Here is a 144,179-nt window from a genome sequence, read left to right as displayed (position 1 = left end):
ATAACCTATTACTTTAACCTAACCTGTTATGTGGACTTATTTAAATTTGCCTAACATCTCACAGTCACAGAAGTTTGTGGGGTGTGCTCCCTGACTGTATACATAAAGCATTGCACATGAGCGGCCTTGGTGTTTGTAGACTGGAAAAATTTCTTCTGGACGCTTCTTGTTGGCTTAAAATCACGCGTGACCGATGTTTGAACATCTTCCAGCCTCGTATCAAACGGTACAGTACCCGGGTCGACCGCACTTTTCGCTCTGCGCATGCGCGTAGCTGTTGGAAAGAGCTGCTTGAACAAACCTACAGATGTTTCTGCAAGAAGCTAAGCTCTCTACTGTGTAAGGATTTTCTAAGGACGTATGGCCTATATCTTGTTTATTTGGGATTGTTTGGCTCGTTCTTATACGATTTTTGTTGTTCTGGTCGGTAGTTGTTCCTCGTAGTTTCCGTGACGTATAGTTTGCCTGTGTGACGCATCTGATTTAGAGAACTTTCCAGGCGGACCGAGCTCGAACGCAAGAATTGTCCGCACGAGAGCGCAGAGTACTTTCTGCCATTGCAATAGCATTGTCGCAGCCTCAGACAGACAATGAGCGGGAATCTTAATAGCAAGTGCCCCGTTGCGGCTGGGAGCTTACATAGAAGTTTTATTACATACAAAGGGCGCCAACCGAAACTTTAACGGAAGCCTTTCTGAAACGAGTGCGTTAATTATCATGAACAAGAATCGTCAGTACGAGTGACACTGGTAAGGTCATTAATCACATATCTGCAACTGCAAAGTTGAGATAAAAGCTTAAGGATTCCATTATGACTGCGCAATCTTCCTATCACTTGGTTTAGTAACGTCTGCTTGCACACAGTCAAATTATAAACTGAAAGTCACAGGCTGTGTAATGTGGACTTACGAACTATGATTGTTGCACGTTTGACAGAGGAAGTGCAGTTTGTCGTTGTCTGTAAATAGCTGAAGTGCACTTTCGAAAACGTTAGCATTCTACCACTAACTCAGGACACCACTTCACCGACATATTTCATCTCCGACTATCAAAAATACATCGTATGTGCATGCTGTTTTTAACGAGAGATCAGTTAAGAGTGAAACTCGATGCTGATACGTAGTCCACAATTCTAGAACAGCAACCAGAAGCTCACTTAATACTCACGCGACCAACGATTTATCGTCAGCAGTGTTAAATGCCCGAAACTCAATCTATTTTGTAAACTAGAAAGACTGCAGCAGCACACTTATGTTCTACATAACCTGTTGTCGATAAACACGCACAACGTTTTTCTTCTTTTTCCTCCTGAAAATAGCACATCGTCGAATAAAAAAATTTCCTACATCTTTCCCTAAGTTTATTGCTTATGTAATGAGTTACAAATTTTATACTGCTTTGAAACGCAAAAAAACTAAGTACAGATTCCCTATCATTATACAGGTAATTATGCTATTCTACCCCCGCTTCATTACCCATTTTCGGTAGCCAACCCGTAAAGTGCTCAGTCGTATTGGAAAACCAAAAACTCAGCTATTTCGAAGGCACTGCAGTTTATGTGCCTTTAGCTCGTAGTGTAATACTGGAACTGGGTACCCGTCCCAAAATAAGCACGGTTCTGGGTGGTGGCTGAGGTTTACCTCTCCAGCAGAGCGAAGTGTGGCACGCTGGTCAGCCGAGAACATTCACGCTGCTACGCTGCTGGCCGCAAAAACTGCAACGCCACGAAGGCGTCATGCATCAGAGTCAAACTCTCATGGCGTGTATTACACTTTTGGATATGCAAATTACGTTCCTGCGTAACCGTACAAAGCGGGTAACAGTAATACTACCTACATTAAGTTTATAAGAAAAGATTACGCAATGGGTTCCTCAGTCACAAACAACGTTTGAAAGTTGCTTGTTTGTGAGAAAAAGTCTTTTTTCGTGACCATAGGAAAGAGAAACGTCTAACAGCACATGTCGAAATTCGACAGCGGCAGGATCTTTCCATTGTATTGCTGCTCGCGGTGGTCGGTATTCCACGGCTGTCAGGCAAATGTGCAACCACAAGGCTTACGAGAGTCGTATTCAGAGCTATGCAGTACCTCAATGGCCACCCCCGATTAGCGTCCGAGAAGACAGTCGTATTGTTAGCTCGGCCGGCAGGAAAACGATACGGACAGCGCAACGACGTCTGGAGCGCCACAGATTGTCATAAAGAACACAGGAGTCTCACCAGGTCGTCTTTTCAGACGACGCTTCTTTGTGCAGGACCACGACGAGGAACCTGTGTGTAGAGGCTCAGAGCAGCCAATCGTATTCATTGTCACAGCAACCCAGCACAGGGGGTGATGGTTTGCAGTACCAATGGGGACACACTAGACTCGCACTCGGGAGGACGATGGTTCAAACACGCGCCCGGACATCCTGATTTAGGTTTTCAGTAATTTCCCTAAATCCCTTCAGGCAAGTGCCGGGATGGTTCATTTGAAAGTGCACGGCCGACTTCCTTCCCGATCCTTCCCTAATCCTATTGGACTGCCGGCCGCGGTGGTCTAGCGGTTCTGGGCGCGTAGTCGGGAGCCGCGCGACTGCTGCGGTCGCAGGTTCGAGTCCTGCCTCGGGCATGGATGTGTGTGATGTCCTTAGGTTAGTTCGGTTTAAGTAGTTCTAAGTTCTAGGGGACTGATGACCACAGATGTTAAGTCCCATAGTGCTCAGAGCCAACCTATTGGACTGATGGCTTCGCTGTTTGGTTCCCTCCCCCAAATCAACCAACCAACCAACGGGGACACGACAGAATCATCTGTGGTTCGCATAGCATGTAATGTAAATGGCAGCCGTTTATCACAAGTTAACTGCGTGTTCACCACGCTGTCCAGGTCTTGTTAGACCGTTGCACTGCACAGCTCGTTCTCCTGATCTCTCAGCACTAAAAGCATCTTATCACAGCTTCCCGAAAGAATGGCACTTGCTAGCCGCTACGACTAATCCGCTGTGCCGCTGAGCTGATGCAGTTTGGAACGACGTACCCGTGTCTGTCATCCGAGCTCAGGATGACTTGATGCAAAGTCGAGTTAGAACCATTGTTGCTGACAGATGTGGAAGCTCAAGTAGTTTTCCTATTATACTGTATACGTACAATTAATCAAATTTCTTTCGATGTCCCTCCTGGTGTTGCATTTTAGTGAGTAGAGACGTAGAAACACTATTGTATTCTGCTATCCCTGGATAGGATACCTGTTGATAAAACCATCGTGTTCGTCTCAAGACAGACGGCGAATGGAATTACATACACTTGTACTTCAATGGTCTGATGACATTAACTGACAAAGTAGCAGTGCTATAAACAACACGAATCTATTAATACCAGTTTCTTCCTAAGTTAACATCCACCGGTCGTCAAACATTAATTTTTCATTAACAAAAAGTCTTCAGAATTGATGTCATGTAATAGGGCAAAAACATTAATTACGTTTCTACGTTCGTATGTCATCTCAACCCTGGATTGCCGATATACGGATTGCTTACCTACGTTTAAAATTTGAAAGCAATCATGTTCCGGATTCCATATTAATGTTGATACATGCTGCGAATCGTGCTACCCTGAGCGCGTCATCGATCTAAGCAATATTAATCCAATGCAGCATGTAAACATAATCCTAAACTTCGACAGAGATACGTACAGTCTTATGAGAAATCCTCTTCCATGTTCTGTTTGGGCCACGGTTGAGTGAATAATTATCATCAAAATCCATAGTTCAGAAATTCTGGTTTTAGAAACAACCTGTATTTGTAACATGACGTGAAGTGTGAATCGTAATCTTGGTGACTGATTTCAGATTATATCCAGAAGGAGTTCTCTACAGTTCCGCACTGGTGCCTAGTGAAAAAGAGTAAAAAAGGAGCGTGCGGATTATCTGACGAGTTGTGCGGGGATATTTGTAAGCAGCATATTTAAGGTGTACCGGCAAGAGAAAGTCAAACAGTCAGCATAAATTAGGAGACAGGAGGATCCAAACCCTTTCAAAATCACTTGTTCATGTAGAAACCGGCCCAAGAAGGTCACGGTGGTGCTGGCTGAATGAGCTGTGATATTCTTCTGTTGGGACACTGTGCTGTAGCTGGTCCTCAAGTCTAGCATTTATAAACTACTACACCATCTCTACGAAGCGCAAACTATTCATTGTACCATGAGAGAACGTGATTCAGGTTCGCCTATTTGGCATTGTGCTCTAGACACCAACTTGTCGTGCGTGCACAAGGGGCTCGTCCGGTTCCTGTGGATTGTCTGTAGGCCAAAGACACTCACATATGAATGAGCCATGTCCCTTCAGACCAAAGTCAGTCGTCGTGTTCTTCCAGAGCTGACGTTACAGATGACGTGAACCACTGACAGAAAGCTGCAAGTTTTCCATTGTTTTTGGGTTACAGCTCAAGACGATAACGAGTTTTATAAGGATGAATCTTCAGTCACTTCCGCTGTGCCATGCGGTCACTACGAATGTGAGCTCAGACTGTCTAGACAAGCGTGCAGGTTGCACATTTATCAGCTTCTTACTTTCAGTCAACCAATTTTGGACGTACCATTGTATACACGGCTGGCCATTAAAGTTCCAACGCCATGGTGGTGACAAGTTAGGAACAATAAATTCGCAAGGAACGCAATGCGTGCTAGGATATGCAAATAATTAGCAATTCAGAGCAACCACAGGAAACAGGGATGAGTAACGTCTTACTAGGAGTGGCATTCAATAGATAATGGAACACTTTTTTTCTGAAAACAGGTTGGTTTTATTCAAGATTGTAATGTATCATATAATTTCCCACTCTTTTGGCTATAGAACCCTGTTTTTCAACATAATCACCGATCAATGTGACGGCCTTATGCCTCCTTACTAGGAGGGCCTCTATGCCCGCGTGGTACCACTATACTCGTCGAAGTTGGAGCCAGTGTATTGTTGCATCAGTAACCACCTCAACGTCCACGTACTGCTTCCCAGATAGATAGATGTCGCAAGGTACGAGAGCCGTTCTGTAGGGTGGATAATGGATAAGGGTCCAATGAAGTTTTGTGAGCACCTCTCGGATGCGCAGGCTTATGTGAGGCCTTGTGTTGTCATGAACAAGAAGTTCGTTTGCATTTATGTGGTGATGTGTGAGAGTTTCCGCACGTTCCAATACTACAGGAGTTACGGCAGTGAGTGGCCGGCAGGCACGCGGGAGATCGGACAGGTTTGAACGACCTTTTAGCGATGATGACAAACGACTCACAATCCTTTTATCCACTGTCTGGTCTCCGTTGACATTCTGAAAGCGCCTATGAATGTCTGCGATGCTCTGGTTTTCCGTCAAAAGAAACTCTGTGCTTGGATCGCACCTCCGTTAAAGACGCGATTCTGAAGGGTACGTATAGCGCTGGCACCTATCAGAACATCATGAGAATACAGGAGATGAAGCGGGAATATTCCACGATGTCCCACAACCAGTTCCGCACTTTTTCAACCGAAATTGGGCGAGGAAAGAAAAGTCACGCTACTTATTGAACTCCCCTCGTATAGTCCTCTAGCCTAACAACGGTTCCATGGAATTCTACAACGATCTTTGATCTGGTTTGATGCGATTGATAGAAATTTCAGAACTGCTTCTCTTTCTGAATGAATTTCATGGCCATGATCCTTGTAACAGCTACGTATGTTCTCCTGTGCGGATGTTCTGCTAGTGACTAGTACGTTTCTCCGCCTGGAAAACCGTAGCCAGCTTCCCTGGAGAGACTGTGTTCTCTAGTCCTTTACCCCGGCTCCAGCATCTTCGTCTGTTTGTGACCCACCAGAAAACCAGACTATGTCACCTGAACGGTATCGCAGTTCTTCCTTCCACTTCGTACTACATTGTATATGGACAATGAGTGAAAATTTCGTTAGTTGCTAGTCTTCATGGTGTTGCGATTTTAATGGCCAGAGGTCTATATATACCACTAAAAATGTTGTCACTTTTGCGAAATCCTGTAATTGTGCCCCACTGCGAAGGATAAGTTTTAAATCTCACTGAAAGATGCCTAAAAACTTCCTCTGTAATAGTACAAAAGAGTAGCGTCCTACGACGTCATTCTTTGAATGGATGACGATTCAAACAGCAAGATGACGAATCGTGAGAATAAAAGAAGAGGCCACGGCTCAGAAGATCATATGAGGTGTAAGATGGGTTAATGACGCCGAAATGGTACCAAATTTCTCCACACTTCTGCCCAACGCCTTGACGTACATCTCACACAACTCGAAGGTAGTTAACCTCCTCTTACCCACATTTCACCTTTTCTTTGGACGCCTCTTCAGTGGAGGTCAGAACCGAGACAAGATTTCAGCCACAACGCTGCGAAGAAACCACACGAAAAGATGTCAGGGGATGACATAAAAGAGATCAATAAAACCACCCCTTCCCTTGGGACATTGATTACCACACATTTCACGATCGAAAACGTCAGTTCACAGTGCGATGAGAGACAGTGCGACATGCTTGAAACGTTAGACGCTGCTGACACCCTCTGGACGCTACTCTAAGAACATCGTGGAGCTGCGACCCCACTGCAGGTGATCTTATCCCTTTGGTATTAGTGCAACCGCAATTTTTTGCTCCGGTATATGGGTAGAACCACTAGGGACCATTCAAAAGCATTCACAATATGTGACATGATCTGAAACAGCAACGGTGTTTATGCTTTTTCAATCCACCTGTTTCGCGCCTTCCTGTGGCGTGACACAGAGGGATTCTGAGCAGTACCTCGCGGCTACTCTAGTGCCCGAGGACAGGCAATAACTCTTAAGGGGTGTCGAGGGGTTGCCCGCCCCCAGACGGTAGAGCAGCGGTAAGGCACCGTTCAGCTGTCTGGTTGTCGAAGCCTTGCTCACCAAGATCGTGTGGTAGGCACTGAGGGTATTGCCGAACTGAGAGGGGAGGGACCTTTTCCCGTTTTATTCACACACATGTGAATGTTGCATGCCCCCATGAACACGCCACAGGACGGTGCAAAACAGGGGGGTTGAAAACGCATAAACGTCCTTTGCTGCTTAAGATAACGTCGAATGCTTTTGAATCATACCTATCTGTTCCACCGCATATACTAGGAAAAAACATTGCAGTCGCACCATGTACCAAAGTGATCAGGTCACGTTCAATGCGGTTGCAGCCCTACAATGTTCATGGAATAGCGTCATTTCGACCAGTAAGTGTGAGCAATGTCGAACATAGTCACGACAGTCGTACTGTTCCTATCCGCACTGTGAACTTTTCGTTTTCGACCGCGAAATGTTTCGGAATCAACGTCCTAAGCGAAGGGGTTGGTTCATTGACGCCCCTGAGTGCTTTTTTTGTCGATTCTCAGTTGAGCTGTGTCCGAAATGTGTTTCTCAAGCTCACATAGGAAAACTGGGTGATTTCACTTGTAGGGGTCGCGGTTCTGACCTCCGTCGCAGAAACATCACAGAGGCGCCAGGACAAGTCAACGGGGCCAGGTGGCTGTGTGTACTGCAACCGCAGCTCAGGGGGCGATCCGGCACTGGACTCCACGTCGCGCAGCCCGCACGCCAATCAATAGTTGTGGTGCTGCCGCTGGTGTTTGCCTACCGGGCGAAAGTTTTCCCCGCGGGTCCAGTAGGCCCACCGGCCTGTTGACTCTCCCGGATCAGCGCGCTGGCGGGATGACGCCGCGCACAGCCTGGCTGCAAACATCGTCCCCCCCCCCCCCCACCACCAAACCTACCTAACCCTCTCCCTCCCCCCCCCCTCCCCACATACACGCAAGTCTGGTCTCACCCGCCGCCAGGCGAGAGGAACGTCAACATCTTAATACCTCAGCTTCCATCAGCAGTGCCGCATGGCTGCTGTGGAAGTTGAAGGCTGTTGTACGGGATTATATTAAGTGGCCCTTGCACGTGCAGTCATCAATGCTTGCTAATTCGGAAATAGAAAAATAGAATTTTTTGACAGTTCCTCTTGTTGTCGATTCCCCTGAAAAAAAAAGCCCTTGATGTACCGAATAAATTCAGTACCCGCTATAAATCGAAGCGATTGTCGTGGCAGACCGCCCCACAAATGCTTTACAGCTATAAATCAGCGGCTGCCTTACGCTGGGCAATCGTATAGTTTTGTCAGTTGGTCAGACCTTTCTTTTGTATCTGAACTCTTCATAAAAGACCTTTGTTCCACACGAATACATAATTTAGTACAGTATATAAATCAGTTTCCGAAAGTGACTAGAAACACGTACATTTGCTTAACTTTCGCAAAAAAATAGGCATGTTAATGAGTCCGTGGAATGAATATTATATATGGTGTTTGGAAATTCCCATTACAATCTTCTAGGACTTGTAGAGGAGAGTGGGTATATAACAGTTTGAACAGAAGCCCATGGACTGTTTCAGTGTTGATGTTTAATGCTACCACGTCTGATTCGGAGAAGAGAAAAGTCTCACAAGTTGCTTGTCCTGATAGGCAAAATAAGACAGGATGACGTGGGGTCGTACACAAAGTTAAATTTACGAGATTCCTGTAGAAACAGAGGAAGGTCTGCTAGCATGAATACTGGTCGCTGCTCTAGAAATTAAAGTGGAACCAGGTGAAATGGACAGTGTGTTCCGCAACATGCTTCATAGTTACAATGTCTGTAAAAACGTTAGTGGTCGCCACAACAAACCGCTGTTTTAATTAATCAGTACTGTTCTGTACGAACACTATGCTGGGTTCTTGTTTGTTTTTGAATAATGTAAAACATAACGTCTAAGTACTAACACAAACAAATATACATAAGCAATAAATGGATGCTTCGTTATGTTTCGTTTCGAATTGTTACATAATAATTGTACTGCGTCAAGCCTAATTCAGTTCCTCAAGTAGAAGTTGATGATTTAAACATCTGAACTGAAACCGTCGTAGAAGGGAAACGGTAGGTTTTCGGATGTTTTCTGTCGTCAATTCTGGAGCAGAAGCATGTATTACTGAAGACACATTCCTGGGGTTACACGCTTTAAAAAAGTCCGCCATTCGTTGTTTATCTGGGTACTAAAAGGTTCCGCGCAGTGAAGGAACAACCACTAAATGTTTCAAAAAGAAGCAGTTTCGTTTTTAAGAATTATTATTATTGTTAATCGTATGTCAATTACACATCACTTAAGAAATAGAAATAAAAGGTTACAAAATTTGCAGACATTTTTTTGATATAATTGATGACATCTGCTGTAGTATCCAAGAAATACGACTCGTTTCGAGGGCATGAAGTTTGACTGCCTGTCTTGGAAAGACATTGGTGTATTCTGCAGTGGCAATCTTCACTTATGTGCGTAGTAGGTCGCCGCATCTCCCTTGATTGGTCGGAATCCTTTTGAGTGTACTCCACGTTCTACGGCGTACATCAAGTTCCCACGGTTTGTTGTTGAACTGGGGAAAGCTTTCAAGCTGTAGTGCAATCCTGAGTCGTACTTCGCGGAGACTGTAGTTTTAGCGCAGCAGGTAATTACGTGTTCTGTGTGGGGATGTCTGGAGCAGAGCCTATTGGTTCAAATGGTTCAATGGCTCTGAGCACTATGGGACTTAACATCTGAGGTCATCAGTCTCCTAGAACGTAGAACTACTTAAACCTAACTAACCTAAGGACATCACATACATCCATGCCCGAGGCAGGATTCGAACCTGCGACCGTAGCGGTGGTGCGGTTCCAGACTGAAGCGCCTAGAGCCGTTCGGGCACACCGATCGGTGCAGAGTCTATTGTCTGAGGTACAGATATGTATATCCTCATAGACTGGCAGCTGCGGGTGCTTGTAGATTTTCTTATACTCTCTAGAAGACTTGTGGGGATATTAAGAACATTTACTACAGCTCGTTCAGCATGGAAAAATGAATGAAAATTAAGTCGTGTATGTCTTCCCTCTGAAATTTTAAAATAAATGAAAGATAAATAATAAGCTAAAAGTCAACGTTTGAGTACTAGTTTGCACTTTCTGTTTCACTTTATAAATAAATAAATAAGCTTACACAACACTGGACTAATGAATACTTGAATATTCCTTGTCAGTCTGGGATCCACACAACATATCTTTGATAAAGAACACAGAAAAGTTTCAAAGACGTTCAGCACGTGTTATTAAAAGTTCATTTAGCAAGTGTGTCATGGAAATGCTCTTCCCACTCCAGTACCAGTTGCTAGAAGAGAGGCGTCGCGCATCACATTGTGGTTCACTGTAAAATTTTCGAAAGTGTATCTTCCTAGCAGAGTCAACTAATATATTGTTTCCTTTTACGTATAAATCGCTAAAAGGTAAACAGAGCAAAGTTAAAGATATTCGAGCTCAGTGGGACATGAGCGTACCTTCCTTTTGGCCCTGGGGTGGGGGTTTGTTTTTCCCTGCACACTGCACGAAGACACCTACACGAAACATTAGATGCATTTCGTGGGTAGCGGAATCATCCGCAGGAGATCCTGCTTTATAGATAATCAAATAAATAAACGTAAACATAAAATTGCATTTATTTGATTAAAATTGCTTGATTAATTTTCTAAGATCTTCAGCAAAACAATTTACGATGACTCCCATGAAAGAATAAGCAATACTGATCACAAGTTTTTTTTATGTACACTGGGAATACAAAGCCCATTTAACCTGCCTTTCATCATCTTTGATCTTAGCCATGTTTTTACGCGTCTGACTGAATGACCTTTCAGTAATTTTAGCCGTGGAATAAGGCATTTCCACTAAAATTTCTAGGGCTGTTTTCACAGTTGGATAAAAAGATTCTGCTTGTTGGACTGATTTTTTATCTCCAAGTTTCCAATCCCTCCAACTTGTTTATCCAAAATTGCGACATAGTTGGGTTTCTTATGTGAGCCCTTCTAATTCATAAAATTTATATACTTCCTCCATACATCTTGTTTTTAATTTTGGAGGTGTAATTTTTATTATGTGAACAGGGTGTAACAATGAACGAGCAAACGCTGGTGATTGGTTTTCTGCGAACCTCGCCTCTAATGTTGATGATAACGAATCGAAATAGGTCACGCATAGCGAGCGGCGAAAACAGTCGCTTAACGATCCAGTTGGCAGCTTTCTGTCCTTGGAAGACGCAGCTCTATGTTCAAAGCCTTAGCAATTTCATTAGCTGATTTTAATAATTCATCACTTCCTATTTCGGCAGAACGCCTCTGTTCTGCGCCTGTAGTTTGGATGTACTCTGCACACCCAATTACGTACGGGGTTTTAGACTGCAATTTGTTTGCGACCGGTTGCAGCAGGAAATTATACTTGTCTATAATACACATAGTCAATATGAATGTTATTATTCCAACTACAGATAACAAATGGAAAGCTACTTCTCTTATCCCAGAATTCCCTTCCTGAGAAAGCTTTTCCAAACCTTCCACAATTTCCACAATTTTAAACACAGAAAAATTTTTGTACTTATGAGACCACGTTGTTTCACACATTAATGGTATTTTCGGTGCATATTTTTGACGCAGAACTGATTTCCAGAAAAATTTACCGTACCTTTTACAGTTCCAAAGTAGTTTCGGATCTGAAGAATAATTTTTAAGTCTTTTAGTACAAGGTGTACTTTGTGGCAGGCTCGGTGAAAATATAAATCCTTTTTATATGTTTCTCTCAATACCTTTTTGACACCGCCATCTTTTCTCGCCATTGTAACATATTCGTCGTAGCCTAGTATCACACATTTGTTAACATCAATATTTAATGCATTGATGAATCCATTAATTTCAGCAGGTATGGTTTCGGCATCGATTTGTTCTAACTCGAAGAAACCGATAAATTTTTTCTTAACTTCTCCTTTTCATCTAAAATCTAAGACCTATTGATAGTTGTTCCTTTCCTGATGTATCAGCTGACTTATCAATCAAAATGCTGTAGGCACTTGCGGCTTTGACGTATTGACCAATTTTTCTCTCATTAAGGCGCCCCAAAAGCTTAAAATCTCGTTTTGTATTTTTGCAGTAGAATAATGAGCATGTATGTCCTTTTTGTGAGATTTTGTTCAATAAGCGCCCTATTTCAATTCCCCATTTAAATTTATTATTTTCTCAATGGGAAATCGTGAGTTACGCAAATGATAATTGTACTGACTAAAGATTGTAATGCATTTCAGTCATCATCAACAATTTCTGCGTGGCCTGTTTGCATTTCAACCTGTAAATTTGTTTTACCATTGCCAAAATGTTGGCAGGGGCACAAGACTCTCTGAGCCCTTGACTATCTGCATTTGCTTTAGGATAATAGTGTATATTTTTATACTTGGTGAATGGTGTGACAATCACAGATCCCTATACACGACGTACAAGTTTGGGCAGAAATAAAACGCAAAAGAAACAAAACGCATCCTTCAGTCTCTTTGAGTAAGAAAGCCAAGGCTCGTACATTTCAAACCAACTGTGATCAAATTTGTTTCTCAAATGCGTAGCATCAACAGCAAAATCGTAATTTTCTGAAGGTACCCAGCATCGCTTTAACATTTCCATTCGGTTTTCGGTATTCGTTACAAAAGATCGTCCAGACCACCTTCCGACAGTGACGTATACAGAAAAACCTCAAGGAAGGGGCGTTAAACATATCTTCAGCTATCTTAATATTTCTGCTTCTGAAGGTAAACTAGCTTCCTATTTGGCGAGTAGTCCGTATTTATAACGCTTCGTATCGACGGTTCTCTATACAAGAAAACGGTAGAATATTCGCGACTTTTCTCGAAGAAATGCCAGACAGAATAACGTATCGAGATCACTAGAATGGCCGCGATTTTTCTCGTAAGCGCCGGTCCCTGTGGCCGAGCGGTTCTAGGCGCTTCAGTCTGGAACCGTGCGACCGCTACGGTCGCAGGTTCGAATCCTGCCTCGGCCATGGATGTGTCCTTAGATTGGTTAGGTTTAAGCAGTTCTAAGTTCTAAGGGACTGATGACCTCAGTTGTTAGGTCCCATAGTGCTCAGACCCATTTGAACCATTTTTTTTCTCGTCGGTATGTGTTAGTTATCTATGTGCCAGATAGAAACGTATAAAATACGATGATGCGGCCGCGCGTGCTACACAGGAAAAGTACAGCTACTCGATAACTCGATTCAGTCGAGTCGACTGACGAAAGAAACGAACGAATTGTGTGCCGGTTGACTGGCGGGGGCGGCGCGGGTGGCAATGCGGGCGGCCCCGCAAGAGCCACTGCCTCCCGATATCAGTTTCATGACAGTGATGTCCTTCTTCCAGAATGGCTGTAGACTCAGATGCCCGAAATTCGGAAGCTACCTTGTCACTAATATTACAAGAATTTATGGATTCCGATCCCGATCATTCTAGTAGGTTCATCAGTGAGCTACACAACTTTTTGTTGCTCTTGTCTCTTCGACGATCATAATAAGATTTCGTAACTGGCGCTGGATCCACCTCACTAGATTTACTGTCACTTAAATTACTCCCTTTACAAGTTATTTCCCCTTTTTTTGGATTTTCGGCTATAAAGCCTTAAATCATCTTTGAATTATAGTCTGCCCAACTGAAATGAGGCTTAATTGATAATGTAATTTGCTTTCACATTCTCAGTTATCATTGTTTTTGAGCGACTTCAAAAAAGGAGTCTTTATTTATTCGACCCCTATATACGTAGGTACGTAATAAGTAGGCCACGATTTTCTAAAAAAACAATAAATTGATTATATTTACGCACTGCACATATTTGTTAGCACCCCTCTGGCAAGTGTAGAGCGCAAGAGTAGTGTCATAGCTAAGTTACTGTGCGACGCGGTTATCGTGTAGTGTTGATGCCGTAGTCGCAACACGCATTTCTTAAGTTATTGTGGTGTAACTGAAAATGTCTGGCACGCAGTTTATATAAATTTCATTTCAGTTTTCACAGCTTAATATTAATGTTTATCTAAAAGGTTACGGTTTTCGGTCTCGTATGTCGTGCCGGGAGGGCAATAACCAACCGCATCGGGTCGTTTACAGGAACATAACGTGGACTGGGCTGACTCTGATTAATAGTTCCAAGTGGAAGAAACGTGTATGATTTGGCTGTTTGAGTATCACGAGCGTAGGTACTTTATCGTTTCGGATATTGCACACTGACGTCTTGAAACATCGGCGTCAACATTCGCCCGTGAAATAAACGAAGGAATAGTTTAGTACTGACTGGAAGAACTATGGTTTTCGTTGCCTCACAAAGTACATTTTGAATAGCGAAATTCATGTGTGTTACGTGTTGCATATAGCTGAATTGGATAATATTACTTCAACTATATCTTTAGTATGTCACAATGGATTACGCGGTTGGAATGCAAATACCAACTACATCAGTTGTGGAATAATGTTAAGGTGAACAGTGCAGCCCAATCCCGTGTCTGTGTTTAATGGAAGATGCTAAACTCTATCAGATTAAGATGGCATTGCTTGTGTGAGTGTCTCCGCACCCTGTTAGATAATAACAATAACAATTGCCGGCCGCGGTGGCCGTGCAGTTATAGGCGCTGCAGTCCGGAACCGCGAAGCCGCTACGGTCGCAGGTTCGAATCCTGCCTCGGGCATGAATGTGTGTGATGTCCTTAGGTTAGTTAGGTTTAAGTAGTTCTAAGTTCTAGGGGACTGATGCCTAAGACGTTAAGTTCCATAGTGCTTAGAGCCATTTGAACAATAACAATTAATAATACTAGTAAAGTAGAGAAGAGGAACCTCCACGGGAATACCAGGAAAGTGGGGTTGAGATCGTTAAATATCCAGTCCTCGTTCTCGTGTTTAGGGAGGACAGCGGCAACAGAGTCGGTAATCTTATGTAAGGTACCGATGGCAGTTGAGGAAAACCTACTGGCGCTTCCCAAGGATGATGTAGAATAGATGAAATCAGCTGTGGGAAAACTAAATGTGTTATATGAACATCGAGGAACGGGAGAAGGCGAACAGGATACATGAGTATCATGTAATGACCAGGGCAATACATGTACACAATCGCACAATGATAGAGGGTGTGATGACTAATGCTGGAATCGAGAAGATGACAGAGGATTTGAACACAGTTTTTGAGTTAGCAGAACCTAACGAAAACAATGTGGCGGTTACGGCTACCACAACATGGAGCACATAACAATTCAGGAAGTCGAGTCGGATGATAGGTGACAAAATGTAGGCAAAGACCATGACGTGTTGCGGCGTAATGGAAGTACAGCTACACGTAACAAAGGGCCAGCAGTCATGTCAGTATGCAAGACAGGAGGCATGACTGGTATGATATGATTTGATGTGGGAGAATTATAATGAGCCCTATGAAATTATACAGTCTGTAGTAGAAGCAGATATTTTTGGCGCCTAGACAGATGCATTCATCGACTCAGCAAGCCAAGTCAATGCTGTGTGCCAGAAACTATGAACGTAATGGGTAGAGCAGGGAAGAGATATATCAAATTTTCCAGTGCGTGGAGTATGCAAAAAGCAAAATAATTGGTAGCAAATCTCAGTCACCTCCAGGCTTAATGGTGAAGATTATGATTTATCGGCAGTTGTGCTACCCAGGCTAGCTTTGGTCATAATTGTTGGTGTTGATTGGATAATGGAACAGAAAGCTCGCTATAATTTTGAGAGAGGTTGTGTAGAAGCGAGAAAGAAAGGAAAGGAAGCGGTTGTCGACTTTAAAGGAAGAATCAGTGGTAGTAAAGAGCTAGGAAACACTGAATTATGTTGTTTAACTGATCTGCAATCCGCACCACAGAGTATTACGAAGGCAAATTCGGCAGCACTATGTAGTTAGTAGTGGAGATGGGAAGGCTAGATTGACACAGCAGATCTTGAACTCGTTGTTGACCAGAAACTCCAGTACGTAGAACAACAGTACCAGGTGGAGATAAAAGGTCTACTAGAGATCCTGAAAAGTCATCAGCAGGTTTTCTCGAATGAGCGATGGGTGACAAAGCCAGCTAACCATTTTTCGTATGGCCATAACCGATGCCGCACCTAAAACGTGAAGCAGTGGGTGAGGAGATACAGAAAATGTTGAGGATTGTTCTGGACTGTGTGTAAGTCTGTGGTTGGCTACTTATGGACATTGACAGGCTCTCATTAGTAAGTACAAATTTATTGATTGTTATGTGAACAGTTTAGTGATATTTCCTTTGTATTTTTAGATATGTGTGAGGACGCTCAACTGTAGTGTTATTGTGGATAATACGAAATAGTTTCGCATACTAAGTAATCTGATATTCTGCATGTATATTGCCTATTTAATTATGTTTGCTCGATGTGTGTATTTTTTCTGTGAAAGAGACGGATGTTTGGTGTTTTAATTTTATTAGCAAGGTTCATAACATGTTGGTAATTGGAAAGTTTTCTCAAATGTAGATTAACTGATATTCCGTTTTGACATAAAAAGGTATAATTCTGATGTTCACAATATATGCAACGTGCACAGGCACACTTAAAGTTTCTGCTATTACCTAAGTTCATGCTTTCTTGTTTAATATTGGTTGAGTATGGTGCCAGAGCTACTATCCGCAGGCATAAGATACATGTATGACCAGTAGGTTAGGAGTGGGTGAGCACTGATGGGACACTGACACGCTTGTTTCATGTACGCCATGGACAGCTTAGCACGAGGCGAAGATGGCAATCTCCTCACTGGGCGTTGAGTACTGTATGCTGTGACAGCGGCAGCGTAGTTTACATCTGCAAGCTGGCTACACTGCGGTGCATCAACCCTTCACCACCTTTCTCTGTTAGTAGTAAAACTTTACTTCTGTGGCTGGCAGAGCGCTGATGTGTAGATGCATAACTTTTATTTTACTCTCCAGCGTCTACGCTGTACAAAGCGACTGCGCCTCACGTAGCGTTTATGCATCTGTATTTTCTTTTCCAGGAACCTAAATAATATTGTACTCGGCTGTTTCTATTTTTAATGCAATTATGTCCTTTGTAGCCGCTTGCACTGTAGGTGGGTTTGTGCATATATTTGATTTCCTTTGTGTGCACCGTGATATTATGTTTCTTGATGTTTGGTCTACTTGTCATGGTATGGCTATGTAGTCATCATTTAACAGTGCAGTACCTGATGGATGGAGCATCACACATGCTTACACCCGTCCCCATCTGGGCTACCGGAGGGACTTCTCTACTTGTTTCTCGTAATTTTCTTCCAAACTTCGAAAACAATATTTGTGTGAGAATGTAAGAGTACGTTGTATCGCTGACCTATCGATATTCGCCCCTCTGGCAAGCGCAGAGCGCAAGAATAGTGTCATAGCTAAGTTACCGTGGGACGTGGGTATCGTGTAGTGTTGATGTCGTGGCTGCACCAAACACTTCTCAAGTTATTGTAATGTAATTAAAAATGTTTGGCACGCAGGTTATATAAATTTTATATCAGTGTTCACAGCTTAACATTAATGTTTATCTAAAATGTGACGGTTCTCGATCTCGTGCGTCGTGCCGGAAGGTCAATAACCAACCGCTTCGGGACGGTTACGGGACTGGATTTTTTACAGGTTCCAAGTGAGTGAAACATGTATGGTTGGAATCTGTGAATTTCACGAGTGTAGGTACTATATGGTTTCGGATATGATACACCGATCTTTTGAAACATCCGCGTCGCGATTCAGTCAAGCACATGCTCCTGTAATGAATGAAGGAGTAGTTCAGTATTGACAGGAAGAACTACGGTTTTAGTTGACTTATAAAGTACATTTTGAAGAGTTAATTTCATGCCGGCCGCTGTGGCCGAGCGGCTCTAGGCGCTTCAGTCCGGAACTGCGCTACTGCTGTGGTCGCAGGTTTGAATCCTGCCTCGGGAATGGATGCGTGTGATGTTCAAAATGGTTCAAATGGCTCTGAGCTTTATGGGACTTAACATCTGAAGTCATCAGCCCCTAGACGTAGAACTACTTATACCTAACCAACCCAAGGACATCACACACATCCATGCCCGAGGCAGGATTCAAACCTGCGACAGTAGCGGTCGCGTAGTTCGAGACTGAAGCGCGTAGAACCGCTCGGCCACACCGGCCGGCGCGTTTGATGTCCTTCGGTTAGTTAGGTTTAAGTAGTTCTAAGTCTAGGGGACTGATGACCTCAGATGTTAAGTCCCATAGTGTTTAGAGCCATTTGAACCATTTGAATTTTATGTGTGTTCTCTGTTGCACGTGATTGAACTGGATAATATTACTTCAACAACAACTTAGTAAAGTCACAATGGATTACACGATTGGGATGCAAATACCCACTACATCAACTGTGGAATAATATTAACTGTGAATAGCACAGCCCATCCCCGTGTGTGTGTGTTGAACAAAATATACAGAGTTCTACCAGACCAAGTTGGCAATTTTTTGTGTGAGTAGCTCCGCACCCTGATAGATAATAATTGGTACAGGACACATCGAAGCAGGCAGTGCATGGAGAGAAGAGCAACCGCCGCAGGAAAACGAGGCGCATGGGGTTCACGCACGCGGTCGTTAAACACTGTATTTGGGTGGAGGGGGGGGGGGGGGGGGGGGGGGGCAGGTGGTACAGGTACAAAACATATACACATTTTCCCCGGGCGCGTTACAAACTAAAGAGTAATGAAGTACTTTTGAATACGTATCCAAGTGAAAATACTCTACCTATTCATAGATGGGAAAAGATTATTACGAAAAATGGCAGATGGACAATGAAATTTTATCAGATCAAGTATCAAGAACATCTAGTCTACTAACTTATACAGTTTGGTATTAAAAGTTGACATTTGAATTGTGTGGTGCTGACTTTCGTCAAAACGCAAGGTTCAGCTTTCGTTAGCCGGGCTATAGCGCAACTGCAAATATTTTACGTTGCTAAAATCAGTTCTAGTTGCATAAATCGGTACCATGAGCACAACTTTCATAGTGTCAGGTAGCTTTCTAAGCCACACATATATACGAGAAGCATTATTTCCGTTTACAAATAAGATATTAAAATTAATAATAAAAAATACTAACAAAAATTACTAATGTCCATTGTTATTCAACGTGACACACTTTATTATTCTTGAACAGAATCCACTTTTGACAACATAATACAACCGGATTTTTTAGTTTAGTTTGATATGGACGCTGAATGAATATTTTCATCTCCAACGTTTGGCTCACAAAAAACAATAGCATGTCAAATGAGCTCAAGCCACTCGCAACTCACTCCCAAACCTGCCGTTTAGAATCTCGCAGCCAAGAATACGAGCAGCTCGGCCAGATTCGTTAATCTTAGTCCGTCGTCGTCGGCACGAAGCGAGACGGTGGCTGGCGCGCGTTGCTCTTGCTTACCGTGTTTGCGTGTTGCGTGAATGGAACTGGACCGGGCGTGCAGCGCGATTTTTTCAAAAGTTCACGCATAGTATATGTAAGTAAGTCGTAACGTAACTCACATAGTGGCCACGAGAGCCTTAACAATTTTGTAACTCACATAGCTTTAATCGATAACAGCAGGCACGTAGGAATACAAAATCAAGAGGCGGAGGGCGGGTGGGGAATGGAAGTGGGGGGCGGGGCAGCTACTCGTGCCCAACCGACACCCCCGGGATAACGAGGCCGTCCAGCAGTGTTAGTGACGTCACACTAAGCGGCCCATAGCCGACGCAGCAGTCCACAGACACCTCCGTACAGACGCGCCTGGTGCTAACGATCTTCTGTCCGTCATACAGAAAGGAGCGAACTATAATTCCAACCAAAGCCCAAATTATACATATTCTTGTAAACAGCATATAGGTTCATAACGAAATACCGATTACATATACGGGCAGGAATAAGTTTCATCGATTGAGGAACTTTGCCACTATTTTATAATTGTCAGAACACTATTTAGCTTTAAAACTCGCATGCAGGCGGTGACAAATGCGAACTGACAGCAGGAATTAACATTTTCAAGCTATTACACTGAAAGTAAATTATCTTAAACACTGTCATACTATCAAAACCCTCACAACTTTCGTTTACAATAAGGTAACAAGAGTTCGCTTTATCTCATAAAACACATGGCTATTGTGAATTTACTCATATGTTCATGGTGACAGCTCTTTTCAAGAATTTTTACAAGTGTATCCCCAGTAATAAAGAATTGAAACAAAAGATAGATATCAAATATTCTCCTTTTAACATAGACATCACTGAACACAAGATTCTGTCTTGCACTGTGATACTAAGAGACTGCTCTTTCCTTTAAGAAAAGCCTGACAATTTGAAGTTCACTCTGCTATTGAAGATACACTTCTTGAAACAATAATAAAAATGTTATGAAAGGTAAGGAAATGAAAAACAACCAAGTGCATTACATGTAAGAATGTGAGCAAAAGGCTGAGGCTCACTTTACTTATCATTTTCAGTCTCTCTACAGCTTTTCCACGTAGAAATCACCAACTGCAAGTCTCATTATTGCTGTCTGTTACTAACAAAGTGCTTTCCTATTTAGAAAACCTGACAATTTGATGTTCATTCTGGTACTGAAGATAAATACTTTTCAGAGGAGTTCTAGAACCTATTCCTGCCCGTATATCTAATCGGTATTTCGTTATGAACCTTTATGCTGTTTACGAGAATATATATAATTTGGTCTTTGGTTCGAATTATAGTTCGCTCCTTTCTGTATGACGGACAGAAGATAGTTAGCATTAGGCGCGTCTGCACGGAGGTGTCCGTGGACTGCTGCGTCGGCTATGGGCCGCTCAGTGTGACGTCACTAACACTGCTGGACGACCTTGTTATCCCGGGGGTGTCGGCCCAACTCACATAGGTACGTCCACACAGTCAGAGGCTTACCAGCAATCGTTGCTCCTGCCAACCATTCATGACTGGAACAAGAAGGGGGTTGTATGTGACAGCGACATACGAAGTTCTTCCGCCACTTACCATCAAGAGTTTTGCGAAGTATAGATGTAGATGTAGACGTTTCACCACTTTCGAAGCGTATACGCCAGCTGTCTCATATGATGCTGCATTGTTACTGTACACTCCCACCGTCCGGCATTGATTGTTGTAGTACTATTACGCTTCAAACACAGAAAACGAGTACCACACGATACTTAACTTTATCAGCTTCCCCAGTTGCATGCTATGGAAATGCGGAGAGCGGATTTCAACACATAAATGGATGACAGGCACTTACCTGCCAGCAAACAAAAAGCCAGTTGCATAATTTTATTTTCTGGAGGTAATAGCTGGACCTAATGACTCCCATCGTAAATGATTTAAGTAAGTTATAGCAGACACGTTTCTTCATACCTTTCCGATTACACATTCTTCCAATACAGCTCAAGACCGACTACTCTTTAAAATCCACCATTCTAAATTTTACCGGCTAATTTATGTGAACATTTTCATTTAACAAGAACCATGCAGCACATATTAAATTACCATCTTAGAGAGCCAATAATCTCTGCTAACCCACTAAATGTTATGTACAGTTGCCCAGGTGTTAAGCATAATTTAAGAAAAAGGGAAAAAAAGAAAACTTTTGGACTATTATGAGATTTTTGTCTTTAAATCGGGAAATGAATCAGCGATGATAATAATGCTTTTGGAAATGACGTTCTATCTTTATCGATTCTGTTTACGCATACTATACGATATTATTCGTATGTGTTTCAACATGTGCCATCAGCAGTATTAAGTTTAAAAAGGACATCAATTCATTGTCTCCCCTGAGGTTTCTGTGTACAACTGTTCAGTCACTGGTACATGACCGTACAGTGACTGTGAATTGATGTCCTTTTAATGTGGTTCTGGTGTTAGCATTGACCGAAAGGTGTAAAAATATATCTTCTTGTTCCTCTTCTTCTGGCCGGCCGGCATGGCAGAGCGGTTCTAGGCGCTACAGTCTGGAACCGCACGACCACTACGGTCGCAAGTTCGAATCCTGCCTCGGGCATGGATGTGTGTGATGTCCTTAGGTTAGTTAGGTTTAATTAGTTCTAAGTTCTAGGCGACTGATGACCACATAAGTTAAGTCCCATAGTGCTCAGAGCCATTTAACCTCTTCTTCTTCTTCCTCTCTTCCTACGCTAAAGCCTGTTTCCTTCAGTATACCTCAGTCTGCCCTGAGTTCTACCTCCATCTTTTCCTTGGACGTCCAGTATTTCTTTTACCAGCTGGTAATCATTTCTTACGGTTTTCACAGTCTTCCGTTCATCCATTCTGTCTGTGTGTTCGTTCCATTCATACTTTCTCTCAGGCACCCACTCATTAATGGCGTCCACTTTACATCCTTTTCTAATGCTTTAAATTATCCCTGTATCTCGCAGTGTCTTCACTGAAATAGTCCGCAGAATTTTCAGTTGCGTGGGTTCCCAAAGTCTTTGTTTTTATGGCCCGGTTCTTTTGTATGTCGTAATTGTTCTGACTATTATTTTGTGCATTCTTCTTGTCTTTACATCGTTTCCTGTATGCTTGCCCGCAGCTCGTGGTCGTGCGGTAGCGTTCTCGCTTCCCGCGCCCGGGTTCCCGGGTTCGATTCCCGGCGGGGTCAGGGATTTTCTCTGCCTCGTGATGGCTGGGTGTTGTGTGGTGTCCTTAGGTTAGTTAGGTTTAAGTAGTTCTAAGTTCTAGGGGACAGATGACCATAGATGTTAAGTCCCATAGTGCTCAGAGCCTGTATGCTTATTTTTCTAAGTAGTATCATTTAAACACCCTGCCACTTTATTAAGGTTTGCTACTTGTTCTCTAATTTCCTTTTCGACGATTCCACTGCTAGACAGTTCAGTGCCAACATATTTAAATCTCATTACCCTTTGAATAATTTTTGCATCCATCTCCATTTCGTCTCTAGCTAGTTCCATGGATGTGGTAATACCTTTGGTTTTTTGAGTGGGTATGACCATATTTACTTGATTGGCTGCCACCTTAAATATATGCGAAAGTTCCTGCAGATTATGTACACTGGTAGCCAGCAGTACTGCATCGTCAGCATATAACAAATGATTTTTATTTCTTCGTCCTCCGTTCTATAGCCACTACGAGGCAATACCTTCATCACCTCGTCCATGACTATATTAAAAAGTAGCGGGCTCAAAAAGTCACATCGCCTAATACCACTGTAAGTGCTATGCAGCTAGTTACCCTGTAACCGCTTTTCGTCTGGATCTAATTGTTGGAATAAATGTCTTCAATTTCTTTTATTGAATTGGAAATACTCCCCAAATTTTAGAGCAGGTTTACTGCATCTGTTAATTGAATCCTATCAATAATCTTCTGTAAATCAATAAAACAGAGGTAAGATGATCTGTTGTATTGAGTGAACTTCTCTGCAACCGAACTAAGAATGAATACTGCACCTGTGCATTGTCTATCGGATCTAAAACGCTACTGCCCTCCGCAAGGGTTGTAATGCTTTGTATTTTATTTCCTATTATTTTTGTTATTAGTCTAAGAACTGAGCGCAGTGGATTTACCTCTCTGTAGTTCGATGTGTCTTTCTCTTCTCCTTTTTTGCACATGAGAACTGTAACACTTGTTCTCCATTCGACTGGAAATGTTATTACCAGTTAAAACATTGCTAGCCTCCTTGGTTAGCTGTTCAGTTGATCGATATCCTCCGTATTTCAGTAATTCATTGAGGATCCTATCTTTCCTTGGAGACTTCGTCTTTTTTAGCAGACTTACCGCTTCTTCTAGCTCTGCATGTGAAACAGTTACATCGCCTTTTACTTGTATGTTGAACTCTGATCTCTCTTTGTTTTCTGGTGATTTTTTACCTTTATACTTCTCTCTTAAATATTTAACCCATGGTTCCTGATTTATGTCGTTCACTTTAAAAATTCCATTTAATTCTTTCGTCTGCTGTCGTATATTTTTCCACATTTGTTTGTGCAACCCATAGCAGTTATGTTCTAATTTTTTACAGGTTTACCTGCGTTCCTGTCTAAAATGATTCACTAGTGATTTTGTCTCATTACGAGTTCTTTTGTGATCTTCATAAGACTCATGTCTTTTGAGTGTTCAATATTTCAGGTAAGCAGACCTCTTTTCTTTTTTTTCAAACATTTCTTTAACCTCTTTGCTTGTTTTCCTCTCTTGCCTTGTAATGAATGTACTTAGTGTTTTTTGAGCTGCTGCTTCAATACTTTCTCCCAAACCTGTTGTACGTTATCCTCTGTGTTAATGGGTTCCTCTTTTATTTTCTTTGATAATCCTTTCGAAGTAAAATTTTTGTAGATTCAGTCCATAAGGACTCGATATTAAATTTTCCTTCTTTCAAGGTTGGTTCTATAGAAGTGTTGTTCCTTCCTACAGGCAATCAAATTTTTGTCATAAGTAGGCTGTGATCACTCCCTATGGTGGCACTGTTACTGCTCACAGAAGGCCTCTCTTTCTGTACTAGTTTTGTAATCTTTTTGGCTGTACAGGGAGATGATCTTCAGTCTGTGATGAGTCAGTTTCAGTTTTATTAAAATTATTCTCTCAGAAATGTATTGGCACTCCTCAATGAGGTCTTTGTATTTCCTGTATATAATTATCCCTACTCCTGTTTTAGCTCTCATTTCCTTCCCAACTCTGCTAAAAATGAATAGGTACTTGTCATATTGCTTTTGCTCATTGCCTGTCTTACTTTTCTCTTGGATACTACATAGCGAGATTTCATGATGTTTAAGTTCTTCTATAAACTCTTCAACTGTCACAGAACAGCAGGAATAAAGGACAGCCAACAAGCTGCAAAAACGGTGGTTTTCAAATAACCTTGACCACGGTTTCAACGGATCTAAACCCAACTTCTTCAGAAGCACAGACAACTTTACATTAGCACTTCACTCAGTAAAAGCTTTCTCCACATGACGTTTGCCGGCAACGGCTTTTACTGAGTGAATTGCTGATGTGAATGTGTCTGTCCTTCTGAAGAAGATAGGTTTAGATCTGTTGGAACCGTGGTCAAGATTATTTGAAAACCACTATTTTTGGCAAATGATTGGCTGTCCTTTATTCCTGCTCTTGTTCTTTGCTATTAAAGGAATTTTTTATGTTCCGTTTTCCAGTTCTCAGAATATTTTTAATTTTCAATCTCTTAGACCTGTTCCTACCCTTGTCTTCCTTTCTGAAGCACAGTACTGGTACTCTGAGCTATGAAATTAGGGCCCCCGAGCACTGGAAACTTTGTCAAATCTACTATTTCGTTGCTTTTAAAGTTAAAATGAAACACGCGGTATTGAATGCGGTCCCGCACGCGGGCAGCTTTCAGTCACTGCAACTAAATAGTTGCGCACTGACCTATTGCGAGGACGAGTAAATTGTCGCCGGCAGGAATGGACCACGCTGGTATCCACCTGGCCCAGTGCACTGCTGAACTACTCAGTTGCTTACCGACCCTTGGTCGGAACGTACCTTCGGAAGTTTATACAGTGCAGTTCGTAGTTAAGCAATGGCGGCAGACGTAGATAGTTTATTTTGGCTATTGAGAAGTGGCAAGCCTGATATAATACGCGTCTCAAGAAACATACAGATAAAATTTCGTAAAAAAACATTGCTGTTCGAGGTGTCCGAAGAGTTTATAAATACTGGATAGAACTAGGGGACAAAGAAAAGACTCAAAAATGTAAGTGGCTATTTCTGTTTTTTAAAAATTGTAATGTGCATTCTGATCTTTCACTTTGCATTCACTGATTCGTGCTGATGAGCAATAGATAAGGAGAGTTATAATAAACTAAATAGTCCTTATTGAAAGTGCAAAATGGCAGAGCAGAAATGGCTAGAGGACAAATGTAGGGATTAAGAAGCATTTATCTCTAGGGGAAATCTAGAGACCGCTTACAGGGAAATTACAGAGACCTTTGAAGGAAAAAGAACCACCTGTATGAATATCAAGAGCTCAGATGGAAAAACCAGTCCTAAGTAAAGAAGAGCGAGCAGGAAGGTGGAAAAAGTATGTAGAGGGTCTGTACAAGGGAAATGTACTTGGGGACATTATTATGGAAATGGAAGAGGACGTAGATGAAGATGAAATGGGAGATATGGTACTGAGTGAAGAATTTGACAGAGCAAGAAAGACCTAAGTCGAAACAAGGCCCGGGGAGTAAATGATATTCCGTCAGAACTATTGATAGCCTTTGGAGAGCCAGCCATGAAAAAACTCTTCCATCTAGTGAGCAGGATGTATGAGAGAGTCGAAATATTCTCGGATTTCAAGAAGAATATAATAATACCAATTCCAAAGAAAGCAGGTTCTGAGAGGTGTGAAAATTACCACTCAGTTTAATAAATCATGGCTGCAAAATACTAACACGAATTCCTTACAGAAGAATGGAAAAACTGGCAGAAGACGACCTCGGGAAGGATCACTTCGGATTCTGGAGAAACGTAGGAACAGGTGAGGCAATACTAACCCTACGATTTCTATGGAAGATAGGTTAAGGAGATGTCAAACCTATGTTTATTGCATTTCCAGACTTAAAGAAAGTTTTTGGCAATGTTGAGTTGAACTCTTTCAAGTTCGAAAGGTGGCAGCAGTAAAATACAGGGAGAGAAAGGTTATTTACCATTTGTAGAGAAACCAGATGGTACAAATGCTGTAGTCGAGGGACATGAAAGGGAAGTAGTGGTTGAGAAGGGAGTGAGACATGAATGTAGCCTATCCCCGATGTTATTCAGTGTGTATACCGAACAAGTAGTAAGGGAAACAAAACAAAAACTTGCATTAGGAATTAAGGTCCGCCGGCCTGGGTGGACGAGCGGTTCTGGGCGCTACAGTCTGGAACCGCGCGACCGCTACGGTCGCAGATTCGAATCCTGCCTCCGGCATGGATGTGTGTGATGTCCTTAGGTTAGATAGGTTTAAGTAGTTCTAAGTTCTAGGGGACTGATGACCTCAGAAGTTAAGTCCCATAGTGCTTATAGCCATTTGAACCAATTAAGGTCCTGGGAGAAGAAATAAAGACTTTGAGGTTTGCTGATGACACTGGAATCCTATCAGACTGCAAAGGACTTGGAAGAGCAAGTTGAACGAAATGGACAGTGTCTTGAAAGGAGGATATAAGATGAGCATCAACAAAAGCAAACCGAAGATAATGGAATGTAGCGAAATTAATGAAGTATATTACGAAATGAGACACTTAAAGTAGTAGATGAATCTTACTATTTAGGCAGCAAAATAACTGATGATGGTCGAAGTAGAAAGGATATAAAACGTACACTGCCAATGGCAAGAAAAGCCTTTCTTAAGAAGAAAAATTTACTAACGTCGAGTGCAGATTTAAACATCAGGAAGTCTTTTCTGAAAGTACTTGTATCGAATGTGGCCATGTGTGGATGTGAAACATGGAGAATGAACAATTTAAACAATAAGAGAATAGAAGTTTAGAAATGTGCTACAAAAGAATGTTGAGGATTAGATTGCTGGATTACCTAACTAATGAGTATGTACCCAACAGAATTGGGGAGAATAGAAATTTGTGGCACAACTTGACGAAGAGAAGGGATAGGTTGATAGGACACATTCTGAGACATCAAGGGACACCTATTTATTAATGGAGTGAAATGTCGGGAGTAAAAATCGCAGAGGGAGACTAAGAGATGGATACAGTAAGCAGATTCTGAACGACGCAGGTTGCAGTAGTTACTTGAAGAGGCTTGCACAAGACAGAATAACATTGAGAGGTGCATCAAACCACAACAACAACAGTCGCGATTAGGTAAATAATTCTTTAATAGCGTCTTAGAGCATCCGCATTACGAGAATTTACATTATTAACAACACATTTAAATTTTGTTATATTGCCATGGAACACAACCCTGAGGTGAAAAGAAGTAATTTGCAAAATCATTCCTTATCGTAGTTCCTTGCTTGTTACCCCTCGTCTCGATATTTTCGTTGTCATCCAAGGAGGAGGAGGAGGAGATTAGTGTTTAACGTCCCGTCGACAACGAGGTCATTAGAGACGGAGCGCAAGCTCGGGTTAGGGAAGGACGGGGAAGGAAATCGGCCGTGTCCTTTCAAAGGAACAATCCCGGCATTTGCCTGAAAGGATTTAGGGAAATCACGGAAAACCTAAATCAGGATGGCCGGAGACGGGATTGAACCGTCGACCTCCCGAATTTGTCTTCCAATGGACATTCACATCATGTGTCCTCGAAACGAATACCATCACGTCTTCTAATATGATTATGAAGAATTCAACATGCTTTTCTGATACTGTCATAAGACCTGACATTTGTGTCAAGTGGCCTATGGAAGATGCACCAATTGTTTGCTAAAATACCAAATGATCTTTCTACCACTCTCCGTGCTCTTGTTAGTCTACAGTTAACGATTTGTTGTTTCGTTGACTGATTGTTGTTAGAATAAGGTCTCAATTCATGCTCTGATGGGCAAAGGCCTCAACCCCTACAAGTACAAATGGCATTGCTCTTAGATTTTCATAACTGAGAAGATGTGTAGGTTCAGTAACATTTAATTGATTTCTTTCTAGTAATTATGAAAAAGCAGATTTTTTGAAAATATGTGAATCGCTTGAAGAGCCAAAAGCCCCTACGTCTACATAAATGTAATTATAATTGGAATATCCTATTGCTAGAAGTACAGTAGAAAAAAACTGAAAAACTCAGAGCCACTTGAATTAGGTTTCTCTATTCTGATATACTTCCCATCCACTGTTCCAAGACAATTTGGACAGTTTGTCTTTTAGAAATTATTAATCAACAGTCTTCATTCAAACGTGGCATATAATCCGGTAGCGAGCATTCCCAAATTGCGTTACACGCATCTCTGACAATTTCGCTAATTATCGTTTCTCCTAATAAATATTCGTAATGTAGGGATACAAAGCTGTTACCAGTTGCTAAATACCTGAAACAAATACAGTACACAATAAGTGAGAATACAATACACAGTAAGTTAGTTGCAATACACAATACAAATAAGGTAGCAAATAATTCTTATTTACAGGTCAGGGACTAAAAAATAAATAAGGAAAGAATGGAAGAACTTAAGAACCTGTTTCAAAAGGGAATATGATGCCCAAAAAAGAGACGGTCAGGATCAGGTTCTTGAAGAAGTGCGGTTCCTTTCTGGGATTAAACCAGGACCTATCTGCGAACTTAATTTTCAATGAAAGGTGGAAATTCTGGCAAAACTTCGGTACATTCTGAAGTTAAGAATAACAAGTTCAGATACAAACCCGTGCTAATCCTAACACATACGTGCACAAAGGCTTTCATTCCCGTTAACGAGTTTATGGTAACGTATTTTCCGAAGTCTGAAGAGCTACTAAACATGGATTGTTCTTAAATGAAAATGCTCCCACCCTATTAGGTTTATCGGTGTCTAATGCACCGACGTTTTTGGTCACCGATCTGCTCAATAAGCAACGCGGAATTACTGTCTTTCCTCATAGACAAAATTACTTAAATATCCTTACTTTCTAAAAAAACATACCGGAATAAATATGCCTTCACTTTAAAGCACTTTTGAGGCATGTAGCACAACTAAAACCGACAAACTGTAACTTCCTTCGGAGCTCATACTAAACACGAACGTACCATTGATAGGCTGGGCTCCGACTTAAGACTGCTGTAAGCTTTCTCTATCTCCAAGAGAAAAGACGCGCGAAGAATACTCCGTTCTGGTTGGTCAGTTTTCTTTAAGGTCAATAGAAACAATAGAAAAATATTATTCTCCCGCATTAGTCCGCGCTTTTCATAACCAACCAATCAACAAATAACACACTTGCAACTGTACTTTCTTCCGAAATAAATATTTAACATTCTGATATTTTACTTGTACTTTACGTTATTAAATATTTTCATTTGCACTCGAATTAGCTTTCCTTTTACCGTAAACGTACTTAACATATTATGATACAAAATTCCCCGTCGTCTGCATTCACACTGTCTAAAAACTTTCTCACGCTAGTTCATACATCGTTTGTCAGTATAACAATGATCTACATAGTTACTTTACACCACATTCACTCATAATTGACAGTACTAAAAACTTATACAAAACTGTACAAATATAAATAAACAAACAAGCTTCAAGAAATAAACAGAACAATTCACAAAAGCATCCTCTTGACCAGTTTTTTAAATGTCTCTGTCCGCTACCATACTCTGGTGGATGAAAATTAGAACTACTTACTTGACTGAACCCGCTTCGTGCCATTTGTCACTGTGCACACATGAGTCATTCTTCCGATACACAGGCTCCAGACAGAAAGGATATAAATGCGGCCTTATGCTACGAACAGGCACCATTATTTTTACTTTGACCAGTTGTTGTTTCTGAGGGACTGTTGAAGGCAGGAACAAATCTAATAACCTCGAACTGAATAACATTGATTTCGACGAAAGTAAATGTGATGATACTGACGTAAGGCTTTCGACCAACCTTCGACCGGCCAATACCGACTGTTTACACAGAAATAGTTCCAAGTCACGAAAAAAAAAAAATCTACAACGGGAGCTACGGAGAGTCCATGCTACAAATTCTTCAACAGAACGAGGTCGAAGAAAGAGAAATAGGCGAAGACAAATATTTTCTGTATTCACTGCTCCCCGCGTTTAAAAAAGATAACGACGACCAAAAATTTTATGCACGGACAGAAATTATGCATGTTATGATGCAAGTCCGACTGTCTGGGAACCAAAATGAATAAATTTTAATGACATTAAATATTTTCCTTACGTTAGTGTCAATACCAGTATTTCTTGAGGTGGTACAGCCTGTCGTAATGACGTTTTTATGTAAGTTGTACGAGGTCCAAGGATTACGAGTACTTTATCAAACATTTCTGCTCTCATTCTAAAGTAATTGAAGAACTTATTTGGATTTTCTCTCAATCTATCAAATTTCTTATGAACCTGCTCATCAACAAGTCTGGAACCAACTGTTGGATAGACCCAAGAGTTGTTCTTTTGCTCATTTTTTCGACGCCTCAGAATGGGCGCACAAGCACAAGCGGCTTTCACGAAATCCATTGTAGATTGCGCAGACACACAACTATTTAGTCATATGCGCGCAGTGGTGGACAATGTTTAGTTGCTGGCAATTAAAGTTGCCAGTGCGCGGGGGCCCTAGGTCATTGGACTGGATGTCTGTGGGTTTGTTTTCCAGATTTTCCTTTCCCTAGGCTAGATGCTTTCACCACAGCTTGGGAGCGTGCACCACTAATTCTGCAAGATGTACTGAGTTTCCCTTCAGTTTTTTCTTCACTTAACCTTTCGTGATCCAACACCCTAATCTACAACGAAGCAGATTTTAAGGCCTGATTTGAGCACAGAAAATGAAAGATTTCCTCAGTCCTCGAAACCTATTACCGTTGGGGTCGAAAAAACATGAGCTGACCAAGAGAGGCCAACCAGGAAAGTAAACAAAAGCAATTTTTACGCCAGTAAGTGGAAGTAATGTCAGTCTCAGCTCAGGTTCCCACAGTCGCTACCTAATGTATTTCTAAGGTGGGAGATGGTTCAAATGGCTCGAAGGACTACGGTACTTAACGTCTGAGGTCATCAGTCCCCTAGGCTTAGAACTACTTAAACCTAACTATCTAAGAACATCAGACACATCCATGCCCGAGGCAGGACTCGAACCTGCGACCGTAGCAGCAGCGCGGTTCTGGACTGAAGCGCCTAGAACCGCTCATCCACAGCGGCCGGCTTAAGATGGAAGACCCAGAAAGGTGTAAAAATATATGATGGGAAACGTCGTAAAATATGAGTAATGGGTCCAGATTCAAGGTCATGGTATCACCTCAACCTGATACCCTGTCTACACCTATGGGGCAACTGTGTGTTACACACTGAAGGTCACAATGTAACCTGATAACTGTCAAGTGTCCCATCCAAGGTCACCCACAACTAGCTCTGACAGTGGTCTAAGACAAGGTTACTCTCCCCCTCCCCACTCGTCACACTCCTTGTCAGTATGAAGACGTAAATAAAATACCACCTACTCTTCCCTTTTATTACTATTCCAATTGTGTGAGTTTCGTCATTCGAGGTCTGTAGGCTGTAGTGGAAGGATCATCACCATCATGAAGAACCAGCAGAAATCAGCCATCTCCTCTGAACAGAACAAAGAGAATAAGAAGCCTGTCACATTCGAATGTAAGTAGTAGTCCATCCATCTATCTCACTGTTAACCAATTATGAATATGCGAATGAATGTGCGCTTTCTGCAAACACTTAAGATTTTTCTTTTTCCGCATACAGTATTTTATTTATTAACATTCTGTGTCCTCTCATGGTTTAGGCATTGACGTGATGAGGTAACTCACTAGCAAGTGACCCAGACAACAAGGTAGGGAAGTCCAGCTTGCTGCCTTGTAAGAGGAGAAGGTATGCGAATTAGTCTGCAATGTAGGATGTTCAGCGACAAAGAAAGGTGGTGATGAAGACCATCAATACGGCGGAACTGGCAGAAGACACATCCTGCGACGCTGAACATTTTGCTGCTTGGTATAAGTCAGAGGCAAAGTGCACTTCCCAGGGCGTCTGTTCCCCTAATTCTACTGTATTGATGGCCTTCGTCGCTGCCGCCGTTGCCACTGAATATCCCAGGTTGTAGACTGTTCCTCTTTTCCTCTTACTGGGCAGCAAGCAAGACTTCCCTCCCATGTCATCTGGATCACTGGGTAGTGAACCACCCCACGATGCAAAGACCTAGACCATGGGAGGGTACAGAATGTTAATAAATAAATGATCATTCGTGGAAAAAGGAAAATCGTAAATTGCAAAAATGAACATGGAATATTCATGATTGACTAATAGTGAGAGAGATGGATGGACTATTACTTACTTTCAAATGCGACAGTCTTCATATTCTCTATGTTCTGTCCAGAGGCAATGGTTGATCCCTGCTGACTCTTCAAGATGGTGGTAATCCTAACACTACAGCGTACTGGCTTCGAACGACGAAACTCACAAACTGGTATAGTAGTAAAAGTGGTGAGGGTGAGTTGATTTAAGTCATCCTATTGGCCTAGAGGGAGAGCGAGGTATGGAAGGGTGGAACGGAGGGGTGACCTTGCCTTAGATCATTGTCTGGGCCGGGATCGGCACTGTGTATGGTGACCTTGTAAGGAGAGTGTCAGAACTCTCCAACTCATTGCTTAAACATTACACTGAAAATCGAAAACAATATAGCCAACTTAGGTAATTCTTTGCACTGTGTGAGACTCTGAGATTCACTATGGAATTAACAATCTGAGGGCGAAACATGGGAGCGAGATTCTAAGTCTTGTTGTGATACGAGGTCTGCCTGCGAGAGCAAAATTTCAGTAATGTTGGTCGAGAGCTCGGAGACAGCAGACGTGTCACGCTGTCCTCACGTTGGTGATCGCATATCTTACCACACTCAAGGCTTGATTTTGTTGTAGGGCCAGGAGAGATTTAGATGATTTAACTACACTTGTAGATGGAGTTCAAGGTAAAATTCGTAAAGCGCAATTGCAGGCTTATGCTCGTGATTGTTAGTCCGAGTTTGCAATAATCCCATGTTTTGCTTCTCAGTTAAAGAAGCCTCTTTATCCTCCAAATAATAATTATTCTCCGCATGTAATTCGTAAATATGCTGTGGTTATTAAATGTTAATGAAGCTTTGAAACTGAAATAATTTGTTAATCCGGCACTCAGCCATTATTGATACTTATAAGGTCATTGTCAGGCATTTCGCCATTATTAATAGTTGTCAAACTATTTTTTGTCATGATGATTTCTGAAGTTTTTAAATAGAGTTAATTTATGAAATCCCTTCTTACGGGTTTTTTAGTAATTGACAGGACTCAAGCAAACTCCTTTTTATTAAATGCATTCTCAGTAACAATTATCTTTAGCCGCTGCTGCTGCATGCTGCTGCGAATTCCTGTAAAGCACCTAGAAAAACGCAGTCATCTAAAGACGTAAGTGCAAAACAGAGACACTGTCACACCACAACATGTCATGTACGCTAATCCAGTAAATTCCGTTGCATAGGCCAGATTCTGTATCACTTGTAAATTCTTACTCAAATACGAAGTCACATACCTTATTCAAATGTTAGTTCTAAATTTTTCATGTAACGATCTGTTGAGGGCTTAAAAGAGAGTAAAACTGCCACTCAATCTACACGCACACAGTGTCATGCAAGTTATATTCCGATTATTGATAACTCATGTTGCTTATCGAGTCCACTTTCACAAACGAACATAGGCTTTAATTGTTGTAGGTACGTTACAAACTTCATTTTACCGCCATTTTTACGTCACAAAACTGACTGAGGTTCCTGAGTGAATTTGGTGGGGACACGTGACACGTTATCAGACTAAATTTCGGTTTTGAATGTACCGCAGGCAAATGCACCGGAGCGTGTGTGGTGTATCAGGTTACACCACTGAATTACACCGTGACGATTAATCTGGGGCTCTTATGTACCCAGACCCACTACTAAAACGCTCTTGAGGACTGCCGGATTATATATAGATGTGTATCTTAAGCGACAGCCGGATGAATCTCATGGGCTTCGATCAAAAGCAGGAAAATCGAAAGATTTTGCCGGTAGGCTAGTTTTGCAGCTGCTGCGACCGTTCGTCACTCGACATTTAAGATTGGAACGTGTTCACTAGCATATACAGCGCTTTTCCCGATCACGTCACTTTCCATTGAGGGGCCTAAATAACACGAGCCGGCCGGAATTGCAGTCCACTGCGCTGGTGTAGTATCCGCAACCAAAATGTTCCCATTACTAATTACAGCTCTCGCAAATTACACACGCCGAAGCGGCCCGCAGCTGTTCCAGTTTATCATTGAGCTTAACGTAGTGGGCCACGCGCTAATGACTCAGGCGCACCAATTTGCGTTAGTCTCTTTTTTTGCTCCTCGCACTGACTGCCTCCTCGCGCACTGAATCTCATATTATAATCTCCGAGCAGTCTTATTTTAATAGGATCGTTTCTCCGCCGAAGCACTGGTCTTTCCCGGGCAATATACTACCACTCTTTAAGGAACTGACATAATGACGTCCAGCAGTTTGCTCAAACGTCTGCTCATAAATGTAGGCCAGAATAATGCTGATGAAGTTGTTTTACGAGTCGACAGTTTGGTTACAAATTGGTCGGTAAAGAGGCAGTATTTTAGAGAAAAGGAGATAAATGTAAACAATTGTTACACGTCGGGGAATCTGTTGTAAAATTGCATCATTTCCGTTACTGTTCGTGAACTGGCTCTATTGAAGTTCTGAGAAACAGAAATGCTCGCTCTGGTAGGTAAGATAGTAAATTTCATCGGCCTTCTCTGGAAAGGAAGATTCTGGACTGTGACTAGGGTCGAGGCAACATTTTCGATGATGTGCGAATAGGTGCTGATGGATCATCACAGTTTCGAGATAAGTATTAACGCCGGTAGTATCATTACTGGCGTCAACCTCTCCGTGTGCGTAGCTTGAAAAATGCATTGGTTTTGTTCCTGCAATACACTATGGTATCATTCCTTTGAAAATGCTGATATAGGAGCTATACACTGATTACCACTAAAATTACAACGTCCTCAAGATTTCAAGCAAAAAACATCAAATATACGTGAAGGGTGCTAAAAATGAATCGCATTTACAATTTGTATACGGACATTTACAATTTGTATACAGTATGTTCGACGTGCTGACAAGTAATGCCTGTGAATTTTTTGTGTGAAAACCCTTAAAGCTTTTTTTTAAAAAAAAAACGTTTTGAACGACATATATCTTTATTATTCCTGTCTACGAATTTGTTCCTCAATATAGCTGGCGACAACACATTTCTCCCAACGAGAGAACAGTTTGTTGAGACCGTCAGTTAATATGTTCGTCTTTGGTCAGGGAGCCACATCATCACCTCTGCTTGCACCGCTACACCACTATAGAAGTGAAGTTCTCAAAGGTGTTCTCTAAGTTTTGGAAACAGATGAAAATCGAATGGGGCCAAGTCGGGACTGTACGGGGGAAGATCGATGAAAGAACTCTTCGAATTCGGAGGTCGATCACAGCACGTTGTTTCTAGCGTACCAACTGACATACATTACACGCAGCAATTTTTACAATAGAATTCGAATCACTCTAGCGCCTGAGGGCTGCAAATAAGTAGACGTGAGGGACAAAGATGCAGAATGTTAATAACACCTGTTTTATTTAAAAAGTTTTAGAATTATCACATAAATGATTAAGACGCATTAATTTTTGGCACGTCGTCGTAGGCAGAGTTTCGATAAGGGACCCATGTCCGGAATGTACCGTTTGAATACAAAATAAATCTGAAGATCGGATCACTTTCAAATGTCCTGCTTCACGATACATGCACAAACTGAGAATAGGGCAGCATAGTCCGTCCCCGTTGGAGGTATGAAATCAATTGTTATTTTCGTTCGACTGCAGCAATGATTTCAAGGAACAGGTACGTTCGCAACTGAGGTGCTCCAGGGACGCGCTGTCTTCGAAGATGGCGTACTCCGTCACTTATAAAATAACATGGCGCCGGTTACTCGAAACGTTTATCATTCCATGAGGTCGTATGGATCATGCAGTTCGGAATTCATCGTCTCCGCTGTGTGCGTACTCTTTAGTGGGAGATTTGAAAGGATCTGAACTAGCCTGTCTTAAATCCAAACGGTACATCTCCGAACGTGGCTTCCTAGTCCAAAGTTACCTGCTAACTCCCTTTTATAACTCCTGGAAGTCTGAAACAGGAGTTGTGAAATATTCTGTGTAAGGAAAGAGTATCCAAATGTTTTATTACTCATAAATGTCGTTTGAGTGTTGTTTGGTCGTGGGAAGATCTTGTAATGCCTCCTGGAAGACCGATAAACGTCCTCATCAGCAAGATTGTGCCCTACTGAGGCAGCAGTTTTATCGTTATGTGATACTGCTGCTCGCATAGTTCGGGATCCTATGACTGACATACGAATGTAGTATCGAATTCAGGTAGGACACGACGTCATGCAGGATCACAGTGAACCCAAGCGACTAGCGCTCGAAACATATTTTCGGGATCGTCAGCCTGGTTACGAATCTTGAGTATGAATGGGATTGACTGCAGCGAGGCAGGTAGGTATCTAGACGGACAGTGCGACGACGTCTGGAACATCATAGATTGTTAATACTGCAACCATTGTTGCCGCTTCACTTGATACGTCTGCAGAGAGATATGCACAAACAGTGGTTCACCCTGTGACAACGCTGGACACAAGATTTGCTTTTCAGACGAGTCCCGGTTCTGAATACAGCATCGTGATAAATGTATGGGTACCCGTGTGTGGAGTCTCCGACGAGAACGATGGTTGACATATTACATTCATCGTCATAAGAGCCGAGCACCTGGCGTGACGATATGCGATGCCATCGTGTGCGCAACATAAGATTCCCTGGTTCACACAGTCGCTAATTTGGAATACCTTGATACAGAGGGTGTTCAACCGTTGCAATGGCCAGCACATTCTCCACGTTTGTGACTCAGTTGAAACGTTTGGTCATGGTTCGCCGAGAGACTGGCACGCCACCTTTCACCGTCCACTATGACTGACGAACTCTGGCACAGTGCAGAACAGCTTGGAATACCACACACATGCCCGCACGGTCCAGATACTTTAATATGACCACCACCTATGTTCGACGTCAACGTGCGGTAACCAGTCACAGACGGCAGGTGACAGCAGAGGGGACCCAGGAAACAGTGTAGTCGTTGCCGTAAAAAGGAAGTGGATCGATTTATCTGATATCCAAAAGGGCAGGATCATTGGCTCTCGGACCAAGCGTGGAAGTATTTCCGAAACGGCTTAATTTGTAAACCGTTCGTGCGTTGCCGTAGTTAAAGTCTACTGTGGATAGCAAAATAACACTATCCAAAACTGACACAGAGGCAACTTTGGTGCAACACGAGCCATAGGTGACCGCGGTTAACTGCTGCTGCGGAGATGTGTACAGGCGAACAAACGGATAGCTGTTGAATAACGGACCTGCCAGATGAACATCAGGGGTCTTCTCAATGGCTGTTCAGTAAACTATGCTGTGTATGGGACTCTGCAGCAGGCGCTTCGTTCATGCAATCATGCTGACTGCTGTTGAACGGCGACGAAGACTAGAATTTTTGCCGCATTACCGCAACTGGACGTCCAGTGAGTGGGGCCAGATGGTCTTTTAAGATTAATAACGTTTCACTCTCCATTGGTCAGATGTCCATTGACGTGTATGGCATGAAACGCATTAAAAGAGAGGGCGCGGGCCAGCCACGGGAGCATTATGGTCTCAGGAATGTTTGCGTGTCATTCCTTTGGCGATCTCGCCATCCTGTAAGGCGCAGTGGATTAACGCAAGTATACGACAGTCACTGGCAACCCCGTCCATCCCTACATGCAGATTGGTTTTTCCTCTGCATGATGGCGCCTACGTAGAGGACAACACAACTTGTCACATAGTATGGTTCGAAGAGCACCTGAATGAGTTTGCCTTACCCCCCTGGCCACCAAATGCGACATATTTAAAAGTAATCGAGAATATGTGAACCCACCTCGATTGGACTGTTTGCACTATGTGTCCTCCGCAGCTGTCCAAGGCGCTGCAATCAGCATGATTCCATATCCCTGTCAGTACGGTCCATTGACTCTCTTCCCGCTCGTCCATGCTGCAAAAAGGTGATTATTCAGGCTGTTCACAGGTGGTCACGCTAACGTTCCTGGACCGTGTATCATCGAAGATGAGTTCGGATCGGTATACAACAGGGTTAGAACCTTCATTGCTATCAGAGGTGACACCTGTGTGCCAAATTTCACTTCCTCTGTACTTGCAGCCAGCATATCAATTCAGTCGAATATTATTTATGGATCATTCATAAATTCTTCCTACTATACTGCATACTGAGGTGATAGAAGTCGTGGGATACCTCGTAATATGGTGTCGGACCTCCTTTTGCAGGGCGTAGTGCAGCAACTCGACGATTCCTGAACTCAACAAATCGCCGTAATTCCGCTGCAGAAATACTGAACCACCTCTATAGCCTTTTCTTTTATTGAAAGTGAAAGCCTACCTCGGAGAAGATCAGTTTGGATTCCGTAGAAATATTGGAACACGTCAGGCAATACTGACCCTACGACTGCCGGCCGTGATGGCCGAGCGGTTCTAGGCGCTACAGTCTAGAACCGCGCGACCGCTACGGTCGCAGGTTCGAATCCTGCCTATGGCATGGATGTGTGTGATGTCTTTAGGTTAGTTAGGTTTAAGAAGTTCTAAGTTCTATGGGACTGATTACCTTAGAAGTTAAGCCCCATAGTGCTCAGAGCCATTTGAACCATTTTTTTGACCCTACGACTTATCTTAGAAAATAGATTAAGAAAAGGCAGACCTACGTTTCTAGCATTTGTAGACTTAGAGAAAGCTTTTGACAATGTTCACTGGGATATTCTCTTTCAAATTCTGAAGGTGGCATGGGTAAAATACACGGAGCGAAAGGCTATTTACAATATGTACAGAAACCAGATGGCAGTTATAAGAGTCGAGGGGCATGAAAGGGAAGCAGTGGTTGGGAAGGGAGTGAGACAGGGTTGTAACCTCTCCCTGATGTTATTGAATCTGCACATTGAGCAAGCAGTAAAGGAAACAAAAGAAAAGTTCGACGTAGGTATTAAAATCCATGGAGAAGAAATAAAAACTTTGAGATTCGCCGATGATATTGTAATTCTGTCAGAGACAGCAAAGGACTTGGAAGAGCAGTTGAACAGTGTCTTGAAAGGAGGATATAAGATGAACATCAACAAAAGCAACACGAGGATAATGGAAAGTAGTTGAATTAAGTCGGATGATGTTGAGGGAATTAGATTAGGAAATGAAACACATAAAGTAGTAAATGAGTATTGCTATTTGGGGAGCAAAATAACTGATGATTGTCGAAGTAGAGAGGATATAAAATGTAGACTGGCAATGGCAAGGAAAGCGTTTCTGAAGAAGAGAAATTTGTTAACATCGAGTATAGATTTAAGTGTCAGGAAGTCGTTTCTGAAAGTATTTGTATGGAGTGTAGCCATGTATTGAAGTGAAACATGGACGACAAATACACTCCTGGAAATGGAAAAAAGAACACATTGACACCGGTGTGTCAGACCCACCATACTTGCTCCGGACACTGCGAGAGGGCTATACAAGCAATGATCACACGCACGGCACAGCGGACACACCAGGAACCGCGGTGTTGGCCGTCGAATGGCGCTAGCTGCGCAGCATTTGTGCACCGCCGCCGTCAGTGTCAGTCAGTTTGCCGTGGCATAGTTGACGGACTTTGAGCGAGGGCGTATAGTGGGCATGCGGGAGGCCGGGTGGACGTACCGCCGAATTGCTCAACACGTGGGGCGTGAGGTCTCCACAGTACATCGATGTTGTCGCCAGTGGTCGGCGGAAGGTGCACGTGCCCGTCGACCAGGGACCGGACCGCAGCGACGCACGGATGCACGCCAAGACCGTAGGATCCTACGCAGTGCCGCAGGGGACCGCACCGCCACTTCTCAGCAAATTAGGGACACTGTTGCTCCTGGGGTATCGGCGAGGACCATTCGCAACCGTCTCCATGAAGCTGGGCTACGGTCCCGCACACCGTTAGGCCGTCTTCCGCTTACGCCCCAACATCGTGCAGCCCGCCTCCAGTGGTGCCGCGACAGGCATGAATGGAGGGACGAATGGAGACGTGTCGTCTTCAGCGATGAGAGTCGCTTCTGCCTTGGTGCCAATGATGGTCGTATGCGTGTTTGGCGCCGTGCAGGTGAGCGCCACAATCAGGACTGCATACGACCGAGGCACACAGGGCCAACACTCGGCATCATGGTGTGGGGAGCGATCTCCTACACTGGCCGTACACCACTGGTGATCGTCGAGGGACACTGAATAGTGCACGGTACATCTAAACCGTCATCGAACCCATCGTTCTATCATTCCTAGACCGGCAAGGGAACTTGCTGTTCCAACAGGACAATGCACGTCCGCATGTATCCCGTGCCACCCAACGTGCTCTAGAAGGTGTAAGTCAACTACCCTGGCCAGCAAAATCTCCGGATCTGTCCCCCATTGAGCATGTTTGGGACTGGATGAAGCGTCGTCTCACGCGGTCTGCACGTCCAGCACGAACGCTGGTCCAACTGAGGCGCCAGGTGGAAATGGCGTGGCAAGCCGTTCCACAGGACTACATCCAGCATCTCTACGATCGTCTCCATGGGAGAATAGCAGCCTGCATTGCTGCGAAATGTGGATATACACTGTACTAGTGCCGACATTGTGCATGCTCTGTTGCCTGTGTCTATGTGCCTGTGGTTCTGTCAGTGTGATCATGTGATGTATCTGACCCCAGGAATGTGTCAATAAAGTTTCCCCTTCCTGGGACAATGAATGCACGGTGTTCTTATTTCAATTTCCAGGAGTGTAGTTTGGACAAGCAGAGAATAGAAGCTTTCGAAATGTGGTGCTACGGAAGAATGCTGAAGATTAGATGGGTAGATCACATAACTAATGAGGAAGTATTTAATACATTTGGGGAGAAGAGGAGTTTGTGGCACAACTTGACAAGAAGAAGGGACCGGTTGGTAGGACATGTTCTGAGGCATCAAGGGATCACAAATTTAGCATTGGAGGACAGCGTGGAGGGTAAAAATCGTAGAGGGAGACCAGGAGATGAATACACTAAACAGATTCAGAAGGATGTAGGTTGCAGTAAGTACTGGGAGATCAAGAGGCTTGCACAGGATAGAGTAGCATGGAGAGCGGCATCAAACCAGTCCCAGGACTGAAGACCAAAACAACAACAACACAAGAAACAATGTGAGACATCAGTAGTCTATGTGCTATTTTGCAAATTAATTATATTATAAAGATATTATATAAAGGATGACTTTATTAAAAGTAGTTACATTCCTTTCATTTTCACTAAGATGCAATTTACCTTGACATTAACAATTTACATGGTATAAACAAGAATAAATGACGTTACATATACACGGTTATTTCCATTACAGATCAATACCAGACATTTGAATAAAGTGGGGGTATATATAAGTCTAAGTGACAAACCGTTACCCTTAGAGATACTAATACAGGCATGAAACAGTAATAAAATTTTGTTACAAGCGAATAACGATACACTAAACACTTCGTTGTGTGCACAATTTAACTAACAGGAAGGGAAAAATGTGTTGCCAATCAGTCATATGTAAGGGATGATTCCATTGTTTATAAACAGTGAAAGGTGAGTAGGAAAACCAGTGGTATTTACATAAAACACATGTAAACTGTATACTGTTTTATGTAAATAGCGCTGCACATTACAGTGGCGAATTTGATTGTGATGTAAGCGCTGCAATCCTGTTGGGGCCTGAAATGATATACGTGCATGCGCCAAGTCGACGAAGGATCTAGCTTCGCGCCCACCATCTGCTGCTTCCAAAAACCTGAGAAACACAATATCATGTGGCGTGAGGCGATACTCGCGGCCTTCCTTCGGCGCCAGAGGCTGAGGAGGGTGGAGCAGGCGGAGCAGTGTCCTGTGACGGCGGCCGTGAAGCAATTCCGCCGGCGATGGTACATCTCGTGCATGCGAATGATAGGAGGCGAGAAACATTTGCAATGCTTGATCCCTAGTGTGTGCAGTGCGGCGTGTCACCATCGGCTACTTGAAGGCTCTGACACAACGTCCCACATCGTTCAAATGGTTCAAATGGTTCTGAGCACTATGCGACTTAACTTCTGAGGTCATCAGTCGCCTAGAACTTAGAACTAATTAAACCTAACTAACCTAAGGACATCACACACATCCATGCCCGAGGGAGGATTCGAACCTGCGACCGCAGCGGTCACGCGGTTCCAGACTGAAGCGCCTTTAACCGCACGGCCACACCGGCCGGCCCCACATCGTTGTTTAACTGTGGATGTACCAGTGCACTCGTTAGATGCTGTATGCCATTGTGTTCACAGAATGTTTCAAATTCGTTTGACGTGAACTGAGAGCTGTTGTCCGACATTATGACTCCGGCAAACCTCCGAGGCAAACAATAGAGGACAACACATGAATTGTGCTGTGTGAGAGTGGGGAGTTTATTGGCACAGCTAAAGGAAACTTGCTATAAGAGTCTACCACAATCAACCAATGAGTGTCCCAAAAAGGTTCAACGAAGTCTATGTGTACACATTGCCATGGTGATAGCGACTTAGTTCCAGCAGAGAGTTTTTGTCGCAGAGCGAGCTGATTTTCTGCACGCGTACGTTTGTTCCGTTGCAAACGTGTGGACTGGACGTGACCTTTCTATCAAAAAAATGGTTCAAATGGCTCTGAGCACTATGGGACCTAATTTCTGAGGTCATCAGTCCCCTAGAACTTAGAAATACTTAAACCTAACTAACCTAAGGACATCACACACATCCATTCCCGAGGCAGGATTCGAACCTGCGACCGTAGCGGTCGCGCGGTTCCAGACTGTAGCGCCTAGAACCGCTCGGCCACCCCGGCAGGCACCTTTCTATCTACAAGCGTAACACTGTGCTTGTCGGGACGGGCAGTCTTGGCGTTTGTGCCATGAATAGCAGCAAGGGCATGACTTAATTCTGTTTGCCTGTTTAGAGAACTGTTAATGCGGCATGGCACATATGGGCTGTTTCTGCCTAATGGGCCAGTCGCAAGCAATGGACGACTCAACCCGACAAGCTGATGGTGCTCAAATTTATCAGCCGACACTGCACCTGAATCATACTGATCCAAAGTCCGCGTCACATTGAAAGGTGGCCCAGTTTTCAGCAGTTCTGTGCATCCCCCTCCACTAGCCATTGGCAGCCAATAATATTCATTCTCTTTCCGAGTGGCTAGCAGCGAGTTACAGCTAGAAAGCGAGAGTCTTGCTCCTACACGCTGCACTGTTGCCATACTTCACGACAACCGTATTATTCATTCAACTGTCATTTCTTTTTTTCTTTTTTTTCTTGTAGCAGTATACGTGTGAATGTGTATCTGTAAATGTTTAAGTGCTATTAAAAAGAAAAAGGGCAGGTGATGGCAATAAGTGTGAAGTGCTTCACAAGCAGGTGAGGGGTATTATTTACCGCATTTATAACTTTTTCAAATGCGAATTTCATATCTGGTCTCCTACTGTTGACATTTGAAGACGCAACAACGAACTCCAGAACCATGTGGTACTGGCAAGATAACTATGAAGAGAATTGCAAACAAAAGTGTCAGAGCTGTAGGAACAGTAGAAAATGTTGATTTCGTGTTGCCTGGAACGCATCGAAATAGCAGGGAACCTTTAACACAAATGCATAGTTTTAACAACGATGTTTAAAAATGCTCCATGTGAATGATGAATACCAGACATCACAAAAATGTGTTACAGTTATGCAGGAGAAAATTATGAAAAGAATTTTAAAAGACGTTGACTTCTGATATGTTAAGTAGAGAGTTTCTAGTTCAAAGAAGTGACATGGATGCAGCACGAACTACATCCGATATAAAGATTCACAATACAAGAGGACGAGGTAATTCAACAGTGTATTACCTTGATGAAACATTGTTAAAGTGGAATCATTCCAGGAAAATCTGCTATGAAATGAATTATGGTACTTGCGGCTTTAAAGTTTTCATAGGAATAGGTTCTCGGATAATTATTCTGCATGCTGACTCTTCTTCGGGTTTTCTTTCCGAGGGTAAACTTGTATTTACGTGTAAGAAAAACAGCAGTGACTACCATTCAGCGATAAATGCTGTCAGTTTCGTGACGTGATTCACAATTCTTGTCGTACCTTCACTCGAAGTCGGTCATTGCCAGTTATAATTCAACTATTACAGAGAAGACACTAATTATAAATACCAGAAAAGCGGATATTTTTCCCTGGCTTCGTAATAAAAATATTAAGCGCGGTATAAACCAGACTCGTGCTGATCTCCTGCAGTTCGTTAATTTACACAAATCACGTGACAGAATATACAAACTTGACTTCCTAGCACGTGTATGCGATCACTCAGTTTTGCGTGTGCCCACGTGTCACTGTCAGTTTAGCCCTATTTAATTAATTTCGGCAAAAGATAACGCGAAGTGGGAGGAAAAAAAAATCAAGCTAACATTCACTGAATCGCTTGTGCATGAGGCAATAGGCAACATCCCGCCTTTAGCGTGAGCACAGTCTGTGAGGCATGGTGGAAAGCTTCAGACAGAATAATTTGACAGGGAAAACATAATGCAAATAAGCGTTGAATCAATCATCGTATATTTACAATGTGATTAATCGGAACGTATTCAATTAGAAGTGACAGTGGTATTGTGATGCATACTTTGGAACAAAGTAATAATATTTCTTAATTTTGAAGACTCGTGGTTTAAAAAATGTGTTCGTCAACATATCAGTTAATAATGAGCGTATGGCATTGGTGACCGGGAGATCGCTCGCGGGGCGGTTCGGCCGCCGCTCCACAAGTTCTTTAACGCCACTACGGCGACTTGCGAATGAACGAAGATGAAATGAGGAAAGGCACACAACTCCCAGTTATCTCGAGGCAGAGAAAATCCCCAACCCCGCCGGGAATCGAACCCGGGACCCCGTGCGCGGGGAGCCAGAAGGCTACCGCAAGACCACATATAAGTTGAGTGCGTAATAATGAGAACTTCCTAGCCATTTTGATTAGTACTTTGTATCCTTTGAATTATGCAGTCTATAATGTTCAACATATTGCCCAAGGAAAAGCTAAGCTGAATGCAGCTGGGTAAATTCGTCAAAAGTCCGGTATTTCTTCATGTAAACCCCTGTCATTTTCAAGGCACGAATTGGATAAGGCCCCGAAAAGAAAGTAACTGTTACTTGTCGAGATATCAATGGTTTTCGATCTGATCGGTCATCATTTCCTGGAGTTATTCGCAGATGATGGTTAATTGTTTGCTTGTTCAGTGGATTACAAATTCGGTCTCTGACTGTAATGTCGAACGATTTAGTTTACACTAATGCCGTTAACAGCGAAAAATGTTACAACTTTCTGACCATTTCTAAGATAGTCTTCTATTAGTCTTTTCCACCACTACTTCTTCTTTATGCACTGTGATTACACTTAACTACAGTCACACACATCAACACACACACCATATCCACATTTTTGAAAATCCTATTGAGGAGAAGAAGTTGTCACGCATTTGTAATGATTTCGGTTTCGTGCTTGAAGTTAATTTTTTTGTGCCTTAAATTTTTACTTATAATACAGTTCAAATTTCAATAAATGATAATTACGACTGATAGATATTGGTTTTAATATTTACTGTTCCCCTCATAGATCTGCCCGTATTTTGCACTGTATTGGTAGTTTGAGTCGTCAGGAGCTGCAGTTTGCTGGGTCTAAAACTGAAACATCTGTGTGAGGTGCATTGCATCTATCGCTTGTAGCTGAGGCACCTGATCAGGAGGTGGCCGAGGTGAGTTGTTCATTATGCATTATGCGAATGCAAAATTTCTGCAACGCGCACCTGAAAACACAGAATTTCGAAAACACTGTAAGAACTACTGTTAAAACAAGTAAACACACCCTGCATCGAAAAAGACAAAGTAGAATTAAGGCGCCAATAAAAAGAAGAAAATCCGAGGCAGCCAGGCACTGGGTTCTTCATACTCGTCGCCAAATGTTGAATCCTGCCTAGTCGTCATATATGGGGTGGCTATAAAACCTGCTTTCTTGGACCACTAGACAACAATTGAAGCAAACCGTATTAAAGAGTTTTATTACGAAAAGTAAATGACAACACTTAACTTTCAAAATTACATAGATGTGTCGCAAGCAAAGGGCGACATGCAAAATAATCAAAGTTCTTCAGTATAACAATTCGAAGTTTGAGCTACATACAATGAACGAGGAAAGCAGTGAGCTATGACGCTTCCATTCAGGTCGCTAGTCTTCGACTAGGCCACGAGCAGTCAGGCGCGGCGCTTATGTCCTTTTCGCTAGAGCCCGCTATTGTCGCGTTGTAGTCCGGGAGAGGGGTCGATCAGCCTGCAACTGGCTGACGTCTTATTCACAGCCGCCTCTGCTCTATCGTTCCCGACTGGCGTGCTAGTGCTTGATTTTATGCTGTTTGAAACAGACTGACCTTGTATTCAGGAGGGTGGAGGCTCCAGTCTTTCTGTGGTTTCCCTAAATTACTTCATGTAAATGCGGAGATGGTTTCTTACTATAAAGCCACGGCCGAATACCTGTTCTGCCCTTGTCAAACTAGACTTCTGTAATGTGAATTACGTTATTCTTGTTGTCTTTATTTAAATTTCAATATCATGACACATCCAATATACTTGTAGAACTGACCCACAAATCAAGTAAAACTACTTCTAGTACAACTACACTGAACCTCAGGCTGTTAATTGGAGCACTTGATTTCTTACTTGCTACTCCTTTATTGAACACGCAATTCTCACAGCAGTACACCATACACAGGCTTAGCGGAGACCAGTATCTACTGTTACGAAATCCACCTGATAGTTTTACTTTTACTAGAAATATGTTAGAAATTTTGCACCGAAAAAAAAATTTGTTTTTAAACCTAGTTAATAAACGTTTTTCTGAGTTTTTAGTAAGCAGAAGCAATACATACACTGCCTGTGCTGAAGGTACTGTTTTGATCACTTATACAGAAAATTTAAATACACAGTAAAAGCAGTTCAAGGTCAAACGCCCTAAAACTTCCAAGTTGTTAATAAATTCATTCAAAGTAGCAGTTTTACTATTATAATCAAAACTATGAAGCAGCGTAATTGACACTTTATAATTACTGGAGATTTAGTAGGCTTCTCAATTAATTTCATCACACATGACAGGATATACAGTAAATAACTGAATGCAGGGCAGTTTTAAGTGAATCGATTACATAGAACCATTTAACAAAATTTCTGAGGTGTCGGCTACATACTGCATAATATAGGACTTTCTGCTGTTATTAATTTATTTCAATTAAAGGCAATTTCCTTACAGCTGAATCTTTTTTAAGTTTATTTTATGTGAGTAAAATTGTTTTCAAGACAGATAACTACGAGACACAATGTATACATGGGATCATTTACATTACATTCGTCAAGTACCTACAGATTTTAGTGAAGTATTCATAAGTTAACATACTTACATTTAAATATAGCATAGTAGTAACAGAAAATAGTAACAGATAACAGTAGCTGTAGGGACTATATAAAATATTGTCAGTTGTATAAAATCTTACAAGTATCATTACAGCTAAGAGTACACAGAACTGTGTGGAGAGGTTGTAACTGGGAGTGTCAATAAAAACACAACAGCACGTTCTTACATGATCCTGTACTTATCAAAGACAGAGAGGGGGTGCTAGTTAGGGAATCCTATATCTTAGAGCCCATGAAAATGGTTACGTATGCATTTCCTATGTTATAACAGTTATTATGACTTGTGAATGACTATCAGCGACATTTAGTAAAAGCATTTTAGATGATTGTTTTTTGTGTTTGTATTAAACTAATGTAATAGCTAGTATTTGCTTGCTTTCAGATTACAGTTCATAACGTCATATACCACAAGCATGACATTAGATACACTACACACAATCTCTTTGATAATTTCGCTAAACACTCAACTAACAATAAACTTAATTCTAAACGAAATGTAAAAGTAAAATCACTATAATTTTGCAGAAGCTACAAGTTTCTTTACACACGTTGACAGTATTATGTAAACAAACGCGCATTTGTAAAACGTAGTAATTCACTGAGTGTATGAAGCCGTACTGCACATTTCAAAATATAACACGACTGCCGGCCGGTGTGGCCGTGCGGTTCTAGACGCTTCAGTCTGGAGCCGAGTGACCGCTACGGTCGCAGGTTCGAATCCTGCCTCGGGCGTGGATGTGTGTGTGATGTCCTTAGGTTAGTTAGGTTTCAGCAGTTCTAAGTTCTAGGGGACTGAGGACCACAGATGTTAAGTCCCATAGTGCAGAGCCATTCGAAGCATTTTTTATAACACGACTGCTAGGTGTGCTGTACACCAAGGTGAGAGAATTCATGGAATAGCTGCAGATTCCTTGACTTGCGCCATAGGGTGGTGGGGTTTCGGGTTCCGCTGAATAGGTCAGGAGTTCAATACACTCAGCTGGCGGCTACACGGATAGCGGAGGCTGTGTGGCGTGGACTGGACGGTTTTTTAGGTTAGGAGGCCTCGGGAAAGTACGGGGTGGGCTGCAATCTCAAAGGGTGCATGGCAAATACAGGACGTGCTTGGATCAAGGAACAGTCGGAATTGTAGTTGTAAATTGTTGTAGTTGTGCTGTGAAAGTCCCTGAGCTATAGAAAGCTTCAAACGCTAATAGAAAGCACAGAAGCTGAAATCGTTATAGGTACAGAAAGCCGGCTAAAGCCTGAAATAAGTTCTGCAGAAATTTTTACGAATTCTCAGACGGTGTTCAGGAAAGATAGATTAGGCAGAATTGGTGGTGGAGTGTTTGTGTCTGTCAGTAGTGGTTTATCTTGTAGTGAAGTCGAAGTAGATACTCCGTGCGAACTAAGTTAATAATTGGCTCCTTCTACTGACCCCCAGACTCCGATGATATAGTTGCTGAACAGTTCAGAGAAAATTTGAGTCTCGTAACAAATAAATACCCCACTCATACGGTTATAGTTGGTGGGGACTTCAACCTTCCCTCGATATGTTGGCAAAAATACTTGTTCAGAACCGGTGGTAGGCTGAAAACATCTTCCGAGATTGTCCTAAATGCTTTCTCCGAAAATTATTTCGAGCAGTTAGTCCACGAACCCACGCGAATTGTAAATGGTTGCGAAAACAAACTTGACCTCTTAGCCACAAACAATCCAGAGCTAATAGAGAGCATCATGACTGATACAGGGATTAGTGATCACATGGTCGTTGTAGTTAGGCTCAATACCGTTTCTTTCAAATCCACCAGAAACAAACGCAAAATAATTTTATTTAAAAAAGCGGATAAAGTGTCACTAGAAGCCTTCCTAAGAGTCAATCTTCATTTCTTCCGAACTGACTATGCAAATGTAGACGAGATGTGGCTCACATTCAGAGATATAGTAGCAACAGCAATTAAGAGATTCATACCGCATAAATTGGTAAGAGATGGAACTGATCCCCCATAGTACACAAAACAGGTCCGAACACTGTTGCAGAGGCAACGGAAAAAGCATGCGAAGTTCAGAAGAAAGCGAAATCCCGAAGATTGGCTAAAATTTACAGACGCGCAAAATTTGGCACGGACTTCAATGCGAGATGCCTTTAATAGGTTCCACAACGAAACATTGTCTCGAAATTTGGTAGAAAATCCGAAGAAATTCTGGTCGTATGTAAAGTACACAAGCGGCAAGACGCAGTCAATACCTTGGCTGCGCAGTGCCGATGGTACTGTTACCGACGACTGTGCCGCTAAAGCGGAGTTATTGAAGGCAGTTTTCCGAAATTCCTTCACCAGGGAAGACGAATGGAATATTCCAGAATTTGAAACACGAACAGCTGCTAACATGAGTTTCTTAGAAGTATATACCTTAGGGGTTGCGAAGCAACTCAAATCGCTTGATACGGGCAAGTCTTCAGGTCCAGATTATATACCGATTACGTTCCTTTCAGATTACACTGATACAATATCTCCCTACTTAGCAATCAAATACAACCGCTCGCTCACCGATAGATCTGTACCTACAGATTGGAAAATTGCGCAGGTCGCACCAGTGTTTAAGAAGGGTAGTAGGAGTAATACATCGAACTACAGACCTATATCATTGACGTCGGTTTGCAGTAGGGTTTTGGAGCATATACTGTATTCAAACATTATGAATCACCTCGAAGGGAACGATCTATTGATACGTAATCAGCATGGTTTCAGAAAACATAGTTCTTGTGCGACGCAGCTGTCTCTTTATTCGCACGAAGTAATGGCTGCTATCGACAGGGGATCTCAAGTTGATTCCGTATTACTAGATTTCCGGAAAGCTTTTAACACCGTTCCTCACAAGCGATTTCTAATCAAGCTCCGGGCCTATGGGGTATCGTCTCAGTTGTGCGACTGAATTCATGATTCCCTGTCAGGAAGGTCGCAGTTCGTAGTAATAGACGGCAAATTATCGAGTAAAACTGAAGTGATATCAGGTGTTCCCCAGGGAAGCGTCCTGGGACCTCTGCTGTTCCTGATCTATATAAATGACCTGGGTGACAATCTGAGCAGTTCTCTTAGGTTGTTCGCAGATGATGCTGTAGTTTACCGTCTAGTAAGGTTATCCGAAGACCAGTATCAGTTGAAAAGCGATTTAGAAAAGATTGCTGTATGATGTGGCAGGTGGCAGTTGACGCTAAATAATGAAAAGTTTGAGATGATCCACATGAGTTCCAAAAGAAATCCGTTGGAATTCGATCACTCGATAAATAGTACAATTTTCAAGGCTGTCAATTCAACTAGGTACCTGGGTGTTAAAATTACGAACAGCTTCAGTTGGAAAGAAATGGTTCAAATGGCTCTGAGCACTATGCGACTCAACTGCTGTTGTCATAAGACCCCTAGAACTTAGAACTACTTAAACCTAACTAACCTAAGGACATCACACACATCCATGCCCGAGGCAGGATTCGAACCTGCGACCGTAGCGGTCGTGCGGTTCCAGACTGTAGCGCCTTTATCCGCTCGGCCACTCCGGCCGGCTCAATTGGAAAGACCACATAGATAATATAGTGGGGAAGGCGAGCCAAAGGTTGCGTTTCATTGGCAGGACACTTAGATGATGCAACAAGTCCTCTGAAGAGACAGCTTACTCTACACTCGTTCGTCCTCTGTTAGAATATTGCTGCGCGGTGTAGGATCCTTACCAGGTGGGATTGACGGAGGACATCGAAAGGGTGCAGAAAAAGGGCAGCTCGCTTTGTATTATCACGTAATAGGGGAGAGAGTATGGCAGATATGATACGCGAGTTGGGATGGAAGTCATTAAAGCAAAGACGTTTTTTGTCGCGGCGAGATCTATTTACGAAATTTCTCTTCCGAATGCGAAAGTATTTTGTTGAGCCCTACCTACATAGGTAGTAATTATCATCAAAATGTCCGCCCCAGTAGCTGAGTGGTCAGCGTGACGGATTGCCGTCCTCTGGGCCCGGGTTCGATTCCCGGCTGGGTCGGAGATTTTCTCCGCTCAGGGACTGGGTGTTGTGTTGTGTTCATCATCATTTCATCCCCATCCGGCGTGCAGGTCGCCCAATGTGGCGCCGAATGTAATAAGACCTGCGATATGGCGGCCGGACCTGCCCCGCGAGGGGCCTCCCGGCCAATGACGCCAAACGCTCATTTCCATTTCCATCATCAAAATAAAATAAGAGAAATCAGAGCTCGAACAGAAAAGTTTAGGTGTTTGTTTTTCCCGCGCACTGTTCGGGAGTGGAATGGTAGAGAGATAGTATGATTGTGGTTCGATGAACCCTCTGCCAAGCACTTAAATGTGAATTGCAGAGTAATCATGTAGATGTAGATGTAGATGTACGTATTCAGGTGTAGGCAGTATCGTGCACACAAGGTATAAAATGGCTGTGCATTGACGGGCTGTCATTTGTACTGACATGATCCACGTAAAACACTTCCGACATGGTTATGGCCGAGCGACAGGAATCAACAGACTTTGAACGCAGACTCACGGGACATCCCATTTCGGAAATCGTTAGGGAATTCAATATTCCGAGATCCTCAGCGTCAAGAGTGTATATACCCTTTATTTAAGGAAATAATTTCTTAGAAAACAATCATTTTTTTAAAAATTGACTGTAAAACATGCTACACTGACGACTGAAGGCCTTATTAAGAAGAATCGGATGAAAGCCACAAGAAATCGGAATAATTTAAACAAAATGTTACTTTAATCAATTGACACAATCGAAGCAAATAAAGAATGGTGTGATCCACAGACAGTGCTCCAAGGATCGACCTGAGAACAAAAAGTCCCTATAGCTGCGTAAGCGGTGAGACAGCCAGCAAAGAGTGATGCTCACTTAACAGGATGGCAACTAAAACTAGGGACAGCTTAAACGCTGACCAGCACACTCTCAAAATCCAATTAAAATGCGATTCCCAATAGCAGGATAGAATAACAGTTAACATCGCCAAATGAGAAGCATTTTTTGGCTCCACCAAATTCTAGTATGCAGACAGGGTTAAGACCAAACTGCCTATTCAAAATCTGACTAGATGCACATGGAACCGCAAAAGACAATTCCACACACTACTCAAACAATACTAAAACAGTTACTATACAGCAACAAGACGAATTGTACGTAAACATGAACGCTAAGAACACAAAAATGGTCGAACGACCAGATACACATCTTCCACTGAGACGGCCGACCGAATGTCCAACCATTGGTCATAGCCAATCAAGTCAGGCAAGGGAAACTGAGAGGTGGCATGAGCCCCCTCTCATATTTCTATCTTACGATTTTCCTCTCTAATTGCATGCGGTGAAAAGTCGCTATTCCTTCACATGCGGACTTCCCACGCAGCGTCTCTCGTCACCCGGGTGGTCCGGTGACAGGCGGGCTCTGCTGATCTTGAAAGGGTTAAGCCGACGGGTGTGAGGGAGTCGAGTGAATGCCTTCCAGACGCCGACATTGTCAAAAGACATGCCCACAGGGGCCTGAAGTAGCAGCTGGGCTAGAGGTTCCGTTACTTCGCAGGAACTTAGCGAAAACACTTTCTGGCGGGCTATCAGCGAGGCGTGGGAATGACTTGTGTACCCAGGCAGTTGTGGCGGGAAAATTCCCGCGCTTTCTGCAAAATAGTAACTGTGATTGGCTTGCTCAGGGCATAGCTCCGTGACGTAGCAAAATCAGCGCAGAAATTGGCGCCAAGAATCTCCATTGGTGGAATGGTAGTGCTCCGGCAATAGAGTGGAATTTTCCACCGGTTTTAGAGTTGCTGATTGGAACGTTTAACCACGGCCACTGTCGTGGGGGCGGGAATGTTCTGCGTTCGGCCTGTACGGGTGCTCTAGAGAGGTCGGCTCTCGCCTTTCGGTCGGAGTAGGTTACAAGACTGAGCTCTCGCTGCTCTGGACCGCCTGCCTTCCGTTGGCTGTCTAATATACTTTTATTTAATTGTAACTGTTTGACGAAGTTGCTGAAGTTTCGACTTCAACGTAACTTTCCGAGTACAGTTGGCAATTGAGCGTTCTGCGTACAAGCGGCCTATGTTGTCTGTCTTGAGCAGTTTTGGCTAAAGTTGACTGTATTGGAGTTACAGTGTGACTTCGCTTGTTAAAATCAATCACTGTACCGTCAGTGATTGTGTGGCGAGCCTTCTTCGTCTCCCTCAGTGGCGCATTTGTATTGCTAGGAAGTCTTTAGTCTGGAACAACCAGACCAGGATAATTAGTTTCGGGCTATATTCCCGACATTATCATCACCACGATGGGATGTCGAAGCAACCAGCCATCGCCTCCGGTACGCCAGTTCGTGTTCTTGCAGTTAAGAAGACAGTTTGGTAATGTATGTCCGCAGCACCGGCAGATAGGGATTTTCCTAGGTGATAATCAGAGCTAAGCAGAGTGCGCCTGTTCGCCTTTCTCTAACTTTGTTCTGTCTTGGGTGTCCATTGTCTGAGTTCTCACTACTGTAGCAGCAATTAATGTTGGGTTGGCTGTGTGTCTCTCTTAAGACTTGAGTTGCAAGGAATTGGCTCCGCATACCACTTCGTCATAAATGTCACAATCTAGTTTAGGGACAACTTCACCTTCACAGCATTTATTTGAGTATCCAATTTGAGCCAATGTGATGTATTGTAAATGTTTCATGTGTTTTTGTTTATTATTTTGAGTTATAATAAATCATATTGTTATTTTGGACAGAACGTTCATTCTGTTAATTGGTAGAGCAACCCTATCATTTCTCACTACGTGAATGAAACTTTCCTTTATTTAACTTATTTATCAAATGAAATTATTGCAGGTGCCAAACTCTTTTCTACTCCACTTTCAAGGTCGATTACAGTCAGTTCGTTTCTTTTTAATCCATGTGCAACAACAAAAGTCGGAGTTAGAATAGTGGGGGGGGGGGGGGCTTAAAGCATCATCTACATACGTAGATTCTAGAAGAATTTAGTGTTAAATACACTGCTAGCCCCGGCACCTCGCAAAACGTCGGAGTATAAAACCGCCAACTGCCAGCTTGATAGCATGAGGTCACTTCGACGGACGGACACACACACAAGTGAAACTTGCACTACTCGAATATAACGATCCATTCAACTTAAACTCGCTGAATCCGGACCTCGACGTGGTCGTGCACTCTAGCGACCACATCCTTGCACCGGGCAGTGCATCCATCTCCAGCTCTTTCAGCGAGTACTGGCGCTGGCGGACCTCACTGCTGCTCCGTCCCAACCGAACTCCGACACACAACGACCCGTAAGTACTAGAGGTGGCTCCAAAGATAGTACACAGTACTCGCTATCGATAAACGCCGCTGCTGCCACTCACGGACAGACAAAGCGAGCCAACGTAGTGGCGCCACTGAACGCACTAAGGCGACGAGAGATCACAATCCGAATACACGACGCCAACCTGTCAACGGCACAAACGCGAGCCGGAACACGGCTCGGTTACCTCTCACAAAGGACAATGCAGTGGCTGGCAGCCTGCACTTAACGACCAAGAACACCGGTGTTTGCATAGAGTTGTCACTGATAACAGACAAGCAGGAGGTATCCCATGACTTTCATCACCTGAATATATTACAACTAAACTGCTTTTCTCTACTCTAAGAAGTTAATGATAAAATTATTTCATTTGTTGATAGTTTTTTTAGGAAGCGGATAATGACGCGGTTCGATTAAGAACAGTGGTTGTTAGCGGATCGCAAACTGTGCGGTTCATCAATCATTACAAAGATTTTTAAATGCACCCGGTATTAGCAGTATTCCTCTTGCCACCGTACGACGTTAATCGTTTTACACTGGTACCTTAAAGCATACGGGAATCTCACATTATTAAACAAATTAGGACGTACCTCTGAGCAATGCCGGTACGCACATCATCCTACCTCCAGTGCCCTTCTAGCCCTGTCTCAACTGCCTCGTTAAGCTCTCGTGTTAAGCAGCAACAACCCTCCTTCTGAATTCATTGTCAGAGGGCAGTTATTATCCTGGAAAGCTGCACTCGAATAAACCAGCAGTAGTTACATTAAAGTATTATAGACTCATCAATGAAGCGAGTCCATAAATTTACGACCAGTTGTCACAAAGAATGGGAAGTATATGGGACGATGTAAGATCCTCATAAACACACTCAAAGAGCAGTAGCAAGGCACAGGCACTCATAGTTCCAGTTGCCAGCAGAGTCTGAAATTCAAATCTAAAGGCAATGCCCAGCTCACAGCAACTGCAGCTGCGAAGGAAGGAAGGATGGAAAGCACATTACGGTTTAACGACCTTTCGAAACTGAGGTCATTACAGACAGATCACTATCTCGGAAAGCAGAGAAATGGGGGTAGATAACGGCCATGCCCCTTCAAACGAGCGATCCTGACATTTGCTGAAGCAATTTAGGAAAATCACGGACAACCTAAATCAGGATGGGCAGATGCGGTTTTGAACCGTCGTCTTCCCGAATGCGAGTCCAGTGAGCTAACCACTTCTCCACCTTCCTTGCTAGTTGCTACGAGGTACAGTGCTTGAAGCGGATAGGGCGTGTAAGAACGAGTCGTGAAGTGCCTAACGCTCGTTTTATTTCTTTTATTCATTGTTGTTTTCATCCCACTACTTCAGCAGGAAGGCTACTACTTCAAGGGGAAGCCATATTGGTGCTCTTCAGCCTAATGGCATTGAATAGATTTTTGCGGTTAGAATTAGTGGAGTTACATGAATGAATGCTCTGAAAGATGATTTCTGTTCATGACATTAGGATAATCACATAATGGCGGTAGTGTGGCTGGTGCTGTGATGGACATAATGATACTCCCGATAGTTCTATGGATGTCAGCTTCCAGTAAGAAGGGGTGGAAAGGTAAGGCGCAATATGGACGGATCAAAACGGATGGGACAGGGGAAGATAATATTGGTATGGGAACTGTCTAATCATTAAGTCGGAATTGGTTAAGGAAGTAGCGAAGCTGTGATTTTGGTAGCCAGGAGGCTGGAAGATGTATTCTGATCGTAATTTAATTCGAAGATATGGGTGATAATGTTATAATTGGTAGGACAGGCTAATTTCAGTGAGCATTTCTGGGTTGGGAAAAGGATGCCTTTCGAAATTTCCCTAGGATAGGACATAAGGTGTGTGAAGGTGCAGAGAGAAGGGGTATATGTTTTTGTAGACATGCTCAGTACTGGGGAATAATGGAGAAACAATGATGTTACGGTATGTCTAGGTCTCCTGAAGATGTTCGTAGAGTTTCAGTAGGGAAGAGAGTGCGTGTTTTCATACGTTTTCTGCTATTGTAAATAGTTCACCTTCACTGCACAGGAACAACCATAATGAGCGCACTGCACGAGTAGCGAATAAGATACTTGACTTTGTCTTAGTTTTATCTGTGGTTCTCTTGCTAGTCAGTCTGTTGTGCAGCGCTGGGCATTCTCACTTCAGGCATAGTAGCGAACAGTTTGAGTTTTTCAGAGAATGAAACCTGTTATTTGTGAATCTGGGAGAAACTACCTGCAATACTTTATTATGAAGATGACAACCTGTTTATAAAGCTATTTCATTCTTTGTATTAATGTAAAAGATGGTTTCTGACAAGGGAAAAATGTAGCTTATTTTTCTTTAGCTATCTGCATCTGATTTTTGTTTTCTTTCGAGAACGTCGGTACATCAGACACAGAATAGCATGCTGGGAAAGAGGTGAGTTACTTTTATTTCAGCGCAGATCTCACCTTGCATTCTTATGAGGAAATAGTACGTATTCAGAATTATCAAGTATCGTGCTATTCGAGCAGATTAATTTTGACCAAACAGTGAGACTGGCCAGTGAAACATATAACTAACTAACTAACTAACTTTCATGCAGTTTCTTTATTCTGAGCAGAGCAGTAACTTATATTTGCGGTTATTTCAGGTCTAACATTGCACTTCATATCAGGCAACTTTCATAATGTACTTCTGCATCGAGTTTCAGTGATATAGTTTTCATTGAGTATACAATTAGTTTCTGTTCACAGTTAATTACATCAATTTTAAATTTTTCTAATTCTGCATTTCATTAAGTTAAAAGTTTTGTTCCGCGACACTGTCCATATGCACAGCACAGGGCCAGCCAACAGTCAGTATCACTCAGTAGTTGAATATGATATCTAAAGTATACGTTATACGAGGTAAAAGTTTTGGAAAAGAAGTTACTTCTTTCAGACAAACATTAGACTGGAAGCATCCTTCTTATTATGGCTGGCTGTTACCTGACGCTGTTATACATCGATATTTTCTAGAGATAATTATGCATCGCCGGTGTTCCCAATGTTTTTTCTTTCTGCAGAAGTAGTTTATATCTGATGCCCTCAGTCCATAGCTGGAATACATGTATAAATCCCAAGACTGTAGCTCCGGCCTCAATGGTCGTTTCTGTGCATGACTGCAGGCCTGCTTTGTAGCTAGGAAACAAAAGATACAGAAATTTTTACCGAAGACAGTCTATGCTGATGGGCATAAAACTAGGATTATGACCATAAACAGGCTACAATCTCTAAAATACGTGTGAACGACTCCTTCAGAGTTAAATTATAGATTCATAGTACTCATTTTTATTTCCCATTAAGTATGTTTGGATCTGACCTCTGCGTTGTAGCTTTCACCAACACAATCAAAACCTCATCTGTGAGAGAGGACAAGTAACTCTCTCACCTATTTTTCGTATACAGAAAACTGTTAAGGATTTGTTACAATCTGACGCACCTTGAGCAAGATGGCTCAAATGGCTCTGAGCACTATGGGACTTAACTTCTTTGGTCATCAGTCCCTTAGAACTTAGAACTACTTAAACCTAACTAACCTAAGGACATCACACACATCCATGCCCGAGGCAAGATTCGAACCTGCGACCGTAGCGGTTGCACGGTTCCAGACAGTAGCGCCTAGAACCGCTCGGCCACTCCGGCCGGCTTGAGGAAGACTCTAGAAAGTTAATGGCCTGAGGAGATGTTGATGGAGACTGGTAGGGGCTAAAAGCATGAGGTATTTTTATGGTTCTTCGCTCATAGAAATGGCATTTTGGGAGTTGGAAGCTATTGACGTTGAGCCCATCCCTCAGTAAATTTTGCCAGACAGGCCCAAAGCCGTACAGGGCAGAGAGAGCAGCCCCTTGTTGAGACAGGTCTCCAGCAGAACAATGCCACTTTACCTGCATTGACGCCATCTGAAGGCTGGGCTGGGGGGCAACGGACTGAAGGTCGTGGAGTCGTAAACTGGGCACTCTGTTCGGAGCCACACATAGTAAAAAAATGACAAGTTTTCGTGTTCATCGATACTGCAAAAAGTCCTGTGACCCACTTCCAGAGGCCGCCTCGGCTGTATAACAAACTCTGGTGTCTGAGAAACGTTTAGAGATACAATCTTTACTACACCTCATAACTTGTACTAACAAGCTCCAAGGCACAGGCGATTTAGATAAGGATCTTTAAGACTGTAGCTGTTCGCTTGTTGCCACTGGAAGTGACGCGACTTCGGAGAAAAACATCTTCCCCCTCTGCGAAAACTTAAAAAATCCAGTAATTGACGGTTTCTTTTCTTTGCAGAGACACAGGTTTCTTAACTCTTGCACTGGCTCGACAGGAGTTTGTGGTATCGTGTGGGAGGGGAAATTAGCGCCCCTAGAGCCCTATGATTGGCTCAAGACAGCGTGAAGGCTGTGTCGTTCGTGCACTTTGCGGGAAAACAGATTTTTTTCTGAAGAAGTGCGTAGTAGTTGGGTGCTGGACTTTGGTCTGGTAGGAAACACTTCTGGTCGATGCTCTGGCATGTGTGGTTGGTGCTTGAGACCTGTCCTGAGACTAACTTCACTTGCATGTAGTTTAGACTGGGGAGCCTGTGGTGAAGTTCTTACTGCACCGACAGTGTGATTTTAAAAGTCTCGGACTAATCGTTTGCCGAGGGCACACTTATTTGTTTTTGGTATACCAGTCTTGCTGTTTGATATCCTTGCGTGGTCTGTCGCATAAGTGAGGTAAATTGGTCTTTGGTATGACCAGCGAACAGGTTTGTCACACACTGTAATCTAACGTGATTTCAGAGCTCTGATAGAGAGTAAATCGCAGTCCGACTGCCTCATCGCTAGACCGTGAAATTTTTGCATTTCTTTCGTAGCCGCGATCGATTCACAGGTGCCTCCACACGTCTGACCTTCGTCGCATCCATCTCGCCAGCTGCAAGTTATATCGCTGCAAGAAGCAAACAGGGTAACGTACTGTCACACTGACCTTGTCAGAGTGTACAGATCTCAATCGCCACTTTCTCTCAGCTGCACCTATGTATAGAAACTTTTATAGATTTGAACAATCAAAGTCTGCTCAGCGTCAGATCAATTCAGATTGCGTTATTCACATTTTTAGGGCCAGACTACTTGACTCACTGCTGCCATCCAGGATCCTTGTCCGTTGTGGTCTTGAACAACCTGTTAGTTGTTTATAGCACTCAATCAAAACTTGTTTAGCGTAATTTATGTCTTTCGTTGTTTTGGAAAAATAAATGTTGTTAGAAAACTAAATTAACATACATTCTCAATCATTTATACACTCAGCCTCACGGCTTAACTTTCATTGTGGCGTCGGCTGTCAGAATCTCGGATTGATGGCAGCTTCTATGACCGTCAGATCGTGATGTCTAGCGTAGTCTTTCAATCTGAAGTCCCTTACGCAGAATTCTGAATTGATGGCACCTTCTGTGACCGTCAGATCGTAGATAGTGTTGCGTAGTGAAGTTTCTGTTCTCAGTGTTTAATGTGGCGCACTGGGTAGAATAGTTTCGCATTGCTGGAGCCTAGACATAGTACTAATATTTAGTTATTGTATGTGTGTATTTTCATGTTGTGGTTGTGACATCTGTGTCACTTGATTCTTTGTTTCTGACGGCGAACGTCGTTGTGCTGATTTGTTAGGATTGAGATTTTCGTTTGTGAGTATAGACAAGCGTTCTGTTATTTGAATTAGTCGTCGGGAACTAGGAATCAGAAGCTCACGGGAAAGTAATTTAGAGTAGAATCGGTGTGGCATAGAAATGTGTAGTGTTTAAATACCTTTGGGTCAGATTTAGAGCGCATGCTTACAAGAAGGAAGACACGTTCGTGTTTTGTTAACCATGGATCCACGTCAGATTATTAGCAATGACTAGGTAGATATTACGCGGGATTCTCAAGTAAATGCGGTTGGAGTCCGGGCACAAATGTCGAACGAAGAACCTACAGAGTATGATGGCTTGTCTCAGTCAGGTGATGAAAGTGAATGGGAGACCGCAGCACAACGAAATGTAGGCGCTGCTGGTATGAGACGCACCATCAGTGAGACTGGCAGACCAGAATCAAGAACGAAACGTCACAGAAGGATAGAATCTTGTCCATCTAGACCCGAAGGTGTTAGCGTTGGATCTCAGTTTGAGACTCTCAAGCAGCTCATGCAAGAGGCAGAAAGGAACAGACAAGAGACAGAAAGTAAGAGGCAAGAGACAGAAAGGAAGAGGCAAGAGGCAGAGAAAAAGAGACGGGAGGAAGAGGAGGAAAGACACAAATTAGTCATAAGAAAGGTCACAGAATGCACAGATGGACTCAAGAAAGAGATAGTACGAATCCAAGAAGAGCTAGAGAACGTCAAGAAAATGATAGTAGAAATACGTGAGGGCGCGGACCAGGCGAAGCGTGAAGGCAAAACAGCGTGATGCGTAGCGCAAGTAGCACGAAAGGATGCATCAGTGACCAAAGAACAAGTCAACCTGGCAATAAATGAGGTGTGTAAGACAAAAAAAGGGACTTACAACTCTTCAAAAACAAGGCAAAAAAATAGTTCAAGAAACGCAGGAAAAAATGAGTGAGGCAGCGAAGCGAATCGAACAGATAGAAATCAAACAGACCGAAATCTCTGAAGTCAAAGATCAGCAGATCCAAGTCGCCACACAACAAAACGAGTTGGCTTAGGACATTCGGCAGGCGCATGAGCGGGTCACGCAATTGCAAACACAATCTCGTCTGATAGACTGCCATCGAAAGCATCACAGAAGTGAAGAAAATGGTTTGCGACTCTCTAAACTGCTGTATGAGGACACGCCCCCTGCACATAGGCGAATGCGGAACGTGTAATAGAAAATGCTCCGTCGGTAACACGCAGCATATTAGACACAGAGCCAGAAAACAATTGTACAGGTCTATGGAGATCAGAAACGTTATTATGTGAATCTGAGAACACGAGGGGATACCATAACAGTGCACTAGGATCATTTGGTCACGAATATATGGAATCACGCGCTGCAGACGAGAGGGAAAAATCGTACGGCGGACACGTCGAACCGCAGCAACAGAGCTCGAACCAGGATCGAAAGGATTCTAGTGACCAACAGCAAAGCAGTAACAAAAAATACAATGGTCAAGGTCACTGGAATGACCAAAGTAGCGAATATGTGGAATTGTGGTCACCTAAGCCATAGCAGGAGTCACGCAGAGAAGATTCGAACACGACTCAATTTGAAACGAGACTTGTCCGAAAAGGCAGCAGTCATCAACAGTCCAATGTCGGTGTTGACACGCCCAGGCAAGGCGTCAAGCTTTGTGTCGTGCAGTCATCAAGCGTACACGAGTAAGCCTTCGGCTCCGAAAGCTCACTTCGATGATATTTTGTTGAATCGTTCGCACGTTGACACTTGTTGATGACCCAGCACTGAACTCTGCATCTATTTGCGTAAGGGTTGCACTTCTGTCCCGCTGAACGATTCTTTTCAATCGTCGTTGGTTCCGTTCTTGCAGGACCTATTTCCGGCCGCAGCGATGTCGGAGATTCCATGTTACCGGATTTCTAATATTCACGGTACACTCGCGAAATGGTTGTACGGGAAAATCCCCACTTCATGGCTACATCGGAGATCCTGTGAACCATCGCTCGTGTGCCGACTATAGCACCACGTTCAGACTCACTTAAATCTTGATAACCTGCCATTGTAGCAGCAATAACAGATCTGACAACAGTGACAGGCCCTTGTTGTCTTATATAAGTGTTGCCGACCGCAGCGCCGTATTCTGCCTGTTAACATATCTCTGTATTTGAATACTCGTGCCTATACCAGTTTCTTTGGCGCTTTAGTGTAAAATAGAAAACAACTCCAATTTTTTTTTTTGATCTTTCCTTGTAACTTTCTTTTTCATTCGCTTGGATGAAGAGCGGAGAATTGCACCGCTGACAGTCCACCCCCGGCAGTATGGGGCGATGGGAATGAAATAACAATAAATAAAATATCTTTTAAATTTATTGACTCCTCCTATATCCACCGGTCAGGGCAGCCGAGAGCGCTAACGCACTGCTTCCTGGACTCGGGTAGGCGCGCTGGGCCCGAATAGAATCCGCCCGGCGGATTAACGACGAGGGCCGGTGTGCCGGCCAGCCTGGATGAGGTTTTAGGCGGTTTTCCACATCCTGCTAGGTGAATACCGGGCTGGTCCCCACGTTACGCCTCAGTTACAAGCGTCGTAGATATTTGAAACACGTTCGCACTATTTCACGATTTACACTAGATGCAGACAGCTGGGGTGCACTGATTCCATCCCTGGGAGTACGGGGTGGTGGCAGGAAGGGCATCCGGCCACCCTTCCAACTAACCTTGCCAAATCCGTTCTAACCACGCCGACCCTGCGCTCGCTGCGGGACTATGACGTAAGCAAACGAAAGAAAGAAAGAAAGAACTCCTCCTATATCTCTCTCGTGAAATGTTCACGATGAGAGAAGCAGAGAAGTTAGAGACATTCGGAGGGATACCGATAGTGGTTGCTCTCTCGCACCATTCAGCCAGGGGAAGGGAGAAGTGTTACCTGAAACACTCTCCAGCAGACACCGCAACCTGGTTTGCAGAGTTCTTCAGTAGACGCGAATTTGAGAGTCATTATGTAGTCGCAACCTTTATTTGGGTTTGACTGCAATGCCGGAAGGGAGCGGTGAGGCAGCTCCCTAATGCGTTTTCGACTTCCGGCAGACGCTAGCTTCCGTTTGCGCGGCGCCCCGCTTCAGGTGGCTGTAGATCCTAGCATCGCGTGCTGGGGCCACGCCGAGCCACGGTATCAATTAGGGCGGTTGCCGGCGGCGGCGCGGCGGTAAGCAGCTGGGCCTTTGTATTCTGAGCTACAAAGCGCTCCCGATTCTTCATCTCCTTATCTCTGCATACACAAAAAAGCTCAAATTTAAAGCGTAATTATGTCGAAGAACAGTTCTCGGGTTATTTTCAGCCGACGTGCTCTTTTGAGTAAGGCTAAAATCGCATTACCGTCACATTATTGTTTCAGGTACAAAGCGCATTGTGGCTTCTGGGAAGATGTGCAGCTTCTTTTGTGCCGTCTTAGAATTATTTCGCGAATTATGTACGCGTGCACGCAGTACTTTCAAAACTAGAGGAGGAAAAAAAAAGGTACCTGTGTTGCAAACAAAAGGATTTGGTAAACTGGACGCTTGATCACTGCGGAATTTATTGAAGGAAGGTCAACGAATGCAGGTAAAAGACATTTACTAGGCATGATGCAGTGCCGGCCGGAGTGGCCGTGCGGTTCAAGGCGCTACAGTCTGGAGCCGAGCGACCGCTACGGTCGCAGGTCCGAATCCTGCCTCGGGCATCGATGTGTGTGATGTCCTTAGGTTAGTTAGGATTAATTAGTTCTAAGTTCTAGGCGACTGATGACCTCAGAAGTTAAGTCGCATAGTGCTCAGAGCCATTTGAACCAAGCCATGATGCAGTTCTAAATGGGGCAGTCTCGCCTCTTCCTAATAAAATATTATTCTTTTAACTTGGTTTAAATTCAATTCAGACAACGGCGGATCACACAGGCGAGCAACATCAGTGTAGTGCAGCAACAATTTATAAGATTAGTTAAAGATATGTTAGATCTGTTGTCATCAATCTAAGTATCTCATTACATCACCAAATTTAACATCGGCTTATTGCTTTCCGAGCAGTGTTCAAAATGGTTCAAATGGCTCTGAGCACTATGGGACTTAACTGCTGAGGTCATTCAGTCCCCTAGAACTTAGAACTACTTAAACCTAACTAACCGAAGCACATCACACACATCCATGCCCGAGGCAGGATTCGAACCTGCGACCGTAGCGGTTGCGCGGTTTCAGACTGTAGCGCCTAGAACCGCTCGGCCACTCCGGCCGCCCCGAGCAGTGTAGTAAATGATAAATCACTGTTTAGGTTACATAGCACAGTGATAATGATCTGAAATTTGTGGGACAATGTCAGTGAAAAACTGATTTTGTTTCTTAGATACAGGACTTGGTATGCAATAAGATGCGGCTACTTTTTGTTAAGGATAAACCGCAAAAACGTTTGCTGTGTTACACAATAGAACAGTGCCTCACCACAGTACTAGACCACATCGACGAATTGCTACCCATCTACTTTTCAGTGTTTAAAATTCATATTTCACTACGAAATGATAGTCTAGATCCAGTTAAATTCATTAAATAAGGTCAACGCCACTTTGCATCTCATGTCGCGATCATTTTCATCGAAGAGTCGTTATAGCAACTACCTGGATAAAGATGAAACGAGACATCTCTATATCTGCAACAAAATCTACATGAACAGAATGGACAAAAATTCGCACAGTCGGATTAATTCTGTCAAATTGAATTACAATTAATTTCTGAATTATAATTTAATTACTGGTGTCCTAGTTTCAAAATATTTACGAGTTACTAACGTAACAATTTGATTGCTTACTAGCGTTTTATGTAATAGATAAATAAATAAACGCTGTATCTCCCTGTGTCTTTTATTTCTTATGCGATTTTCCTCCTTGCGGTACTCGTCATATATGTCTTTCTGTATGCGGAAGTAGAATAATTTCAGATGCACTGATGAGCTTTCAGTAAATTAATGAAAGGAAGTACAGAATTTTCTTCTTTTCTTCCCTTCATGTTCACAGCTCAAAGATAGTACGATACTAATGGCTGAAGAGATCGGAAAGTGGTACTTCGAGATATATATCATTCTCGATATGTCGTACAACCGCGCGGCTGTGTACGTTTTCTATCGCGTCCCTTTAAATTTCAAGTATCTGCCCGTGCGGGTCGAGTTTCGTATATCACTTACTATACACTGCTGTCCACCCCTGGTAGTTGAGTTGTCAGCGAGACAGAACGTCAATCGTAAGGCCCCGGGTTCGATTCCCGGCTGGGGTGGAGATTATATCCGCTCAGGGACTGGGTGTTGTGTTGTCCTAATCGTCATCATTTCATCCCCATCGACGCCCAAGTCACCGAAGTGGCGTCAAATCGAAAGACTTGTAGCCAGCGGACGGTCTACCCGACGGGAGGCCATCATCACACGACATTTACATTTTTATACATCGCTTATCTTACAGTTCTGCGGAAGACAGCCAAAGGCGTCCAGCTATGGGAAGGACTGGGGCACCGGACTATCACTCCCGGTTGTAGGGCCGTAGCGTGGGCGACAGTGATGTCTGTCTCTCTGGGACATCGCTAGGCACATCTTCGCTGGTCTTCGGGGTTCCGTTCCAATCGCGACTCATCACTGAAGACAATTAATGAGATTCCTTACCGAAGATGTGTCTGTAGACGCCCCGTACAGTGCAGTAATATCAAGCTGACTATCGCCCGCCATAGAGACCGACAACCAGAAGTGACGGTCTAGGATGCCATTTCTATTCACAGCAGGACTCACCTTTAAGAATAGCAGTACATCGATGATATTCTAACCTCTTCATGGCAAGCCATCCCAGATCTAATTTCAGCACGATAATGCTTGTTTTCGTGCTTGCCAAACCCTACCTTGGCCAGCAGGATCTCGCCCCAACTAGGAACGTTTGGAGAATTTTGGGCAGGGCCCTCCAACTAGATCGGGATTTTGTCGATGTACCACTCCAATTGGACAGAATCTGTCGCGTTATCACTAAGGAGGATATTCAGAAACTCTACCAATCAATGGCAAACCTGAAAACTAATTGGATAAGGGCCAGAGGTGGACAAACGCATTATCGACTTGCGCAGTTCGTGAATCTCTTTCTCTTGAATATACCATCGATTTTCTCTGAAAGTGTAATTGTTTGTTTGTCTGTATATGTAAATCACATCTACCGATTTCGGTCCCACTCGGATAATTACTTCGTAATGCGTCATTTTTTCCCGTAGAGTTTACTTACACAATACGAGGTGCCCAAGAGGTTAAGTTGTAGTTGGATACATGAGGATTCTTTTTCCGTATTATGGGCTTTATCCTGCTTTTAACAACATTTCTAGAGGACTGCTGATCTTTCTGAATTTCCTTACTATAGTCCAAAGTTGACACTTCCCTGTAGACAACAGGGCTGTCAGTGACGTCTCTTAAAGTGCTGCTTATCCTATTTGATAAATCGTTAATCTATAGGTTGATTCAGGAGGAACCGAAAATATTTTAGAAGGTGGTAGTATATTCCGAATGAAACATTCCAAATAAACATGGGTCCAGTTGTTATTAGTTCCAGAGACACCTGTTACAGACAACAGTTTCCACAAAAAGAAAGTTCAAATGTGGGTGAAATCTTATGGGACTTAACTGCTAAGGTCATCAGTCCCTAAGCTTACACACTGCTTAACCTAAATAAAACAAACACATACACCCATGCCCGAGGGAGGACTCGAACCTCCGACGGGACCAGCCGCACAGTCCATGGCTGCAGCGCCCAAGACTGCTCGGCTAATCCCGCGCCGCAACAGTTTCAATTTCTCGTGTTTGTACTCCTGCCGTTATGGGTTGATTTATCGACTGGAATTTTTGTTTTGAAGTTCAAGGTATGAAGACTGGCTTGAATTTTTATAACTGACTTTCTCAACTGTGATGGTGATTTGGAATTCAGTCTTATTTATCATTTAAAAATTCCGTACATACTTACAGGTACTAAATGTACCGATATTAATTTATGTACGGGTTTTGTAGTTGTAGATCTGCTTTAATGTAATAGGGCAGACTATTTCAACATCAGAGTACCAAATTCAAGAGTGTTTACTTCTGGTTCCACCTAATCCCATGAGACTGGAGCTGTGCCTAGCAGTCGTACTTCATGGCTCTGAGCACTATGGGACTTAACATCTTTGGTCATCAGTCCCCTAGAACTTAGAAATACTTAAACCTAACTAACCTAAGGACAGCACACAACACCCAGTCATCACGAGGCAGAGAAAATCTCTGACCCCTCCGGGAATCGAACTCGGGAACTCGGGCAGTCGTACTTCATATGAAAGTGCAAATGAACGGGGTTCCGATGAAATATAAGACGTTATTCTGCTGGTAAATCGTACTCCTTCAAGAAGCACATGCAGAATTTCTAAACGTATCGATGTTCCACAAACAAGAATACGGTGGACATTACGTATGCACGGCCTCGGTTCTTTTCACTGGCAGCGTATGCAGTACCTTCGAGAGGGAGATGAAGGTAGGCGATTGCAATTTCGTCGTTGACTAATTGGAAATAACCGAGTAATCCCATCAATACCGTTCACTGATTAAGCCACTTTCATTCCCGACAGTATCAATAACAAACGTAACACACATCGGACGTTTTACGAAAACCCACGTCTTTCCGGACGCACATTCTTAACAACACTTCTCTATCAATGTGTGGTGTGACATGAAACATTTTATCTTGACTGTTATTTTACTGCATCGTATTATAGCGCCCTGTTATCTAGATTTTATTGAAAACGGGATTCCAGCGTTATTTTAAGACCTTACTTTGGAAGAGTGGGTATGTATTGCAGCGTGTAGGGGCTCCCGCACATTCTAGTAATCAGCTAACACATCATCTAAACATCACACTTCCCGGAATATGGATCGGCAGAAATGACCAATTTTATTCTCACGCAAGTCCACGAAACACATTTTTTTAGCTTTTTGCCTGTGAGTATAGCTGAAAGATGAAGACTACAAAGAAAAAGTAAACGTAAGGGAAGAATTGATAGTTCGGCTGTGAATACTTCTATCCTTGTAGAACAACACCAAGGCGACCTCAGAGGAGCTACAAAACGTGTTGTCAAGAGAATTCGGAAGTATATTGATATCAGAGGTGAAATTTATGAAAACCAACGTTGACCTTAATCATTTGCCTTTGCTTGACGTCTTCTGTGAATACTTGTTTGGGTTAAGTCTCTGCAGCTCATAAAAAATGACACATATTATACGAAATGTTTTATTCGTTTCGTTTTGTACTACCACCTCGTAAAATATGTACTATTGCTTCTGAAGCAGGGTGTCCGTTGGGAACAATAAATTTTCTATTATACTTTCCTTTCTGTTGACATTCACATCCCAGCATTCTCTCACGGGTTTTATTACTCAAATGTTCGCCGAGTTATTCACATATCTGTGAAGATACTCCGCATTAACGATTCTTAGATCCTGTTCGACGATATGATGCAACGTCGAACGCCTTTTGGAAATCTAGGAAGATGAAACCTCATTATTTACCTGCATGTACGGTCTGCAACATCCCATGTATGAATGAAGTAAGCTATGTTTTACACTATATGTTTTACCGGAGCACGTGTGAGATTTCGAGAGAAGCTTCTTTACCTCCAGAAATGACGTTACTTTTGCTCATAGGCTTTTCTGAACAATTGTTTATGAACGAACGTTCTGTGCGACGTGCTAATACAGGACTGTCTCTCGTTTTTTAACAAGTCTACGCAGCGACAAGTCTAATGTAAATCAATTTACTCAACGAGAGTGGACGAAAAATTTCTTAAAGACTCGTCCTGAGCTCCGTCGAAAGCAAAACAGGCCAGAACCCTCGTGCAGCTTAACGGGAAACGACATGAAAAAATGTTTTGTATAGTGGAAGAAACAAACACAAGTGTGTTTGAGCACGACCACCACTGACTGAAGGTATCTGCCAAGGACACGAATTTCCAGAGTCACAATTACGACATTGAGAGAAATTCATCCAACATTGTCGTTATACCATAGAAAACGTTTATGGAAGTGTACATTATTGTCAAATACTAAGAAATTAATGGCTATTTAATGCGTTCAGATACGCACACACACACACACAGTATATCAGAGAACAGCAGAAGGCAGTCGCGCGATTTGGATTGGATTGTTTGGGGGAAGAGACCAAACAGCGAGGTCATCGGTCTCATCGGATTAGGGAAGGAAGGGGAAGGAAGTCGGCTGTGCGCTTGCAAAGAAACCATCCCCACATCTGCCTGCAGCGATTTAGGGAAATCATGGGAAACCTAAATCAGGATGGCCGGACGCGAGGTTGAACCGTCGTCCTCCCCAGTGCGAGTCCAGTGTGCTAGCCACTGCACCACCTCGCTCAATTTGAGGCGTCATGTCACGGACAGCGCGGCCCCTCCCGGCGAAGGTTCGAGTCCTCCGTCCGGTATGGGTGTGTGTGTTGTTCTTAGCATAAGTTAGTTTAAGTGGTGTGCAAGTCTAGGGACCAATGTCCTCAGCTGTTTGATCCCTTAGGAATTCACACACAATTCAACATTAGCACATCTGAACAGCAGAAGGTGTTACCTAACACCACTGAACAACTCAGAGCCTTGGTAGTTTTATAATCAGTGTCACAGCTTGGTCAGTTAATATAAAATGTGCACATCCGTGCCAGACTCACAGTATATTAACCAGCATATGATAGCCAGAACGTTACGTTTTCACTCTGATACGTAGCATGTGTAGTTCGATTTGGTGAATATTTAAGTAATTACGCTGGTGATTAAGAAACACGGATTCGTTTGAATTGGGTGCCTCTAGTGTAAAACGTGATGGAAGTACCATTAAGAGTTTGATCCAAATGAATATGCTAATCTAATTGTGTCACATGTGTTTCGACCCGCCCGTAAAGCTTCGCGCGGTACGACACACCGATTCCGGAAATTGGGGAGGCGTACCAGTCACGGTTCGAATCCACCCAGCGGATTAACGACGAGAGCCAGTGTGTGGGCCATCCTGGATGTGGTCTTCAAGCAGCTTCCCATATGCAGCTAGGTGAGTAATGGCAGGCTGGTACCCACATCCCTCCTCGGTTACACGATTCGCTAACCGCGCGGGGTAGCCGCGCGGTCTCGGGCTCCTTGCCACGGTTCGCGCCGCTCCCCCCGCCGGAGGTTCGAGTCCTCCCTCGGGCATGTGTGTGATCTGTCCTTAGCACAAAGTTAGTTTAAGTTAGATTAAGTAGTAGAGAAGCCTAGAGACAGATGACCTCAGCAGTTCGGTTCGGTCCCATAGGAACTTTTTACCAAACACGATTCGCAAACATTTCTAAAATGAACCGACACTTTAACGTGGAGTAGGAAGATGGTGTAGAATAAACAGTTTCCGTCCTCGGTGGGGGCTCTGAAGGAGTGGAAGAGGTGGGGGAAGTGACAGTAAGGGCATCTGGCCGCCCTCTGCCACTAACATTGCTACGTCCACATTAACATGCCGACCCCGTGTAGATATGGGATAAGGATATGAGAAGAAGAATATCTCGTTCATAGCTGGAAATATTTCTGTTTGTTTATTGAAGAGAGTAGGCATATAGGTTTTGTAATTTAATTAATTACTCGTGTATTATTTGCATATAATTCCTTCGTGCGCTCTTCTCAGTTTCTGTGACTATTTGTTTAAAATTAAAAAGTGTCCCATGTTGTTAAATTTGTAGTTTACGTGGTAGAGTGGGAATAGCCTGAAAGTAGAGATGGCGCGGAAGCTGAGTGATCAGGCCTTAGGTGTTTGTTCGGCAGTTCTAGAGGAATCTGTGTGTCCTGGCAGTACGGATTCCTAAATGAATGATTCTGGGCGACGAGTTGGCTATACAAGTTAAATACTTTAATCGTTATCTTTTCTTTGCTAAAAAAATGTTCAAAGGTGTGTGAAATCTTATGGGACTTAACTGCTAAGGGCATCAGTCTCTAAGCTTACACATTAATTAACCTAAATTATCCTAAGGACAAACACACACACACCCATGCCCGAGGGAGGACTCGAACCTTCGCCGGGATCAGCCGTACAGTCCATAACTGCAACGCCTTATACCGCTCGGTTAATCACGCGCGGCTTTTCTTTGCATACAAAACACAAATGTGAGGAATGCTATTCGGAGCTACGCGATTTTGGAGTCAAGCTGTCATTATACGGCTTTCTGCTTTCAGCCCTTGGTGCACAAGCACTTATAAATCACAAAAGAATACTGAAATAAAATCAAGTGCAGTTATTCGGAGATAAAGCACTAGTGTTACTTTAAAATCAGCAACACCTAATTCTGTTATGCTTCTTCATACTAATTCTCCAACTGGCTGTTTCCTTCGGCGCAGCTGTGGTTTTACGAGACCTAAACTCAGTTCATATGCTAACTTTCGCAGATTAGTCGTGTAACAATGCGCCAATTTTTTTTTTTTTTTTTTTTTTTTGCTCAGTTGCCACTGCTTCCTATTTGCGCCAGCGTCAGTGATACAAGTGCACTGATTCTTACTGGCGCATTTACCCTACAGCGTCACTACTCGTCCCGCACCGTATGATGATCGTCGCCAGGCGATATGTATTGCAAGTCACTGTGAAGTGCGTGAAAGAGGGCACTTCCCATTTTGCACATATTATAATTTTTTGCAGTTCAATTCACGTATAGAGCACGGTAAAAATGACTGCTTAAATGCCACTGTGCATGCTGAAGTTACACTAAGTTTTTCTACTCGATCCGAACAGGAACAGTACATAGGAGAGTGATCTATCAAAAGCATCCGGACACTTACTAGTGAACAGTAACACGGGGTGTGTCCACCCATAGTCTCTACGACGACTTGCACTTAGCTCGGGACTCTTTCAGTGAGGTGTCTGAATGTCTGTGGAGGAATGGTAGCCCATTCTTCCGAAAGGACTGAAATCAGAGAAGATAGTGAAGATGGATGTTTGGGTCTGGAGCGAAGTCGGCGTTGTACCTCATCTCAAAGGTGTTTCATTGGGCTGGCCAGTCCCTTTCAGGAGCACTTTTATCCACAAATCATTGTCTAACACATTCTGCTTAGTGACAGGGTGCAGAAGTCATGCCGATACAAACAGTCGTCTCCGAACTTTTTCTCTACTACTTGCAATGCACAATACTGCAAAATGCGTTTATTTCCTTCCACTTTTAGAGTTTTGTTAAGTGCAATAACAGGACTACACCCTAACTACGATAAAGACCCCCTACAACAGCACAACCTCCTCCATACTTCAGAGTTGGCACCGCACATGACGGCAGGTAAACTTCTCCAGTCATTCACCAAACCCAAACCCTGCCGTTTAATTGCCATAGTGTATAGCGTGACTCATCGCTTCAAATCATTCGTTTCCAGTTATCCGCTGTCCAATGGCTTCGCTGTTTGCACCACCTCCAACGCCGCTTTTGAGTAACTACAGGAATACACTACTGGCCATTAAAATTGCTACACCGAGAAGAAATGCAGATGATACACGGGTATTAATTGGACAAATATATTATACTATAACTGACATGTGATCACATTTTCACGCAATTTGGGTGCATAGATCCTGAGAAATCAGTACCCAGAAGAACCACCTCTGGCCGTAATGACGACCTTGATACGCCTGGGCATTGAGTAAAACAGAGCTTGGATGGCGTGTACAGGCACAGCTGCCCATGCAGCTTCAACACCATACCTTTGTTCATCAAAAGTAGTGACTGGCGTATTGTGACGAGCCAGTTGCTCGGCCACCATTGACCAGACGTTTTCAATTGGCGAGAGATCTGGAGAATGTGTTGGTCAGGGCAGCAGTCGAACATTTTCTGTATCCAGAAAAGCCCGTACAGGACTTGCCACATGCGATCGTGCATTATCCTGCTGAAATGTAGGGTTTCGTATGGATCGAATGAAGGGTAGAGTCACGGGTCGTAAAACATCTGAAACGTAACGTCCACTGTTCAAAGTGCCGTAGTGCGAACAAGAGGTGACCGAGACGTGTAACCAATGGCACCCAATACCATCACGCCAGGTGATATGCCAGTAAGGCGATGACGAATACACACTTCCAATATGCGTTCACCGCGATTTTGCCAAACACGGTTGCGACCATCATAATCCTGTAAACAGAACCTGGATTCATCCGAAAAAATGACGTTTTGACATTCATGCACCCAGGTTCGTCGTTGAGTACATCATCGCAGGCGCTCCTGTCTGTGATGCAGCGTCAAGGGTAACCGCAGCCATGGTCTCCGAGCTGATAGTCCATGCTGCTGCAAACGCCGTCGAACTATTCGTGCAGATGGGTGTTGTCTTGAAAACGTCCCCATTTGTTGACTCAGGGATCGAGACGTGGCTGCACGATCCGCTACAGCCATGCGGATAAGATGCCTGTCATCACCGTTTCCATATTCTGCTAACTGTCATTGGATCTCGACCAACGCGAGCAGCAATGTCGCGATACGATAAACCGCCATCGCGATAGGCTACAAAGTCAGAAACGTGATGGTAGCCATTTCTCCCCTTACACGAGGCATCACAACAACGTTTCACCTGGCAACGCCGGTCAACTGTTGTTTGTGTATGAGAAATCGGTTGGAAACTTTCGTCATGTCAGCACGTTGTAGGTGTCGTCACCGGCGCCAACCTTGTGTGAATGATCTGAAAAGCTAATCATTTGCATATCACAGCATCTTCTTCCTGTCGGTTAAATTTCGCGTCTGTAGCACGTCATCTTGGTGGTATAGCAATTTTAATGGCCAGTAATGTATATGCCTTATGAGGAGCTGTTCTACAATTATTCTCTACCATTTGCAACTCATTATGTGCAATTATGCTAGTTGGACTGCCGCTAGACTTCCGCTGATTTCATTCCATGTTTTAAACTACCCTCCAAAATGCCTATCCGTTAGTACGTGGGTTCGGCCTGGTCTTGGATTACGCTTGGTTGTGCTTTTGCGTTTCTACTTTTCAGTCACGTCTCCAAAAATCAGCTTGGGCAGCTTTGGGAGGGTTGAAATGTCCCTGATACTCAGGTGACATCCAGTGACTAATCCAACTTCGAAGCCGCTAAACCCTCCTGAACGAACCATTTTGCCGCTAGCGCTTCACTATTGACAACACGATAGTCCCCGCCCAGTTTTGTACCGACGGGCCCGCCTCTCGTGACATCTAGTGGCCACTTCCGCATTACACAGGGAATCTTTTGATCATATGGTGTGTATTTCTTGACTCCTCCATGCTAGTTCCTCAAACCTTCAAGTAAGACTTTCGCGGGAGGGTTGACATTATCTTCAAGCATAGGACATTTAAGTTTTCTCAGAATCACCATGGCGCTCAACAGTGTATCAAATAAACTAGTAACCATTCAAGGCATCCTTCTTCATATTTGTTCAGAATCTGCAGATAGTCTTGTCTAGTACGTACCCCACCCACCAGAGCAATATTCTAGAGCGAGTCGCACAAATGGTTAAGAAGCAATCTCCCTAATAGACTGACTCGCATTCGGGGGAGTGACGGTTCAAATTCACGTCTGACAATCCAGATTTAGGTCCCCCGTCATTTCCATAAATCCCACCAGACAGATACTGGGATGGTCTTTTGAACGGGCATCCTTAAACCATTTCGAGCTTGTGCTCCATCTCTAATGATCTCTCTGTCGACGGGACGCTAAACCATGATTTTCGTTCCTTCCTAACTTACTGCAGAGTGAGTCCATTTTCGGAGTAGTCTGCCAATGAAACCGCCATACTTAGACAATAGTATCTGTCATGAGCCGAGAGAAAACTACAAGTGATCATTTTGAAGAGGAAATCGTTTCAATCGATGTTCAAAGCACAGACGTTTGCGACCAGAGGCTTACTGATCATCAATCTCTTCTTGCTGGGTAATGTAAAGGGTAACAATTTTTGGAAATTAGTTTCTCTGTTCCACGAAACTTATTGTTTCTATCCTGTGAAATAACACGACGAAAATCTACCGTTGCGAGATACAGCACATGAAGTAGATGTAGGTAAAACCTGACGAAATGTTGCTGCAGAGTGAGTAGTCCTACCAATCGCTCGACCACAGAAATTTTCTCAATAATGTTCTCTGTTTCTGCCACAATAATAAAAAATGAAAAATTTGTTACGTTGTTCTTCACTGACTGAAAGACTGTACTGCATTATTTTCCAACTATCGTTGGAACTGGTGGAAGTATCTCTACCACCCACGTTCTGTATTCAAAGGGTGCACACGTTATCTCCCGGTAACCACATTTGTGGCGCGAACGAACCACTATTACTGCCGTCAGACGATGCAGAGACCATCGTTTCTACTTCACACCACTGAAAATAACGCAATCAGCTACCGGTATGAATAACCGCACGGCGATGTGCCAGCTTCCAGTTGTAATGCTCCAGCACAGAGGCTGCAGCACAAACATACTCTTACGTACAGCTTAGGCACGTGGAGACTATCGAATTTTACACACTAAATCGTTAGGCTGGCCTCTGAACAACTGGGTAATGTTATATGGCAGGAGTTTAAATTGCACTAAGGCCTTTGCACAAAATCGTGCGTCGTCTAAGAGACAAGGTATGTTTTCCCAAACAATATTACAAACGTTTGTGTGCTGTTTATAATCTATAGTATGAATGATTTTTGCCGATTTTGTTATTGTTTCGAGTCGTTCGCCGTTAGAAACTTGTTTCAAATTCATCATTAGAATTTTGTAGCTGTTTTCGCTTTTAGTTCCAATAGCATAATCAGTGATTTTTCACGCTTTGTGTAGGCATTTATGCAGCCTGGCGAGAACAATGACGTGCCGATCTCAACTCTTACACGACTTGTTTACAGAAAGAACCCCACATATTCGTTCACCTTTTCTCTGATGGTCTGTAAGTGGGCTCGAATAATAATTTTGACACAGGCAGCTCTGTTTATTAAATAATACGTTACTTTTACGTTTGCATGTAACAGAATATGCGCTCTCTAAAACGACTCTCTATGAGGTGACTGATGGAAGCAGCTGAAATCGAATGGCAGTAATCGGCACTGAATATTGTTCAAATGGCTCTAAGCACTATGGGACTTAACATCTGAGGTCATCAGTTGCCTAGACTTAGAACTACTTAAACCTAACTAACCTAAGGACATCACACACATCCATGCCCGAGGCAGGATTCGAACCTGCGACCGTAGCGGTCTCGCGGTTCCAGACAGCGGCGCCTAGAACCGCTCGGCCATACCGGCCAGCTAGCAGCAGCGCGGTTCCGGACTGAAGCGCCTAGAACCGCTCGGTCACAACGGCCGGCAATAGGCACTGACTCCTCCTCGATACAGCGAAGTGTACGCTGAACTAAAGCATCCTATCGGAGAAGGGGAAATTCGGATGATATCGGACACGTAAACTACTTTGAAATTATACACTGAAGAGCCAAAGAAACTGGTACACTTGCCTAATATCGTGCAGGGTCCCTGCGAGCACGCAGAGGTGTCGCAACACGACGTGACATGGACTCGACTAACGTTTGAGGTAGTGCCTGAGGGAACTGACACCATGAATCCTGCAGGGTTGTCTATAAATCCGTATAACAAAAACGGGGTACAAATCTCGTCTGAACAGCGCGTTGCAAGGCAACCCAGATATGCTCAAAAATGTTCACGTCTGGGCAGATTGGTGGCCAGCGGAAGTGTTTAAGCTCAGACGAGTGTTCCTGGAGCCACTACATGTTTCCGTGTTGACGGTCCCAGACGACGCGTAAAGCTTTGTGTCGTGCAGTCATCAAGGGTACACGAGTGGGCCCTCGGTTCCCAAAAGCCATATCGATTATGTTTCGTTGAATGGTTCGGACGCTGACATTTTCTGATGGCCCAACATTGAAATTTTCTGCAATCTGCGGAAGGTTTGCGCTTCTGTCATGTTGAACGATTCTCTTCAGTGGTCGTTGGTTCCGTTCTTGCAGGATCTTTTCCCGGCCACAGCGATGTCGGAGATTCGATGTTTCACCGGATTTCTGATATTCACGGTACACTCGTGAAATGGCTGTAAGGGAAAGTCCCCACTTCGTCGCTGCCTTGGAGATGCTGTGTCCCATCGCTCGTGCACCGACTATAACACCATGTTCTAACTCCCTTATATCTTGATAATCTTCCTTTGTAGCAGCAGTAACCGATCTCGCAACTGCGCCGGATAGTTGTTGTCTTATGTAGACGTTGCCGACCGCAGCGCCGTATTCTGCCTGTTAACATATCTCTGTATTTGAATAAGCGTGCCTATACCAGTTTCTTTGGCGCTTCAGTGTAGCTTCTCCTGAAGTCTGCACTGGAACATTGCCCACCCTAAACAATGCTATGATACGCTTCATAACATAATTACAAAATTCGATTTTTTTATATTTTTACACATTTGCATAATGGTCTTTAGAACATTTGGGGAGTTGGTTCAGATACGAAATTCTGATGTGTAAAAAGTAATTTTTTACAAAAAAAATTTTAATCGAACCGTAAGTCGTTATGAACATAAAAGTGAAGTAAGGACAAGTTATATATTTTATTTCTAAGTCGGGAGAAAGTTGACTTGAAGAAACAAAATTTAATGATAAAGTTATTAAGTTAAAGTTGTGGACAGAACAGTCCTGAAACAAAATATTACTTTAACTTTTAGTGTAAACCTTACCACTCGTGTAGTAAAGTCTGTTCAGCTCTGCATGGGCACAAGTGACACGGGGTCAAACCTCAGAAACGTTTTATTGAATTCAGTCATCTTGAAAGGTTTCATTAATCGTATAGTATTATTTCCTATTCATCACTGAATTTTCTCAGGACAAAAATGTCTTACTTCTTAAACAGGTTTCATAGCCACATCTTCATTTTCGCGTAAAGCTGTAAGTTTATCACATAATGTACTTAGAACTGAATAAATCTCAGTCGCTTCTTTGAGAGTCATTTCATTTTTCTATGGCTTCCCTCATGTTAATATCATTCTATTTGTGTCATGACTTCTCCATATTTGCCTGTTAAAGGAATAAAATTGTAGGAATTTTAAATTTTATATTGTTAGTTTTGCTATGTCTGGCACAACTCTAACGAGCAAGTGTGATGTTTATCATTCTTATTGTTATTACTTGAGCTCGACATTGTCAGAGCCTACAGTATTGGGGGTAATACCAGTTGTACCTACAGATGCAACTACAGGGAGTATTACTTAGATCCAGAAAAAATACAACTGTACAAAAGCAAGTTCATTCGCAGTAAAACTTACTTGAAATAGGTAACTATTGCCTCTGAGTAAAGCACTCTAGTTCTGATTAAAAATCACGTTATTGATATTGTTCTTCCATAGTTCCCATTGCACTGTCGCGACAGGTTCTATACTCGTAGTTTAGAAACTGTCTCTGAAATGCGAAAATTTTTTCCTAGGCTTTGCTGTGACTGTCATTCATACTGAATGAAACAACACGCTTACTGTAGACAGTCACTGTCCGTTTATTTAAACAAGTGTTCCAAAGGTTTAAACTTCCCTCATGAGGTAGTTTTATTTGGCTTATTATGACAAGTATGTGCTGTCTTACGAATTTGGAGTAACCTGAGATACTGTCTAATAGACAGTGCCACACGTGCCTACACAATCGTGATACAATACATACATACAGTATAATCCATATAAATCCATCTGACGATGCGGTTTAAACCTTAGAAACGTGTTGTGGAGATAAACAAACAATGATTAGTTACAGTATACCTGTTGTTTCCTCTCAAACAGTTCTTGTCCGATACAATACGCTGTCCGATGTAAATCAACCGTCTCCGAAAGGACTACGATGAAACAATATTTGGAATAGGAGCTGTCCGGCCTTGTTGTATCATCTCGAACTGATTCGCATTCCAATTAAAAGACGTTACCCATAACTCTGCATTACTTCGTCACAAGTAAAACAACAGCGGAAATATAAATATAACAGCAGAGACAGAGATTTCGATTTGAGTTCCATTCTAACTCTGTGTTAACACGCAAAAATCGTTTAGGGAATTTGACGATGTTTGTTGACCTTCATTACTAGATTCGTCGAAGGAATGACACTGGATAACACTCTCATAAAATGGACAAATGGTATGTTAGGCCGTCTAATGGACAGTATATCTGGAAATACACTGACCTCGCAGTGTTGCGATACTCGCCAGACACAATTATGATCGCCTGCAATGACGCGTTTTGTAATCTCCAAATCATTAAGTCCTTCGTTATGCAGTGACGGTTTAGCAGAGTGAGGGCGGTCGTAATGATCAGGCTGGAACATTCATTAAAGTAATTAACGCAGAGTTTAACATCCCGATCAAGCACATGACCGATGGAACAGAATAATAATTACGGCGCCCCGCCGCTGCTGACCTTTGCGTCGCTCCAGATCTGGCGTGCTGGCCCATGCGTCGAGCGGGCAGCCTGGTCGTCAGGGGCTACCCGCGTTCGGGATTTCTCTCTTCGTTCCAATGCGTCAGCAAAATACGTGGACCGTTACGTCAAGCTCACTTCCGGCTGACAGGCTTCACTGGCAACACTGCTTTTTGTAACGTGCCGTACACTGTGACCGAGTTTGTTTCATTCATTTCCCAGGTAAAGAAAAATTCGCTTCCATTCGTGCACTTCACTTATTCTGCAGCACCAAGAAACGCCATTGACTTCATTCACATCGTTTTCCTGCCGCAGAGCAGAATAAATTGTTATTACTTTATTGACAGCTTTGGAAAAGCGGCCACGTTGATCTTTCTTGGGGCATTCGTTCGGTTCTACCCACAACACCAATATAAAATGAAGTTGCCTAAAACTACGATTTCAAACCAATTCATTTATGACATAACAGCTTACACCACACTCCAGCTTACGATTTACTTTGAAACTCAATAAGCACCTGCCGTATGTTTAGTATTCATACTTGGATAGTAAAATCTGTATGGAGATTTATGAGAAAAACTAGCAGTTTTATCATGAGAATACCGCATTACAATTTGCAAATACTGGACGTTATAAGGATTGTTGAAGGACATGATATCCAGCGAAAGATACTTTTGAGAAGCTTTATTTTACTTCCACAACTGGTTTCACGTAGCGGCTAGCTATGTTTTAGTGCAGTGTTGGGATGATTAACAGCATGTCGTCCGCTCGTGTACGGCGTAACACTATGTAAGTAGCTAGCGCAACATTGTATGCTGTTTGGATGATTTGCACTACATAGAAAAATTTTCCATTGAATATGCATTTAAGATATATAAAGTGAAAGAGTTTTGGGCGCTTGCATTTGTTCTAGTGTTTTATAGCTCTTTGTCGTTAGGCATTTCTGGGTGAGAGCACAAAATGTATGTAAACACAAAGCACATATTACGCAATCAAGTTTTCTGGGACATCGGTCTGGTTTGATGGGACTCGCCACGAATTCCTCTCCTGTGGCAGCCTCTTTATAGAGTAGCATGTACACCCGACAACCTGAATTTGCTTCTATTTGTTGCGTGGTGTATAATCCTCGCCTGTATACAAAATCACGACGCGTGAGCCACAAGGCTAAATTTGCAACTGCCGAACTGCCGTGAAAAATATTGTGAAATGGTTGTGTCCCGGAGTTTGTTGTACAGTATTTGCGTGCTGCTAACATTTAAAAACTTTATGTGTCGTCCCAGTAATGCATAAGGACAAGAGCAAATCACAGAAACAAACGACGTGCTGCAGATGATTCTGACACCATCATTAACAACCGTAACCAGTTGAATCTGGGGTTGATGATAATAATATAAAGCTTCTGAGAGGTATTTTTGGCTGGCTGCAATCTGCTTTGACAATATTCAACTAATAAAAGCCATAGGGTTCAACAATATCCAGAGTGGATAAAATAACACTATAGATTATTCCGATCACCTGTCCAATAACGTTGGATTTTTAATTATATTTTTCTATGGTTCTGGTAGCCAACAGCCTTTCCGCAGTTGTAACACCGCTTCCCGTCAGATCACCGAAGTTAAGCGCTGTCGGGCTGGGCTGGCACTTGGGTGGGTGACCGTCCAGTCTCCCGAGCACTGTTGGCAAGCGGGGTGCACTCAGCCCTTGTGAGGCAAACTGAGGAGCTGCGAAATAGCGGCTCCGGTCACGAAAACTGAAAACGGCGCGGAGAGCGGTGTGCTGACCACATGCCCCTCCGCCTCCGCCAGTGACGCCACTGTGCTGAGAGGATGACACGGCGGTCGGTCGGTTCCGTTGGACCTTTCAAGGCCTGTTCGGGTGGAGTTTTATGATTCTGGGATTATTCATTAAACTGTTAATAGTCTGAAGATAGAGAACTGAATATTAAGAACACTGTAGTTTAATCAAGAGCGGGTTAGGTTGTTTGGTATCACAGTAAAAACTTCAGTTGAACTGAACCGAAGAATAAAATCCTACTCACATTTTGCTCTCATGTAAACTACATTTATTAAAGTAGTGTTATTTAAACAAAAAATACTTCTTTTCATGAAAAGAATGTGAGTGTGGTTCTTGAAGTAAAACGGGAGATGTACTTCACAAGTGACAAGAATAACAGTAGCGCTTGCGGACTACTAGACCGTTTACCTTCCAGTGTTTTATAGTGACAAATAACCATCGTATTCATAGCCAACTGTCTACCTCAGCTTCCACGAATTTTTCATCACAGAACTTTCGTTGACAGCGAAAGTATAGAGTATGGGGACATCTAGATGGAAGTACCAGTAGAAAAAATCTGACCCATTCATATTTTTTCTAACGAAAAGCCAAAATAATCTAGAGATCATATCGTGCCTGCCAGAGAAAAAACAGAGGGGAAGACAAGGGAGGGAACGCCAGAGAGATGGAAACGGGTGAAAAAATTATAGGTATAATTGTGCAACACCAGAATTATACAAATCTATTACTGTTTTATGGGTTACTAGGTATTTATTAGAGCTTTTTACTTTCTACAACTCGCAACGTTACTTGTTACTTACAGAAAAAATGGAACAATGTCTATAAAAAATTATTTTCACATATAAAGTAATAAAACGAAAGCAGTCGCTTGTTTCACTGTCCTTGCTGCTCAGATTTTGCTAGCTGGTAGGAGTGTGTTGGGAAAAACAAGATTTTTCTAAATTACTCTGCCTGATGTGCCGTTCATGTTCCGTACATTTATTGGAAACGACTCAAATAAACAGCCCAAGCAGCTATTGTCGCATTCACATGGAATATTGTAACTATCTGTAAATGTGGCAGTAGCAAAACCCATCTTACGAATCAGCACCAAATCTTGATAACCAAACATAAATTTAGGGCGCACTAGAAGTTGTCTCGAGTCAGTCATTAAATAAGTAATGGAAATTGGAATACGTGGCAGTAACGGAATTCACACCAGGCAGCCATTTGAACACGAGAGATTGCACAGGAGTATGCCCCATATTATACTTGGTGGTGGAAAACTAAGGATCTTCAACCACGAAGGTGTCTTTCAGTTTGCCTGTGTGCAACTTGACGTGTCTTCTTTCGGGTAAGCAGCAATCCATCTTTTCCTGTGCTTTAGTGGTCTTCAGTCCAGAGACTGGTTTGATGAAGCTCTCCATGCTACCCTATCCTGTGCGAGCTTCTTCATCTCCAAGTACCTTCTGCAACCTACATCCTTCTGAATCTGCTTAGAATATTAATCACTTGGTCTCGCTCTGAGATTTTTACCCACCACGCTGCCCTCCAATACTAAATTGGTGATCCCTTGATGCCTCAGAACATGTCCTACCAACTGATCTCTTTTTCTAGTCGAGTTGTGCCACAAATTCCTCTCCTCCCCAATTCTATTCAGTGCCTCCTCATGAGTTACGTGATCTATCCATTTAATCTTCAGCATTCTTCTATAGCACCACATTTTGAAAGGCCCTATTCTCTTCTTGTCTAAATTATTTATCGTCCATGTTTCACTTCCATTCATGGCTACACTCTATACAAATACTTTGAGGAAAGACTTACTGACACTTAAATCTATACTCGATGTTAACAAATTTGTCTTCTTTAGAAGAGTTCGCCTGCCGGAGTGGTCGAGCGGTTCTAGGCGCTACAGTATGGAACTGCGCGACCGCTGTGGTCGCAAGTTCGAATCCTGCCTCGGGCATGGATGTGTGTGATGTCCTTAGGTTAGTTAAGTTTAAGTAGTTCTAAGTTCTAGGGGACTGATGACCTTAGAAGTTAAGTCTCATAGTGCTCAGAGCCATTTGAACCATTTAGAAGAGTTCCTATACTGTTGATATTCCTACATGGAGCTTCCATTGTGTGAAAAGTAAGGATCTGTTAGATGACGATCAGTTTTCCGTTAGGAAATGTAAAGGTTGCACAGAGGCAGTTCTGACGTTGCGCATGCAAAAGGAAACCAGACTTTAAAAATTCGAAAAACATCTGTTCAATTTGCCGAACTAGGAAAAGTATTAGACAGTGTAAAATGATTCAAGATGTTTAAAAGTCTCAGAAAAATAGAATTCAGCCATATGGAAGGACGAGTAACGCATACTAGCCACAAGAACAAATAATGTAATAATGGTACTAATAACAGTCAAATCAACTGCCTGTAGCTGAATGGCCGACTGCATGTCTTCGGCGTCTTGCTTGTCCGTAACGTACCCAACGGGGGAAAGAAGACGTATTTTAACGTGTAATCTGAACCACGTGTTGTTGCTCGTGATTTTCACATCGTTGAGTATGTGTAGACTAGATTAAAAGAAGAGTGAAAATTTCCGTTGCCGCGACTTTTCGGTTTCCAGGTACGTCTTTACAACTAGACGACCAGGCCCCACAGAACGAAGAGTAAACAAATAATAATCCAAAACCAAAAAAAATTATTTTGATTAAAAGGGGTCTAAGTCAGAAAAGCAATCTTCCGCTCCTACTGTTCGATTGATACATCGATGAAGCAATGACGGCAGTAAAAGAATGCTTCAGGAGTAAGATTAAAGTTTAGGGTGAAAGGATATCAATGAAAAGATATGCAAAAGACGTTATAATCCGCAGTGACAGTGAAAAGAATAGCGGGACCTGTTAAATGAAATGAACTGTCTCATGAGCAGAGTCTATATGGATGGAGACTAAACAAAAGGTAGCAAAAATGAGATTAGCGATAAATTTAACATCAAATTTAGGGTCCACGAAGTAGATGAAGTGAAGTAGTTCTGCTACCTTGGTAGCGAAACCGTACTTGATGCACGAAGCAAGGAGGACAAAAAAAGCGGACTGAAAGAGGCAAATAGGGAATTCTTAACAAAAAATGAGTCTACTAACATCAGATCTTGGCCGTAGTTCGAGGAAGAAATCTTTGAGACTCTACGACGTTTGTGTGGAAAGTAAGTTCCGATTGGTGTCGAAATGGAAACTACAATGAAAATCAGAAATGTTTTATTTGCGATAGTTAGCAACACTTTCCATCTACTTCTTTATATAGTTACTGCACCGACTTAGACATGTATCGTTCGTTGTAAAAACTTTCCAATATACTCGTCATAAAAGGCAGCTGCATGTGCTTTCCACCAATTCTCTATGCTGGTTGGCAGCTCGTTGTCTGTGCCAAAATGATGTCTTCATAGCCAACGGTCCATTTGAGCATAGATGAAAATCAGAGGGAGCCAAGTTCGTGTTCTAAGGTGGGTGATCAAACACTTCACATCAAAAACGCTGCAGGAGCGTGCTCAATGCTCCTGCAGTGTGCGGCTGAGAATTGTAACAAAGAAGGAAATGTATTGTAGTGGGAAGAGGTAGAAGGCACCGTATTAAGACTCGTCTGAGCTTTCCAAGTGACGTATTTTACAACTTCAGGGCAGCATTCCCCTTGGTCTGCGTCACCGGGTCCCGCAATCCTGAGGACGCCACCTCAGCGACACATCAAGTGCTCTGCTAATGTGTCGGCCTTGTACGACCGTGGTGATATGACGACGTCAGGGCTGCGCCAGCAACTGACTCAGCAGCCTTCGTCCAGCACTGCCCCACCGCCACCCACTGACAACTGCTAGGTGGCCCATGCCCTGCATCCTCGCCGGCATGTCTTGAGTCACAGTGACAACAAGCGCATGCAGTCTGGCAGCTGAATCTGCGGCCCTCGCCCTGGATGTCTCTGGTGTATGCTGGGAGTCAAGTCGACTGCCCGCAGTAGCGAGCCATGGAGTGGCCCACCACTGACTTGCTACAGACCCCGCGTCAGCCTCAGAGGCTCGAACCAGCAACCCGCCATGGACTGGAACACTGGCGCCCCATCTACTGCTGTGTGTAGCCGGTGGTGTGACACGCCCCGCCGTCCAGGAGAGCTGCCACACTTGAGTGCTTTGTTAGTGAACCAGCACCTATTTATATGCGGCTGTGCGCCTCCGTTTTGCTAAACGCGCCGCTCTGCGTCACGTACTCATATCACTTAGGTCGGCCAGTGGGCCCCTTCTGCATGTGCCTTGCGCCATGCAAACCGCTGCGTGTACTTTTTCCGGAGGTTCTGCGCCCCTGTGGCCTCTATCTTACTTTGCAACTGCTGGTGAGCGTAACTCACTGTAAACACGTCCATGCATGGCTGTAACTTGCGCTCTCAGAAATATTGCACCAAAACTGACATTTCCCATCCCAAATGTTAGTGCCACTACAGTATGATAGTTACGTTTGTGGGCTTGCATGAAATCAGGTTAACTCTCTTGGCAGGTACCCTATTTCCTAGGTATCTTTACGTGCTGAATGGGCGCTCAGAACTGCAAATGCTCTGAGCACTATGGGACTTAACATCTGAGATCATCAGTCTCCTTGACTTAGAACTAACCTAAGGACATCACATACATCCACGCCCGACGCAGGATTCGGACCTGCGACCGCAGTAGCATCACGGCTCCGGACTGAAGCGCCTAGAACCGCTCGGCCACAGCGGCCGGCGAATTGCAAAGTGCGGCATGTTATTGATGGGCATACTAGAGACATTGCCAAACACATCTGTGCAGTACTTCATTGAATTTTCTCTGTCGTTTGCATTTTGCGATCGATCGGAACTTACTTGATAAACATCACCCGCAGTTTTGGAGCACAGCATTGTATGGAAGTGATTCATGGTCAATAAGATAACTGTAAAAGTAGAAAATCTAAGCGTTTGGGATGTGATACCACAGAAGGATTTTGAAAATTACGTAGACTGATTAGAAGTGCAGTTCCCTGTAGAGAAAGGCAAACAGCGTGAAAAAGAAGAGTCGGGGCTATAGCTCATGTGTTAAGACATCGGGGAATATACTACTCTGGGAACATACTACTCTGAGAGGAAGAGGCTGACACAGGAGAGGTATTTGTGACAAAAAGAAGTTCGAGTGGCATTTCGTCGTTGTTGTCAATGTACTCTCTAGCCACAGTTCACACTACTACAGCATGATTCCATAACCTCTTCGCAGTATGTTGCTCGCCTTAGGAAGACAATGGTGGTTACTCTCCAAAATGAGGATTTTCCGAGAGAATTAACGCGACAAATGCCACTCCATGGCGCTTACATCTCGAGCAGCCGCTGAGAGACACTGTGTGAACTCCATGCGTAAAGTCTCGTCGCAGTGGCTTCTGTCCGCAGATGCTGGAGACGCAGGAGGGCGTGAAATCGGCTGACGACTCGGCAGTGAACTGGCGAGCAAGAGCCGGCGACAATTAGTCGCAGTTACGCGCCTCGCGTCAGCTCAGCAACTCATTAACCCTGCCGGCATCGGCGCCAGGCAGGTGGGGAGTCGGACGAGTCCTTAATGACGACGTCCCGACTGCGGCGCCGGAGGACTTCGACTGACCCACTTGGCGTTTTGTAGCAGCCTCCGCGGCGTGCGGCCCGTAGTTACGACCCGGCGTTAATCTCACGCTGTCCCGGCGTTTCCTTCTGCAACTTAAGGCCCCTAGTTACCGCTGCCGCTGCCACCCCTCTCCGTACCATACGAAATGCGTCTCACACGCTGAGAAACGGCGCTGGCCTCATTGTACTTCCAGTTTTTTAGTCCTTAGGGCGCTGAATGTCTCCTGTAATTCTCGTGACTATCTCCTGTAAAAATATTATGTCAGCGGAGAGGTGTAATCTTGGACCGCCGCCTTATCGCTTCCTTGCTGCTGTATGTATGTATGTACTGCGTAAAATCCGTGATAGTATAAATTTCTTACTGCACACTCCTCTGTCTCGTAAAGTGTGCACCTACATTAAGCATGTTTCTCATAGCGCTCCGTAATTACCTATCCACCCAGCCGTACAATTTTCGTTTCATTTTTGGCGCGGATCTTCAGTGTAAATGCACAGCTTGTTTATGAGCAGTGCTTTGCAACCTGTATTTTATTGCAAAAAGAGGACACACCCGCCTAACTGGAACCGTTTCTTTGCTTCCTCACACAAGGACCCATTTCGTCGTGATATGTCAGAGTTATTTTATAAGAGAAACCGGGACAACGTGAGACCCACTGCTGAGACAAAGCCACTCCTTTAGAGTAGCAATTAAGAGGCCGCCGAGCTTAATGCACCATCTGACGGATCGTTCAGCATTAACTATGTCACTTGCCCCCACTTCATGAGACATATCGCAGAGGTTAGGAATTTAATCCAGGACGATGAAATACTAAGGTTGTCATGAAATTTAGGTCTGGGTTGCCGGTAAAATACTGACTGTGCATACACACTCGTTTAGGAAAAACAGAACAGCTTGAACGACTAGAGATAGGACGTTCATATTCACAGGAAACAGTAAGTTATGAAGAAATGATTAGCGTTTTAACGATGTCTGGCAGCGGGTTCAACGTCAGCATCAGTATCACGGCGCAAAGCCACCCACCGGTAAAATGTGCCTGCGGCTCCCATTGTCGTTCTAAACCGAAGGTAATGGATCTGTCACTTGAACTGACGTGCAGGATGCTTCGCAGCCATATGCGCGAACCGTACTGTCAAATCAGTGAGTCTAAAGGAGGGCGAATTTTGGAATGGGTGAATGTGATGCTTTCACCCGGGAAACTGCTGCTCTTGTGGGACAAAGTATTTCGGCAGTGTAACGGGTGTGTGCAGAATGGTTCACGGAAGGCCGTAGAACACGACGAGACGGTTCAGATCGCACCATCCGGACCATGCCCTGAGAAGATCGACACCTCATCCTAATGGCATTGCAGGAGAGATTTGCGTCCTCCTCGGCTCTGGCGCAACAGAGGAACAACGTAATACACCGCACACTGCCAGGAATGACAGTCCACCGCCGTTTATTGCGTCATGGGTTACGTTCTCCAACTACCTTTGACGAAAGTGCAGAAACATGCTGGACGCCGGCTGTCTGTAAACGAGTCAGTTGGGACAGGAATGGCATCAGATAGTGTTTTCGGACGAATCCGGGTTCTGTTTATTTGAAAATGACGGACGGATTTTGTTTCCCCGCAAACAGGGGTAGCGGCGTCACAGAGACTGCATTCGCAAAGGAAACTCGAGGCCTTATGGTGTGGGGTGCTATTGGGTTCAACGACAAACCGCAGTTGGTGCGTGTCCAGGGCACTGTGACCAGTGTGACCAACGTGAATAACATCCTGCAACCCGTATCCACATCCGTTTCTGCGCAACACCCCAGACGCCATTTTTTCAGCAAATCCGTGTACGAACACGTGTTCCTGCACGAACACGTGCCTTCTTGATGCCATAGGATGTCAGTCTTTTGACCTGCCCCGCCAGATCACCAGACTTGTCTCCAGTCGAAAATGTGTGGGATTTGGCGCTGTTACCCAATGACAATGACCACACATGATGTTTGGAACCAGGTGAATGCAGCATGGATGGCTATACCACAGGACACCATTCGTGCCTTATACGCGTCGATGCCATCACGCTTGCCACAAGTTATTAGGGTCTATGGAGGACCCTGTGCCTACTAAGCAACAGAATACACACTGAGCCGAGGTGACTGAAATGCAAATCATTTCTGTAACATACTAATGTGCATGCCCTGTGAATATGAACGTCCTATCTCCAATCGTTCAAAATGTTGTCTTCTCTGAACATGAGTATATTTTCGAATCACCAGGATTTGAACCTGCTAGCTCCGAATTGGGTGCCACCGCACAGGTGTGAGTAAGCGATCTTGACTGCGGAGGCAATTTGTCTTATTGCAAAGCTTGTTGTCTTACACATTTTAGAAGTAAAACGTCCATAAAGTCTGGGTAACCACAGAAAGGAAGATTACAATTCAACGCCCATTCAACGACGGTTCCAGTAGAGACAGAGTACGATTATTTGTCGGATTTCTTTTTTTGATCAGTTTTCTGAATGGTTTGATGCGGCCCAGCACGAATTCCTCTCCTGTGCCAACCTCTTCGTCTCAGAGTAGCACTTGCAACCTACTTCCTTAATTACTTGCTATATTTATTCCAATCTCTGTCATATTCTACAGTTTTTACCCTCTACAGCTCTCTCTAAAACTTTGGAAGTCATTCCCTGATGTCTTAACGGATGTCCCACCAACCTGTAGCTTCTTCTTCTCAGCGTTTTCCATATGTTTCTTTCCTTGCCGATTCTGTGGAGTACCTCCTCATTCCTTGCATTATCAACCCATTTATCAATATTCATCTGTAGTACCACATCTCAACTGTTCGATTCTTTTCTATCACGTTTTTCTACTGGCCATGATTCATTACCACACAATACTGTGCTCCAAACATACATTATCAGAAATTTCTTCCTCACATTAAAGCCTATGTTTCATACCAGTAGACGTCTTTTGAACAAGAATGCCCTCTTTGTCTCTGCTAGTCTGCTTTTTATGCCCTTTTGCTTCGTCCGACATGGGTTATTTTTCTTTCAGGGTAGCAGGATTTCTTAACTTTGCCTCTTTCGTGATCACTGGTTTCGATGGTATGCTGCTCACTATTCTCATTTCTGCTACTTTTCATTACTTTCGTCTTTGTTCAATTTACTCTCATTTCATATTCTGTTCCCATTAGGCTTTTCATTCCACTAAGCAGATAATATAATTCTTTTTCCTGATCACTGAGGATAGAAAGGTCATCAGTGCATCTTATAACCGATATTCTATCACCCTGAATTTCAACCGCAGTCTTGAATCTTTCTTTTATTTCCGTCATTGTTTCTTCGATGTATGGATTGAACCATAGGGAACAAAGTTTGTCTTGCCCTCTTTTTAAAGCGAGCACTACGTTATTAGTCTTCCGGTCTTGTTGTTCCCTCTTGGTTTTTGTACATACTGTATATTACCTTCATTCCCTAAAGGGTACTCTCAGAGTTGAGAAGGTATTGCACCATTTTAAATTGGTGAAGACTCTCTCCAGATCAACAAATCCTATGAATGTGACTTGGTTTTTCTTCAGTTTTGCTTCCATAATAAAGCACAACGTCAGGACTGCCTTTCCGATGCTTATTTTTCCTAAAGCGAAACTGATCATCATCTAAAAGCTCTACGAAATCATAAAAATTCAAGTACAATCCAGGTTTCGGCCTTTTTGCCATTTTCAAGTATTTGATTTTATGTCTTTAACGTATATTACACAACATTTAACATGTTGTCAGGCTCAAAGTTGGCCATAAATTTAAAAAAAATATTGGCTCCCCACGAAATGCTAAATTTAAAATCACCAATTTGTAACAAATTAGAAAATAATGCTGGGAGCACGTCTTATTTAGTAAAAACAGGCTGAAGTCAGTAAATAAAAGATGAGTACATGTCCTTCAAACGTAATGATAGTGATTTTATTTGATTTAACTTGAAAATTGATTTATATCAAATCAATTTAAAAAATAACCTGACCCGGATCGAAAGAAGATTATTGGGTCAGCCAGCCTAGTTTTTAATTTTAGGTGGTTTCCCACATCCCACTAGCTGAATAACGGGCTGATACCCAGGTACCGCCTCACATATACTCTCACACTACAACATATTCTAGACGCAGAAAGATAAGTTAAACAGATTCCGTCCTTCGGATGGGAGAAGGGGGTGATAAGAGACTAATTATCCTAGATCGTTAGTCTCTTCAGATCCTTAATCAGCAGCGGTAGCACTGTACAACCTTCAATGGGAAAATTTCTAGTAGAACACTACTGGTTTTAAACTAACCTACAGGGGGAGGAGGACACCTTTACCTAATATTATGCGTATTAAATCGGCTTCTTCTTCGCTGCTAAGACTAGGGGGTTTAAATCCTCATTCTTCGTTGTAGTACAAACATTAACACATTCCCAAAATAATGTTTATTTATATTGCAACGCTTCTCCCCCTCTCTCTATATTTGCAATGTTTATTGAGCGCTCCCAAATTTAATAAAAGTCAATCCTAGTGTCTTTCATGGGGGTGAAGAAGTTGCATAATGGTGTACAAGGGAATGTTCTCCATTACCAATGCCATGTCCTTATTTCGATCTTTCACTACTGTTTGAGGCATTTTTAGTTGCAATTTTATGGATAATATAATGTCTTTGGTTATAATTAATAATAACTCATCACCGTCACTAGTAATTATAGTCACTGTTTATAAGGCAACAATTTCAAACTAACAGTACTTCGGTCTGCAGTCACATTCGTCACTGTCTTTACAAAATTATTTTTACGATGGCAAGCTTGGGGTATTCCACTCGAAAATTATTGAGCTTATATCAGAACTCGTTATGGTTGTTATCGTTTGTTATCGTGCGCGCAATTGGCAATCTTAAACACTTGCGCCATTACGTTTCCGAATGTTATTTCTTCAATGACATCTCGCTACTCGTCCTCCAAATTCATGTATTAATATGCTTCTTTTCATCGCACTCCCTCTCCTTCTTGCCTTCCATCGACATTTATCCCACTTTTAATAATCACAACATTCAACATGATCTTATTTTTCTTTGTATTTTTGTACATGCTCTCGTGACACGCTTTCACACTTGACTCCCGGCAGCTACTCACCGATTGCCGAAAACACTCAAGCGTTGGCTTTCGAAGAATCCGTTCAATCGTGGACCACATAAAAAAAACATACAGGAAAGTCTCTGTTCTTATCTTCGCAGTGGTTTCCTCCATCTTGTTTTGCTGCTGTTCTTTTTCCTAGATGAAGATCCTTCCTCTGTTTCATCTCTTTTCCTTGATAAACCTTGAGTGTTTCTTTTTTTTATTTTGGTTCTGAATCTTTCTCTTTTGAATCTCTTTTTCAGATATGCTCAGCTCTTCTAAGTCTTTTTGAGTAGCTTTGATCCATTGATTTTTGTCTCTTTTCGCTATTGCAACATTGGAAAACTATTTTGGTTAAGCTATTGTCCTCCATTCTTATCATATGTCCAACGATACTCATTCGTCTTCTGCGCATTTTGTCTGAGACTTGGTAAGCTTTTTGATGGAGTACTTTATTGCTTCATAATTTTAGTTGCCATTTTAATCGGTGGTGGGTCTCAGAATTCTTAGAATAATTCTCCTTTCTTTTTCCTACGTTATTTTATACTTCTCCTACTTTAAGTATGGCAATGCATCTGATGCATAGAGCACTTGCAGTTTTATTACTGTTTCATAGTGCTTATTCTTGCGTTACTGGAAAGCCATTCTCTATTCTTCTTCTTTTTAGTGTGTTCCTGGGAAGCTGATAGGCCATGACCACCTTCTGGAATATGGCGTTGGTTGCTTCTTCAGTGAGTTTATTTGTTTGAATTATTTCTCCGGGGTGTTTAAAGTTTTAAACTTCGCTAGTCTCTCCAAAATTTATGTTCAACGATTTGTAAACAATATTAATTGAAGAAAAAGGAGAAAATCAATTTAAATTGGCTTCTTCTTCGCTGCCGTAACTGCTCGTGGGTGCCTAAAACCTCTACTGTCGTAGAAACGTTAACACAGACCAAAAATAATGTTTATTTATATTGCAACACTTCCCCCACATACATGGAAAATTCCATCTCAGAAAGTCACAGAAACGTCTGTAAATGATGAGATAGTATAGGTACGCAGTTAAAACCGTGAGTACTGAACGAAGCTTCGAGCAACGGCAGAAGAAAACTTGCATTACCCAGCGGATTTGAGCAAAAGTGGACCTCGAATAGGCTGGCCATCCCTTTGTGCCGCAGATAGTGGTTAGCAGGGATTCCCTCACAGCAGCCGTGGCAGACACCCCCCTCCCGGATTCTGGGAAGGCGTTGTTCCGGCGAGCGAGGAATTTCAGGCGCGCGATTCTTTCCTTCTCAGCCGTGACACCAGAGCCCCCAGAGGCCTGCTTTTATTTTCGCCCGCGCACTCCAGTGTGTCCGCTGCGCCGTGCTCGTCGAACAACTGGCTCCAGCAGTGGTCAGTTTCGCAAGTTATCTGCCCCTTACGATTCCGTGGTATGTGTAGAGGCAACCTTTGTATTTTCAGCACATGGTACTTGTATTGGTTCCACTGTGTTTACGCGTATTCAAGTTCATTTTTGGCAGATAATGTGAAGACATAAGAACAGTGACAGTTCCCGATTCGACACGACTGAAATTTTATGCTTTATGGTCACTCTATTGCGATTAATATCACATTTTGGCACGCTTTACGGGACGCGAACAGGACTGTTACTGAGAGGCAGTTGAGTGGCCTTTCCCACAGGTAGTCTTACACAGGCGTCACCTGTTGCAACAGGCTGCACTGTAGCGGAGCATACTGCAGTGTCCGCGGGAGGAGCTGTTGGGATCATAGCACTCCGTCTTCAGGCCACAAGTGGCCGATCGGGACCATCCGACCGCCGTGTCATCCTCACTGAGGATGCGGATAGGAGGGGTGTGTGGTCAGCACACCACATTCCCGGTCGTTATGATAGTTTTCTTTGACCGGAGCAGCTACTATTCGGTCGAGTAGCTCCTCTGTTGGCATAACGAGGCTGAGTACACCCAAAAAAATGGCAGCAGCGCATGGCGGGCCAGATGGTCACCCATCCAAGTGCCGGCCACGCCCGACAGCGCTTAACTTCGGTGACCCGACGGGAACCCGTGTATCCACTGCAACAAGGCCGTTCCCTTGTTGCGACCATAACCTGTTCAAGATTACTTTAAGATTCACAGCTCTCAAGGAAGTAGTGATGTGCGGTGTGCGGTTGCCATGGGTGGCACAGCATTCATTCATCAAATGGTTCAAATGGCTCTGAGCACTATGGGACTCAACTGCTGAGGTCATTAGTCCCCTAGAACTTAGAACTAGTTAAACCTAACTAACCTAAGGACATCACAAACATCCATGCCCGAGGCAGGATTCGAACCTGCGACCGTAGCGGTCTTGCGGTTCCAGACTGCAGCGCCTTTAACCGCACGGCCACTTCGGCCGGCCATTCATTCATCCAATCCCACGGGACCTACAGCGAAATTTTAGCCCCATATTTCTCAAAACTACCAGCTCTCTACGTCACGGCCTACCTGCACCTGAGAGTTCCTGTTCATTGGAAACATTCCCTATGAGTCATGGTCTAGATGCACTCCAGAAGTCCTCGACCGTCATTGTAGATGAACACTTCAGCATTCACGAGTGGTACGACTCTAAGGGTCCTACCACAGTGGTATCCTACGGCAGCTCTACTGCCAGAGACACCAGACACAACGCATGGGACGCAATGGAACCTCTCGTAGTTTGGCAGTGTGGTCAGCAAAGCTACCGAAGTGGAGTACTGCCAGCAAGTCTGCAGCCGGGCAGCGCTGTCTGTAGAATACATGGCAGCATAGGGTTGGTCCTACAGCAGTACAGAAGCAGAGCTGCCACGTGCTACATGCTGCTCACCCGTACGTAGTTCGACTTCCCTATCTGCACTATGGATGGATCCGAAATCTAAATTTTTATCTGTGTTTTTGAGATGAGATCAACAACTTCGGACATTTCGTCTTAGGTCCATTCAAACCGTGAACTAATGAAAGGGAAACCCGTTTTGGAAATCATAAGCATCATGAGCGAAGCCCAGATCGAAGAATACGTCCATCGTCGTTACAATCACATTCAGACTACTTATGCGAGGGGCATTCAATAAGTAATGCAACACAATTTTCCTCGGCCAGTTTTGGTTGAAAAATGAGGAATTTCTTGTGTGACATCGTCAATACTCCCGCTTCAGCTCCTATAATCTTATGACCCTTCGATAGGTGGCGGTACTATACATAACCTTTAAAACCGCGTCTGCAACGGAGATGCGTACCAAGCAGACTGCTGTCATTGAGCACTGCAAATATTCATAGGCGCTTGCCTGTTTCCCGGCGACATGTCATCAACAAAAGTTTGGAGAGGAGCCTGTCCTCGTCGCAACAAGATCACGAAACCTGTCTGACCTCCCACGTGCTCTGCGGCCGCACAAAGTTCTGACTTCTGCAGTGTTGGAACGTGCAGACACCTTCATTCGAGGTGTTCTATGGGTCCAAATCAAACAACTCGCTTCTCAACTGGGCGTCTCTACTGGCAGGGTGACACACTCGTCCACCAGTTGGAAATTCAAAGGTGTGTGCCAACTGGTTTCCTCGCCACCTCACAGAACACCATAACACCATAAAGAACAACGAAAGACCATCTGTGTGGAATTGTTTGCGCTTTACGAGGCTGATCGTGATAATTTTTTGTCGACCTTCGTCGTAGGCGATGAAAAATGAGTTCATCACTTCGAACCGCAAACAAGATGGCGGTCCATGAAGTGGCGCTAAACCTCCTGTCCTCTAAAGAAAGAGTTGAAAGTCGCACCTCTCCCAGTGGAGTCATACCGACGGCCTTCTGGGGCTCTGATGGAGTTATTCTGATGTCCTCCTTCATGGTGCAAGAGTTAATTCTGAAATTTTTTGTGCTATCCTCACAAAACTGACGATAGGACGTCAGAGTGTTCGTCGCCACAAAGATGCAAGCGAATGTTTCTCCTTGCTTAAGTCTACGGACCCGGGTGGAGCTCACAAAGCCTTATTGTACTGTTCTTCCTCATCCACCCTACAGCCCGGAACTCGAACCTTCCGATTTCCATCTGTTTGGCCCAAGAAAGGTTGCACTCCGCGGGAAGCAGTATGTAAATGATATGGATGGCAGGCCGGGGTGACCGAGCGGTTCTAGGCGCTAGAGTCTAGAACCGCGCGACCACTACAATCGCAGGTTCGAATCCTGCCACGGGCATGGATGTGTGTGATGTCCTTAGGTTAGTTAGGTTTAAGTAGTTCTAAGGTCTAGGGGACTGATGACCTCAGAAGTTAAGTCCCATTGTGCTCAGAGCCATTTTGAACCAATGATAGGGATGTTATTGATACAGCAAGACGTTTACTTCTACGCCGACCAGTAGAGCGATACCATGCGGACATACTCGTATAGGTCCCCTCGGTAAGATGGCGTGATGCCGTTGCAGAGAGATTATGTTGAAAAATAGGATTCTGCAGCCAAATACGGTGTATTGAAATGCTGAATAAAAACCAACCTGGCAGAAAAAATCAACCTGCTAGAAAAAATGTGTTGAATTATTTATTGAACGCCCCTCATAACAACGCACTTTCAGGACACTGACTGGTTTGAGAACATGGAAATTATCGATCCCAATTTCCTCATGACCTGTATCTGACGCTCCACTCCAACCTCAAGATTTTCATAACACAGACGAAACAAATTACTATCCAACAAGACATGGAAGTTTAACTCAAAAGCTACATCCAGATCTAAATACCAAATCTAGAGCTCCTCGTGCAGCTACTGCTGCCTATGGGTCAGATAAGTCAGTTTCAGTAGACCCATTTTAGGACATAGAATACATAAAAAAATTTGGCTGGTTTCTTATTTTTGTCCAAAAATATTTGTAAATTGAATCTGACTTTACAATAAAGTGCTTCTCAAATAAAAACTGAAGTATTGCTTCTATGCGTACGTTACTTTTACAACCAAAACTGTAAATATCACTGCAATCAACCAGTACTTACCAATTGATTAGGCAGGTAGTTACCTTAAGGTCACGAAAATCTTTTCTTCTGGCAAGACGACTTTCCTTAAAACAGTGTCATTTTTCTTCATGTTGTCTCGGGAAATCTGCACTAACATAGGAGCAAGGTACTGCCATTCTCAAAAAAATTGAACAATTTAACACCGCAGTTTCTTAAATCATTGTAGAGTGTATGAAATAACCGGTTCTTGCATTGTTCAGCAATAACAGGATGTAAGTAGACTCCTTTTTCTGCTTTCTCCTTTTATTTCAACATCACACGCAAAACTATTAGCTCTTCTACTTAGATTCCATACTGAGTGCAGACTGAAAAAATTCCTCCGGTGTCTACTCTGGCGTCTTCTAGCAGCAGGCCAGAGCACTGTCAGAAGAGATTCCGTGATATCCACTAAGTGTCAATGAACATTTGCGGTAATCCATGTGAGCGCTACGAAATTTACTCATACATCAAATATCTTCGTTTTCCAGCACCAGTTTCCCGGGTGTGGTGTACAAACGCTCGCATCTCGTTCGGTCTTCATAGATCTCCTCTTTCAGAACAGCTTCCCATTTGTGTCCTTTCTTCTCCACATCTGATCTTACAGTCTCTACCCAGCGTTTTCTTGGTCTTCCCCCTGGTCCTCTTCGCACGAGTTTCATGTTGGAATACCTTTTGGCAGGTCCTTGGCTGTTCGTTCTCATTATGTGCCCTTACCATTGAAGTCTGCGTTTCTTTACGACACTGGTAACACGAACCTCAATACCAACTACGTTTCTATTCACCTCATTCCTAATTTTGTCCTTTCTAGTTTTTTCGTTGATGGTTCTAATGAATCTCATTTCTGTTGCCTGAAAGGTCTTTATTTAGTAGGATACGTGCTTCTAAACCCTGTGTTGGGAATGGTATGAAATACGTGTGGTACATGGTCGCGTTTGCTTTACGTGACCTTTTCTCATCCCTGAGAAGATTTCTTATTTGAATATAAAAATTGGATACTTTCTGTGTCCTGCTGAGTGTTTCCTGCTTATTGGTGCTGTCTTCCGAAATCATGATTCCCAGGTACTTGACTCATTCTAGAATTATATTTGAGGTTGCTCCTTGCCTGCTGATGGTCATTTCTATTGTCTTTGTTTTATTTTTATTTTTTTGGTCCGAAATTTTTTAATGTGTTGTTCAAGTCATTAAGTTTCTTCTGTGCTTCAGCTCCTGTATGTCCCCATACTATCAAATCATCAGCCAAAAACCAGGGCATTTCATTAGCTGTCTATTTTATTGATGGATTTTATACTCTTGTCCATTACTATAAAAAACAGGAGTGGTGACTTCCTAGTTGGACACTTCTCTTTGTTTCAAACCATTCTGGTCGTCCGTTGCCTTTCTGGACTCAGCTGTAATACTTTACAGCATCTTGACTTCACAAATTGGCTACTTTAGCACCTTTAAGTCCTACAAACATTCCCATATCTCGTTTCGAGGACCACTATGATACGGTTTTTCAATATCCACAAATAAAATCACAATATTTCTTCCATATGCCTAGTGCTTTTCTGTCAGCATTCTTACTGGAAAAATAAGATCCATATAGTACCTCCGTCTTGCCTGAATCCATGTTGTTCTTCCTTAAGCGAAGGTTCTACTATCATTCTAATTCTCATTTTTATGATCTTTCCCAACAGCTTCAGGGTGTACGACAACAGCGTGATGACTCTGTAATTTCCAAATTTTCGTCGATTGCCCTTTTTGAACAGAGGGATGATGTGTCCTTCAATCCAATCTTCTGGGATTTTGTTTTCTTCCCAAACCACTGATGATGATGTTCATACATCATATAAAAAAACATCATGTAAAAAACTACGACATACAGTATTTGGCGAAATTCAAAACAGAATTCCACATATGGCCGAGGATTTCTTAAGAGCAGGGATTTCATGATACTTAATTCAAATGTAGGTCTCCAGAAGACACTAGCTTGGAAATACGTAAGACTCTCACTCAGGCGGAGATAAAGGAGAAATTATGATCACGTCAGACTGTAAAATCTTTGGCACTACAGTTATTGTTCAAGCATCTCCAGTCCTCTTCATCAGAAGTCATTTTGAGGTTAACCCACCACATAGAAGCCCTCAGCTACTCTATCTGCCGAGCTAGATGAGAAATTCTGACACTGGGATTAGCGGACCTTTTCTCGACTTTTCCTGGGCGTAGTTTACAGCACACAACACCAACCAGCTGTGGTTGCCCGACCTTAACCCGCACCACCTGCATCACAATACTTGTATCTCGGAGTGTGCATCAGTCTCAGGTAGCTGGCTGCCCTATGCGATCGTTCGATGTTAGTTGATATTCTGTTCGTTTTCATTTCGTACATTACGGCGTTAATAACGTATCTGTTATTAACAGTTGTTTGATTTTTGTTGTTTGATGCTGAAGAATTTCAGAAGCAATTTCGTCAAATTTTATTCAGCGAAAAATATGAGGTTGCTCTGTTTGCCAATGGATTGTCACACAATATTTGCCAAGAGAAATAGTTTGTGCGTTGCGTGCGCACTTCGACAAAGGAAAATTTAGAGTTGGCTTACTTCCCTCCGTTAAAGAGTTTAGCGAAAGACTTGCTGCAGATTTCATTGTAAAAAAAAATGTAGAAAAAGGCCAGAGTTTGTGCTTTTGAAACCGAAAAAAATAAAAAAAGGAGGTAGGAAGATCAGAGGAAAATGTTTTGTGGACAAGCGGACTATTAAAATAGATTTATTTGCCGTGAAAGGGATAGGCAGTCATGTTTACGATTATTACCGCAGGACGGAACATCTGGCACAAGGCAAATTACCGGCTACCATTAAGGAAGCAGGTCCTTTTTTACAGCTGTGGCACGTCGCTGGTTACAGTTCTGCACAGACTGGCTTCTCGCTAAGGACATTTCTACGTTCAAAGCTCGAGCGCAGATCCGGGGATGGGTCTTGGACGTGAACGCAGGGCCTTACTTTCCCCCGGCCCCATTAAAACTCAAACATAATTTGCTGTCACCATCAGTTTTATTCTATTTTATTACTAGTAACAATAGAAATGTAAAAATTTTTAATATAAGAATAATTTGTTTACATTAGTGCATACTGCATGTTTCAGACTAACTTGTACGATACAGTAATCCGGAAAAACACCTCATTTTTGAGGTAGTGGTCAGAAAATTTTAAAAGTTAGAGTATCCTGTAATTCGTTTAAGAACTACAAGCGTAACAAAGTCTCGCAACATTGACAGCGTCGTAACTCACCTGTACGAAATATAAGTGGACGCTCATATTTATCAGCACTATCTTAACACTACCACGTGAAGACAAGTTTGCCGATTTATACTGTGTGAGCGGATAATGGGGGGAGTGTCCTTCTTTCAGTCATCTGAGCTCCCAATCGGGAAAGTCAGATATTATCATTTTGAGTATTATAATAATTAGTATTTCTGCAGTTTTTTTCCCTTCCGGTCTTGCTTCTGTCCTATTCCTTGGTTTGTCGATTCTGTCGTTGGCCTGTGAACCGTGCCGGTTTCTTGCTGTCAGCAGCTGCGGTCTGCCTAAGAATTTGCGAAAGAAGAAATTACAATTTACAATATTGTACCCTGAAGTGTTCGGCGTCCTTTGGTTTTGGCCCCAGTAGGGGGGTCCCAATCAGAGTCTCCCTCGGTTCTATGAGGGTCTTGACAGCGGCTTTCTGGACCTTCGCTACAGGATAGGGAATTGTAGAATTCCTCTTGACGGGTCAGGGGTGCACTACGCAGAGGAAGGAACTATTCGGGTAACAGGTGCTTGTTAGTTACACTTTTTTAGGTTAGGAGATAGTATTAGCTTCTGTGATGAACACTCGGCGGATGACACACAGAGAGTGAATTCAGATCGAGCAAAATCTAAAGACTCTTTACGTCCTATATTTTAACAGCATACGTGAAAAAACCTATGATTTTTCACCCTCCAGGAAACCTGTCGCGCTCAAATTACATCCGTAAACCCTAACTGGATGAAACAGACAGGCTGGACACCGTAGGAGCGGGAGTGTTCGTTGTAATCGACAAAAAAATATGACTGGTGGCCGCTAATGCCCCAGCTACCTGTCTGGGGGTTAGTGTATGTAATGGCAGTGTACGTTTCCTCGCCTTGCCGCCGCTGTCCGGTGAGGCGTGTAAGTTTGACAGCTTTCTTGATTTTAGGTTGGTTGGCGATTCTTCTACCTTGGTGGTAGTGATACGTTTCTTTTTCTGGGCACTCTAAGCACAGTATTCTGCGGGCGGAGTCCAGACCGCCGGTTCCGGCTATGGCGTATTTTTACATTTTTGCATTTGGTTTATTGGACGTCAGGTAGCCTCACCAAGATTATCATTAGTCACTTGTTAGACTGCCACTAGTCTGAGTTCCCATCTTGTGGTGTGAATGCAACTCTTGGCTGCCTTTCTCATCGCTCGCGAAAATGTTTTTTGGCCTGACCTACTCAGAGGCCGATTCCTAGAGCACCCATATGTGACTGGGTCTTGTGTTATGTTATTGTTATTATTTTATTATTGCATTACCAAGTTACCATAATTTGTTTCACCTTTGTTGATCAGTAGCTTCTCCTTTTGAATTAACTTTCGTTATTATATTTGCTGTTTTAGTGTATGTTGTTAAATTTTTTTTTAAGATTGCCTTTCTAGGCGCTAAAGGCCTTCATCCGTGACTGAGGTTACTTGCCTTAAAATTCTAATTTCGACCTTATTGGCTTGCTTTCAAAACATTACTTGCTGTGTTTGTATTTTATGTATCTCTGTTAAATTTTTTTAGTAATCGCCATTCTTGGCGTTTAAGGTCTTCAGCCGTGAAACAATTCTTAATTTATTGCCATTACTTTAATTTGTTGTCGATTTTAAATAAATTGTGTGTGATTAAAAGAAAAGCCAACCAATAGTAACTAATTGTGGCCCGTTCACAATCGTAACCGATTCCTGCCTTCCTTGACTGCCAGGTTTCAAAATGCTTTATAGATGTCTTCAGAATGAATGCCAAAATCCACACGTGCCTCTTGCACTTGGTATGAGGCATGTTTGGATTGTGGCATTCATTCTACCTTTTTCTCGTACGATATCCTTTTATCCACGTATTCGTGGATATTCCTCTCCATCATCATTACCACCAACATCATCATTATTATCATAATCATCCTTTACATCCCCTGTATCTTCTTATTTTACGAGCGTAGAGTTTATGAATATCCAGAAGGAATTTTTCACCCTGCACGGAGCGCTTATTATTTTGAAACTTGCTGACAGATTAAGTATCTATGCTCGTACCGACGCGGTAAGTGAATTAACTGCAGAAGGCGATGTTGTGGTTTCGAATCTCGGTCCAGCTGCACGTCAGTTTTGCGGATGTCGTTGCCGGTCGATCAGGATTTGAAATGAGAAAGAGTCCCTAATTTGGATTATGCGCAACAGAAACATTCCCTTTTATCGAATGTGAGTAGTCATGGAGGTGATTTGGATTATTTAAATTTAAGATCATCTTGCACGTTTTGATTGCTTCTGTCAAGCGTTTCTGTTACTCTTCATGAGGAGATACTTTTTGGAGGAGGTAAGGAAGTGACCTCAGATAGAATGACTCTTGACTAACGGATTTCATTAATTTACAAAATTTAGTGTTGGGAACAACAACCCACTTGGAATGAACAAGAAATCATTGAACACGACGCAGAGAATAGTCCCCTATTGATAATATTAGACTGGTGCATAAGTTCGTAGCGTTTTCCGTAAGTCTAATGAACACAACAGTTACTAACTAAAATCTTTGGTTGACGAGTTGTTCACATTCAGAGCTCGCGTAAAGATAAGTGTTTTTTGTGTAATAACTATTAATTAAGGCACTATTCTATCATAAATAAGTATATTAGCACCTATTGTAAGCCATCTACTGAAGGTTTCATTTTTAGTTGCGTATTTTTAGGAAAAATGAAACATTTCATAGACGCGAACTTCGGGGTAAGTTTTGTTTACATTATCGTGTACTGTCAGGTACCGGATTGTTTCAGTAAAGTACAGTTTTTGTTGTTAGTCCAACTCAGAAATAACTGAAATGTTCATATAGTGCAGACGCAGTTCTCTGTTTTCATTTGTCTCGTAGCGTAAACAGTACAAAGATATTTTGCCTAGAAATTTCTAACTAGTCTTTTGTTTACATACAGTGTGCGTACAGTGAAGCTCGTTTAGTTGTGATTACGTTATTTAACAATACTAAATTTAAGTGAATGCTAAGTTCGTGTTGTAAGCGAAAATAAATAACTTTTTACGTTTTATAAAACACCTGAAGCGCTAAACGGTAGGCCCAATTTTTGATGCTCATAAACAACGAACTTTCGTGTAATGTGAAGCGTGTTAAGTGATTTAATTATGTTTTTAAGCGTGTAATCTGTCTTGCAATACGTGATAAGTGTGGATGTTGCCGTAGGATAGTCAAAGAGGGAGTGGTATGTGTAGACCGTGGCATGGAATATCACTGGGGTGATTGTAATGGGGAACTGAATGGAGAACTCAATGAGGCTCTCCCATGGAACTGGAAGCTCTGCAAAAAAGACAAGAGAAGTGCTAAACAGGAGGCAAAGATTTGTGCCCTTCAGGCTGAATGAGATCACGCGAAATTGGAACTAGATAGATTGAAGTGGGAAAAAGGCCCTGGGAACTGGGTAAAGGTAACAAGCAATTGGCAAAAGGGGAACACCTCTTCAACGTCTTCTACATTGGAGCTAACGATATCGAATAAATTTGGTTTGTTACCTGAAGCAGGAGGGGAAGAGCCTCACACAGCTGTAAGTTACTGTAAGATGCAGCAGGCTTATAGGCAAGAAACTTAGTGTAGATCGGTACCAAAAGAGAGTAAGAAGAAAAGATTCTTGCTGTTAGGTAGTAGCCATGGTAGGGGTGTAGGCCGGATGGTGCAGGAAAATTAGAAGCAGGCTATCAGGTCACAAGTATTGTGAAGTAAAGTGCTAGCCTTAGCCAGGTGACAGAGGACATAGGAAAAATGTGCAAAGGTTTTGGCAAAGAGGATCAGGTCATTATGGACATAGGAAAAATGTGCAAAGGTTTTGGCAAAGAGGATCAGGTCATTATAGTAGGTGGAGCAGGAAATAGCCTGGCTAAGAACAGTAATTACAGCATTAGGGGTGACCTGGACAAAACAGGAGTAGCAGCTACACACACAGATGTGTTTCATGTAGGTCCTGCAGCGCCATGACCAGCCCTGGGTTAATACTGCTGTCAGCCTTGTTAACTCTGAGTTGAGCAGGTTACTGCTGACTGAAATGAATTCTCATATGAGCGCAGTGCCCAGTGCTACAATTGGGAGTTGGGTTTATACTAAACATGGCCTGCACCTGATTAGGAGAGGGAAGATAGGTTGGCTGAACTTCTTGTAGGAAATGTACAGGGGGTCACCATCACAAAATGCCAGATCCCTGTGGTTACTGCTGTCAGAGGGCACCTTTAATAGGCTAGAATCAAGTTTCAGGCACCCTGTTTTGAAAGAAGTCGCTATAACAGAAGAGCCCAGCAAGAATGCACAGAAAAGTAAATGTAGCTTATTTCCCCAAAATATTAAAGGATTGAGTTATAAGGCAGAAGAGCTTATTGTCTGCTTGCAATATTTAGAGGAGAAGATAGACATCTTGTGCCTGTCTTAACACCACATAACCACAGGGTTATATAAATTACATGTAAATATAGTCCAGCAGGTTACTCCTGGAGAACTAATATGGGAAAAGGAGGAGCTGTTGTACATATTTAGACAGAACACAAGTTCATGGCATTGACACAAGTACATTTTGTAGTGATCAGCACATAGAAGGGTGTGCTTGTGAAGTAATGCTGAAAAACAGTTCACTTTTAGTTGTAACAGTATATAGATCCCCACTGGGAAATTTTGAATTATTTATGAGGAACCTATATTCCTTACTGTGCTGTGTCATAATCAACAAGCAGTTAATAGTCTGTGGTAACTTTCATGAAGATTTTCTAAAGGATTCTGATAGGAAAAATGATCTGGAAACCTTATTTGGATCCTACAGTTTGCTCACAGTAGTTAACTTTCCAGTACAGGTGGATAAAGACAGAAGGTCCTTAATTGATAATGTTTTATTTGATGAGGTACAGAGCAAGAAAATAACCGTTTACCCAGTAACAAACGCTCTCTCTGATCATGATGCACAGTTAGTCAGGATAAATGATAGAGTGCCTTACAGTGTAGATACACCTCAGTGGAAGTCAATTAGAATCATTAATGACTACAGGATAAATGTTTTTAATAGTAGTTTACCAAAAATACTCCATGATAAATTCATATCAGTGTTTGGAAATAGCTCTCCACATAAGCTAATCAGAAGGGACATTAAAAACAGCCACGTAAAAAACCATGAATCAATAAGGGGATTAAAGTATCTTGTGAAAGGGAAGGGAAATGTATCTTGTGGCAAGAACAAGTAGACACCCTGCAGTAGCTGCGCATTACAAAAACTACTCAAAATAACTAAGAAAGGTTATTAAAAAATCAAAAAACATGCATATTATGTCAGAAATCCGTACATCTAACTACAGAGTTAAGGCAATATGGAGTATATTGAAGCAAGAGAGAGGACAACCAACCACAGAAGAGGATAACATTACTATTGAATTGAATGGTTGAGTTATAAATGACAAGTCACAGGTAGCAAATGTATTTAATACTCATTTCTTAAACGTAATAGAAAGCATAGGAACCAACAGTTCAAGAAAAAGATCACAGCAATATGTTGAAGAAATAACTCTCATAAAATTACATCTTATGAATGTACCACCGACTTCTACTTCTGAAATTAAGAGAGTCGTCCATTCTCTCAACAATAAAAGCTCTCCTGGTTTTTATGGCGTTTTCAACAGAGTGCCAAAGATTTGGTCCCATATAAGAAGCCTGGTATTGTCCGAAATATGTAATGCATCACCAACTCAAGGCATTTTCCAGAGAGACTAAAATATGCCGTTGTCAAACCTCTCTTTAAGAAAGGTGATAAAAGAGACATCAGTAACTACCGACCTATTTCACTGGTGACATCATTTTCCAAAATTTTTGAGCAGCTGATGTGTTCTAGGATAGTATCTCACCATGGCGACAATAATATTTTCAGCAAATCACAGTTTGGGTTTCAGAAGGGTTGCTCTTCTCAAAATGCCATTTACATGTTTACACACCAGATATTAGAAGCATTAAATAACAAAATAGCACCGATAGGTATTTTCAGTGACCTATCCAATGCATTTGATTGTGTGAATCATAGTATACTCCTAGATAACTTGAAATTTTATGAGTTTGGTGGTATAGCCAACCAATGTCATATCTAACCAAAAGAATGCAGAAAGTTGCACTTAGTAGTAATTCAACCAACAGAATCCAGAGATATAATTCTGACTGGGGAGAAGTCACGCATGGGCTTTCTGAGAATTAGTTCTTTTTGCAGATGACACCAGTGTTGTAATCACTTCCAGTATACACACAGACATGGAAGAAATGGCGAGGAAAGTTCTCAAAACTATGATTCATTGGTTTTCTGCGAATGGTCTCACCCTGGATTTCACAAAGACACACCATCTTCAGTTCTGCCCATCTAGGGATACCGCACCAGTGATAAGTGTAGCACATGGTTATGAAATAATACATAGGGTGGAAACTGCGAAATTTTTAGGTGTCTATATTGATGAGAATTTAAATTGGAAAAAACACATTTTGGAACTCCTAAAACAACTTAATTCAGCCACATTCGCACTTAGAGTCATAGCAAAATTTGGGGAGAGTGAAATCAGTACGTTGACATATTTTGCTTATTTTCATTCAGTAATGCCATGTGGAATAATGTTCTGGGGGTAACTCTTCTTTAAGAAAGAAGGTCTTAATTGCCTAAAAACGTGTTGTAGGAATAATATGTAGTGCTCACCCACGATCATCTTGTAGACATCTGTTTAAGGAGTTGGGCATTCTGACTACTGCTTAACAGTATATTTATTCCCTCATGAAGTTTGTTGTAAATAGTCCACTACAGCTCAAAAGGAACAGTGAGGTACATAATTGCAGTACTAGAAGAAAGAATGACGTTCATTACTCAACATTGAAGTTGTCTTTAGCACAGAAAGGGGTGCACAACGCTGCAACAAAAATTTTTGATCACTTACCCAGTGACATAAAATGTCTAACAGACAGCAAGGAAAAATTTGAAAATAAATTGAAAAAGTTTCTCCTTGACAACTCCTTCTGTTCCGTAAAATAATTTCTGTTTTTGTAATGTATAAAAATGGCGGGTAGGAATTGCTAAAAAAAATGGTTCAAATGGCTCTGAGCACTATGGGACTTAAAATCTGAGGTCATCAGTCCCCTAGAACTTAGAACTACTGTAAATAACCTAAGGACATCACACACATCCATGCCCGAGGCAGGATTCGAACCTGCGACCTGCTACCTAAGCGCCTAGAACCGCTCGGCCACACCGGCCGGCAGGAATTGCTAACTCAATCTGTATATCTTGTTTTCATTTCGGGGAAAAAATTATGTAGTGATGTTTAGAGTATAAATAGATGTACAAATTAATTTGCAATATGAATGTAAAATGACTCGTTCCACATTATGACGATTTATCGTGCAAATTGATACACGGAGCATGAAAGTAACTACCTAACTAACTGTCTACACGTAACAGAGACTTTACTCACCAGTAACATATCCTCTGTTCACAACAGTCTGCTGTCATTGGGGTAACTTTTCCATTTCGCCACTGTAGAAATCACACAGTATGGAGCAAACAACTGATCGAGCTGTGTTAGGAGCGCATTTTCATCCGGAGAAGAAGTTCCGTCAACGATGTTCGATAGAGAGACGGGCAGGTGAAAATCGAGGGCGCCAGATCAGGTGAACAAGGTGGATGCGAAATGGCTTCCCAGTCCAAATCCTACACGTTTTCTGTCGTTCTACCAGAATGCGGGCGACCCTTATCGTGAAGTAGCATCACTTTACAGAGTCTTCCTGGTCGTTAATATTGGAATGCGTCTGCAAGACCTCTCAGTTCTTGATAAGGATTGTCAACAGCGATGGTTACCGGTCAGGGAAGCAATTCATAGTACACTACACGTAGCTGTTCCACCAGACGCATAACATTATCTTTAGTGGGTGCGTAGAAGTCTTTGTCCGGGGAGTTGCTGCCTTTTTTGGGCTCAACTATAACTTTTTTTTCATTATGTTAGCATAAAGAACCATTTCTCTTCATCAGTAACGACAAGGGATAGGTTGTTCATAAATCAATTGATGACAAGCAAGAAAAGATGTATCTATGGTCACCTGTGGGTTTTTATGATTTTGCCTTAAAGCATGTGGTACTCTTACACTCAATTTTTAAAATTTCCTCATCGCATGCAGATGTCGCACGATAGTGGGATGATCATTCATCACATTTTCCAGGTATTGAGTACACAGACGTGAAACATTGCGGATTAATGTGTTTAAACGATCTTCATCGAACACCGAAAGTCTTCCTGGATGTGGAGAGTGACTGACGTCAAAACGGTGCTTAATAAACGAGAAAACTGTATTTTTTTTTTTTTTACCGTTCACTGTCCAGTGGCATTATCCCCATACAAGGCGCAACTGTTTCTGGGTATCTCCGCTGCTGTCATCCATCTATGAAACTCAAACAGAAGAATATGGCCAAAACGTTCTGATTTCTCTACCTGGTACTCCATTTTCTATCGCCCACAGCTTCACTCATGATCTACAAATGACAAAATGACAACATCCAAGCTCAAACAAAGTGAGCGAAGTACAAATAAAAAATGACAATCTCCGAAAGCCCATATCGGCGATGTTTCGTTGAATGGTTCACACGCTGACACATATTAATAGCCCAGGATTGAAATATGCAGTAATTTGTGGAACATTGAATGATTCTCTTCAGTCGTCGTTAGTCACGTTCTTGCAGGATCTTTTTGCGGCCGCAGAGATGTCGGAGGTCTGTTTTTCTACCGGATTCGTCATACTCACGGTACACTCAAGAAATGGTCGTACAGGAAAATCCCCTTGGAGATGCTGTGTCCCATCACTCGTGCGCCGACTGTAACATCACGTTCAAACTCACTTAAATCTTGATAACCCGCCATAGCAGCAGTAACCGATCTGATGATGACGATGTTTGGTTTGTGGGGCGCTCTACTGCACGGTCATCAACACCCCTACGATGTCCCAATTTTTACACAATCCAACTTTTTTACACAGTGCAGTCTAGCCACTATCACGAATGACGATGATGATGAAATGATGAGAACAACATAAACACCCAGTCCCCGGACAGAGAAAATTCCCAAGCCGGCCTGGAATCGAACCCGGGATCCCGGGATCTAGAGGCAGCAACGCTAGCCTTTAGACCGACAAAACAACTGCACCAGATAACTGTTGTCTTATATAGGCGTTGCCGACCGCAGGGGCATAGTCTGCCTGTTTACATATCTCTGTATCTGAATACACACTACGCTAGTTCCTTTGGCACTTCAGTGTATATTGATATCCATTAATATGAATGAATCAGTAACGAAAGTCGGCTCCTACAGCCGTCATTCACAGCACACAGATTTAGTTCAAATGGCTCTGAGTACTATGGGACTTAACATCGGAGGTCATCAGACCCCTAGAACTTAGAACTACTTAAACCTAACTAATATAAGGACACCACACACATCCATTCCCGAGGCTGGATTCGAACCTGTGACAGTAGCGGTCGCGAGGTTCCAGACTGAACACACAGTTTTAGTCCATCAGAAAATTCCAGATTACGGAAACCGTAGAAATGAAGCTATCTCTATTCAGTTACCTGCTACACCCCTTTCTTTCTTTTGAAGTGCGAAATGAACATTCGAATTTTTGGAAAGCTCTTGTATTTCCAGGTCTCGTATTTTAAGCTAAGATAGTCATTTTAGAGGAACAAGTAGATCGGCAGAGGGTACTTATCCGCGATTCGCTTGGAAAGTACACGAATCGACAGAGGAGCACCGGAAGAATCGAAGGGAGCGTCCGCTCAGGGACGAGCGCCACCAGAGACAGCAGGGAGATGGCTGGGGCCTACTCCAGACGGCCGGATCGCCGCTCTAATTGGACAAGACAGCGCGGCTGGCGGATCCCTGCGCAGCAATTGAATGCGAGATTACTTAGGCGGCCCGGCTGCCGGGCTCATCTCGTTACTGCCGGCTCCAGGGGCCAGGGCCGAGACGTGACGCTCGTCCGTCCAGCCGCTGACCGCCTGCCCCCGGCCCCTTTTGTGCACCGGAGCCAGCCCCATCACCCCGTGTCAAGGGTCGCATGCGCGAGGCGTCGTCTGCTTACGTACCCAACAAGGATCTACATCTACTTCTACACTCCACAAGCCACCTGATGGTGTGTGGCGGAGGATACCTTGAGTACCTCTATCGGTTCTCCCTTCTATTCCAGTCTCATATTGTTCGTGGAAAGAAAGACTGTCGGTATGCCTCTGTGTGGGCTCTGATCTCTCTGATTTTATCCTCATGGTCTCTTCGCGAGATATACATAGAGGGGAGCAATATACTGCTTGACTCCTCGGTGAAGGTATGTTCTCGGAACTTCAACAAAAGCCCGTACCGAGCTACTGGGCGTCTCTCCTACAGAGTCTTCCACTGGAGTTTATCCATCATCTCTGTAACGCTATCGCGATTACTAAATGAACCCGTAATGAAGCGCGCTGCTCTCCGTTGGATCTTCTCTTTCTCTTCTATCAACCCTATCTGCTGAACAGCATTCAAGCAGTGGGCGAACAAGCGTACTGTAACCTACTTCCTTTGTTTTCGGATTGCATTTCCTTAGGATTCTTCCAATGAATCTCAGTCTGGCATCTGCTTTACCGACGATCAACTTTATATGATCATTCCATTTTAAATCACTCCTAATGCGTACTCCCAGATAATTTATGGAATTAACTTCAAAATGGTTCAAATGGCTCTGAGCACTATGGGACTTAACATCTGTGGTCATCAGTCCCCCAGAACTTAGAACTACTTAAACCTAACTAACCTAAGGACATCACACACATCCATGCCCGAAGCAGGATTCGAACCTGCGACCGTAGAAGTCGCGCGGTTCCGGACTGAGCGCCTGAACCGCTAGACCACCGCGGCCGGCTGGAATTAACTGCTTCGAGTTGCTGACCTGCTATATTGTAGCTAAATGATATGTGATCTCTCTTTCTATGTATTCGCAGCACATTACACTTGTCTACCTTTAGATTCAACTGCCATTCCCTGCACCATGCGTCAATTCGTTGCAGATCCTCCTGCATTTCAGTACAATTTTCCATTGTTACAACCTCTCGATATACCACAGCATCATCCGCAAAAAGCCTCAGTGAACTTCCGATGTCATCCACAAGGTCATTTATGTATATTGTGAATAGCAACGGTCCTACGACACTCCCCTGCGGCACACATGAAATCAGTCTTACTTCGGAAGACTTCTCTCCATTGAGAATGACATGCTGCGTTTTGTTATCTAGGAACTCTTCAATCCAATCACACAATTGGTCTGATAATCCATATGCTCTTACTTTGTTCATTAAACGACTGTGGGGAACTGTATCGAATGCCTTGCGGAAGTCAAGAAACACGGCATCTACCTGGGAACCCGTGTCTATGGCCCTCTGAGTCTCGTGGACGAATAGCGCGAGCTGGGTTTCACACGATCGTCTGTTTTTCGAAATCCATGCTGATTCCTATAGAGTAGATTTCTAGTTTCCAGAAAAGCCATTATACTCGAAAATAATACGTGTTCCAAAATTCTACAACTGATCGACGTTAGAGATATAGGTCGATAGTTCTGCACATCTGTTCGACGCCCCTTCTTGAAAACGGGGATGACTTGTGCCCTTTTCCAATCCTCTGGAACGCTACGCTTTTCTAGAGACCTACGGTACACCGCTGCATGAAGGGGGGCACGTTCCTTCTCGTACTCTGTGTAAAATCGAACTAGTATCCCATCAGGTCCAGCGGCCTTTCCTCTTTTGAGCTGTACAATTCAAGACGAAGGGAACTTCCTACCAGTTCATCAACATATTTACCTCGCAAGTCGATATACAGTGCATGGCGGACGGTTCATGCAACAAAATCACGGCACATCTTCTACATACAAACCTCGCAAGCCAATGTGGAACGGTTCTTCACACCACATTAGAGTGTCAGATCATACAAACCTCATTCTAGTGTAGCATTTATGGTGAAGAGTGAACCGTATCAAAAACTTGGCATACACTGAGGTGGCAAAAGTAGTGCAGGTATACAGCTGGCGGTAGTATCGCCTACACAAGGAATAAAAGAGCAGTGCGTTGGCGTAACTGTCATTTGTAAGCTAGTGATTCGTGTTAAAAGATTTTCGACGTGATTATGGCCACACGACGGAAATAAGCGAACATTGAAGTTGGATCTAGACGCATAAGGCATTCCATTTCGGAAATCTTCAGGGAATACAATGTTCCGAGATTCGCAGTGTCAAGTGTGTGTCGAGAATACTAAATCTGAGACACTGCCTATCACCACGGACAATGCAGTGGCCGACGGCCTTCACTTAGTGAACGAGAGTAGCGGTGGTTGCGTAGAGTTGCCAGTGATGACAGAGAAGAAACACTGCGTGAACGTGTCCTTTGGGACAGTGCGGCGAAATTTGGCGTTAATGGCAGCAGACGACCGACGAGAGTGGTTTTGCTAAGAGCACGACATTGCCTGCAGCGCCTCTCCTGGGCTCGTGACTGCCAGTTGGATTCAAATGGCTCTAGCACTATGGGACTTAACATCTGAGATCATCATTCCCCTAGAACTTACTTAAACGTAACTAACCTAAGGACATCACACACATCCATGCCCGAGGCAGGATTCGAACCTACGACCGTAGCAGCAGTGCGGTTCCGGACTGAAGCGCCTAGAACCGCTCGGCCATAGGGGTCGGCTGCCGGCTTGACCCTAGACGCCTGGAAAAACGTGGCCAGCTCAGATGAGCCCTGATTTCAGGTGGTAACAACTGACGGTAGTATTCGAGTGTGCAGCAGAGCCCAAGGATCCGGTTTGTCAATATGTTACTATGCTGGCAGGTGGTGACTCCACAATGGTGTAGGCTGTGTTTACACGGAATGACTTGGGTTCTCTGGTCAAACTGAAGAGGTCATTGACTTAAATGATTATGTCCTGCTACCTGGAGACCTTTTGCTGTCATTCATGGACTTCATGTTCCCAAACAACGATGGAATTTTTATGGGTGAGAATGCGCCAAGTTACTGGGCCACAATTGGTTTGAAGAACATTCGGCACTAGTCGAGCAAATGATTTTGGCACGCATATTGTCCCACATTCTTGCACAAAATCCTGAACCCGCAAAACTCTAACATTCTGCGTGGTGTCTGTTTGTTCTAAGTCGTGTCTCCCTACCACTTTCGCTCAACGACGCTCTGAGCGTGTTTTTTAGGGGACTAGTTCTGCTCTCGGCTTCTGTTCTCTTTTCTTCCGTCGGAACTGCGTCTGTTTCACGGTGGGAAGGTATGACATGCATTTAGGCGTTCTTGTGTTAGTCTGTGGTATTCCATTTGCTCATTCGTTGATCGTATTACTTTGGTTAATTTAATGTCAGGATTTATTCGGAGCTATATGACATACTGCCGGATTTCCTATCATGTCAGGGTTTTCATGGAAGGTGTTGGATTTGCCTCACACCTTACAAAGCTTTCGCAATTATGGACGGCTCTAGAGGCAGCATGGCTCAGTATATCTGCAGAGGCTTCCCACGTGTTGCGTCCAAGCCACGTCGAGATGCTGCACGTCGCCGGGTGAGAGTAGGTTCGCCATGATATAACGAGGTACTCATTACTTTTGCCATCTCAGTGCATCATCGACAGATATATGCCGCAAGTGTCTGTACAATAGATGGTGAAGGGTACTTCAAACACAGTTTACTCATACCATCGACACATGCAGTGTGTCCCAGATATGTAATGACAAACTTCTAGGGGAGGGAGGTCGGGCACATCATAAGGATTAAGAATGGCATAATAACCCACGACCGCAAAAGTCAGGGGTTAAGTGGTAGTAGATGTTGAAGTTCGAAAATGAAACAAAAGACTGATTCATTTGAAACATTTATTGGACATAAACCGTACACATGGCGTACGACATGCATACATCTCTAATGTTACAAAAGACGCTCTAAGTCTGCACCATCAAATGTCACGCACTCGTGAAACCAACAGAGCATTGTCTGCTGAACATCATCGAATGCAGTGGGAGTTTCTCTGACTGCGGTGGCTGCGCAGACAATGATTGCGACGACATCATTTTAGACTGCACAGGATCGCAATACATGAGACATTTCATGACTCCTCAGGGAAATAAATCCGTGCTCAATGAATCCGGTGAGCGTTGGAGCCAGGAAACCGGTCAAGCATGCCCAAATCCATCGGTGCGGGAATGACATGTTCAATGTACTACGGACAGCCAGTCCAAAATGAGCGGCGCCTCATCATGTTGTGCCGGCCGCGTTGTCCGAGCGGTCCCGGAGCCACGCGGCTGCTACGGTCGCAGGTTCGAATCCTACCTCGGGCATGGACGTGTGTGATGTACTTAGGTTAGTTAGGTTTACTTAGTTTTAAGTCTAGGGGACTGATGGCCTCAGATGTTAAGTCCCGTAGAGCTTAGAGCCATTTGAACCCATCATGTTGTAAGCACACCCTGCACCTCATAGTTGCTGGAACATCTACAAGGAATCCGGGAAGAACCTTTTCGAGAAACGTCTCATAATTAGAGGCGGTCAAGCGGGATGGTAGAAGGTACGGCCCGACTCGGCCAAATCAAGCGATGTTGTGCTCGTAGTGTCGCACACCATGGGGACTTTCTGGTGCCCACAAATGTTTAGTTTGGTGACTGAAAGCGCCATCCCTAGTGAACGTGGTCTCATCAGCGGACAACACGTAAGCAGGGAAATGCACATCTAGATCACTCTGTTGCAGAAGCCACTGTGTGAAAGACATTGGTGCAGGATGGTCATCGTATTGCAATAACTTCAACCTTCGGAGCTGGAGGCCTTGTAAGGACAAGGCATCCAAAACACACTGGACACTGCTACGAGACATTCTTCAGTTCGAGGCAATGGCAAGTATCACGGTGCTTGGATTACTCTCCAATGCATACAAAACAATTTCTTTCCTGACGGACGAATGTGCCGATCGCGGCCTGCTCTCATTGGTCCTGCCATTTCTTAATGATATGTACTAGCACAATTTTCGATGCAAATGTGGAAACAATCTGTGGTGCTGTTGATGTCTGTCTGGGAACCATTCTCTGTTTTTGTCCTAATGGCCGTCTTCATAGGCTGGAAATCGGATATGTCATTCGACTGAAACCCCCCAAAAAAACAAAAAAAATGTGTAGTACTGAAAGTGCTTAGAAAGCGTCTTAGAAAGAAGATGGGTAAACGGATAGTGTGATCAAAACTTCCTGCACTATAACGAGACGTGTCCCCACCGACTAACTTCATTTAACACTGCTACTGATCATCGTGTTTCAGACGAACGTACACAAGCTATAAAATGTGGTGTTGTCACTGAAAAACTGAAATGAAATGATCGTGTGGGATGGGTGGCCGGGAGATGCGGGGAAGTTCGGCAGCCGGGTTGATCTTGTTATTTCAGGTGACGTCACACTGGGCGACTTGCGCGCCGGTGACGATGAGATAATGGCGAGGACTACACAACACCTATTCCACGACTGTAAAAAAATCTCTAGCCCTGCCAAGAATCGAACCGGAGCCCGCTCTGTGATAAGCAAACTCGTTACCACATTTTTTTTTATTCCAGAAAAACAGTAACATAATTGTCTAGCTTACAATGAAATGACATAAATAAGGTGACAGATAATTGCAGTCATATATGACAGCATTCACAGAATGAGGAATGATATTCAGTCTTTAGCAGCAGCACACATTTAGCATCTTCACTGCTACCTTCAACTGGTGGCAGTTCAGGATGCTCATTTTCTTCTTCTGCAGCCTGAGGTTCCTCATCATTTCCCAAACCCAAATCAATCATTTAGTAAATTCTTGATGTGCGTTCTAAATCTCCTCCAGGATAAATTACGTATACAGAAGAGCAGTCCCGAAAAGCAACATCGCAAAGCCCTTCACTGCCATGTTATTTTTTGTCAGTTTCAACTTTCTAAATGCATCCGTAGGAAGTTCAAGATCGTCCTTTACAACAGACACCAGATGTTTGCTGTCATATTCTTGTATCTGCTGTACTACTGATTTACTTTCCATGTGTGACTTGCAGGTGAGGTTAGGGTCGGGAAAGGCCCACAGAAGCAGTGGGACCTCTCCGCGGCACAGCTAGTGCTTCGTGGCCCAACCCATCCCCTCTCCACGAGGAATCCACGTGTTCCTATCATACACCCATTCTGTTGAAGACACTCAGCTAAGCAGGCGGATGGTGTTGTGAATTTGAACTTTTCATGAAAGCTCAATCACCTGCACTGAACAGGAACACTTTCTTACTATCAGATGAAGTGATTTGGACGAAAATGATCCTCAGCTTCTGACACGCATTACCCAGTTGGATTTCGCAACTCAAGTCTATACAACAGTAATTTTCTACAGAGCCACTGTGTGTCAATAGCGTGATTGCAGCTAATAAGTTTGATCCGAATGGCACCACTCGAAAGCTTTTGTTTCACGACAGTGCAATCAATCGAGGCAAAGAGATTATTCAGTTTTTTTCAGTTTTTATCCCACAACCTCCTTTTCCGAATTCACAGCCAACGGAGTAGTGTTTAGTCTCGTCGTTGCAGATCAAGGGAGAAGACCACTGATATGATTTGGTGACATCAGTCTACTTGAAAACAGTCGATGTAAAACCAGTGCAACACATCAATGCACTATTCAAAGACGGTTTTGGTGTTTAGCGTCTGTGGTGAGAGGTTAAACGGAAATTAAATTTTCAAATTAGAAATCTCCATTACTTCATACCGTGGCAGTTGCATAATTTCAAACATTGGGCTTTTTGAACAAATTATGATGGAATGCCGATTTCACTATATCACCAGATAAGTGCGAAAGGAAAAACGCTACAGTTTTACGTAACAGCAAACGTACCATCGATATGGAAAACAACGACCATTCAAATGAACCACGAAGAAACACGGAACTCGTCATGCCCTTGTGGGAACGGACGAAATCTCCGTAAGAACGTAGGCTACTGTGCCCGGAGTCAAATTGATTTACCTTCTTCCGGATAAATTGCCACGTCATAGTGTTAAATTCATTGTAGCCAACAAGTCGGATCGTTTAGACTTCCGGCTTTTTCCTCAACTCCAACAGAACAGTGCATGTGTCTCTGATGACAGTGATTCGTCCGTCGGAAAGGAAAACTAAGCGTCAGACCCTCTTACATCTGTTAGAGATGACTAGGCTACTGTAGGCGCCCTGTTTTACCCTCTCCCACAGAGTTAATCATTAACAGTAAGACTAGAATAAGGTATCAAACTCCAGACTCTGTGAAGTTGTAACTGAATCTTCTTGCAGAGAACCTACGATTCACAGTAATTAAATTAGAATCAGAAGGTGATCTGTGACGAAAGTAATCTGAATAAACTTAAATCATGACCCAAACGATGTCTATCTTTTTCTTATAATAGGAGTCTGTGTTTCGTGCATTTTGTTAAGTATACAGTTATGCATTGCTGAACACGTAAAGCAAGTTGTTAATCTTTGAATCACTCTCAAATCTCATCTACATCTAACTGAATAGTTGGTAACTCCACCATCTGTAAAATTTCTCAGTTCATTAAGCAGCTCGTTCATGTACTAGATGAATATGAAGGGACCCAAATGAAATCCATGTGGCACACCTCAAGTTACTTCTATCTCTATCGAATGTTGTCCATTTAAGATATCACGTACTTTTAATAATAAAAATTTTTGTGGTAACGAGGCAAATGCTTTCCGGGAGTCAAGAAATACTGCATCTCTCTTCCTGCTTTGATCCAGAAAGCGTCTGAAACAGTGCCACACTGTAGAGGTGTCCGAGTATGCGGAATAGATTCTGGCTCGAATATTTTTTTACGTTACAGGACTTCGCACGCTGTCCTAGACGTCGAGTGCTCATCGGAGACAAAGGAATCGTTACGGGTGCCCCGGTGAAGTGCGACAGGCCCTCCCTTGTTCTCTATATAGACACATCATCTGACAGATAGGGTGAGTAGCAGTCTGTGTAGTGTACGGGACAGGGCCATCTTTGTGTGAATGTAGAAGGATACAGAAAGTCATTGATAGTGGCAACTTGTCTTAAATGCACAAAAATGTAAATTAAAGAAAATGAGATGAAAAAAAATTCTTTTAATATTGGAATTCCATATTAGTGGCGTGCTGTGTGAGACAGTCACTTCAATTAAATATACAAGCTTAATATTGTATGAAATCGAACGAGCACGTATGATCTGTTGCAATGAAGACGAATCGTCGACTTCGATTTATTGGTGTAATTCTGTGTAAGTGTACTCTTCTATAATGGAGACAGCGAACAGAACAACTGTGTGATTCAATCTTGAGTGCTGCTCGAGTATTTGGGGTCCCCACCAGTTTGAATTAGGGAAGTTCTTCCTGAACTGAAATAACAATGCTTGGGCGGAATTTATTTTCGAGCTATACGACTGAGAAAGTTTAGAGGACGGGCATTTTCGACAGATTGCAGAACGGTCCTACTGCTATCGACATATATATCGCATAAGAAATGCAAAGAAAAGGTAAGGGAAATCAGAAGAATGAATCGTGTCTATGTAAATGAGGAGACTGAGTTCTAAATCTCCGTCCATGAGAAACAAACGCGAGTTCGGTTTCGAACGACTGGCGTTTGCAGCATAGGTGCTGGGAAGAGGATAATTCTTGTGAGAAGCAACAGTTATAGAGGAAGTTGTAAAGTGAACCTACGGTCCGATTAAAACTCCTTGACAGTTGACGCCTGTCGCTTGCCGCTACGTTGTTGCCACATCCGCTGAAGGCTACCGCTCGGTTAGAGGCGACACAGAAACACAGCGAGTCACTTCAAAAATGCTGTTACTGTGTAACGCGGAGCAATGTTGGAAGCTGCCTCCGCAAAGTATGACAGAAATGCAGATGCGCTGTCAACAACTGATTTTAAGTGTCCAATGACTGAACTACGCCAGACGATACATTTTGTAGCCTTGAATTTAAACTCATGTGCTAATCTGACTACAACCTCGTGATGTGCAATGTATCTGAGAAATCGGCGGTCAACAGTCTGCGGTAGAACTAGAATCACGGTCGCTTCGATCACGGCGATTACAGATAACGTCTACGAGCAAACCCAAGACACAAAAATTTCAGTTTCACCGCTAAACGCACACTGTGATTTCTTGGTGTCATTGGTTACTTGGAACTATCCTCACACTGACTACGTAAGCTGCCCCGTTATCAACTGAGGAGCAGTCCTGGTTGGCACTTAACTGCAGATTATAGGCGACAGAGGCAGATTCCAAACGAAAAAAGAACGACTGGAAAAAAAACACGAAATAAAAAAGTACGCTGCAGTGCACCTAGTAGCCACGATGAACTGCATCCTGCAAAAACTCGCCTCCACGCAGTGTCGTGCCGAGCTTATCTAAGGCAAACTGATCTCTGTGACTGAAATAACCGTATATGCAATGCTGCATCGCGCCTTGAGCGGAGGGATTCACCTGCCTCTGGTTAGCGCTGTTGGTAAAATGTGTTTAATTCGTTAGCATGATTTGACAATGTGGGCTGGAATACTCTCTTTGAAATTCTGAAGGTAGCAGAGGTGAAACGCAAGGAGCGAAAGGCTATTGAAACGTGCCCTTTGAACAATTATACATGACTGTGCTTAAACTGACACACAATATTTTGTTAGCGCAACGCAATCTGACTTTCAAAATTCCCTACAAAAGAATGGCCCTGACTAACATTAAACTATACCTTTCACAAATCACTTACCTCACAAAAATCTTCATTACTCGAACTACTGCAATACAGCGAGCGCCACTACTGCCAGCTAAATAAAAGATTCAAACTATGGAAGGCACTAACTACTGATAGGGAGAGTTAGCAAATGAAAAATATTAATAGAGAACAAACAATGTATTTACCTTGATATCATCATATATAAATATAGCAGTTCATGACAAATTTCAAAACTCCGCCATCTCTCTCCCCACATCCACCACTGCTGGCGGCTCACCTCCAACTGCGCAACGCTACGCGCTGTTCACAGCCAGCTGCCCAACACTACAATGGCGAGTATTACAACAGTGCAAAGCAGCCACAGACTGCACACAGCACAGCCAGTGATTTTCATACAGAGGTGGCGTTACCAATAAAAAAAAACCTAAACAGCCTACTTACACTATTTACAACTTGCATAGAAACCAGACGGCAGACATAAGAGTCAAAGGGCATGAACAGGCAGTGGTAATTGAGAAGGGAGTGAGATAGGGTTGTAGCCTATCCCCGATGTTGTTCAATCTTACGATGAGGAAGCAGTAATGGAAACCAAAGAAATATTTGGAGTAGAAATTAAAGTTCAGGGAGAAGAAATAAAAGCCTAGAAGTTAGCCGATGACATTGCAATTCTATCATAGACAGCAAAGGACTGCGAAGAGCAGTTGAACGGAGTGAACAGTGTCTTGAAAAGACAAAACGAGGATAATGGAATGTTGTCGAATTAGATTAGGTGATGATGAGATAATTAGATTACGAAATGAGGTACTGAAAGTAGTAGATGAGTTCTGTTATTAGAATATCAAAATAACTGGTGATGCCCGAAGCAGAGAAGACGATAATGGCAAGAAAATCTTTTCCGAAGAAGAGAAATTTGTTAATAGAAAATATAGTCGTCTCTGAAAGTATTTGTATGGAATGTAGCCATGTACGGAAGTGAAGCGTAAACGATAAACGGTCTACATAAAAAAGAATAGAAGCTTTTGAAATGTGGTACTACAGAAAAATGCTGAAGATTACATGGTTCGAAAATGGCTCTCAGCACCATGGGACTTAACATCTGAGGTCAGCAGTCCCTTAGAACTTAGAACTACTTAAACCTAACTAACCTAAGGGCATCACACACATCCATGTCCGAGGCAGGATTCGAACTTGAGATCGTTGGGGTCGCGCGGTTCCAGACTGAAGCGCCTAGAAGATTATATCGGTAGATAACGTAACTAATGACGATGTACTGAATAGAAATGGGGAAAAAAGAAATTTGTGGCCAACAGGCTAAGGGAATTGATAGGTTGACAGGACACATTCTGAGACATTAAGGAATCACCGGTTTAGTAGTGGAGGGAAGTGTGATGGGTAAAAGTCGTATAGATATTCGGAGATGGAGAGGCTTGCACAGGACAGAGTACCAAGGAGAGCTGCATGTAACAAGCCTTAGGACTGAAGACCACAACAACAACAACAACAACAAAAATGGCTCTCAGCACTACGGGACTTGCATCTGAGGTCATCAGTCCCCTAGAACTTAAAACTATTTAAACCTAACTAAGCCGACCGGAGTGGCCGTGCGGTTCTGGACGCTACAGTCTGGAACCGAGCGGCCGCTATGGTCGCAGGTTCGAATCCTGCCTCGGGCATGGATGTGTGTGATGTCCTTAGGTTAGTTAGGTTTAATTAGTTCTAAGTTAGAGGGGACTGATGACCCCAGCAGTTAAGTCCCATAGTGCTCAGAGCCATTTGAACCGTTTTTGAAACCTAACTAACCTAAGGACATCACACACATCCATGCCCGAGGCAGGATTCGAACCTGCGACAGTAGCAGTCGCGCGGTTCCGGACTGAAGCGCATAGAACCGCTCGGCCACTAACAACAACATTGTGTATGTGTGTGTGTGTATGTGTGTGCGTGCGTGCGTGTGTGTATGTGTGTGTGTGTGTGTGTGTGTGTGTGGGTGTGTGTGTGTGGTTATTACGTGTAATTAAATAAAGAGTAAAAGGGCCAGACGCAGCATTGGGGATCGAAACGCATCAAGACAGAAAATCGGACCGTTTGGGTGTGACGTTGAGCGCTCTGGAAGAAACCAGCTCTGGAAGTGTCAAGCATCAAGAATTTTAATCAGACTATAGTTTGTCAATAGGGATTAAGAAAGGAAAATGGCAGAAATTGTCGTGCCAATTTAATGAATCACTGCGCACAGTGAGAAGACACCAAGTTCCATCTGTAGCAAGGAGTAAGCAGAGCGGAAGACATCTCGCGGTAGATACCGCTCCCGGAACGGCCCGGGGCGGTGGTGCGCAGATGCGGCGTCTGCAGCCAGTAGTGGCCCGCCGCGGTGCGGATGACCTCTGCAGAGGTCGGCCGCGCTCGGCGCCCAGCAGCCGCTAACAATGGCAGGCGCTCGCGTGGCTGTTCGCGTGCCCGAGAGCGCCCGGAGATGGCCGGAGAAGGCCGAGCGCGCGGAACCGGTCCTGGGCCGCGCGGCGGCGTATCGGCAGGTGGCTGCGCGTCCTCATTCCTTGGCTCTCGCCTCTTGCTCCTGCCGCCCGCCGCTGCCCAGCGGCTCGCTCCCACAAAACGTCGTCGCCGACCTCGGCGGAGCACCGGCGTTGCCTTGCCGCCCGCAGCCTCGGGCCCTGCGCTCCCACCTCTCGGTGGCTGCAGCCGCAGCGGCAGCAACGGCCGCTTCCTCCTGCCCCACCTCCACCGTTTCTTTTTTGCCGTCGCTCTCCTGTAATAGACCACCGACCGGCTGACCGAACACAGGTAGTGCCGGCGACGGCTCCAGGCGCACGGCAGTAATATTACTAACACGGCTTTCGCCCTCGATGTTTACTGTTTGAATTTTAAGAAGGCCACAGTGTTGCGAGATGAATATTTAGGGTGACGTGCAGAGAGCTGTTCACGCTGTACCGCGCCGTACAGTCGCCTCTAAATCTACATATCTTCTCCGTAAGCCGTTGCACAGTGCACGGCGGAGGGCCGTAGCTCCAACATCGTTCTTCTTTCATACTCCATTGACGTACTGAGCAACAGAGTGAGGGAAAAAGAAGTGTTTACATGCACATGAGGTTGCCCCGATCACTCGTGTTTTATTCTTATGATTTCTACACACAGTGATTGCACTGTATTCTTCAAATACTGGTTCTCTGGATATGCCCAACAGAGTTTGTCGAGAATTACATCATCTCTCTTCCACGGAGTCCCATTTAAGTTACCTGAGAATTTCTGTCACCGGCCTGTTATAGTTGTGGCCGAGAGGTTCTAGGAGCTACAGTCTGGAGCTGCGCGACCGCTACGGTCGCAGGTTCGAATCCTGCCTCGGACATGGATGTGTTTGATGTCCTTAGGTTAGTTAGGTTTAAGTAGTTCTAAGTTCTAGGGGACTGATGACCATGGTAGTTAAGTCCCATAGTACTCAAAGCCATTTGAACCAACCTGTTATAGTTGGAGTCATGAACGATGGCGGTCTAGTTTAGGCTTATTCTGCGCTCCTACGTCACGTATTCTTGGACATCCAATGAGGGTTCAGCATGTTCTGAGCACTCTGCTGTGAATGCTGTAGCTAACGCTACCGTTACACGTGGTCGTGGCGAGTTGTTTAGTGAATATCGATTCAATTTGTTGGAAGCTATCGTCACCGATTGTGGAAGTAAGTGATAAATTCTGCATCAGCAAGCGAGAGACATAGCTTGCAGGATATAGGCTTTCTTCAAGCAGAAAGCATGCGAATGCGTATGCGCATGCGCGTACCGTAGATGTCACTTGGAATCGTCAACAATGCAATCCCCGTCCGTGCCTCGACATTCGCAAACCGCCATTGTTCGTGTATCGGACAACAGTATTCTTACACGGCACCCCTGAATTCGTTCCACGTCTGCAATACTCTAATGTTGGTCGCTCTAGTGTCTTCTATTAGATTTTCTTTTACATATACGCTGCATTTACCGAGAATTCATTCAACAGATCTAATTATACCACTCACTTACTTAATATCTATTTTACATCTTCGTCTCATTTCATATATCTTTTTAGTATTATCCCAACGTATTCAAGATTTTCAACACTAATTTTGGAATTCGATTCTACACGTTTGTTTCTCTTTGTTATAGTCACAATCTGACATAAAGAGAACTGTCATTATTCATAATAACAGGTGGAAATATTCTCTAACGATCGTTCAAGGACGACACTTCCCTTTGCATGACACCACGCGCGTATTGTCAAGACGCAGTTATCGTCTTGACAATATGCAGCTGCTCAGCACGTCGCCAGCTACAGCAAATTGCGCGATCAATCTGAAAATGGCCTATTGTATGTGCCGCAAACGGACATTTTAAATAAATGATATTTTGCTTTCGTTACTGTTCCTTCGTAAGTTCAAAATGGCTCTGAGCACTATGGGACTTAACAGCGGAGGTCATCAGTCCCCTAGAACTTAGAACTACTTAAACCTAACTAACCTAAGGACATCACACACATCCATGCCCGAGGCAGGATTCGAACCTGCGACCGTAGCGGTCTCGCGGTTCCAGACTGAAGCGCCTAGAACCGCTCGAACACACCGGCCGGCTGTTCCTTCGTAAGTAACTACATGTATCGTAGAAAGCGTGGAAGTCAATATCTCGTATTCGGAGTTCAAATCACCGTCCTCGTATCCTGATTTAGGCTTCCTGTCAGGTCCCTAATCCACTTCAGGGGTGATTGCTGCTGGAAAGCATCGGAAGACTCCATTCCCTACCTTTGTCCATCTGAGCTAGTACTAGACCCCTAACGGTTACAACAACAACAAGCAAGAAAATGCTTTGCTTCCATCAAAAATATGCTGATCAAATTTGACCAGCATGTGTGTGAGACACCAGTAATTATATAGGTAACCGTCTAGCAAAGAAAATCAACGTTGCTTGGAGCAGCTGCGTGACCTCAGAGCACACACGCAAACGATTGCTTCATTTTCTGTCTCTTGTTTTCACGCTAACATTTATTAGTTGTTGTTTCTTTATATTCCTGCGTTCTAAGTAACATTGTAATAACAAGATATTGTCTGAACGTGAGTATTTAAAATAGCTTCCGTGGTGAGTTTATAACATTGAGCGTTACGGGAAACGCCATGCAAAAAATGGACCATCAATTTTGCATTAAATTCCCGTCCATACAATAACGAATACTAACCATCATTAATAACAATTATCACTCGTTTCCAAAAGTACTATTGCGGTGACGCACACAGGGTTGCCTGCTAAACAGAAGATGAACTTAATTCGAGTAGTGTTCATGCATTGGCACGTCAGTTGGTCACTGAGGAGCCTAGGTCTGATTTTTAGGCGGTCTTCTCCTCCCGTTTTCCTGAATACTAGTCTGTTTCCTCACATCTGTCTCTGGAACACAACATGAAAACGCGAAGAACAGATTCTCCCCGAGTTGGTCCACAAGACGCTTTTTCCTTTGTGTTAACACGTAGTTGTGCATTCAGGATAGACATTCGATCCAAGATATGTCAGACAGACGATCAACTAAGACTTGCCAGGTGAACACACTGAAAAACCGGAAGACCGCTTATTTCCCTAAGCTTTGGGAGGATAACGCACATGAAACAGTTATTTACAACTTGCTAATAACGTCTGATTACTGTAAATATACGACGTAGTGATATCTTCAGTACTGTATACCTGAGAGAGCCTGGACATGATCAGAAATGGACAACCCAGGAAGCCAGTACAAAGGGCAGAAATATTCTGAGAAAAATCACGAGTCCTATAAAAGAAGATGGTGTCTACAGGATAATACACAAGGACCCATACATATGGAGCACATCTTGGACGCTATCTTGTATGTTGTACGTAATCATGATGGACAGTTGGAGACTCAGGTCACGGATCTGCAGCAGTGTCTCTAGAGGGATAGCAACAAGTGAATAAAAAAAGTTAGGGAAGAACTAGAATTCATAAAAAACATCATTACAGAATGATAATCAGAACATCAGATTCTCTCCAGTCACTAACAGCAGGAAATGTGCATTCGGTAACTGGAGTGAAATGGGGTCAAAAATTGAAAAAGTTCCATACAGCCAAGAGGAAAGCTTGTTGGGGTCAAGTACTACGTGGTCTACAGAAGGCCAGAACTAAATACAACAACAATAGCACTTCAGAATGAGATTTTCACTGTGCAACGGAGTGTGCACTGATATGAAACTTCCTGGCAGATTAAAACTGTGTGCCGGACCGAGACTCGAACTCGGGACCTTTGCCATTAGCGGGCAAGTGCTCTACCATCTTTTTTTTCTTTTTTAATTTATTTCATTTTGTTCGTTTTTGTTCGTTGTATCTGCTCGGGGCGGGCGTCGCAAGACACACGTTTCAGTTCGTCGTTAATCCATTAACTCAGTTTTTTTTTTATTACAGAGGGCAGCTAACCCTCTGACCGAACACGCTGAGCTACCGTGCCGGCGACCATCTGAGCTACCCAAGCACGACTCACGCCCCGTTCTCACAGCTTTACTTCTGCCAGTAAAGTCTGTAAGGTAGGAGACGAGGTTGTTTATATCTGAACAACTGGCATAGGAAAGACAATGGTTCAAAATGGTTCAAATGGCTCTGAGCACTATGGGACTTAACTTCTAAGGTCATCAGTCCCCTAGAACTTAGAACTAATTAAACCTAACTAACCTAAGGACATCACACACATCCATGCCCGAGGCAGGATTCGAACCTGCGACCGTAGCGGTCTCGCGGTTCAAGACTGTAGCGCCTAGAACCGCTCGGTCACCTCGGCCGGCGAAAGACAATGACTAGGAGGTATAACTGAAGGATTGTTGTAGATGAAATTGCTACTTTAAAATTCTATTATAATGGTTCAGTCATGGTTGATGTTTCTCGAATGAAGAGGGATTGTTTACAAATTTCAAGATGAACAGTATTATGTAATAGATTTATACACAGTAATAAACGCCAATTATGCATGACGTTGTAACCAGTTTTGACATATTACTCTTTCTAGTGTATAGTGAGGCTATTACCAGACGATTGTGATGTAAAAACTGGTTGAAGGGGTTAACCACATTTTAATTTATTCCAAGTTTCCAAGGTGAGGCAGGCTTAGGAAAGAGGGATGGAATAGCATCAGTTCTTTTTAAGCTGTCATTGGAGACTTTATAAGACTAACTGACAAGTAAATTTTCACAGGGCAAAATATTAGTCATCCTGCTAATGGAGCACACTGGTCTGTCAGGAACGTTGTAGATACCGAAACACTGGTGCCAGGTGATTATGTGACCCTCCACCACTGACGTAAGTCATGGCAGTGACGTGGTGCGTACGTGCAAGTCAATTGCGTGGAAGCAAGACAGTAAGGCGAATCGACGAGGAGACTTCATAGAATGCCACAAACGAGCTATCCTCGAGGAAATGGAGATTATAAAACATGCAGAAGGTACAAAGAAGCGTCACCTAAGTGATGAACCGATTACTAAAACCCAAGTGTATTCCGATGCCTTAAGATTCTTGCTTAATAATGTGTAGCAAAATTCGTGTTGCCTAAGGGGTAAGCTATAGGGAGAGACGAGTCATATACAATATGTACAACAACCAAGAGGGAATAATAAGAGTGAACGATCAAGAACGAAGTGCTCGTATTAAGAAGGGTGTAAGACAAGGCTGTAGCCTTTCGCCCCTACTCTTCAATCTGTACATTGAGGAAGCAATGATGGAAATAAAAGAAAGGTTCAGGAGTGGAATTAAAATAAAAGGTGAAAGGATATCAATGATACGATTCGCTGATGACATTGCTATCCTGAGTGAAAGTGAAGAAGAATTAAATGATCTGCGGAACGGAATGAACAGTCTAATAAGTACACAGTAGGGTTTGAGAGTAAATCGGAGAAAGACGAAGGCAATGAGAAGTAGTAGAAATGAGAACAGCGAGAAACTTAACATCAGGATTGATGATCACGAAGTCAATGAAGTTAAGGAATTCTGCTACCTAGGCAGTAAAATAACCAATGACGGACGGAGCAAGGAGGACATCTAAAGCAGACTCGCTATGGCAAAAAAGGCATTTCTGGCCAAGAGAAGTCTACTAATATCAAATACCGGCCTTAATTTGAGGAAGAAATTTCTGAGGATGTACGTCTGGAGTACAGCATTGTATGGTAGTGAAGCATGGACTATGGGAAAACCGGAACAGAAGAGAATCGAAGCATTTGAGATGTGGTGCTATAGACGAATGTTGAAAATAAGGTGGACTGATAAGGTAAGGAATGAGGAGGTTCTACGCAGAATCGGAGAGGAAGGAATATGTGGAAAACACTGATAAGGAGAAGGGACAGGATGATAGGACATCTGCTAAGACTTGAGGGAATGACTTCCATGGTACTAGAGGGAGCTGTAGAGGGCAAAAACTGTAGAGGAAGACAGAGATTGGAATACGTCAAGCAAATAATTAAGGACGTAGGTTGCAAGTGCTACTCTGAGATGAAGAGGTTAGCACAGGAAAGGAATTCCTGGCGGGCCGCATCAAACCAGTCAGTAGACTGATGACCAAAAAAAAAAAAAAAAAATTCCCCGTTATTGTTGCCTTGTACCAGCAGAGAAACGCTGATGACCCGAAAATAGCACCGTCAGCTTACTCAGTATTCCGTAATAATAATCCAAATAATTATTTCAATAGTTCTCATGCTTTCATAGAAGTATGCAAGTCCTGGCAATCTTATGTTTTGCTTATGTCGGACCTCTAGCGCCTCATATACTAGTTAAGCGTAATCAATGCTTTATTTTGTGTGCGTCTGTGTCGGCTCTACGAGACAGCCCATGAATGTATATGTAAATCCATACGCATCTGTACCTACGAGGGTTGGAACTTAAATAGTGGCAACTATTTATTCACAACTGATACAAGAGAGTTACACGTTTGCACCTGTTATTGTCCTTCAAAGTAGTCACCACCTTTGTGTAGAACCCGTTGCCAGCGATGTGGAAGGAGTAGTATACCGTTAGCAGAGCCTGTTCTGTTGATGGTGCGAATGGAGTGGTCTATTGCCTGTAGAACTTTGACACATTTTTACGAGAGAACGCTTGCTTTAAATAACGGACATTTTCTAGACTTTTCGTTTCAGCACGATGTGGTGAGTTATTAATAAAAGTTTGTAAATAATAGTCTTGAAAATACCGCTTCATAACTCACGGTGAACGAATGCCATTACAGTGATCAAGACACACTTGCCACAGGCCTTACGTGCTCCGACGTTCAGTACTGTATGTGTGCTCGTAGGATGTAGAACGAGGCTTCCAGCATCTTCATTACTTGACAGACCGTACTTTATTCACTGGATCACATTACGCGACCCGGAAGGATGATTCGCATTGTTTTCCTTTTTCCCTCCTTCATTTTATAAACTATAACTTTCATGAAAATGACTGGTCGCAGATTTTGCTTTTTTAAATCATTATTTAGTTGTTGTTGTTGTTGTGGTCTTCAGTCCTGAGACTGGTTTGATGCAGCTTTCCATGCTACTCTATCCTGTGCAAGCTTTTTCACCTCCCAGTACCTACTGCAACCTACATCCTTCTGAATCTGCTTAGTGTATTCATCTCTTGGTCTCCCTCTACGATTTTTACCCTCCACGCTGCCCTCCAATACTAAATTGGTGATCCCTTGATGCCTCAGAACATGTCCTACCAACCGATCCCTTCTTCTGGTCAAGTTGTGCCACAAACTTCTTTTCTCCCCAATCCTATTATTTAGTTATCAGCGTTAAATCAAGGAAGAATCAAAATACAGGATCATTAGACAGTATCAGACATAAAAATGATATTTACCTTCATTAACATGGACATGTTACAGTTTTCAGCCGAGGGCAAGGCTCGTTTAAGAAGCAAAATGTCTTTGCCCACAGGAAAAAGTCGTTCGACTGCAGCATTCGAGGGTATATGGGTATCATATTTAGCAAATAAATTTACTAAAACCTGTTCCCCAAGAAATACCGCATCGTTGGATGAGCGTTTCGAGTTCCTGTCCGGTCACATGTTGACTAGACCGGACTTCACTTTTTACTCACGGGTTACTACTAAGCTTCCCTTTAGACTCAGTGTTGCTGCTTCCTCCACCGCCGCTTAAAGTATCTCTGTGCTTTGAAGTTTCTATGGTTTCGTACCTCAAAGTATCTTCTACAATTTCTTCAATTCGTTTTCTTACTACTTCCGCTCGATGTTGTCATACATCTCCAGCCATAAATAGCCGCAGCATGTTGGCATTGTTCGTCCTCTATTAGAGGTCCAAACGTTTTATCTACGCCACTTAAGAAGGCAGTACTGACTGCCCATGACTGTTTATTTTTTTATATTTTATTTGCTCCACTGGACCCTGCCTCCACTGTTTCTCCAATCTGTACATACCACGATTCATATGCACTCCGTATGTTTTGTTTCAGATTGTTAAAGCTCATAGTGTGACCCCTAATCGTCGACTTTTTAGGTAAGCAAAGTTTACAATCGAAAAGTATTTGTTCTCCCAGTCTGGATACAAAATTAATGTAATCATTTAAATGTAGCCATATATTTTCATCGTTGTAGAGCTGGAATCGGGTTCCATGATTTAGTTTTCACATTCAATCCGCTAACGAAAAGTAGTACCTAACGTGATGTCAGTAACAAATAACAACAAACAGCCAACACGTAGTTATTCTCACTCGCAGTCGATTGTTTACATCAATCGTACGAAGCCCGGTAAATCCACACACCTACACGACACGAATTTATCAGAACATGATTTCCGCAGGCGGTGCCACGTCATTTTTGTCATAAGTAGTAGGTACCTAAATAACGCTTAAAGGACTCAAAAAAGTTAACATAAGTTAAAGACTGCCTTAACGTTTAAAATAAATTAAGTTAAAAGTTAATTCGTTTCTAGAAAAGGTAACTTCGTTAACTAGCGATTAATAGGTTAACGGTTTTGTGCTCAGCAATAAACATAAGCCGGCGATGCTGCATTGGCATTATACCCACAAACACAGGCAATGGTTTTTGTCTGGAAGACTTAATTACAGATGGACAGGTGTGACAAAGTTGGTTGATTGCTTTCTACGCACGTACGCCATAGTCATTGTATTGAACATCGAATAGTGCCGGCAATGATTATTCAATAGACGTTTCCAAATGTCATTCTAGACGCACACGTAATGTGTCAGCGGCTTCCGTTGGAAGATAGTTGTGCTCTTGTTTAAGAATGAACTGAAAATTGGAGGAATAAAAGCAGCACGAAAAGAATTCCAGCACATGTTCCGTGCAGTACCAAATACGGCTACGAGTTCTCCTTTAATGACCCAGTCGCCATCTTTGCCCTCCAATCTTCAGCTTTACTGCACAGATAGCAACACCAGGTCATTGCTTAAATTACATGCAAAAGCTAAAAGGTATTGCTTAATTACGTCCGACAAGAATGCGTACAGCAATAATCCGGTAAGAGGTAGCGTGTTCATCGGGTCGAGATTCTGTATCAGTTAGAAATATGCCATTAACTCGCCCATCGCACCTTATATCAGGCAGTGGTCTCCGAACGATTCCCGTTTCGTCTGCCGCAATTTTTGCCGCCTGGGCCGGCGTGTATAATTAGTACGCCTAATGGGGGCCCCTGTTTCCCACCCCTACGCCATGCCGCTCAGTGTTCCATTACCGTCACGGTTCATTAAGCACTGCCTCATCGCCAGTTCGTTCGTAAATCTGTCGGCTCGCCCAGTTTTAAATCTGCTACTCAAACTAGTGTTAGCGGCCTTTTTACTTAATTATTCCGTGAATCCCGCGATTAATCCATTTATCTCTGGCTTCCAGATCTTCCAGCGGTGATTAATTTTGGGGTCTGTTCGTCCGTGGCACTGTAACTTCAGTTTGTGATGAAATTCGTCGAAAGTTGTCATTGTAGAATCGTTTGTAGTTACGACATGGAAATACACTGACAGAAATTAAAGTACGAGGGGTGTCCGATAAGTAATGAAACACACATTTTTCTGAAAGCAGGTTGGTTTTATTCAGGATTCAAATGCACCATATTATTCCCCACTGTTTTGGCTATAAAACCCTGTTTTTCAACATAATTTCCGTTCAAAGCTTCGTCACCTTACGGGGAAGACATGTAATCTCGCATGGTACCAGTCCACTGATTGACGTCGCAGCCAACATTTTGTTGCATCAGTAACTTCCCAGTCATACAAGTCCTGCTTCTTGTAGAGTGCATACTTCAATTTGCCAAACAGACCTTTTTTTAGATGTTTGTTACAGTGACCACTTCAATCATCATCCCGGCCGCTGTGGACGAGTGGTTTTAGGCGCTTCAGTCCGGAACCACGCTGCTGCTACGGTCGCAGGTTCGAATCCTGCCTCGGACATGGATGTGTGTGATGTCCTTAGGTTAGTTAGGTTTAAGTAGTTCTACACTACTGGCCATTAAAATTACTACACCACGAAGATGACGTGCTACAGACGCGAAATTTAACCGACAGGAAAAAGATGCTGTGATATGCAAATGATTAGCTTTTCAGACCATTCACACAAGGTTGGCGCCGGTGGCGACACCTACAACGTGCTGACATGAACAAAGTTTCCAACTGATTTCTCATACACAAACAACAGTTGACCGGCGTTGCCTGGTGAAACGTTGTTGTGATGCCTCGTGTAAGGGGAGAAATGGCTACCATCACGTTTCTGACTTTGTAGTCTATCGCGATTGCGGTTTATCGTATCGCGACATTGCTGCTCGCGTTACTCGAGATCCAATGACTGTTAGCAGAATATGGAATCGGTGCATTCGGGAGGATAATACGGAACGCCGTGCTGGATCCCAACGGCCTCGTATCTCGAGCAGTCGAGATGACAGGCATCTTATCGGCATGGCTGTAACGGATTGTCCAGCCACGTCTCGATCCCTGAGTCAACAAATGGGGACGTTTGCAAGACAACAACCATCTGCACTAACAGTTCGACGACGTTTGCAGAGCATGGACTATCAGCTCGGAGACCATGGCTGCGGTTACCCTTGACGCTGCATCAGAGACAGGAGCGCCTGCGATGGTGTACTCAACGACGAACCTGGGTGCACGAATGGCAAAACGTCAGTTTTTCGGGTGAATCCATGTTCTGCTTACAGCATCATGATGGTCGCATCCGTGTTTGGCGACATCGCGGTGAACGCACATTGGAAGCGTGTATTCGTCATCGCCATACTGGCGTATCACCTGGCGTGTTGGTATGGGGTGCCAATGGTTACACGTCTCGGTCACCTCTTGTTTGCATTGATGGCACTTTGATCAGTGGGCGTTACATTTCAGATGTGTTACGACCCGTGGCTCTACCCTTCATTCGATCCCTGCGAAACACTACATTTCAGCAAGATAATGCACGACCGCATGTTGCAGGTCCTGTACGGGCCTTTCTGGATACAGAAAATGTTCGACTGCAGCCCTGGCCAGCACATTCTCCAGATCTCTCACCAACTGAAAACGTCTGGTCAATGGTGGCCGAGCAACTGGCTCGTCACAATACGCCAGTCACTACTCTTTATGAACTGTGGTATCGTGTTGAAGCTGCATGGGCAGCTGTACCTGTACACGCCGTCCAAGCTCTGTTTGACTCAATGCCCAGGCGTATCAAGGCCGTTATTACGGCCAGAGGTGGTTGTTCTGGGTACTGATTTCTCAGGATCTATGCACCCAAATTGCGTGAAAATGTAATCACATGTCAGTTCTAGTATAATATATTTGTCCAATTTACCATTTGCATTTCTTCTTGGTGTAGAAATTTTAATGGCCAGTAGTGTAATTCTAGGGGACTGATGACCTCAGATATTATGTTCCATAGTGCTTAGAACCATTTGAACCATTTCTTTTTCAACCATCACCTGCCGACTGTGAGTGATGGTGTAAGTGATCACTGTAACAAATATCTACTAATTCCAGTATTGCTGGCCCTGCTTTGATCACAAGCGAGGTAGATTTTTCCTACACGTCTATAATGGGCCTGAACGTGGCGTAGTAAAACGCTGAAATTGGTTGCCCAATAAAATTAGGTTGAAAATTGACGGCTGAAAGATGTTTAATTTGACATCCTCTACCGAACAGCCGAGTCCCGCAACCTTCGTTAAAAAGATGGACATAGGATATGTTTGATGTCTTCCTGAAGAATATCGTGCCAAATTCTGTCCAATTGGTGCCTTAGATCGTCAAAATTGCGAGCTGCCCGTAATGCTCCGAACATACTCAACTGGAGAGAGATCAAGCAACCATGCTGGCCAAGGCAGGATTTGGCAAGAACGAAGACAAGCAGTAAAAACTTTCGAATTGTGCGGGGGGGCATTATCTCGTTGAAATATTAGCACAGGATGACTTGCTAAATAGGGCGACAAAACGGGGCATAAAGTATCGTCTCGTCGATGTACCTCTGTGCTGTAAGCATGCCGCAGATGTCAACCAAAGAAATCGTGCTATAAAATGAAATGGCTGCTCAGACCATCACTTCTGATTTTCGGATCATGTGGCGGGTGACAATCGGCTGGTATCGCACGACTGTTTTGGGTGTCACCAGACATGTCTTCGTTGGTCATCGGGACCACTAATTTCATTGAGTGGTGTAGAATTGTCTTCAGTGACGACTCCCGCTTCGAACTGACCATCGACGACGCGCGAAGAAGCATCTCGAGACGCCCGGACATGGGTGACATACCAGCTCGAGCATCACCTGCCATACGGCCCGACAACCACGAGTCATGGCTGTGGCGCCCCTTCATTTCATAGCAGGACCCCTATGATTGTTATCCGTGGCTCCATTCCAGCACAGTGGCACATCGACAATTCTACGCCCCCTTTTGTTGTCCTTAATGGTTAACCATCCTGGGCTTACATTTCAGCCTAGTAATGCACGTTCGCACACTGCGAAAGTTTCTATTGTTTGCTTCGCACTTGCCAAACTCTTCCTTGGCCAGCATGTTCACCAGATATCTTCCCAATTGAGAATGTTTGGTGCGGGGTCCTCCTCCCAGCCAGGGTTTCTGACGATCTAACTCACCAATTGGACAGAATTTAGCATTATGTCCCTCGGTAGGAAACCCAACAACTCTGTCAATCACTGCCAATCCGAATAACTGCCTACATAAGGGTCAGAAGTGGACCAACACGTTTTTGACTCGCTCAATTTGTGAAGCTCTTTCTCTGAAATAAATCGTCTAATTTTCCTGAAATTGTAATCATTTGTTTGTACATGTGTATCACATCTACCGATTTCCATCGCTTTTGAGTAATTTGTAGATTTTAAATGCAGACTGCATACACAGAGGCTTACGGACTGCCTCGTATGAACAGAATAGCGCAATGGTTAGCACAATGAGCTCGCGTTTGCTATGGCGACGATTCCAATCACCATCCGGCCATCAAGATTTATGCTGCACTTGTTTTCCTTAAGTAGTATAAGGAAATGGCGCGATCGCTATTTGAAAACATTTAACAGATTTCCTTTACAGTTCATCCCCCAATTAGAGCTTATGCTTTGAAACTAATGACCTCGTTGCTGGCTGGCTGTTAAACCTTATACTTCTTTCCGTTTCTTCCATGTAAGGAGTAAAGCCGTAATGATATGAATATTCGTATTGCTGTTTTCTACAGGCTCCCATTCTGCCAATGAAATACTGCATCGTTGCATGGTTTATGTGGATGGATGTCCATATCTGTCTTAAGGAGCAATCTGTGCTTCAACAAGGTGCCCACTGTCAAGACGGTAATGTACGAAATAATTATTGCCGCTATCTATGGGTATGATTATTTGCTGAGCCTGGAGGTAAAACTTTTTATCTTCTCAGTTTGTTACAGTCATCGGTTACCTGGCACTGTTCTTGCCGATTTTGGAGACAGAGTAAAATTTTACTATGCCCTTCCACAACGTTGACTTACCTATTCATTTCATACATAGACTGCTCGGTTTTCTAATATTGGCTAATCTCCAAAGTAGACTATAAATTCCTTCATTTCATTCAGCTTGTGGATGCATTCATTTATCTTAATCGCATGAACATTTCATTAGACTGTCTTGCTCATAATGTAAAATCCTTTTTTCTGACTTGATCTTCGAGCATAGGGCACGTAAAGACAATGGTTCATTACTCACCTCACCTCGTTATCGTCATATAATACACCGGTATGGTCATGGACTGGTACCACAGAATTTTAGAACGTAAAAATGTTGCAAAGTTTTAGCTATGTTTTATGGCCGTCTTTCTATATTGTCGCCCAACGTCTGCGGAACTCCGGATCATTTTTCACGGAGAATCAACATTCCTCTTACCAGTAATGTTTTTAATCAATTCATGGTTATTGTGGAAAGCACGATATTTTTCGAGAACTGAACCTCATTTTTTGTTACTTAAGACTTCACGTTTCTGCATTATATTGGTGATACGTGTTCTGTCACAAATATGGATCTGTATTTAAGTTTCGCCTTCAGTTGTAAAGCGGAGAAAACAGTTAAGTAACTCCTTGAAAATAAGGTAGTCCTGTAGTTAGAAACGGTTTAGTGCTCGAGGAGAACAAGACTCTGCAGCAGCTCGCTCACACACCCTACAGAGGGTGATTCCGTGATGATGTTACAACCCTCAGGGATGATGTAAGGGTGAATGTAACAATTTGAGGCGAGGGATCCTGGTCCGGAAACGATCGAGTCGAAAATTACAAGCGCAAATCGTTCTGACACCTCAAACAGTGCAACTCTTTTGCAACAAGCTCCTAGCTGTCGATATGGTGGGCAGAGGCAGTATGGGCTAAAACCAGAAAAAATTGTCCAGTAGACATGGGCTCCAAAGTGCATACCTTAAGAGCTACGAGTACTTCTGCTGAAGAAGTGCTCATAGCTTTTAAGGTATGCACTTTGGAGCCCATGTTTATTGGACGATTTTTTTTGCTTCTGTCCAAAATACGAACAGTAAGGAGCTTGCAGCAAAGAGTTCCACTGTTAGATACAACAGAAAGATTTGTCCTTATAATTTTCAACTCGGTCCCTTACCTCAAATTGAAAATTTACCCTTCTCTATCATCCCTGAAAGTTTGTCTTATTATCACGGAATCATCCTGTGTAGAGTTATCGGCGGGAGAAAGGCTTAGTTTTTATTACAGCACAAAGAAGCATTGCGCACGCACAGCGTCAACGTAGAACAATAACCCCTATTTCTGCAATTCTTACCAGACCGTGTAGCTAGACAGCTTTGACCTGTAATGTGTACGTGCAGCGTTATGTTCTGGCGCCGTTCGATGGTAGTTAACCCGCTGAAACGTGAAATACAAGGTTCTGCGCTACTCAAGAGAGCCCGTTTGAGAACAGCTACGGTGCGAAACACTCCAGACTGCACCAGTGATTACGCGGCGCGTTCTTTCCGCAGTGCGAACTACAATTATTGTTAGTTAGTGTGATCACATCCAGATAAGTGAGGTACATATGTGATTATTCTGCCATATTATTCTTGTTTTGTTACGCTGAAGGAATATTTCAATCTTTTTTTTCTGCTTGTTGCACTTCGGTGCTCCGCGTTTTGTTCTAGACAGTTAATCCTATGAAAATGTTCAAGTAGTTCGAGGTTTATTGACACATGTCATCAATTCCCTACCACAATCTGGATGAACAAATGTGGTAGGGGATTCTGAACCCCATGGTAATCCACAGATCTGTTTTTCTCTTATTGCTAATTTCTAGGTCAGACCTTTTACTATTCACAGAAAGGCATTCTGCGGCATACAGCATCTCCGATTGTATTGCTGTGCAATTATGTCATCTTGCTGTTGCTGTTGTCTTCAGTTACAAGACTGGTTTAATGCAGCTCTCCGTGTTAGTATCTCCTGTGCACGCCTCTGACAACTACTGCATCGTACAGTACGTCCATTTCTAACTGCTTACTGTACTGAAGCCTTGGTCTCGCACTATCAATTTTAACCCCCCTCCCCCACCCCCACCCCGCACACACACTGCCTCCCGTTGCCAAAGTGACAATTCCTTGATGTTTCAGAATGTGTTCCATCAAACGATTCTTTCTTGTAATCAAATTGTGTCATAAATTTCTTTTTCCCCATTTTCTATTTGTTATTCGATCTACCCATCTAATCTTCAGTGTTCTTCTATATTGCCACATTTCAAAAGCTTCTGTCCTCTTCTTGTCTGAACTGATTATCGTCCACGGTTCACTCAAGACAAATACCTTCACAAAAGACTTCCGAACACATAAATATTAGATGTTAATAAATTACTCTTTTTCACTAATGCTTTTCGTGTTATTGCCTACTCGTAATTTTATATCTCGTCGACGTCCTAAGCTATTTTGCTGCACATGTAGTAAACTTACCTACTGCTTCTAGTGTATCATTTCGTAATATAATTCCCTTAGCAATGTCTCATTTAATTTGACTCCATTTCATTACTATTGAAGAACGAAACTGTCAAGGTTACAAGGATGTAATTGTTATTTACTTACCTATGATGTGTTTCACTTGATTCAGACAACTTCAGATAGTGCTAACTACTGCGATATCGAGCATACAGAACGGCTCAGCAGTTACTATGCACATAAAATGTTCAGAAACATTACGTGGTGTTCTTGATGAGGCATGCGACATAGTACAAAGAATGCAAAAAAGGATCAGGCCTACTTACATCACGATGTAAACATCTCAGAGTACAGATGTACAGTGGAACAGCCAAAGAAACTGGTACAGCTGCCTAATATCGTATAGGACGACCGCGAGCACGAAGAAGTGCCGGAAAAGAACGTGGCGTGGCCTCGACTAATGAGCGAAGTAGTGCTGGAGGGAATTGACACCATAAATCCTGCAGGACTGTCCACAAATCCGTAAGAATACAAGGGGGTGGAGACTGGTTCTGAGCAGTACGTTGCAAGACATCCCAGATATGTTCAATAATGTTCATATCTGGGGAGTTTGGTGGCCAGCGGAAAAGTTTAAACTCAGAAGAGTGTTCCTGGAGCCACTCTGCAGCTGTTCTGGAAGTCCGGGGTGTCGCATTGTCCTGCTGGAATTCCCCATGTCCGTCAGAATGCAGAATCGACGTGAATGGATGCAGGTGATCAGACAGGACCCTTACATCAGCCGTCAGAGTCGTATCTAGATGCATCGGGGATCCCATATCACTCCAACTGCACACGCACCACACCATCACAGGGTCTCGACTAGCTTAACAGTCCCCTGCTGACATGCAGAGCCCATGGATTCATGAGGTTGTCTCCATACACGTGCACGTCCATCCGCCCGATACAATTCGAAAAGAGAATAGTCCGACCAGGCAACATGTTTCCAGTCATCAACAGTCCTACGTCGGTGTTGATGGGCCCAGGCGAGGCGTAAGGCTTTGTATCATGCAGCCATCAAGGGTACACAGTGGGCCTTCGGCTCCGAAAGTCCATATTGATGATGTTTCGTTGAATGGTTCTTACGCTGACACTTGGTGATGGCCTAAAATTGAAACCTTTAGCAATTTGCTGAAGGGTTGTAGTTCTGTCACGTTGAACGTTTCTCTTCAGTCGTCGTTGGCCCCATTCTTGCAGGATCTCTTTCCGGCAGCAGTGATGTCAGAGATTTGATGTTTTACCGGATTCGTTATATTCACGGCACACTCGTGAAATGATCGTACGAGAAAATCCCCACTTCATCGCTGCCTCGGAGACGGTGTGTCCCATCGCGCGTGCGCCTATTGTAACACCGCACTCAAACTCAAATCTTGATAACTTGCCATTGTAGCAGCACGAACCTATCTAACAACTGCACCAGACGCTTGTTGTCTTGTATAGGCGTTTCCGACCGCAGCGCCGTATTCTGCCTGTTTACGTATCTCTGTATTTGAATACACATGCGTTTACCAGTTTCTTTGACGCATCAGTGTAGTATTGGGCACGGGAACACACTGAGGCGTACATGATGCGTGCTCCAGGTTCCCGTGCCCGTATTTTGTACATAGCCCAGCTATGAGCAACTACTCCTCCGACGTGTTTGCATTGTGACAGTTCTACGTAGGCCTGATCATGTTTTGTATTCATTGGAATACGTCGCATGCATGGACAAGGAGACCGCACAACGTTTCCGAATCTTTGACGAGGGTAGTTATTTGCTGCGACGTTATATATGTTCTGTGTCCCATGTACCTAACACCGTCTAATATTCAGCCAATCTGAAGGTCCCTGAATAAGGAGACACGAGTCACTGGTAAATAAATAACAATTACATCCCTGCAATGGAGATTGCGTTCCTTCATCGTACATTACTGGTTGCTGTACCATCTCTGCGTGTTAGAAAAAGTTTTACGTTTCATTACCCTTGTTTTACTTTTGTTTATAACTTCGGACAACGTCGTATAGGATTGCGTCTTGGCTCTCATTTACGCTGATATCATGTAGTACACAATTTTTACTGTCGTGCGCCCTTGTAGGCTCTTTGGGTTAGTTGACAAGCTGTTTTTATTTTTCTTACCCGTGATGCAGAGGCTGCTTTCGCAAAGGTGTTTGGCTTTGTCCATTCTGCTACGTGTTTAAACATCCACGTCCGTATGGTTCCGCCTAATTATACCTCTAGTACTATGGGTAGTGGCTCTTCGTACAATGAATTCAGTTTTCTCCAAGGAGATCTGCAATCCCTCCTTTCCTGCTAGTGTCTTTAGCTAACTAACTTGTTCTGCAGTTGTGTCTAGCGAAATGGGAAATCGAGGAAGTTCATCTACATAGGCAATGCAGTCAACTACACTATCTGATTAAAAGTATCCCAGCACATATTAGTGCTTCCACCATTCGCCTTCATCACGGCTGGAACTCTGCTGTGGACTATTTTCAATGAGGTTGAATGCCTGTCGGTGAATGGCAACCCGTTCTGACTAAACAGCCCTGAGCGGTTCTAGGCGCTTCAGTCCAGAACCACGCTGTTGCTACGGTCGCAGGTTAGAATCCTGCCTCGGGCATGAATGTGTGTGATGTCCTTAGGTCAGTTAGGTTTAAGGTTCTAGGGGACTGATGACCTCAGATGTTAAGTCCCATAGTGCTTACAGCCATTTGAACTAAACAGCCGGAGCGACGTCGACGTTCTAACTCATTGCGTTCACGCCGGGACTCTTTACAAGCCAGTCCATTTGAGGGATGTTGTTGTCGACAAGCCTTTGCCTCACAGATGCTGCTTTATGACAAGGTGTATTGTATCGCTGACACAGTCATTGTCTCTGAGCCGTGCCTCTGCTGCACACGCTACACATCGTCGCTGTAAAATGTATTCATATCCTACCGCACTTAGAGTTTTCTTAAGCGCAATAACGGTCACACCTTAGGGTCACAACCTAACCACGAAAAACACCCTCATACCACAACACCGACTACTCTGCACTTCACTGTTGACATTCACCAAAAGCAAATCCTGATCTCCACACGCTCACTCCATATCGGCCGTTTCCAGTCATCCACTGTCCAGTGGTGTCAATCTTTACGCTACCTCAAGCGTCGCTTAGCATTGACTTGAGAAATGTGTGCCTCATGAGCAGCTGTTCGACCATTGTACCCTATTCTTTCTAACTCCCTACGCACAGCTATTGTCATATTGAAGTGCTGCTTGCGTTTTGCAGCTCAAGAGTGATTCCTTCCGCTGATTTCATGTGATTTTTTTTACAACCACCCTCAATATTGTACGGTCGCTATGCACACTATGTGGTCAAGAGTACCCGGACACATGGCTGAAAAACAAGTTCGTGGCGCCCTCCATCGGTAATGCTGGAATTCAATATAGTGTTGGCCCACCCTTAGCCTTGATGACAGCTTCCAATCTCGTAGTCATGCGTTCAATCAGGCACTGGAAAGTTTCTCGGGGAATTGCACCCCATTCTTCACGGAGTGCTGCACTGAGGAGAGGTATCGATGTCGGTCGGTCGGGCCTGGCACGAAGTCGGCGTTCCAAAATACCCCAGAGGTGTTCTATATTATTCAGGTCAGGACTCTGTGCAGGCCACACCATTACAGGGATGTTATTGTCGCCTAACCGATCCGCCACAGGCAGTGCTTTATGAACAGGTGCTGGTCCGTGTTGAAAGATGCAACGCCGTCCCCGAATTGCTCTTCAACAGTGGGAAGCAAGAAGGTCCTTAAAGCATTAATGTAGGTCTGTGCTATGATAGTGCCACTCAAAACGACAAGGGGAGCATGAAAAACACGACCACACCATAACACCACCGCCTCTGAATTTTACTGTTTTCACTACACACGCTGATAGATGACGTTTACTGGGAATCCGCCATATCCACACCCTGCCATCGGATCGCCACATTGTGTACGGTGATTCATCACTCCACACAATGTTTTTCCACTGTACAATCGTCCAATGTTTACACTTCTCGCACTAAGCGAGGGCGTAGTTTGCTATTTACCTGCGTGATATGTGGCTTATGAGCAGCCGCTCGACTATGAAATCCAAGTTTTCTCACCTCCCGTCTAACTGTCATAGTACTTGCAGTCGATCCTGATTCAGTTTGGAATTCCTGTGTGATGGTCTGGATATATGTCTGCCTATTACACATTACGTCCCTCTTCAACTGTTGGCAGTCTCTGCACGTGTTCCTTCACGTTTCCACTTCACTATAACAGTGGTCCTAGGGATGTTTAGGAGTGTGAAAATCTCGTGTACAGACGTATGACACAAGTGATACCCAATACCTGACCGCGTCAGAAGTCCGTGAGTTCGTGGAGCGCCCCATTCTGCTCTCTCACGATGTCTAATGACTACTGATGTCGCTGATATGGAGTACCTGGCAGTAGGTTGCAGCACAATGCACCTAATATAAAAAACGTATGCTTTTAGGGGTGTCTGGGTACTTCTGATCCCATAATGTATGACTACATCACGTCTGCATGATCTTTCTTTAGCTGTGGTTGTTCCTTCGCGTTTCCACTTCACAATCACATCACCAGCAGTCGACAAGGGCAGCTTTGGAGAGGTTGAAATGTCCACTATGTATTTGTTTGGTGACTTCCAATGGTTGCTCTAAGTTCGAAGTTACTGATCTGACAGACCGATTTTACTGTTAGTGTTTCTCTCCCGACTACACAATACTCATACTCCCCGACTCGTCTTATACTGGTGGGTCTGCCTCCCTTGAGATTTAGTGCTCTCTTCCTCGTTACATAGGGAGTCTTTTCATCAGATGGTGTATATTCAAAGATTCCTTCACAGTAGCTTGAAACCTAATTTCCGCGCAAACACAGT

The sequence above is a fragment of the Schistocerca serialis genome, chromosome 5 (assembly GCF_023864345.2).
Source record: "Schistocerca serialis cubense isolate TAMUIC-IGC-003099 chromosome 5, iqSchSeri2.2, whole genome shotgun sequence".
NCBI lineage: Eukaryota > Metazoa > Arthropoda > Insecta > Orthoptera > Acrididae > Schistocerca > Schistocerca serialis.
This window is presented reverse-complemented; position numbering follows the sequence as displayed.